Source organism: Watersipora subatra, chromosome 10 (assembly GCF_963576615.1).
Source record: "Watersipora subatra chromosome 10, tzWatSuba1.1, whole genome shotgun sequence".
Taxonomy (NCBI): domain Eukaryota; kingdom Metazoa; phylum Bryozoa; class Gymnolaemata; order Cheilostomatida; family Watersiporidae; genus Watersipora; species Watersipora subatra.
The window spans coordinates 5,063,973-5,208,151 of record NC_088717.1 but is presented as its reverse complement, the minus strand read 5'-3'; the positions used below and the strand labels follow the sequence as shown (position 1 = coordinate 5,208,151).

General features: G+C 35.4%; 2 protein-coding genes and 2 long non-coding RNA genes across 4 annotated transcripts; 1 reads left to right on the top strand and 3 right to left on the bottom strand.

Annotated features, from left to right (window-relative positions):
- Positions 1–23,700: 23,700 nt before the first annotated feature.
- On the bottom strand, positions 23,701–25,781 carry LOC137405760 (uncharacterized). Its single transcript, XR_010979804.1, has 2 exons — positions 25,579–25,781; positions 23,701–24,187 (listed from the first exon to the last, which is right to left on the bottom strand). It is a non-coding gene; the product is annotated as an uncharacterized lncRNA (long non-coding RNA).
- A 4,061-nt stretch (positions 25,782–29,842) lies between these two features.
- On the bottom strand, positions 29,843–31,204 carry LOC137405761 (uncharacterized). Its single transcript, XR_010979805.1, has 2 exons — positions 31,032–31,204; positions 29,843–30,420 (listed from the first exon to the last, which is right to left on the bottom strand). It is a non-coding gene; the product is annotated as an uncharacterized lncRNA (long non-coding RNA).
- Positions 31,205–55,279: 24,075 nt separating this feature from the next.
- LOC137406686 (coiled-coil domain-containing protein 169-like) lies at positions 55,280–64,918 on the bottom strand. Its single transcript, XM_068093300.1, has 8 exons — positions 64,896–64,918; positions 62,457–62,555; positions 60,671–60,753; positions 60,424–60,537; positions 59,962–60,014; positions 57,470–57,577; positions 56,441–56,571; positions 55,280–55,635 (listed from the first exon to the last, which is right to left on the bottom strand). Exons 1-8 carry the CDS (start codon positions 64,916–64,918, stop codon positions 55,524–55,526), a joined length of 723 nt encoding a protein of 240 aa, XP_067949401.1. The 3' UTR covers positions 55,280–55,523.
- On the top strand, positions 62,728–139,258 carry LOC137407325 (WD repeat-containing protein 17-like). The gene is made up of 29 exons (XM_068093943.1): positions 62,728–62,774; positions 65,934–66,109; positions 66,504–66,671; positions 66,969–67,057; positions 68,741–68,886; positions 70,380–70,539; positions 71,975–72,150; positions 73,214–73,371; positions 76,002–76,121; positions 82,459–82,605; positions 95,418–95,503; positions 109,924–110,010; positions 110,218–110,400; positions 113,995–114,197; positions 117,231–117,380; positions 119,946–120,073; positions 120,411–120,536; positions 124,435–124,590; positions 125,084–125,148; positions 126,200–126,397; positions 128,190–128,289; positions 128,542–128,678; positions 129,947–130,085; positions 130,816–130,903; positions 133,331–133,430; positions 134,729–134,920; positions 136,534–136,690; positions 137,610–137,758; positions 138,937–139,258. The coding sequence occupies exons 2-28, from the start codon at positions 65,969–65,971 to the stop codon at positions 137,745–137,747; spliced, it is 3,738 nt and encodes a 1,245-aa protein (XP_067950044.1). The 5' UTR covers positions 62,728–62,774; positions 65,934–65,968; the 3' UTR covers positions 137,748–137,758; positions 138,937–139,258.
- The last annotated feature ends 4,921 nt before the right edge of the window (positions 139,259–144,179 follow it).

The window sequence follows — 144,179 nt, the reverse complement described above, 5'->3', positions numbered from 1 at the left end:
TAAATCCGCAAGCTATCCGCATAAATGCGCAAGCTAAGCGAGTTTTGCGATCCGCAAAACTTTATCGAATCCATCGTGCTTGCGAATCATGGAAACGGTACTTGCGATTAATGCGCATTAGATTATCGTTGGCGATTACATTAAAAACATTTTCACGCTTCAATCGTTTTTATTTCGATTTCAGCAGTCTCAATGCGCAAACGTTCCGAACGATCGCTGCTAAGCGTGACAAGACTGCTTAGCTATTTATAGAGTCATTAATTAGGCTAATACTTGACCTATAGGGTCAAGTACTGGTGTTAAATCGGCATTCCCAGGTGTTCATTGAAACGTTCGATTGCTAAGTAACTCAACTTGCGGATCGTTCGAATTATTTGAAACATGCGGATTATGTGAGTCATGGAAACATAGTGATAGTGTGAACCAGCGATAAGCAGACATGATACTTGATCTGTGAGAGATTGCTCCCACCTGTCAATGGGTTAATTAAGATTGATTAGGCCACAGAGTATCAGTTGCTAAGTTGAAGATTGATCATTCAAAATAGCCTGAGGTATCTCGAAAAACTGTGGGGCTCTATGCTGATCTATTAGGCAGGTAATGCAATATTATTTACATATAGCCTATGCATGTCAATGAACAATGGTTGAGCTGAAACTCTATACAAAAGCCTGACTCAAGTGTGCCATAAACATGACCATAAACAAAGTTTTAGTCAATTTTACCAGCAAGTTTTTGTATTTTTCTATCCTTTGTGATTGTTTTCTATGTTTGACTATCTTCTATGTCTGACTGCCAGGAAGTTTCGAAATTAAGCGTTAAGACTCAAAGTTAAAATGCTGAGAAGAAAAAGATGCGCGAAATGACGTCAACAGTTTTATCGTTTCGATAGTTGATATCAGCTATTCCATTCAAGTTGCGGCGTTACGCTTTTGTATTCTGTCGGTCTCTTTGCGCAACTACAGACGTCATATTCGCACTTTCGCTTGATATGGGTGTTTCAACAGCAATCAACTTTGTTCATTTTTAATTTTGATACATCATGGCAGTCAGATCACCTCAAACATCAGAACTACTCGCAAACAATAGTAAAATACTGATATTCTTCGATGAAATAAGTTAAACTTTTGTGTAAGTTCATTTTGAACTGTTGAACACAATAAAATCCTTGAGAATTTAGGGTTTTAGTTTGTTGTTCATTAGTAGTTTGCCTTCCTCACTATGTTTCCATGACGCGCATCATGGAAACTTGGAGTTGTGCGCCAGTTGTTTTATTGTACAAATTAAGTGTTTCTATGGACATTCGCATGATGTGGATTGATTCCCGTGCATTGTTGAAAATAGTTAAGGAATTGTACTCTATAAGTTGATAATCACCGACGCAGTTAGTGACGCACGTGTTAGCGACGCAAACATGAAACTCGATCGAGAAAGAACAACGAATGTATCAAAAATGTTTAAAATTGAATAGCTGGCGCGGTATTTTAATACGCATCATTTGAAAGTGCTGAATCTATTATTTACGAGCATGATGGATCTGATAGAGTTTTGCGAATCACAAAAGTCACTTAGCTTGCGGATTTAGGCCATTTCCAAGATGCTGTTAACTTGCGGATTGGCCTAAATTTGCGCATGATGCGTGTCATTGAAACATAGTGCCTGTGAAGTAGTTTTCATTCCATTTTATCGTCCTTGTTTACTATAAATTACCAGAAGGCTCTGCATACTTGCAGGTAAATGACCAGGAGTGCCATTGTTTGATTCTGACATCACCTGATGTTAGATTGTAGGTAGTCCGTGACCAGAGGTTGAGCAGCAGCACTCATAAGGCATTGGCTTGAGTGGTAATGTTCTTTCTTGCTGATGCAGTTTTCTCCGCTTGACTTAGCAGCTAGCTTTGTCCAGACACCTGCCATTACTGGAAGTTTAGCAGTGCAGCAGGTAAATGAAAGAGAACCTGTCTCTAACAGCGAAATTTGAGGAAAATTGTGAAACGCTACTAGCTATATATTATGCTGTTCAATTACATATTATTCCCATCTCATGCTCTATTAAGACAGCAACGCTTTACATTTGGTATATGGCTGCAAAAACTGCTACCACACCGATGAGCAACTATGTCTATATTTATGGTCTGTACAATAATAACTGTTTAATGATGCGCTCCAACTAAACTTTTGCATTTGGCATAACTTTGCTGATTCACTGCATTTTTTAAAAACTTCCTACCTCAAATGATGGATGATATGCCACTAACTAAATTGTTTTTCTATCTAGTTGCCAGCATGATCTCTTTGTCCGACCTTTTCAAGGTCATCTTCAGGTATCAAGCCACATCCCATGCATGAGTGCTTTCCTTTGGTTAGCAAATGATTGTGTGTCGTCTGCAACACAGTGACATTGGAGAGCAAAGAATCCATAATTACATTTTGAGAGGGAGAGAGGGAAAGAGGTAAAGAGAGAGAGAGGGAGAGGGGGGAGGGAGAGAGGGAGAGAGGGAGAGAGGGAGAGAGGGAAGGAAAGAAGGAAAGAGGGAGGGAAGAGAGAAAGAGGGAAGAGAGACAGAGAGGGTGAGAGAGAGAGGAAGAGAGGGAGCGAGGGAGAGAGGGCGAGGGAATACAACGTAATTTTTGAAATTGCATTGTATTCAGATCATGAATCATTAGCAACCTCGAATACGAGTCATTTGGCAAGTTAATGACCTATTTACTTGTTTAAATTCCAAAGACACCCATTTCAATGTTTCGACAATTTTCAATTCGCTGAAGATCTTGCTGTTGTGTAGTCAGAGATGAATATAATAATTATGTATAACTTCATACTAGCTTGTTTAGTAGCCCTTGTCAGTTTACAGTAAATGTCTTGAGACAGCTTAGAAAGTTGGGATATGCTTTTAGGTTTCCTGTTCTAAAGCCTGGTTTCCATATAACAGCGCAATGATCGTGCGCGGCTCAGTGATCGTGCGCAATGCATTTCTTGGGTCACGATGCAGTGCTTCCATATCGCGTGTAGGCACCATGCTTGCATTGGACAGGGTGGATAATTTCCTTACTTTTTCGTAGGAGAGACATATTTCTTCGGAAAAAACAGCCCTCCGTAGCGAAATTGCGATGTCATATAAAAATCAGGCTTACTCTTTTGTACGGAGACCGATTTCTTCGGAACAAAGCCCTTCGCTGGAATTGTGGGATATGTTGAAAAGGTCTAGCGGTGTATTGTGGGATACATAATCGCACGCACCCATCGCAAGGATCCATTCTGTTGGATACTTGCGATCAGCGTACGCACGTCGCGCGACCGTCGTGCGTTGACGTTTCCATATCACAACTGGCCTACGCACGACGTCGTGCGCCTTGTTGCGCGCCTTGCGCTGTCATATGGAAACCAGGCTTTACTGAAAACTATACACCGAATGACAACAAAAAGTAAATTCAATATAAAAGTTTTCAGCTTAGATTGACTACTTATCTCTACACCGTAACTTGATTCTTAACCTGAGTACATAATACAAGGAAAATAAACAGTAAGGATTCAATTAGTGAGCAGCAGTTCAACAACTAATCAGCATCTAATTAATACAAACAATACACCTGCTGCCTGCTGTCAGAGTTATGAATAAGCAATAAACTAATTCTCTGTTTTGTGAGTAGAGATTTATGCCAGCTTGGCATGGCTGGTGTTGCTTTGGTTATATATATAAATGGAGAATTATGTCACTAAATTCAAAAACTGCATCATTTGTTTAATTTTCTTGGCTTGAATTATCTACTCTCAAAAATCAAAGTGCTAAGAGAGGACAACTCTTGACTAAAAAGTTTCAATTGGTGATATTGTTTGAGAATATTACAGCTGCAAAAAGTTTGGCCTACAGCCTTGCAGATTTTGTAAATTTTGCAGGTTGAATTTTTTAAGAGAAGCATTGCATTACTTGGTGTAATTTAGTATTTTCATTTCTGCTTATTGCTTATACAAAATGTGAAAAATTAATTACAGCATCGGTTAAAAAACTATCGTAATTGTAACACTTTATAAAAAAAAATTGATAAGAGCCTTAATAGATACATTTAAAGAAGGCTTAAATTATTGAAAATTTTATAATAAAAATAAATATAATTTTACTTTGTTAGCCAAAGGAGTGACAAGGTTCTATGAATTGTGGGCAGTATCTCTGACCATAATTAGGAGAGCAGCTACCATTTGTTGCGGTGCAGCGCATGACACTTAATAAATGTAAACAAAAAACTGATCAATTAAAAAACAACACATTAGAGCTTAATTGAAAAACTGAACCACACAAATGCTCCCCTCTATTGTTCGTTTGATAATATAGCAGCTTAGTACATGTCAATACAATGATGACTACAGTAAGAATTGCATGTAAGTATAGCTCAGGCATATGAATTGACACACCAAGGTTCCCATAAATCTGCTTGAGAAATCCACAAATATGTAAACTGATATCAACATTCACATCCGCACTGACAACCTTTAAGGTGTGTGCGTGTGCCTGCATGCGTGCGTGTGCGTGCGTGCCTGTGTGTGTGAATCATAACATGTAGTCAAAATATGCATAAAAATTATTTATTGCCGCCATAAAACTAAAATCAGTAAACTGATCCAACTTAATAAAATAGTTTTTTCTCTATAGAAAAGTTTTTTATTGTTGCTGCAGTTTGGAAAGTGGATTAGCTAATGGTCAGTCATTCTTGTTTAAAATTTATTGAAACTTTTGTATAACAGCTAAATATTCAGGATAAACTGACATCAGATAAAGAACATTTGAAATATGACTTGATCCATGATTTGAGCCATGAATTGATGTTGACTTGCTGTTGGCTTGAAGCTGACTAAAACCTGACTTGAGGTAGACTTGAGCCATGACTTGAGCCGTGACTTGATCCATTACTCAAGCGATGACTGACGTGGGCCATGACTTGAGACTGATTAGAGGCTGACCTGAGCCATCACTTGATACTGCCTTGAGCCAGACTTGCTGCTGATCTGAGGCTGACTTGAAGCTAACTTGAGTCTTGATTTGAGGCGCAGAGTTGCTGACAAGCAATCTTACCAATTATTGACAAGTGTTCTCAAGTGTTCTCGGTGCCAAGTAGTTGAGTCATGTGATTGGTTAACTAGTCGATTTAACTTTTAGATCCTCTATCCTGTGTTTGGATACTTTAAACAGACTAATACATGAACAAACTACTCAACTTCTTAAAGGACTTCGACAGGCTTTAGAAAACTGGAAAATTTTGAAGGGCTTTAAAAGGCTGTCAAAGTTTGTTCACCAAAAAGTACTGTTCTATTATATACACAAGTATTACCGAATCAACAACAGCGTATCTGGGTTCACAAATCTTAAAGAGCTCAATGCTCTCCTATTCGTACCTCAAACATCAGCTTTGTGATGATCATACTGCTAATGATACAGCTGGTTATTTTCTGAAGCTACCGTAATGTATCACTTCGCAATGCGTATCCTCCGTGAATGAGCGGTTTGAAAATTTATCGCATCCCAATCCTTGTCAGAGTTTTTTGTCTTGTATATGACACAATGGGCTGCAGTGCTGTCTTAGAAGTGAGATGGCTTATTAGCAGCACACATCCATGCAGTTTGTAGTTTGATTGTTCAGTGAGGTTTGAGTTCTGGTCATAAAAACCAAAGATGTCTGTGATGTAAAATAGAATAGAGAAATTAAAAATTTTATATTAATTTTTGTGAAAATCTAGATACAGTAACCTACAGAAAATTCGTAAGTCTTGTAGCACCGGCTGAATTGTCCTTTGTTATCGTTTTAGCTGAACCCAATGTGTTGTGCAGATTGCCGTATAGTGCACTATAAATTACTTTTCATAAATTCAGTAATATTTTTGCAAGGCCAGACCAACTTTTAAACGCTTCCAAAAATTGATGCTATTAGTTGTTTCATGTCTTCTTCGAATAAATTTTTATTTTTGCGTTTACGACAGTTTTTATTTATTGGCTTTTTTAGTTGATTTTAGTAGCACCATTTGAAAACATTTTTTCTATAAAAATGATTCTGAACGGCCCAATAAAAGTATAAATACATAATTGCAGAACAATGGTTGTAGTCTATTTTATCCCAATATACTTATTATCCATTAATAATAATATTAATAATAATATACTTATTATTATTTTACAAAGATCTGCAACATTTATAAAGCAAAACCTTTAAGAAAAATATTAATTTACAGAGAAAAAAATTAAACTTGTAATCATATATTTTCAACTTTTATAGGCTCATGAGTTTCATTTGTTGTGACAACAAAAGCCGACACCAAATTAAAATGTCTAATTTGAATTGTCAGCTGTCAGGCTTAATTGTCCATTTGGAAACTCTGCAAATATTCCTATGCATCATACTCCTGCGTAGAAAAATCAGACAACAAACTTTATATTAATCTAGTAGCTTTGTAGAAAAGAAGCTTAAAGGTTACATATGAATCACAAAGCACCTTTAACTTCGATATAATCTAAAAATTTGTTACACAGGTCAAGAGAAGATAAATCTTTTAGCTAGTATCAAAACCCTGACCTGTGCCGAGTCTGCCATTGACAAGGATCTATCATGAGAGGTCAAGTTAAACTTCTTTAGAGAAGCCAAACTTTTTAAGTGTCTTTTTTCAAAAAATGATCAAGGCTTATAACTTGAATTAAGATTTTAAAAAGTTTACAGTAATTGCAACTTGATTTAAACAAGACTTGAAGACAATGTTCGTAATCACTAGAGAAACTTAAGCTAGGTAGATGTGATTATGCATGAGTAAACAACTCCGGCAAAAGGTGTTATTATCAATCTATTAACTTACTGCCCCACTACCGCGAAGCCAATGCAAAGAAATACTTATATAAAAATGATAATTATAACAATGATAACGGTTGGTTTCACATAAACATGAACAGAGTGTAGGGAAAGGTGCTACCCAGAATAAATAGAATAATGTTTATAAGAATTTGATGCTACCGGCCAAGGTGAAGATAGTATAATGAATAAATATATCGTGTTCGTTACAAAATGTGAATTATCCAGCCCTATAGTTACAGATGTTGTCAATGACCATGCCACAGATTCCACGTAAATCAACTTAAAACTGCACCAACCAGACACGCAAGGTCAGTGTGAGGCGATTGAAGCTGGTGACAGATAAACTTTTGACTGATTCCTCTTGGTTGACTCTGCCCCTTTTATTTTTGAGACTATATAACTTAAGAGCTAACTATCAAGAGTCAGTTGAAATAATGTATGTTCATCTGCATGATTGGTAGGTCTACCTGCTGATTGGTCAATTAAAAGTCTACTTTAAGAACAGTACAAAACTGAAAGCAAAAATGACAGTAACTTTGCAAATGCGATAATAAAATAAATATAAATACTTATTTAGATATTAAAATCTGGCGTAAATATTAAAGTAAGCATTAAAAAACATGATTGTTTCTGCCTGCTCATTAATTTCAAAAACGAAGGCTAACAGAAAACACAAATGACGTGAAATAAAAAAAGTGTCATTCTATAGGCTAGTTTGTCAAGAACAATTTTTGGGTTGTCATGGTGTTTACTACCATTGGAACTAAAATGGACTCACCAGTTAGTCTCTCATGATGAAGTTTTGCAAGCTCTGGGAATGGATCAAGTGTGGTTTACTGAAAATCTCTGTCTCAAAGTTGGATGAGTCATACAAAAATTTACGATAACAAAATTTTTTACATTTTTAACCCGGAGGTTAGTTATCTTTACAGCCAGGGTTACTAACATCTCTCCAGTAATGTTTCTCAGAGTTGTTGAGAAATAGACAATGAACAGGCCAGGTGCAAAAAATTTTTAAAGATACACTGAGGTCGTTGAGCCAAAAACTGAACAGATGCAAACAGTTCAGATGTTAGGTCAAGCATCAGTCATACAACACTGTAAATTACATGTTACATCGATTTCTTAGGAGTCTGCATAAGAGCTATTAACTTCATCCAAAAAAGCGCTCATAGAATACTTTACAATCATCATACAAAGTTGATATATCAATTCTTAAAATGACCTCTCACCACATGGTCAAAGTTAAAAATGCTTTATTAAACTACAATTAAAGCTTATACATCAATATAATATAATATAAATATGTAATAGAATTTGCAAGGTAAAGAATGTTACGGAATAGTTTAGAATAAAACATGATAGCGCTAGGTATCAATAGAGAAGTTGTCTTATCCTCACCTCACGCCATCTACAAATTCCAAATCCAGGAAGCACAACAGTTTTGATTATTGTTACACAAAAAGCACTATTAATACCATGAAAACAGATGTAGATTGTCAGCAGTTTTGTTAACCACCATGCAATGAGGCTAGAATCGATCATACTCTCTGTATTCGATAACAGCTGTCTTTTCTATCTTATTGAGTGCATTGGCAATTATTACTATGTATATAATGGCCAAAATGACACCGAGAACGAAAGCAGCAATAGTCCACAGTCTGGCAGCTTCTTTTTTCTTTGTAGCAAGAATTTTGTATCCTCTGACATAGTCAGATCTGGCTGCGACCAAATGAATCGTTCCGATGACAGCGCATGGCAAGGAGAAGCAGAATATGTTGACTAAAATAGTCAGCACGTACTGCGTCGTCCACGGCTCAGCATACGGTTCAAAGGGTTCAAATTGATGTCCTTGTAGTGGTGGGTCCGTCTTGGGCTGTTGCTGCTGCGGCGGCAAAAATTGCTGCGGATATTCACGCTGCAACAAAACAGATAGTTTAAAGGGTCACATCAACTTTTGAAAGATTTTATTAGAAAATAAAGCTATTTTTTATCATTTCAGTTTTTGTTTGGTGTTTGAAGTGATCTGACTGCCAGAGTTTTTCAATATTAAAATTAACAAAATGAAAAATTAAAATCGGAAAAAACTGATTGAAGTTAAAACGCTTAAAAAAAAATACTTCTCCAAAAATAAGGTCAATAGTTTGCCTCCTGTTTGTCTCTGTCATTATGACATTGGCTATCGCGTTTAATAGCAGTGTCATGTGTCTCTATTGAAATGCTTTGTTTTGTGTTTGTTCATGACTGTTGCAACAAAACTTCCAAATAGCCTCAGATACATTGTTATGGATATCTCAAATTATTTAAAGGTGAGTGGAGTAGAATTTGTCCCGCTGTTTTCTTCCACATGCTGTGCAAACTATGAGACTGTATAATCATCTTTTATAAACAATGTGCACGACTAGTGATGTCATTCTTGAAGACATCTAGACAGGTCCTTTTTTCATCGTTTTAACTGCAACCAAACTTTGCCGATTTTAATCAAAAAGTATGACTAAGCATTGGGTGCTGCACTAGAGAGTCTATAATCCTATAGCCTGACTTCAATAGTTATGGCTATATCCTATAGCTATAACTATAGCCACTTCTCTAGTCGCTTACTTCATTTTACACACTTTTTAACTTTTGCTAACAGTTTTTTCCGATCTGATGTTTTTGTTTGAAACAACAAAAAAACACTCAAATGATAGAAAATATTTATACTTTCTGATAAAATCTTTTCAAATTTTACTTGAGTGACCCTCTAAGCAGGCCTGTATTCCCTGGTTGCAAGTTGGGGCTGCAAATGTTAGGCAACTAGTTATGAACACCTGGATGTTGTGGGACGGTGTAAGCCCCCAACGGGGTTCGGGGCGGTGCCCCAAAGCTCTGGACCATTTAAGCATCAGCGGCCCTCAAAGTATGCATAAATGCAATCAGTTGTGAGCATCAAAATCTACATAAATATATTGTTTATGGTTCATTATAGGCAAAACTTTTTCTTTATTCAACGAACGATATAAAACTCAGGACACTACAGATTTCTATAAGGGACACTGACAGAACAAGAGCTATTACTTCTTTATTGCAATAGCTCTTGTTCTGTCAATCTGTCCAAGGCAGAAATTGTTCACAACTAATTCTGTATCTATTTCAACATCTTTATGCATGTGTAATATTAAAAGATTATTTAGACGAGCCTGCCCCATAGTGCTCCTCATCGATGTTGTCATTCGGTTATGTTATGATAAGGAAAATGCAAGTTTGGGGGTCTTCTTCACACCCCCACTATAAGCAATAATGTTTAGTTTCAAAGTCTCACAAGGTCACTTATTTGGTGAGATCACAAAAGAGACAGTCGGCCTATAGAACGCTAGTTGCTAGTAAATTCGTTGTTGGAAATTCTAAGCGAATGAGCTTAGACTAAAATTCTTAGAACTTGGCCGCCGAAAATCACTAAAGATTGAGGGTGACTCAGCCATCCAGCCGTCCCTGGGACTACAGGCCTGCCTCTCAGGCACTTTCGTAATACCAGCTGTTGGGGTTACATAGATGGAATACACATGGGGCATTGGTATTTCAATTGCATACACCTTACAGTTTTAAAAAGTTATAGTGGAATTTGTTTTGTTTAGACCAGGGTTTCTCGATCAAGAGTGCTCGTGTTTCTAAGGAGTGCAATCTATTATTCTTCTCCTTGCAGGAATCCATTTTTATTGGTTCTATTCATCAAAAACAAGTATTGTAATGTCATCAATCCTGAAAATAATCTGTGCATCTCACTTGCCCTACAGAAACCGAGTCTCGATCTCAATAGAGAAGAGGTAGGAAATAAGTCAAAGAACATAAAGTGAATTGTTTTTATACGAATGTGTTGACCAAGATGTGTTAACCAAGTTCTATGATAGTAGACGAGTGTATGTCTCATGTACTTTTACTACAGGCCATAGCTCGAAATCTTTATGGAAATTTTGCTATTTGTAGACAAGTATAGCCCGAGCTACAGTATAGCTGTAAGTATAGCTTACCTAGGTACTTTATAACATATGTATTCTAAAATGTTTTATCGAGTTTACTTGTCATCAATAAAGGAATTGCTGTCTCACTCAATTCTCTAAAATTCGCATAAAGAGGATAATTCCAAACTTGTGGAGCATTTAATTATCTATTACTTACTGCAATCAATTAATTTTGTCATGAGAACCGCTCATAAACAGCTTATAGCAGTATCTAAATCGATTTTGCAAATCTTTCAAGAAAATTTTTACATGCTTTGTTAATTTCTTCGGTTTGGAAAATTGTGGACACTAGCAAAGCTTTAAAGCCTTGAAATAGCTAAATTTATAGCAAAAACCAAATTAGAGAAATAGGGAGACTGATGGATGAAACATTTTTCAATTTAATTTTTTTAACGAAACAAAGAAATTTACTTCAGCTAAAAATAGCTTACTTTTTGAAAGTACTCTGTTAGTAATTACCACCCCGGAGTGTAGAGAGTGTAGCATGGCTCAAAGTTATGCATCTAGCTTCAACCAAATCAATTGGTTCGTAATATGGGAGACAGGTAATAGCTTTGAGGTTATCTTTTTAGTTTTTTTTGTCAAGTTGTCAAGATTTGTACTCTATGCAAGTTTTAACTCTGCTTAACTTAACTTTGTCATTGATGTGTCAGGGACAGCGGTCACTCGTTTACATAAGCTGACATGTTGGCTAGCAACTACATTGGATTGATTGGGATGATAGCAGGAATATTGTACAGAGCATTGAGATGATAGTCACTTTAAGCTCAACGCAAGTTGCATGTGTCGAGAAAATGGTTAAAAGGTGTTCTTGTTCTACTGAAGAACTAGTACCCAGGCAGTCTAGCCTGTAATAACTATAAGTACGATTATTCTGAAATAATTATGATTGGTCTATTGGTGAAGGTGTTTGAGTGTCAGTCTGCGAAGTTTTGAGTTAAAATCTCATACAATGCAAGCTTTTATCTAAACCTCCAACCGTGGTTTTAGACTATCAGGCTAACACAACTTTTGTTGTAGTAAAAATTAGGAAATCAGTATTCACCAAGCCAAGACTCGAGGCTAAATAGCTAAAACTATTATTTTGTAGCGCATCCATTACCAACATTTAACTCTAGCTCATCTCACAGGCATTCGTGTTTCTTAAACGTTACAGACATTCAATTACCGTTCCTTGATATAGTTTTTCTACGCCATTATCAGATTATTTTTTCATTAGCCACCACTGCTGCCTCTATATATTTTTGCTGCCTCTATATACTGCTTGAATAAAAGACTAGTTTCTTAGCGACTATCGTAAATGGAAATGAATAAATCACATTATTAATGACCATGAATTTCTATCGCCGAAATGGTTCCCATTGTACAGGTGGTTGTCGATGATCGGCGAAATTTTGAGAAGATTTAACAGTTGCAAACTTTCTTGATGTCTCCGCGTTGCTTCGTCAATGCCATAGGTTTACGGTTCACATAATCGACGACGAGCGCCAAAAAGAAAACGCTGACATTTTGCAATATAGTATTACCTAGCCTTTAGTCTGCAAACTCCTCTTAGCTAGGCTGCAGGGCTGAACCTCAACGGCAGAAGGTTTCTTAGAAAGGCTGATGAGATAAATCAATAAAACTTGCAAATGTTCGGAAGTAAATACACTTATGTATTCCCAGGGGAAAAGCTGAATATGCCAAGTCTCAAGGAGTAATGCCATAATATATATCGACCCATAATACAACTGTACTGAATCTACATCGATAAAGGCTAGTTTTGGTAAGATGAAGTGTGAAGCTCTGTCTAATTAAAATCTTGCCATTTAAAGAAAATTTTTTAAAGGTTTGGGGTTTTTAAGTGCACTTTATTATCCTGATCACCAATTTGCTGCAATATCCAATTTTTTAAAATTATTACTGTTTTATCAAAAAAAGTTTAAGCCTATCTTTTTAAGCGTTATAAGCATCACGAGTAAAAAGGTTTAGCACAAATTTAAAACAGGCAACAACTCATTTTTGCATCAAGCTCTCACTTGTGGGATTGCTTAAGTCAAGAAATTCTGGGTAATTGAGTGAACTGACGAACTACAAAATTATTAACAGTTCTATCGGAGCCTTGTTAGCTCAAATCGAAATGATCAAGAGAGGAGTACTTTTATTATTGTGGATTAAAACTTGGCCATTTCTGTTTTTCAATCATAAAAGCTATGCTAATAGTTTGTTTAAATACAGTATGCCATGTATTGCTAGATAAGAAAGATGTCGATTTAAGATCTCTCGACACAAACTGAGTTCTAGGGGCATCATCGCCATTAGCCTCATTACGAGCAAGGGATCATGAATATTGATCAGAGAAAGAGAATCACCCTCCAGTGCATAGTGACTGTTGACTTTTCAGAGTATTTGACTAGCCAGCAGAGCTTCCAAATTCATTTTGCTTTTACCAACACCATGGTACCCTGTCACATGGCTGACACTTGCCAACACCATGGTACCCTGCCACATGACTCACACTTGCCAACACCATGGTACCCTGTCACATGACTCACACTTGTCCGCCATTGAACTCCGTCACATGACAGACACTTACCAACACCATGAGGACCCTGTCACATGACTGAAACTTGCCAGCCATTGAACCCTGTCACATGACAGACACTTACCAACACCATGGGACCCAGTCACATAACTGAAACTTGCTAGCCATTTAAATTCTGGCGCATGAGCAGCACTCACCAGCCACTTGACTCTGTTACATGACTAAAGGTATGACCACACGTAACGATATTTTCATTGGTTCTGACCGGAATCACAAAATGAACAAAAAAACAAAATTATTCGGCTGAAATTCACAGAATTTGGCTGAAATTCACAGAATTTTAGGCAAACTCTGTGAATATTGGTAAGTGTCAGTCGTGTGACGGAGTTCAATGGCTGATAAGTGTCAGTCATGTGACAGTCCAATGGCTAGAGAGTGTTAAGGTACGACCACTTACTTTGACTGAAATTCGCAGAATTTCAGCCAAAGTAAGTACGATGCAATTGACTTGATTGCACTAAAGATGGCAAATTTTTTTATAACGAAACTTTTATTCCTAAAATAAATTAATATTATTAAAAAAGAAACGATTTGTAGCCATGCTGACCGAACGATAAAAAACTAACAGCAGCGCAATCAAGTCACATCATATTCACTATAGCAAATCGTGTTAGTATTGTTCTTGCGTGTCAAATTATGTGTTTTGGACTATATAAAATGCAAAGGCTGCTAGAATTATGCTCGCTAACTAACTTGTTTAGCCAATTAAAAGCGTTTCGTCGACGAGTTTGCTGTGCATGCACAGCTCTGACAATTCTGTGAATTTCGGCCGAAAAATTCTGTGTTTTTCGTTTACATTATAGAGATTTCGGTCAGCACCAACGATAAATGGGTTACGTGGGGTCGTATCTTAACACTCTCTAGCCATTGGACTGTCACATGACTGACACTTACCAGCCATTGAACTCTGTCACATGACTGACACTTACCAGCCATCTGTTTCTTGAATAGTTTAGTTATCACAACTGAATCTATTTTTACTCAGTAAGAAATCTTATTTAGCTCTTAGAAAAGTGAATGAATCTAGCCTTACTTAAATGCAGCTAATATAATTGAAATGCTCTAAGGCTCAGATCAACAATTTAAAGTTAAGAATTTCTCAGTAGTCCATAAGTCATTTTATGGTTGAATGCATTGCACCATTTGCAACTCCAGCAAAAGGGGTCCTGTATTTCTCTACCTAATTTCAGAAGAAAACAAACAGAAATGCTTAGTTATAAAAATATGATTATAAAATACACTTGTTAATAACCTAAAAAGGAAGCAGTCATGGGATAATTAAATTATTTTTTGCTGTTTTAGCAGAGTATGCACTAAATAAAATTTGCAAAAGATGAAACAGTTTTGAAAACTTTTTTTTTTTTGTTCCAGTTGACAGTAGAATACTGTAGCAATTGTCTTATTCTGTCAATAGTTCTTACCATACTTAAAATGTAATGATTGGTGGCTGAACTCAATGTTTCAAATGCTTCAAAACTCCTGTAGCTTTTGCAAGATACACAGAGCAATCTTAGCAACAAAGATATACTTATAGAATCACAACACTTTGTAGAAATTGAAGATATCAGCTCAGCTTATTTTTCTAGTCGAAATTCTCTAAGTTATACTCCAGTCGGCTGCTGCCTACCTGATACTCTTCTGCATTAGCAGATCCATACTTTGTCTCATTCATCGTCTTTCTGGTTAGCTGTACAATTCTTCTGTCTGTAGAGGGAAGCCAATACTGTCTGTTGCCAGATGAGTTAACAGCCTCCACTCTATGAGCTATTTACCTTACTCGTCTCTGATTGGTTGACTGATTTTCCCCTGATCCCTGCTTTAGGATCAGCCCTAGCATAGCATACCCATGAAGTGATTAGCTAGCTTTATATAGAAGCTGCAAAACACTATTATATGTACTTTTTACAAGCAAATATCTTGAAATTAAACGTGTTTTACAGGCGTGTTAGGATTATTCTGTTGTTACTTGACAAAATTGGCAAAGTAGATACCTCGCAGGTAGGTAAATATTACTTAGTTTATAAAAGCCTGTAGTAAGCTGCACCCATGATGAACTGTTAGGGTGTCTGTTAAATGTGTATAATAACTGCATATTATGTGTCACTTTTATGAAAATAAATATGGAACAGTTATTCTATAAAAGTTATTTTTATTCCAACTGTTTTATAAACACTGTATTGATTACAGCTGAAATCGCTTGTAATTTTTTTAGTAATATAAAAACTGAATAAAACTACTATTTGCGAGTACATCTAGAACTTTATTGTGATCTTTAAACATTTTCATTCAAAACTATTGTAGGCCTAACTACCTCTTGTTTGCTCTGCTTGTCATTTCTCCATGCTTTGTTGTCTAATTAAAATAGTTTTTACAACATTGTTTTTGCGCCATAATTAAATGTTAAATGATTTGAGATATTGTTTAGTATTGCATGCACTGTTTGTGGCATGCAATAATAAAATAGTTATACTTATGCGTGTCATAATTATAGCCTGAGGCACTGCTGTTTAACATGGTAATAAAGACAGCTGGAGCACTGGTGGTGTTAGGAAGGGCATTCAACTACAATTGCTCCTGCTTCAAATCTCATAAGCAAGTGATCACAATAAATCCCATGCCAGGCGGAAGACCATTTGCGGTGGCAACAATCTAATGGACGAAGTTGAAAGAAGATAAAAACAACAGTTCAATTAAAGTTATTTCCTTTTGAGTTTAGTTTTTTCCCGTATTTGAAAGTAAACAGCTTTTTAAGGTTAATCACTAAAAATCTTGTTGGGCTGAAACAACAGTTCAATTTATCACATCTTTACTTTATATTAACAATCAGGGATTAGCCTAGTGGCCTGGTATAATAATGCTTTGCTAGAAGAGCCTGTCAACCATAGGACAGTGATCTCGTAATTTGCAAAGTAGAAATGATAGAGCTGTGCTTGAAATACTCACCTGAAGTATAGCCTACAATAAGTGCCTTGCAAAGTCTAGCGATCAATAGTTGTGTGTACTTATTTGGAGTTATGTGCTCTCACAAAATGACTTGGAAAATTATTTTATGAGTATTTTAATTTTTATTTGTATTTTGTAATTTATTTATTATTATTATTTTATTTAGTATTTTGTAATTTGTATTTTTTAATTTTAATTTTTTAATTTTAATTTCATAATTTTAATAATGAACTGGAACAGTTCTTTAGATTTGATCAGAAAGCATCGGTATTTTCTATCATTTACAATTGTTTTTGATGTTTGAGGTGATCTGACTGTCAGGTTGTTTCAAGATTAAAATCAATAAAACTTGATCACCATTAAAACTTTAATACCAATCGAAAGTCCTATTATGGCATCTGTAATTGCAAAGAAACCGACAGAATAAAGATACATAATGCATAAAGTTGAACACAATAGCTGATATCAACCATGGCAGCGATAACAACTAATGACATCATCTTGCATGTATTCGACTTCTAAATGTTTTAACAGAGATCAGGTTTTAGCGTAGATTTTAATTTAGAAACATTCTTGCAATTAGATCCCCTCAAATATAAAAAAATGCAAATAATAAAGAAATGCCGATACTTTCTGATAACAATCTACAAAAATGTTTGTTTAAGTTCATTTTTAAAGTATCGTTTTTAAAGTAATCGTATCAGGACAGGAAAAAAATAGTAAATTCAAAAATATACTTAGGCAAAAGTATAATAATTTATAAGCTATTTCTAAAACATTTGGTATTGTTAAAATGTTACTGTTTATGAGATAAGTTGTGAGAGTTTCTGTTTAGAACTAAGTTTTATATCTTCTCGTATTAGTAGACATCTTCAAACTATAAAGTTTTCATGTTATCATTCAGCTGATTAAGTTTACCAATAACAAAGCATAACAAATCAATAACTAGCATCAAGCAAAGAGGTCAATTCTCTTAGGCATCATCGGCGAGCTAAATCTTTTGGATAAGCAAGGAGCCACTTACTCTTTCAGTAGATCTGAGTTATATATAACTTACAAATGAAATGGTGTCAGTAACTGGGCAGTAGATACATGCTCAATGACTAATATGAATGTGAATGTTGTGAACTGAATATGAATCCGAATGTTGGAGATACTGCTGCTTTTTAGTAGGTAATACTAGCGTTAAGTGTAGCCTGTTGATGCTACCTAAGCCTGGTTCCCATATACGCCCCAAGCAACAGTGACAGCACCGCAGGGCTATCAGCGGTGAAATGTGAACCTGCGCACCGAGTATCGCTGGTAGTTGCCGGCGCTCAACGCAAGAATTCAGCACTGTTCAACTTTCGCAAAGAGCTGCAGACAAAACTTTCCCGAACTTCATTGTACAGGTGAAGGTCAGCTTTTGCGAAACGGCATGATGAACAAAGATTATTACCAATGCAGCTTTATGTGAACAGAAGCTACCTAGCGTCGCAAGTGTTTTGCTGCGCAAGATTACCGCCAGGGTTTTGCTGCGGATATGGAAACCAAGCTTTATTGATTTAGTAACACTTCCGTCAGCGTCTATGCTATTGCTGCCATTTACTGGCGAGAATGCGTATCCATTAATACATCAGTGCAACTGCTAAAAGGCATGACAGCATTTGACTGAAAGAGCTGATAAAAGCATATCAAAATTGCTAACACAGGTCCCTTAATGTTTAACATTTCTATGGCATGCAAGATACTTTTCTACATTTTGTTAGCAAAAAATGATGCTAATTTATAGGCTTTTTATTGATTGTTTTATATTTTTATTTTTGTTAAAAGATAATTTCATGAAATAAAAATTTAGGGAAAGTGAATCGAAATATTGTTCGTGAATTTTATTCAATTCAACCTTTGAGTTTGGGTTTGGAGTTTTGTCACCATAAATAAGCTTTTATGGTGACATCTTGTCACCATAAATGCTTATTTCTGCTTGAAATGCAAAATCTGGTGTGGCAAATCAGGCCTCATAACTGGTGAACCATTTTGTTGACCGTGTTATAACTACAGTTTAAAAATAGTTTTAAATCTTTAAGAACAACATTTTTAAAAACATTTTGAGAGAGAAAACTTTCTGATAAAAAATATTTGGAAAGACATTTTCATGGATGACACTAATGGAATAAATAGCTACATGTATTTAGGTTTATTCTATTGTTTTTAATGAACTAATGCATATAAAAACTTTTGTTTATGGCTTTCCTCAACACCCTTTTTTATCAGTTTATCTTGTTAAACAGGCTTTTTCAAAAGCAATGATTAGTTAATTAACACTTAATAATAAAGGACAAATATTGAGAGGTATCTCCCCTACACCATGTGTAGGCAACTCTCAATGACGTCAGATTATAGCAAAACCTTTGTTACATGTAGTTTATACTGTTTTCATTACTGTATACAAGAAAAAAAACTTCAAAATATCTGTTTTAGCACTTTGGTTACTGCATAGACACTTTGCTGATAGTTTTAAGCTACCTTCAAATAGCAATCTCAAAAAGCAATTTCCATTGACATAACAATTGAAGCTTCTAGTTTACTAGTAATTGATTTTATTTTGAACTCAAAGGATACTTTCTATATGACAATAGAGTCAACTGCAACAACTTGTGATAGTTTTATAATGGCTGAAATTTTTTTTACGCATCAGCCTCCACTAAAGTATTTGGTTTGTATAATGAGCTCTGCGAATGATTGACCAGTGCAGACTGACTGATGTGTCAGTGAATTTGATTAATTTACTAGTGAGGCAATTACTCATTTCTTATTGTCAGCTGCCAGCTGTTAGCTACACTTTGCAGATTGCAAAAATTATTTTGGCAAAATATAAACCCATACCAACGATATGTTACATTGTGATATGCTGTTTTATTTTCAGGCGTATATGTCCAAAGGTCAAGTAACTTTTTTTATTCTCACTGTTATTCACTTCAGTTTAGATGACTGATGAATATATTGAAGCCAAACTTATAAGTGCTCCAACTAATATTTTCTAAAATATCTATATTTAAACTAACATAAAAAAACATAACTGCTACTACATGGTTCTCTCAAACGACTAGATGTTTACCCTTTTTTTGTTAACGGTAAATTTATTTGTAATGCTTGCTTTTTGCTTATCTTATCAATCTACTTGCTCACCTAGTTTGAACACAACTCCAGAGACGCTATGCATCAGAGTCCGGACAACGGCACCTAAAAGAGTTCACTCTGATTCTAGTTCTTATTAAAAAAACATAACATACTCTGCATGTTAAGGGGTTTCAAGCAAATTTTTTAAAATACTGCTTTCAGTTGTACGCCGTTACTAATGGTTGTTAACCTTATTCTAGTAAACTAGCCAATAAAACGTTAAATGAAGACTTCAATTGCCAATCAAGTCACGTTTATGTGCTTCTTCAGTTTATCTCAGAGGTGTTTAAATACTAAATTTTTATTAAGTATCTGAAGCAAATTATCTCAATTTTTTGCTGCAATTCCAATTTTTTAAAATCAGAAAGAAAGGAAAGAGGGAGGGAGAGAGAGGGAAAGAGGAGGAGAGAGAGGGAGAGAGAGGGAGGGAGAGAGAGGAAGAGAAAGGGAGAGAAAGGGAGAGAGAGGGTGAGAGAAAGAGAGAGGGGGAGAGAGTGGAAGATTGGGAGAGTGGGAGAGGGAGAGTGGGGGAGGGAGAGTGGGAGAGGGAGAGTGGGAGAGGGAAAATGAGAGGAAAAGTGAGAGGGAGAGGAAAAGTGAGAGGGAGAGAGAGCTACAGCTATGTACCTGTTTAGTCAAATTCAAGAAAGAGTTCTAAACTACCCTTTTCAACATTGTTGGCTACCACATGCTTAAATAAATAGTTATAATCACTGTGGCCTAGTCCTATGTGTATGATTATATAGTTTAACAACGCTGTAGAAATATGCTGTTAGCGAACATTCGTTAAAAGTTTTGATGATTTTGAAAAGAGATCACTTGCAGAACTTTTTAAAATGCTAGTAGCCAATAATAGGCATTATCTTGAACTTTGCTTAAAGCAAGCACATCCTGTAACACAACTACATATAGAAAAGGAGTTATCGTAGCTCGAACTGCTTTCAGGTATTTCAGTTTATTAAAAAACTTCATAAAACATTTGAGTAGACATATGCAATTGAGCTGACAACTTTCACATATACTTGATCCATCTTTCATTTGCATTTTATATAATTATTTTAATTTTTCTGTAGAAGTAAAATACTTTGCTTGGTGTTTAGTATGATGTATAACGAGTAAACACGGGTATATTTCTGAATTATCAATTCTAAAATCAGCTAAACAGCAATGTCCTTTCAGCTCAATAAAGTTAATGAGGTTTGAGGTTAATAAATTTTCAAAAATCAATGACCTTGTTAGTTTGAATTACAACTATAGTAAATAAAGTGGCAAATGTTGCATTTCAGGGTCATTGTTTTTCATAAACAATAACCGAGCTTCAAATCACCATGACAACAGCCTATTGATGTGTCAATAGCTGTTTCCACTTTGGTCTAATCAAACACTTACAGTCAGCTCTATTTTTTGTATTAATTGCAGTTCGTACCCACTTTCATAGTTGAAGTTTGACTTTCAAATGTTTGAAGACACTCTATGGTGTCTTCAAACACTTGAAAGTCAAACAGCAGTTCATTGAGAGTCTTTGCTATAACAAAAGCTGTGCCTGCGTGACGGAACAATCAGAAGTTAGGAAAAAATATTGCATTGATTGAGATTTGAACTCGTGACTTTCAGCTTGGTAGACCAACACATCCACCAGTGTCAATCAACCACCTTGCAACATTTCAGCATTATCGCGGAGTTATCTTATCACACGTGACAATCTTTCACGAAGCATCAGACTGCCAGTTACAATAATTAAAATATACTTTTCACAGGCCTTTGCTAGAGCTCATAGAAAATCTTCATGGAAAGACAACATATTGACAAGCAAGATATCGTTTTTTGTGTTGTTACAAATATACTGATGCTGTGGCCCACACACACCTACAAATGTATATGCTCTTTTTGACATTCTAAGATGAGGCTTGAACGGCAAGTAAGTAGTGCGGGAGTAATGAGGCAAGTGAAGGCACATTCTGGAGTTTCTAGTCAGATGGGTGTCTAAGAGACTGGTTCTCTGGAATCAGACACAGGTTTGAAATCAAACATTTTAACTACCTAAAAAGAGCAGGTGCCAAATGCTAGTAAAGTTTGAATGAAACTGCAAAAAACGTGAAAATGTGTATAATTTACACGAACTAACAGACACCCACATGCACACACGCGCACACGCACATGTACACACACAAATACACACATGCATTCGCGCGCTGACAAATTAAAATTTACTAATATACAGTACATGTAGATTTACCTGTTTGGTATAATCTTATGCTGTATCTTGTATGTTTTCTCATGTAATCTTATGTTATATTTTTGTGCTTAAATTTAATACAACCATCTTAGTTTTATTTTATATTTACGTACGTTAATCTTTTGTTTAGATATGACAATAAAATAGAGACTGGAAACTAAACATTCCATCAAGATTCACCATTTAGCTCCACTGCCAGTCTTTGAAAAACAACATACCAAGAATTGGTGCTATGGAACCAACTACCTATATATGTTAAAAACATAGGACTATTTCCGAATTTAAAAATAGTCTAAGAGTTCATCTCCTGGAGCGGGAGTGAGAGTCTATTTTTTCTGCTATCGTCTAACTGGGCCTTGCCTTGGCCGGTTCACCATTGCATGTAGGCCTCATCATCACCTCTTTTGTCTTGTTATATTTATTGTTCATTATTAGAAATTAATTATACACTCTTATGTTGACAAGTGACAACCATGTAATGTGTTTATCACTTCAATCTTTTGTTCTATTCTCCTATAGATGAAATAAACAAACAAACAAACAAGCAAAAAAAGATGTAAATTTGTAGATGCACTTATACATTGCTAAAAGAACAACAAGCCTGAGAAGATAAAATCCGTCCATACGTTGAATTTTTGCGCTTACCTCAAATGTTTCGCTCGATAACTAAGTAAAGTTTTTTTTCAAATTTAAGCAAAGTGTCTGTCATTTGATCTTAATTTAAGCTTGCTGTACTTGTTTGTAACTTATCTATATATATTTCTCAAAGTTTGTGTATTCGTCCATTGTAAGATATGTCCATTTATAGCTATAAAAATCTTAAAATAAAGGATTTGTAACCCAAAAGATTTAATCTCAAGCCCTTCCATTCGCCAGTCCGAGGCCTTGCCATTTCAATCACACGAGCTTGATATGCTCACCAGGCGATACATGTTGCTATATGGAAGCAAATACACTACCGCTTTCCGTTACGACACAGGGTCATGAGAAGTGGTAGCTCTTATTAGTAAGCTTACTCAAATTTTCCAATTGCAATGTGCCAAGCTAATAGCAACTGGCAAACAACTCTCACTATCTCTCATTGTTTATAAACTCATCTTTAATAACCGGGCAACGCTGGGTAGCACAGCTAGCTTACCATATATACATTAAATTCCATTTTCTCATTGCATAAATGTTATGCATTTAAAAATTTGTTGATCAGTTTTATTTAAACTTCACACCCATATTCCAGGTAGCTAAAATACTTTGTTCAAAAACTCTATTTGGTTTCAGAAAATCAGCCTCTCAAACCCCAAACCCGCAAGCTATCTGATTAAAAATGGAAGTCATCTCAGGCGTCCTTAAGCTCACTGCTAGTTTAGAAGTTACGATAAGTTGATCTAATGACACTATAAATCATAATCAACAGAAAACTATAGCTAGCAAAAGTAAGCTAATCATCTTCATTTCACATTTTAAATGAGTTGAAAGCATAAACCTTGTGGACTAGCTAGAAAACAATTCAGATCCCAGAAATAACAAAAAATCACATTCATCATTATTTAATGCACTCTCCTGAAAGTGAGTCAAGCTTCCGAGAAGAGTAGCTTTAAATTTATAGGTTAGTAACTATAAAGTTACTAAGCTACATTCTAAATCTAAATCTAAGTTTCTTCAGGTCTAAATTAGGTTTTCTTTAGGTGAATAAATGTAGCTTTAAAGTTTTTTTTAGAATGTTTGTCTTTGTAGTGCAAACTGTGAAAAAAACTGACTTAAATAAAATGTATTATTATATTGTTATTTTATATAACTTTATGTTAGAAGAAACGTTTAAAGGACTGTGTTTAATCTAGCAATGATGTTATAATGTCACTCAACGCTAACAGTGCTAAAACTATCTGTGTTCCTTTATTCAGTTAGCATTTGATGAGATTTAAACAGCTCGTATGAAAGTGCCAAAACAAGATATTATTTGGTAAAATAAAGATTTTATTACCATAAATAAAAGTCACTACACTACTAGCTAGAATTTTAACATACAGATGAGATTCAACAACATTGACACTATAATTGTAAATGTAAAACTTTGGAAAAAGTAAATTTAATGTATTTAAAAAGTATGAATATTATATATACATGACTTTTGGAGCCCTTTGTCTACAACTGTTTTTATCGTGTCATGATTGTGAGAGGTGCACTAGTAATATCAAATATAATACAGTAAGCAACTTCCTAGCAACAGACATCCTAGTGAAAATCCAGTGATAGTCCAGCCCAGAGCAGTTCTTTGCTTCCGGAGTGCAAGTATAGTGTTGCCCTTGATGTAGTCTCCTCTGGCCGCGACTATATGTACTGTACCAATGAAGGAACAGGGGAAACAACAGCATAGTACGTTTACAATTAGTGCCATCACATATGTGCCTGTCCAAGGTTCTGTTAGCGGCTGTGTTGGTGTCTGTAACATTAGATTGCTATATAAGACATGGTTATAACACCACAAAGCAAGAAAAAGTAAAAGGTCAATGCTAGTATATTTTACTTTACATACTGGGCACAGTTTCATTTTAAACAGAAGTGTTTTACAAATTATACCATACAATAACCATAAAAGGAAGGTGCAAAAGTTGACCAATCAAATCAAATAAATGGTTTGGCATAGTATAGTCAGTATAGATTGTGAATTATTACTTTTATTTTTTATTTTTCAAAAAATTCTCACTTTGAATCTTTCATACTTCATTCATTTCTTTTTTGTATTTCACAGTGAATCGCAGTCATCACGAAAACTCCGTAGTTTGGAATATCTATATTTTGTTGATGCTTTCAAGCATTTTGGCTATCGTTATGACATGTGATGTTATCCTGTGAATTGAAAGGCTAATAAAAGGCTCGATATAAAATGTTTCGTAGCACTTGTTTATGACAAACACTTCAGGTTCTACCAAAAAGCCCGTATCAAATATAGGTGCTCGCTGCTTTACAGTTTTGTTTCGGCTTGGCCTATAATCATCTAGTCGTAATCTGATCATGTGACCCATACTTCCTGTCAAACAGCGCAAAAAATTTCTGCAACATTTTTCAACTATCACAGGTGACCAACAGGCTCGTCATGCTTATCAGAGAATGATATGCTAGGGTTAAATGATATACTAGGAGCTAAGGTTAAAAAATTAAACGAATTTCTACGGTAGGTTTTGAGATATCAGTGCTCAAAGTGACAGCATTACGATGATGATGAAATAGACTTGTAATGACAATAGACATGGTTTTATTGAATGCGTGAAGTGAATTTGTGAAAATTTTCGACGAATGAGGTTGTATGAAAGTGGAAGCAGAAGCAATTGTGTTTATCTACGTCCCATTTGAGCCGTTTTGGAAATGTATTCCAATCTACGGCGTTTTCGTTATGGCTGCAATTAACTGTTCGTTTTTTAGCTTTTAAAAGCTTGTAATCACATTTTCACATATCTTGCACTCACAACACAGCAGAGCAAAACATGGTGAACCTTTTGATACCAAATAGCTGTAATGTCAATTTTGTTGCAAGCCAACCTTTGAGTTTTGACAAAATTTTATCATAAATTAATGCAACTAGTAATGTATCTTACAGTGATGTAACAATTAGGAAAAAGCAGAGAGAATAGACCAAAAAACACTACTTGTAGCTGGCATTCGAGCAGTGTTTGAACATAATAAAAATAAATTTAACTTACAGGTCCTGCATGAGTTGCAATAAGTGGTGGTGAAAATAAAGAGCCCCTGACTTTCGCAACGCACACAGTACCTGTGATTTAACCCGCCAACAGGCCTTGTTTTGCTGACCTTTCATATTTCTTATGTACTTACTGGTACAATCTGAGCAGGAGGTCCCATCTCCACAGTTATGTGGTTCTCAGGCATAACGCTGTACTGCATTCTGTATTACTGTCTTTACTGATCAAAACGCTATAGCTGTTTATCAAGTTATCTCTAGGTGCCTGTGAAGTAACTATTAAACTCTACACTATTCCTTGGCACTCAACAAAACACTGTTTGCTTGGTGTGCCTCTTCAGGTGCTTATATGGCCGCACCAATGAACCTGCGTCAGGTCATGTTGATGACTGATTTCCTTCGTGCCGTGACTTCTAGCGCCCTTACAGTCATACAGTCATAAAGGATTATAGCAACGACTCCGGGGTTAGTCAAGCACGAATTTGCCAAACCGTTTCTCGTAGTAAATAAAACTGAAGAGCTCATTCATTCATATCATGTCTATAAAATGTACATTTTGGGAGAGACTTCAGGTCTTTGTCTGCTTCAAAATTTAAGTTTACATATACTAATATATATATATATATAAATATATATATATATATATATATATATATATATATATATATATATATATATATATATATATATATATATATATATATGTATCTATATATATGTATATATATGTATCTATATATATATACATATATATATATATATATGTATATATATGTATCTATATATATATACATATATATATATATATATTTTTTTTTTTTTTCATAATTAGTATATATATACTAGTTATGGAAAATAATTGCACTTATCTTTGCAACTACTACTGGCAGTTTCATGATTTCCTCTGTCAATCTTCAGCCTTCAGGCTGCACGGTATATATATAAATATATATATACATATATGTATATATATATATATATATATATATATATATATATATATATATATATATATATATATATTAGTCAAACTCGGATAACTCGTCGTCGAATAGTTCGAACACATGGTTAACTTCAACATATTTGTTTGGTCCGTTCCCACATAATGATAATTTGCTTTGAGATAACTCGACCTCAACTTGGTTAACTCGAGCAGTTTTTTGCCCAACGGCTACTGCGGCGGTTGTTATCGCTTTAGAATATCACTGTATTCCAAGCCATAGAGATAAACCTTAACTTTTAGTAGTTCTTAGACGCCGTTATTCCCATCATCGGCAAAATATTTTTGTTAACGACTTTTCTAAAAGTTCGCAAAAAACAAATTTTACCAAACACTCGCTTAGCGATGGCTCTCCGAAAGCAAGGAATAATGAGCTAACCTTCGAATAAACTTAAAGAAAAATTGGCAAACTTGATCTTGGTTAAAACGCTCAGAAGAAAAATGTCTTTTCTTCTGAGCATTTCAACAGCGATCAAGTTTTGCCAATTTCAATCTGAAAACGTCCTGGCAATCACATCACCTAAAACGACAAACCAATCTCAAGTGATAGAAAAGTCTTTATACTTTCTGATGACATTTTTTTAAATTTTACAGTAGAAGCCTTTTAATTTGCAACAAGCCATCTATGCATTTGATTTATATGTAGTTTGTATATGTACATTTATCTACTAATAAATACATGGACTTGTGAGAGTGTTCTGATAACTTAAATGCTCTGATAACTCGAACACTTTCGCTCGGTCCCATGAAGTTCGAGTTATCCGAGTTTGCCTGTATATATATATGTATATATACATGTATATAGTACTAAATATATAGTACTAATATTAAATATATTTTTATAAAAATTAAATTTAAAACACTATAAAGATCAGAGAAATTCTTATGCTCATGTTGTGCGCCAGTTGTCTCTGACGAAATCACAAACAAACTGGTCAACTGGTGATTCATCTGCATTCCTTAAAAGCTGAATTGTAAGACGCTTCATGCCTGTCAGGGTTGTGGTTATTGATTAAATGATGCTGGTAAGAACACGATATCATATAACAAACTGGTGGGAAGCACAGGATATATATGACGGGTTGCTATAAATACATGTAAAGTTTAATGGTTTAGGTGTCGCAATCCCTACCATTATTATTTGTTGGTTTCTTTTTATCATGCTTCAGTACATATCTAACCGAGCGCTAACTGTACCTATCCTTCAAAATAGGTGATGCTTTTGACTGATTGGTTGAAAAAGCAGTGGGTTTGGAGGTTAAAATATAAATTAGGTTTTTCTTAGATGATTGTAAGAACCTTTGTATGTTAGGTGCTTTTTCTCCCTAAAAAGCGGCAATATGTTTGTTACCTCCTTTATGCTATGCGCACGCTCAGAGAACATAGAAAATTCAACTGGAAGATCTGCTATAGTTTTAAACAATGTCACCTACGAATGGCTTTTAGGTGATATGAATTTTTTCCGAGGGAAATAACAAGTGAACATACACTAACTGATCCTTAGAAGCATCCAGTGTACATATACCAACTGTTCCTTTTAAATCATTCAGTGTACATACAGCAACTGTTCCTTTTAAATACTTTAGTGTACATACAGCAACTGTTCCTTTCAAATACTTCAGTATACATACAGCAACTGTTCCTTTTAAATCATTCAGTGTACATACACCAACTGTTTCTTTTAAATCCTTTAGTGTACATACAGCAACTGTTCTTTTTAAACCCTGCAGTGTACATACAGTAACTGCTCCTTTTAAATACTTCAGTATACATACAGCAACTATTCCTTTTAAATCCTTCAGTATACATACAGCAACTGTTACTTTTAAATCATTCGGTGTACATACACCAACTGCTCTTTTAAAATTTTCTATTGAATGTCCACTAACTACTGCTTTAGAATGCTTTAGTGTACATTGACCAGCTGCTCCTTAAAAAGCCTCCAGTTTTTACTTACATTCATGTTTGAAAGCTTTAGAAAAGCATATTTTCAGTTAGCTAAATATAGCAAATCCTGGTAAGTCAGAATATAGGTTTCTTTTACAGGTCAGCAACTTTGGTTGGCACTTGATATGTCGTCTGCAAGAATCATGATGGGACGCCGGAGCAGTTTCAACTGCATACCTAGTTTTCATAAGACCATTCTGAACTCCATTTTGATAAATTACAGGAAATTTAGCTACCCATTATATAAATAACACTATCAGTATGAAACCTGATATGAACCAACCAGTACGAAAACCCATATTAGTCAAGTTTTGACAAATCAGTGCGTGAAACACATGCTTTCGAAAGCTGAACTGAACCCTCTCAGTGTCTCAGTTATAGCAACATCAATGAAAGTTTATAAAGATCAGTCATTAAAAACCAGGATGGAGCTCAAACGGCTGTTATCACTCCAACTATCGGTTATCTTATGTTGACGAAATTTCATTTGGTGTTTTCTGAAACTGTATTGAGCCAATAATTTGTGAAATGGAGCCACTATTGCAAAGTCATTGGTTGAATGCAAACTTCGGCTGGCCTAACCAAACCAGCTTTAGCATACCGAAAACAGTTCTGCTGCAAGATTTTATACTCTCATTGCTTCACCATTTTATCAAGCTAAAGCTTATAATATGGAAAACTTTAGGCTCTCCACTCTATAGCTGCGGCTTATTAGTTCACCTGCTACATTCACTTTTTAATGATTTTCGCGGCTAAGTACTAAGAATTGCAGTCTAAGCTCAATCACTTGGAATTTCAATAAATAATTTACTAGCAACTAGCGTTTTATATTGTCTCCGTGGTCTTTCCAAATGAGTGATCTTGTAAGACTTTGTTAGGACTTGACTGAACTTTATTGCTTATAGTGGGGGTGTAAAAAAGACCCCATCCTGAACTTGGATTTTCCTTATCATTACATAACCAAATCAAAACATCGATGAGGAGCGCTATGGGACATGCTCGTCTAAATAATCTTTTATTATTACACATATATAAATATGTTGAAATAGATTCAGAATCTGTTGTGAAAGATTTTTGCCTTGGGCAGATTGACAGAACAAGAGCTATTGCAACAAAGAAGTAATAGCTCTTGTTCTGTCAATGTTCCTTGAATAAAGAAAAGGTTTTGCCTACCATGAACCATAAACAACATATGTATGTAGATTTTGATGCTTGCAATTGATTGCATTTATGCATACTCTCAAGGTTGTTGACACTTAAAAGGTCCAGAGCCTCGGGTGCTGCCCTGAACACCGTTAGGGGCCTACACTTCTCCCAAACCCCCAGGTGTTCATATCTAGTCGCCTAACATTTGCAGCCGCCCCAACTTGCAACTAGGAAATACAGGCCTGTTTAAATCACTGTGTTTATTTAGCAATGATGTTTTTAATGTTAATAAATGCTAACAGCACTAAAACTATCTGGGTTCCTTTATTCAGTTAGTGATTGATAAAATTTGAAGAGCTTGTATGAAAGTGCAAAAACAAAATGCTATTTGCTAAAAAGAAGATTTTATTACCATAAAACCTGGTATACATAAAAGTCACTACAACACTAGCTAGACTTTCAATGTAGATTTGACATTTAACAACATTGACCCTATAATTGAAAATTTAAAAATTCGGAAAAAAGTAAATTTAATGCATCTAAAAATATGAATATTATATATGCATGACTCTGGGAGTCCTTAGTCTAAAACTGTTTTGATCGTGTCATGATTGTGAGAGGTGCACTAGTAATATCGGATACAGAACAGTATGAGACCTCCTAACCACAGACACCCCAGTACAAGTCCAGTGATAGTCCAGCCCAAAGCAGCTCTTTGCTTTTGGTGTGCAAGTATAGTGTTGCCCTTGGTGTAGTCCCCTCGGGCTGCGACGATATGTACTGTACCGATGTAGGAACACGGGAAACAACAGCATAATACGTTTACAATTAGTGCCATCACGTATGTGCCTGTCCAAGGTTCTGTTAGTGGCTGTGTTGGTGTCTGTAACATTAGATTACCGTATAAGACTTGGTTATAACAACACAAAGCAAGAAAAGGTACAAGGTCAATGTTAGTATATTTTACTCTATTGACAATAATTTTATTTTAAACAGAAATGCTTTGCAAATTATGCCATACAAGAATCATAAAAGGAAGGTGCAAAAGTTGGCGAATCAAATCAAGTAAATGGTGTGACCTAGTATACATGTAATTAGCATAGATTGTGAATTAATACTTTAATTACTTTTTGAAAAGTTTTTAATTTTGAATCTTTCATACTTTGTTCAGTTTTTTGTATTTTACGATTTTATTAAGTTCCAACAAAATTTCATCAGTCTTGATAAATTAATGCAGCTAATAACATATCTTGCAGTAGTGTAATGTTTGGGAAAAAGCAGAGAAAATATAAGACAAGAGAACATCACTTGTAGTTGACAATCAAACGATGTTTGAGCATTATAAAAATACATTTAACCTGCCGGTACGGCGTGAGTTGCGAAAGGCGGTGTTGAGAATGAGAGCCGCTGATTTTTGCAACGCACACAGTACCTGTGATTTAACCCGCCAACAGGCCTTGTTATGCTGACCTTTCTTATTTCTTATGTACTTACTGGTACGATCTGAGCAGGAGGTCCCATCTCCACAGTTATGTGGTTCTCAGGCATAACGCTGTACTGCATTCTGTATTACTGTCTTTACTGATCAAAACGCTATAGCTGTTTATCAAGTTATCTCTAGGTTTCTGTGAAGTAACTATTAAACTCTACACTATTTCTTGGCACTCAACAAAACACTGTGTGCTTGATGTGCCTCTTCAGGTACTTATATGGCCGAACTAATGAACCTACGTCAGGTCATGTTGATGACTTACTTCCTTGGTGCCGTGACTTCTGGCGCGCTTACAGTCATAAAGGATTGTAGCAACGACTGCGGGTCAGCCAAGCGTAAACTTGTCAGTTTCTATTAGTAGTAATTTTATGAGTGAGAGACAACCATTACTTTGTGTCCCAACGCCAAAGATGCTTTCAAGTATTTTAACAATTATGCTTCTATTTTAACCTGTATGTACACGGCGATTTTAGTGTTAGCATATTTATCTGATGATTATTGCTTTGTAATACGAAACTACTAACAATAGAGTTGTTTTAAACTCAACTTAAACTTTCATCTTACTTTATATATATATATATATATATATTTATATATATATATATATATATATATATATATATATATATATATATACGGCACTACTAGCGGTGCGGCACTACTAGCCTTTGTGCAAAGCTCATCACTTTTGTGATTTGAGCACTCTGGTGCCAGCACATTGACTTTCTTAAAGTCTGTGAAGCAACTTTGTTGTTTCATGGCAGGAAGTCAACTCTCATTGGTAATGGGATTTGTGTCCCTTGCCTAAGCTTTGAGCTGCACTGATGAGGCTTCAATAGCCGAAACAGTACTGTCTGTAGCATGAGTATTATGCTCCCTCACTTCGGTTTGGTTGAGCGCTCTGTGAGAGGTGCGGCACTACTAGCCTTTGTGCAAAGCTCATCACTTTTGTGATTTGAGCACTCTGGTGCCAGCACATTGACTTTCTTAAAGTCTGTGAAGCAACTTTGTTGTTTCATGGCAGGAAGTCAACTCTCATTGGTAATGGGATTTGTGTCCCTTGCCTAAGCTTTGAGCTGCACTGATGAGGCTTCAATAGCCGAAACAGTACTGTCTGTAGCATGAGTATTATGCTCCCTCACTTCGGTTTGGTTGAGCGCTCTGTGAGAGGTGCGGCACTACTAGCCTTTGTGCAAAGCTCATCACTTTTGTGATTTGAGCACTCTGGTGCCAGCACATTGACTTTCTTAAAGTCTGTGAAGCAACTTTGTTGTTTCATGGCAGGAAGTCAACTCTCATTGGTAATGGGATTTGTGTCCCTTGCCTAAGCTTTGAGCTGCACTGATGAGGCTTCAATAGCCGAAACAGTACTGTCTGTAGCATGAGTATTATGCTCCCTCACTTCGGTTTGGTTGAGCGCTCTGTGAGAGGTGCGGCACTACTAGCCTTTGTGCAAAGCTCATCACTTTTGTGATTTGAGCACTCTGGTGCCAGCACATTGACTTTCTTAAAGTCTGTGAAGCAACTTTGTTGTTTCATGGCAGGAAGTCAACTCTCATTGGTAATGGGATTTGTGTCCCTTGCCTAAGCTTTGAGCTGCACTGATGAGGCTTCAATAGCCGAAACAGTACTGTCTGTAGCATGAGTATATATATATATATATATATATATATATTACATATATATTAATACTAGGCCTAATGTTAAGTATATTTATTTAAAATTAAATTCAAAATACCTATAATTATCGAAAAAAAACTTTATGTTCATGTTGTGCGCTAGTGTTTCCTGATGAAATCACAAACAACTAGTAATTCATCTGCATTCCTTAAAAGCTGAAATGTGAGAGACTTCTTGTCTGTTACGATTATGGTTAATTATTAAAGGGTGCTGGTAAAAACATGATATCATATAACAAACTATTGAGAAACACAGGTATGACCCGGTTGCTATAAATACATGTAAAGTTTAATGGCTCAGGTGTCTGCCAATCCCTACCATTATTATTCTTTGGCTCTCTTCAATCACGCATCAGTACATATCTAGCTGAGCGCTAATGTCATCCATCTTTCAAGAATAGGTGATGCTTTTGATTAGTTGGTTGGAAAAGCTGTGGATTAGGAGGTCAAAATGTAAATTAGGTTTTTCTTAGATGATTGTGAGAACTTTTGCATAAAGATGTGGTTGCGTCAAAAAAGTCGATCAAATGATATTAGGACCAATAAAAGGCTAAAACATCAGCTACAATTTGATGTCATTTTTGTCTTTGCAAACTAACCTTGTTCAGGGATATAAGCGCTTGAATGAGACTATTTTTTGAAACACCCAGATTTGAGCGGGTGCTTTATTCGTGACATGTATAGTCATACATATGAAAAGAGTCCACAATCAATAAATATAAGATCTCTTCTTAAGCCAATCATCAGCGCACATTTTTTATATAGGTAATAATAGATGTTATCGCTCATGAAATTCTGTCTGTGATCTTGAAGTTATGAATTTTACTCTATTACTGAATCGCGCATCGACATCGATACTGAATTACTGTATCCACATGTTTTATTGACGAACAACAGAATTGTAACATTGCTTCCAGTTACTGCGAAGGTGACTCAGAGTTTTCTGATCATCAGGTGATTAACGTTTGGGGCAGGCAGCTTATGGCTAGAGCTGACAGGCGTCAGTAGCATTACGCTGCAGAGGAAGATAAAGAGAATGGAGGTATATTTATTTTCAACTTTGAGTCTCCTATAGATATACTATTGTGTTTACATTCAGATTATATTTCCCTGTTTGAGACTATAATGTAACTTCCTGTGCGTGCGTAGGAGATGCAGATGCACAGTGAGTTTTTGCTACAAATTAAACAATGTGGATTGTTAAATTAATGACTTCTTAGTTAATCTATAACATCTAGCAATACAATGGCTTAGATTGATGAACATGTGTTAAATATACTAAAGGTAATAATTTTAGTACTCGTGAATACATTTATTAATCAATAGAATTATAAATTTTGATATCACCAATCATCGTTTCATAACTTTTTATTGCTTCACCTAGCTATAGTATTTGCTTCAAATTTTCTTTGGCAGCTATAGCTAGTAAATTAGATTTATGATTAGAATTTATGTTCACTTCTAACTTGTAAAAATTGAGAAAAGTTGATTAATCAATGCTCATCTTCAACTCTCAGAAACATAGCTTCGAATCATTGGCTTGGCGTACTTATGCTTTTGTTAAACGTTTATTCATTTTTAAAATTACACTCGCAATCTATCTCACTCCAAATATGAAAGCTTTTAGTAGATACGCGTTAATACGACGTATCTATGAATGATATATGTTTATTATATTTGTTTTACTGATTACAGGATGTTTATGTGGTGCCACAAGTGAGCAAGTTGTGGCAATGTGGAAACTGTCATACCGCACACGAAAAAGAGAGACACGAATGTGTGCTGCGCAAACCATGATGTTTTGTTTGAGTTTACTGCAGTGGAGTAATTTGTTCTATTATATGAGCTGAAAATATGTGAGTGGCCACGACTTGGATGAATGTTTTTAATAAAAACATTATGCAGAAATGAAAATGTTTGGCTTGTAAAAATTATATAATAAAACAATATTGTTGAAGATAATGCATAACATGATTTGCAGAATATTTTGAATACATCATAGCCCGTTGACACCTGTGCTGAAATCTTGTCTGATAGATGGATTTATGAAGTGTAACTAGAGCTGTATTGACAGGTACTTTTGCATAGCTCAACTCAATTCCAATAAACCAAATAATAAAAGCTCAAAAAATGTCATACGCCACGCTACTATATGAAAACAGGTGAGTCCACAAACCACCAACCAGGTGCAAGAATAGCTTTATTAACCTTTTGTCAGAATCGGCGGGTTGATTGATTTTAAAGAAATTGACGTTTTGCGCTTACTATTTCGGTCAACTCATAAAACCATTTGTTTAGTACTTGAATCAACTAATCAAATGTGACCAGTAAATTTGTTTCTATAAATTGATACTAATAATGACCAGATAACGTTGAATATGCATGAAATTTTAAGGAATGCAATTGGTTTCACCATATATTAGAGCTTATTCTTTTCAAAGATGCAGCTTTCTTATTTCATCTAGTAACTAGTTTCTGGTGTGAGTAGCAACTGAGAACTTCGCTGATACAAAGATCGCAATAAAATAAGTTAATTCGATGACCTAATTACCGTAGAGTGTAGACCGGCAGAACTGTGGTCGGTACTCAGATGTTTACGCAGCATTTAGAGGAAACTAGTATGGCAAATTTTTAAGTTCCCTTATTTGAGGCGATTGAGACATTTATAATAATGTATCTGTAGCTAGATTTAAGATTTTATCCAAGCAATCATGAGCAAATGCAAAACAAAATATACGCCAATAAAGCCGCGTAGGACTAGATTTTTATCGCAATTGCCGATATTAATACGAGAGATAGAGACAGACTGTTTCACTATATATCATTTTGGGCAAGTCTGGGCACATCTTTTTTCTGAGCAATTTTACCGCGATCAATTTTTGTTAATTTTAATCTTCAAATACTTTGAGAATGAGATTGCCTAACACAAAAACAACATATCAACTAATAAAAAAATCATTACTTCCTGTTAAAATCAACTAAAATTTGGCACAATCACATCTATAATAAGTGTTTTTTCTCCCTAAAAAGAGGCAATATGTTTGTTACTTTTTCCATGCTAAGCAAACAGGCAGAGAACATAAGAAAACATAGGAAATGCAACTTAAAGGTTTGATACCTTTAAGCAGCATGACCCACAGATGGCTTTTAGGTGATATGAATTGTTTCCGAGGGAAACTACAAGTGTACATACAACAACTGATCCTTAGAAGCATCCATGGTACATACAGCAACTGTTTTTTTAATCCTTTAGTGTACATACAGCAACTGTTTTTTAATCCTTTAGTGTACATACAGCAACTGTTCCTTTTAAATACTTTAGTATACATACAGCAACTGTTCCTTTCAAATACTTCAGTATACATACAGCAACTGCTCCTTTTAAATCCTTCAGTATACATACAGCAACTGTTCCTTTTAAATCATTCAGTATACATAAAGCAACTGTTCCTTTTAAATCATTCAGTATACATACACCAACTGTTCCTTTTAAATCCTTCAGTATACATACACCAACTGTTCCTTTTAAATCATTCAGTATACATACCCCAACTGTTCTTTTTAAATCCTTCAGTATACATACAGCAACTGTTCCTTTTAAATACTTCAGTGTACATACAGCAACTGTTCCTTTTAAATCATTCAGTGTACATACAGCAACTGTTCCTTTTAAATCATTCAGTATACATACACCAACTGTTTCTTTTAAATCCTTCAGTATACATACACCAACTGTTCCTTTTAAATCCTTCAGTATACATACACCAACTGTTCTTTTTAAATCCTTCAGTATACATACAGCAACTGTTCCTTTTAAATACTTCAGTGTACATACAGCAACTGTTCCTTTTAAATCATTCAGTGTACATACAGCAACTGTTCCTTTTAAATCATTCAGTATACATACACCAACTGTTCCTTTTAAATCCTTCAGTATACATACAGCAACTGTTCCTTTTAAATCCTTCAGTGTACATACAGCAACTGTTCCTTTTAAATACTTCAGTGTACATACAGCAACTGTTCCTTTTAAATCATTCAGTGTACATACAGCAACTGCTCCTTTTAAATACTCCAGTGTACATACAGCAACTGTTCCTTTTAAATCCTTCAGTGTACATACAGCAACTGTTCCTTTTGAATCCTTCAGTGTACATACACCAACTGTTCTTTTTAAATCCTTATATTTAGTTCGAACTCATGGTTAACTCAAACGGATTTGTTTGGTCCGTTCCCCCATAATGATAAATTGCTTTGAGATAACTCGACCTCAACTTGGTTAACTCGAACAGTTTTTTTGCCCAACGGCTACTGCGACGGTTGTTATCGCTTTAGAATATCACTTTATTCCAAGCCATAGAGATAAACCTTAACTTTTAGTAGTTCTTAAATGTCGTTATTACCATAATCGGCAAAATATTTTTGTGAACGACCTTTTTTTGCAAACCAAACTTTTTGCAAAGGGCCATCGCTTAGCGATGGCCCTTTGAAAGCAAGGAAAAATGAGCTAACCTTCGAATAAACTTAAAGAAAAATCGGCAAACTTGATCTTGGTTAAAACCCTCAAAAGAAAAATATGTCTTTTCTTCTGAGCATTTCAACAGTGATCAAGTTTTGCCAATTTTAATCTGAAAAAGTCCTGGCAATCACATCACCTAAAACGACAAACCAATCTCAAGTGATAGAAAAGTCTCTATACTTTCTGATGACATTTTTTTTAACTTTACAGTAGAAGCCTTTTAATTTGCAACAAGCCATCTATGCATTTGATTTATAGGCTATGTACATGTAGTTTGTATATGTACATTTATCTACTAATAAATACATGAACTTGTGAGAGTGCTCTGATAATTTAAATGCTCAGATAACTCGAACACTTTCGTTCGGTCCCATGAAATTTGAGTTATCCGAGTTTGCCTGTATATATATTTATATATACATGTATATAGTACTAAATATATAGTACTAATATTAAATATATTTTTATAAAAGTTAAATTTAAAACACCTATAAAGATCAAAGAAGTTCTTATGCTCATGTTGTGTGCCAGTTGTCTCTGACGAAATCACAAACAAACTGGTCAACTGGTGGTTCATCTGCATTCCTTAAAAGCTGAATTGTAAGACGCTTCATGCCTGTCAGGGTTGTGGTTATTGATTAAAGGATGCTGGTAAAAACATGATATCATATAACAAACTGGTGGGAAGCACAGGATATATATGACGGGTTGCTATAAATACATGTAAAGTTTAATAGCTTAGGTGTCGCAATCCTTACCGTTATTATTCTTTGGTTCCCTTCTATCACGCTTCAGTACATATCTAACTGAGCGCTAACTGCACCTATGCTTCAAAAATGGGTGATGCTTTTGACTGATTGCTTGAAAAAACTGTGGATTTGAAAGTCAAAATGCAAATTAGGTTTTTCTTAGATGATTGTAAGAACCTTTGTATGTTAGGTGCTTTTTCTCCCTAAAAAGCGGCAATATGTTTGTTACCTCCTTTATGCTATGTGCACGCTCAGAGAACATAAAAAAATCAACTGGAAGATCTGCTATAGTTTTAAACAATGTCACCTACGAATGGCTTTTAGGTGATATGAATTGTTTCCGAGGAAAATAACAAGTGAACATACACCGACTGATCCTTAGAAGCATCCAGTGTACATACAGCAACTGTTCCTTTTAAATCCTTCAGTATACATACAGCAACTGCTCCTTTTAAATACTTCAGTGTACATACAGCAACCGTTCCTTCTAAATCCTTCAGTGTACATACAGCAACTGTTTCTTTTAAATCCTTTAGTGTACACACAGCAACTGCACCTTTTAAATCCTTCAGTGTACATACAGCAAGTGTTCCTTTTAAATCCTTCAGTATACATGCAGCAACTGCTCCTTTTAAATCCTTCAGTATACATACAGCAACTGTTCCTTTTAAATCCTTCAGTGTACATACACCAACTGTTCCTTTTAAATCATTCAGTGTACATACAGCAACTGTTCCTTTTAAATACTTCAGTGTACATACAGCAACTGTCCCCTTTTAAATCCTTCAGTATACATACAGCAACTGTTCCTTTTAAATACTTCAGTGTACATACATCAACTGTTCCTTTTAAATCCTTCAGTGTACATACAGCAACTGTTCCTTCTAAATCCTTCAGTGTACATACAGCAACTGTTTCTTTTAAATCCTTTAGTGTACACACAGCAACTGCACCTTTTAAATCCTTCAGTGTACATACAGCAAGTGTTCCTTTTAAATCCTTCAGTATACATGCAGCAACTGCTCCTTTTAAATCCTTCAGTATACATACAGCAACTGTTCCTTTTAAATCCTTCAGTGTACATACACCAACTGTTCCTTTTAAATCATTCAGTGTACATACAGCAACTGTTCCTTTTAAATACTTCAGTGTACATACAGCAACTGTCCCCTTTTAAATCCTTCAGTATACATACAGCAACTGTTCCTTTTAAATACTTCAGTGTACATACATCAACTGTTCCTTTTAAATCCTTCAGTGTACATACAGCAACTGTTCCTTTTAAATCCTTCAGTATACATACAGCAACTGTTCCTTTTAAATACTTCAGTGTACATACAGCAACTGTTCCTTTTAAATCCTTCAGTGTACATACAGCAGCTGTTCCTTTTAAATACTTCAGTATACATACAGCAACTGTTCCTTTTAAATACTTCAGTATACATACAGCAACTGCCCCTTTTAAATACTTCAGTATACATACAGCAACTGTTCCTTTTACATCCTTCAGTGTACATATAGCAACTGTTCCTTTAGAATCATTCAGTGTACATACAGCAACTGTTCCTTTTAAGTCATTCATTGTACATACAGCAACTGTTCCTTTTAAATCATTCAGTGTACATACAGCAACTGTTCTTTTTAAATCCTTCAGTGTACATACAGCAACTGTTCCTTTTAAATACTTCAGTGTACATACAGCAACTGTTCCTTTCAAATACTTCAGTATACATACAGCAACTGTTCCTTTTAAATCATTCAGTGTACATACAGCAACTGTTCCTTTAGAATCATTCAGTATACATACACCAACTGTTCCTTTAGAATCATTCAGTGTACATACGCCAACTGCTCTTTTAAAATTTTCTATTGAATGTCCACTAACTACTGCTTTAGAATGCTACAGTGTACATTGACCAGCTGCCCCTTCAAAAGCCTCAAGTTCTTGCTTACATTCATGTTTGAAAGCTTTAGAAAAACATATTTTCAGTCACCTAAATATAGCAAATCCTAGTAAGTTAGAATATAGGTTTCTTTTACAGGCCAGTAACTTTAGTGGGCACATGACATGTCGTCTGCAAGAATCATGATGGGACGCCTGAGCAGCTTCAACTGCTTACCTACTTTTCATAAAACCATTCTAAACTCCATTTTGATAACTTACAGAAAATTTAGCTACACATCATATAAATAATACTATCAGTATATGAAACCTGATATGAACCAACCAGTATGAAAACCCATATTAGTTAAGTTTTGACAAATCAGAGAGTGAACACATGCTTTTGAAAGCTGAACTGAACCCTCTCAGTGTCTCAGTTATAGCAACAGCAATGAAAGTTTATAAAGATCAGTCATTAAAAACCAGGATGGAGCTTAAACGGCTGTTACCACTCCAACTATCGGTTATCTTATGTTGACGGAAGTTCATTCGGTGTTTTCTGAAACTGTATTGAGCCAATAATTTGTGAAACGGAGCCACTATTGCAAAGTCATTGGTTGAATGCAAACTTCGGCTGGCCTAACCAAACCAGCTTTAGCATACCGAAAACAGTTCTGCTGCAAGATTTTATACCCTCATTGCTTCACCATTTTTATCAAGCTAAAGCTTATAATATGGAAAGCTTTAGGCTCTCCACTGTATAGCTACGGCTTATTAGTTCACCTGCTACATTCACTTTTTAATGATTTTCGCGGCTAAGTACTAAGAATTGCAGTCTAAGCTCATTCACTTGGAATTTCAACAAATAAATTACTAGCAACTAGCGTTCTATATTGTCTCCGTGGTCTCTCCAAATGAGTGATCTTGTAAGACTTTGTTAGGACTTGACTGAACTTTATTGCTTATAGTGGGGGTGCAAAAAAGACCCCCCCCCCAACTTGGATTTTCCTTATCATAACATAACCAAATCGAAACATCGATGAGGAGTGCTATGGGGCAGGCTCGTCTAAATAATCTTTTAATATTACACATATAGAAATATGTTGAAATAGATACAGAATCTGTTGTGAAAGATTTTTGCCTTGGGCAGATTGACAGAACAAGAGCTATTACAATAAAGAAGTAATAGCTCTTGTTCTGTCAATGTTCCTTGAATAAAGAAAAGGTTTTGCCTACCATGAACCATAAACAACATATGTATGTAGATTTTGATGCTTGCAATTGATTGCATTTATGCATACTCTCAGGGTTGTTGACACTTAAAAGGTCCAGAGCCTCGGGTGCTGCCCTGAACACCGTTAGGGGCCTACACTTCCCCCAAACCCCCAGGTGTTCATATCTAGTCGCCTAACATTTGCAGCCGCCCCAACTTGCAACTAGGAAATACAGGCCTGTTTAAATCACTGTGTTTATTTAGCAATGATGTTTTTAATGTTAATAAATGCTAACAGCACTAAAACTATCTGGGTTCCTTTATTCGGTTAGTGATTGATAAAATTTGAAGAGCTTGTATGAAAGTGCAAAAACAAAATGTTATTTGCTAAAAAGAAGATTTTATTACCATAAAACCTGGTATACATAAAAGTCACTACATCACTAGCTAGACTTTCAATGTAGAGATGACATTTAACAACATTGACCCTATAATTGAAAATTTAAAAATTCGGAAAAAAGTAAATTTAATGCATCTAAAAATATGAATATTATATATACATGACTCTGGGAGTCCTTAGTCTAAAACTGTTTTGATCGTGTCACAATTGTGAGAGGTGCACTAGTAATATTGGCTATAGAAAAGTATGAGACCTCCTAACCACAGACATCCCAGTACAAGTCCAGTAATAGTCCAGCCCAAAGCAGCTCTTTGCTTTCGGTGAGCAAGTATAGTGTTGCCCTTGGTGTAATCTCCTCGGGCTGCGACGATATGTATTGTACCGATGTAGGAACACGGGAAACAACAGCATAATACGTTTACAATTAGTGCCATCACGTATGTGCCTGTCCAAGGTTCTGTTAGTGGCTGTGTTGGTGTCTGTAACATTAGATTATTGTATAAGACTTGGTTATAACACCACAAAGCAAGAAAAGGTAAAAGGTCAATATTAGTATATTTTACTTTATTGGCAATGATTTCATTTTAAACAGGAATGTTTTACAAATTAAGCCATACAAGAATCATAAAAGGAAGGTGCAAAAGTTGGCCAATCAAATCACATCAATGGTTTGACATGGTATAGTATAGCTAGTATAATATAGTTACTGCTTTTATTTTTTTGAAAAACTTCTAACTTTTGAATCTTTCATACTTTGTTCATTTTGTTGTATTTTATGATTTTATTAAGTTCCAACAAACTTTCATCAGTGTCGATAAATTAATGCAGCTAATAACATATCTTACAGTAATGTAATACTTGGGAAAAAGCAAAGAGACTATAAGACAAGAGAACATTACTTGTAGTTGACAATCAAACGATGTTTGAGCATTATAAAAATACATTTAACCTGCCGGTACGGCGAGAGTTGCGAAAGGTGGTGTTGAGAATGAGAGCCGCTGATTTTTGCAACGCGCACAGTACTTGTGATTTAACCCGCCAACAGGCTTTGTTATGCTGACCTTTCGTATTTCTTATGTACTTACTGGTACGATCTGAGCAGGAGGTCCCATCTCCACAGTTATGTGGTTCTCAGGCATAACGCTGTACTGCATTCTGTATTACTGTCTTTACTGATCAAAACGCTATAGCTGTTTATCAAGTTATCTCTAGGTGCCTGTGAAGTAACTATTAAACTCTACACTATTTCTTGGCACTCAACAAAACACTGTGTGCTTGATGTGCCTCTTCAGGTACTTATATGGCCGGACCAATGAACCTACGTCAGGTCACGCTGATGAATTACTTTTTTTTGTGCCATGAATTTTAGCGCCCTTACAGTCATAAAAGATTGTATCAACAACTGCGAGGTCAGTCAAGCATAAACCTGCCAAGCAGTTTCTTGTAGTAGTAATTTCATGGCTGAGACGCAATCATTCCTTTGATGATCTACTTTTCGCTATAGCACTGCCACAACTCTTAATCCTGCACTCTTAATCCATTAACTCTTAATCCTCTTAATGCAGTTTCCTTACCACATTTTTCTGATTTTTCAAAACAACAACTTGAGGAAGCTGAAAAGAAGGTTAAGAACGAATTGTAAAACAAGCTAATGACTGTTGTAGGTTGTAGAAAAATAGAGAAGAATGACATGCATCCTATAAAGAAGAGTGACATGTGAGGAAGAGTGAAATGTGACATGTGTCATGTCAAGAAGAGTGACATGTGATGAAGGGTGACATGTGCCATGTCAAGAAGTGTGGTAAGTGTAATACATTGTATGAAAAATAGTAGCACGGCTCATGGGAAAAATGGGACACCGGATCACTCAACATGTATTATGCACAGCGGCTGAAAAAGAACGAATCTAAATAACAAAGAACAGAGTACACATTGCAGCTAAAACTTAATCTCTCACATAATAATACATAATCACAAGGTGATCAGACAACCAACCCTATTACATAATAATGTACTAGCAATATGGTTAGTCATGCTCTATAGCGCAAAGAAAAGGGACATGTGTCATGTAAAAAGTGAAAGACTAACTATTTAGACTAGTGGTTCCCAACTACCTTGGAGCCATGGACCCCCTGAGCTCCTTATCTAAAAGTCATGGACCCGTTTATAAACATCATAATATATGGTGTTTATAACAATGCATTGTAAATTGGCTGGCGTACATTATAAATTAGAATAATATAAGAGTCAGTAGATTTGACATGTTTCTATTTATTTATATATATATTGCAACGCCATACTAAATTGCTTTGACTTTATATTTTCAGTAGTCAGTTTGTTAGTGGGATAGCTTGTAATTCTTGTTTTTCACAAAATTCTCAATCTTTAGGGAAATGGTTGACAAAGCGCATCGCATGTCGTCTTCAAGTCCCAGTCGGTTTCGTTGTTTCGATTTGAAAACAACCATGGAGGAGAAAGCGGACTCGCATAGGTATGTAGACACAAATGGGAGCATAGTTTGAAGGGCGTGTTTGGCTGTCTGTGAATATGAAGAATCATGGAAAGCCAGAATTCCTCAACGGTTTTATCTTCATAAACATCTTTAGCAGATGAGTCATTCTGCAAATCTAGGAGTTCTTCCTGCAGCTCATCAGGTACGCTTTTAGCAAAACAGCAGAAAGGATTTCTGACAAGGCTCAGTTCTGATTCACTCACCTCAGGAAAATAGTGCTGAAACTCCCAAGAATCTAAGTGAGATATAATTTTACTTTGTAATGATTCAGGCATTGAAATAGGCTCCATATCTTTGGGCTCTAGAATCAAGGAAAGCGATTCAAACATAGAAAAATTACCTTGCGCTACCTTTTTCTTCCATAATTCAAGTTTGCATGGGAATGCTTTCAGGTTATCTGTGAACTTGACTATGTTTGCGTTTCTTCCTTGTATCTGGCGATTAAGTTTTTTAATTTGGTCAAATATGTATGCCAAGTAGGACAGATTAAGCAGCCAAACTTCATCCTTTAGCCATGTTTCGAATTCTGCTTTGTTGTTCTGTTCACAAAGTATCTTAATTTCTTCTCGTAGTTTGAATGTCCTTGCAGTTACATTTCTTTAGGAAAGCCAACGAACATTTGTTTGATATAAAAGAACTTGATGCTCTGCTTCCATATCTTCGCATAGTTCTTTAAACAATATACCTTTTGATACAGTTTACTATGCCAATTACCTGATTGAGGATTGCTGAGAATGATTCAAAAAGGGTTTTAGCAGCTGCTGAGCACTGGGCTTAATTAGCTGCTCCCCAATTGTATAAGGTTTTTTTTGTTTTGCAATTTGTAATGCAACTGCATATTATGCTTCAACCACTCTGTCCTGGGCTAACTGCAAAGCTCCATCAGAAGAAAGTCTCTTCTTCTTCAATGATGTTTCCTGCCGTTCAAAAAATGTTCTGTCATGATTCACTAAAGCAGGGTGTTGGGAACTTGGACATCATTTTAGCTTAACAGGGTTCATGGAATCGTTGGTCATCACTTTATGACAGATCACACACTGAGGTTTCTCTTCTTTATCTTTTATTGTTAAACAGGTGAAGCCACAGTCTAAATAAGAATTGTCATATTTTCCTTTCTTGCTAGCCACGCTAAAAAAATTTTAAAATCATATACATATACATAGTAACACAACAGCTTAACATTTGAAATACCCATTACGCATCACCATACTTTACTTACATTTATAGCCGAAACTACCATTGTCTTTGTTCTCTCACTGCTTAGTAAAATTAAATTCTCATAAGCTATAAATCAAAGTAATTTCACAACTTTCACAATTTACAACTTTTATGAACAATGATAGTTGTTTTACCGATCTGCTGGTTCATTTTGTTGTCAAATAAATATAGTTGCCAAATATTGTCACAGTTATGATCAGTCAGCTGCCATTAACAAGCATTCATGATATTAATAGTCGCCATTGTGAAATGGCCCAGATTTGGTTTTAGATTTAGATTTTGAGTATGAAAACTACACTGTAAAGCTTTGCCTGCTGTCCGACCTTATTGGCCAGGTCAAACAATGTGACGACGAAAGACTTTGTCATTTTTTTAGAGGTGGCAAATTATTAATTAAAAACTAAGGAAAAAATGCCGTTGTTTGGTAATTTCGGGGAAAATTATATTTAACTTTAAGCATATACTAAGACCCCTACCAATCTTAAAACCGGTAAAAATAGGTAAGTTTAAATGGTTTATTTTCCATGGATCTTAGTATATGGCTGAAATTAAAGAGGGAGAGAGAGAATTACGTGTTTGCTGGTTACAGGTCTTGTTGTTTTGTACTAGTACTTGTGCTTTGTACTTGTTTTGAAAGTTTTAAGGAACATGACCCATAGATGGCTTTTAGGTGATATGAATTGTTTTCAAGGGAAATCACAAGTGGACATACACCAACTGACCCTTAAAAGGATCCAGTGTACATACAGCAACTGTTTCTATAAAATCATTCAGTGTACATGCAGCAACTGTTCCTTTTAAATCATTCAGTATACTTACAGCAACTGTTCCTTTCAAATACTTCAGTGTACATACAGCAACTGTTCCTTTTAAATCGTTCGGTGTACATACAGCAACTGTTCCTTTTAAATCCTTCAGTATACATACAGCAACTGTTCCTTTTAAATACTTCAGTATACATACACCGACTGCTCCTTTTAAATCCTTCAGTATACATACACCAACTGTTCCTTTTAAATCCTTCAGTATATATACAGCAACTGTTCCTTTTAAATCCTTCAGTGTACATACAGCAACTGTTCCTTTTAAATCGTTCAGTATACATACACCAACTGTTCCTTTTAAATACTTCAGTGTACATACACCAACTGTTCCTTTTAAATCCTTCAGTATACATACACCAACTGTTCCTTTTAACTCCTTCAGTGTACATACAGCAACTGTTCCTTTTAAATCCTTCAGTATACATACACCAACAGTTCCTTTTAAATCATTCAGTATACATACACCAACTGTTCCTTTTAAATACTTCAGTATACATACACCAACTGCTCCTTTTAAATCCTTCAGTATACATACACCAACTGTTCCTTTTAAATCCTTCAGTATACATACAGCAACTGTTCCTTTTAAATCCTTCAGTGTACATACAGCAACTGTTCCTTTTAAACCCTTCAGTGTACATACAGCAACTGTTTCTTTTAAATCCCTTAGTGTACATACAGCCACTGTTCCTTTTAAATCCTTCAGTATACATACACCAACTGCTCCTTTTAAATCCTTCAGTATACATACACCAACTGTTCCTTTTAAATCCTTCAGTATACATACAGCAACTGTTCCTTTTAAATCATTCAGTGAACATACACCAACTGTTCCTTTTAAACCCTTCAGTGTACATACAGCAACTGTTTCTTTTAAATCCCTTAGTGTACCTACAGCAACTGTTCCTTTTAAATCCTTCAGTGTACATACAGCAACTGTTCCTTTTAAATCCTTCAGTATACATACACCAACTGTTCCTTTTAAATCCTTCAGTGTACATACAGCAACTGTTCCTTTTAAATCCTTCAGTATACATACAGCAACTGTTCCTTTTAAATCCTTCAATGTACATACAGCAACTGTTCCTTTTAAATCCTTCAGTGTACATACAGCAACTGTTTCTTTTAAATCCCTTAGTGTACATACAGCAACTGTTCCTTTTAAATCCTTCAGTGTACATACACCAACTGTTCCTTTTAAATACTTCAGTGTACATACAGCAACTGTTCCTTTTAAATCCTTCAGTATACATACAGCAACTGTTCCTTTTAAATCATTCAGTATACATACACCAACTGTTCCTTTTAAATACTTCAGTGTACATACAGCAACTGTTCCTTTTAAATACTTCAGTGTACATACACCAACTGTTCCTTTTAAATACTTCAGTGTACATACAGCAACTGTTCCTTTTAAATACTTCAGTATACATACACCAACTGTTCCTTTTAAATACTTCAGTGTACATACACCAACTGTTCCTTTTAAATACTTCAGTGTACATACAGCAACTGTTCCTTTTAAATCCTTCAGTATACATACACCAACTGTTCCTTTTAACTCCTTCAGTGTACATACAGCAACTGTTCCTTTTAAATCCTTCAGTATACATACACCAAATGTTCCTTTTAAATCCTTCAGTGTACATACAGCAATGGTTCCTTTTAAATACTTCGGTGTACATACAGCAACTGTTCCTTTTAAATCGTTCGGTGTACATACACCAACTGTTCTTTTTAAACCCTTCAGTGTACAGGAAAGTTTATAGCGATCAGTCATTAAACGCCTGAATGGAGCTCAAACAGCTATTGCACTTCAACCATCTATTATCTTGCGTTGTCAAAATTTCATTTGGTGTTTTATGAAACTATATTGAATCAATAATTTGAGTAACAGAGCAAATATTGCTAAGTCATTGATTGCATGCAAGCTTCAGCTGGCTGAGTCAAACCAGATTCAATATGCTGAAAGCAGTTCTGCTTCAAGATTTTATACTCTCATTTTTTCACCGCTTTTATCAAGCTAAAGCTTATAATATAGAAAGCTTTAAGCTCTCTACTGTATAGTTACAGATTATTAGTTCAGCTGCTAGCATGATCAAAAAATGTCTGTATTGTAGAAAAGTTCATTTCAATATCAAAATTGTGCCGAAGCATTGTCGGGATAGTGTTATTCAGATAGAAGTGTTACTAAGGTGTTAGTATTATTCATATAATAGTGATACTCAAATAATAGCATTATCCAGGTAGAAGTATTATTCAAATAAAAGTATTATTCAATACAATAGCATTATTCAGATAATAGTGTTATTCAGGTAATAACACTATTCAGATAGTATTGTTAGGCCTATTCAGATAATAGTGTTATTTAGATAATCGTGTTATTCACATAAGAGTGCTATTCCCATAATAGCGTTATTCAGACAATAGCGTTATTCAGATAATAGTGTTATTCAAATAAGAGCGTTATTCAGACAATAGCATTATCCAGAAAATAATGCTATTCCTATAATAGGGCTATTTATATAATAGCATTATTCAGATAATAGTGTTATTCAAATAATAGAGCTATTCAGATGATAGCGTTATTCATATAATAGCGTTATTCAGATAATATTGTTATTTTGATAATAGTGTTATTCATATAATCGAGTTATTCAGATAATAGCGATAATCAGATAACAGTGTTATTTAGATAATAGTGTTCAATGTTAGACCCAGTGCACAATGGTGATTATTTTAATACATACTTTGCCTGATGCTATGCATAATAAATTTCACCAATGAAACTTTCCTGCCGAGTAAAAGAAACAAGATAGATCAGTGTGGTTAACCTTATGAGCTTGTACCTTATGACCTTGTATCACAACTATGAGAAAAAAAGTAAAAGGGAGTTTTGGAAATCCCCCCTTAGTAACAAAGTACCCATTAAGCAGTTGAAAACACATTTGAGAGGATTATTTTCTTAGGCTAGAAGATATATAGCAGGAAGCATTGGAAGGAAGGGTCAAAGTTCGGAAGTCATGATATTTTGAGCGTAACGGTTTCTCACTAGCTCTAAACTTAGCAATATTTACTCCCTGTAACATTTGCTATATAAGGCCTAACTAGTTCGTGTCTGCAGATCATCGTGTTGTAAAGATCCTCGAAATCTCCAAATATGGATTACAAATGAGCACAAATTTAATGAGCACAATTTAGGGGCATCACCTGGTGCGACATCGCTTCTACATCAATATATACTATAGACATCGCTTATACATCACTCACACAAGTTGTCAGTAATAGTATCATGTGAACAGTGATACTATCACTGATTACATACATAGTACTATCACTGATCATATGATACTATCACTGATCATATGATATTATCACTGATGGCATGACACTATCACTGAGTTTACCGTACCAGCACTGATCACATAATACTATCACTAGATATGTATACCAGTACTGACTATAAGTTATTATCAATGGTTACCAAGTTCTTTTACCAGCGGCATGTATCAGCTGTAAAGAAATAAACTTTCATGAACTCAAGCGGATTCATTGTTGAGTTATGCAGAATTATAACTAAATGAATCACTGTTTTTTATGTTCAATACGCAATAACAGCAAGGTGTATGCTCTTTTACATAAGTATATATGTATATATACACATATATATACATATATATAATATAAACATATATATATTATATATATATGTATGTATATATACATATATATATTGCATATACAGTCATTAACAAAAGTTTGAGACCACGCTTGTTTTACTTGGGTTATACAATGCAAGGGCTACCCATCTTCCCTATGCTGCTGAGAAGTGATGCTATGGTTTGCACTAGGTGAGCTTTGAATTATACAACATTGTGTCTTGCTTTGTGGCCCGGGGCTACAGTGGAAGCCACAAGGGAAGGGAGCCAGTTGAGGCCACAAGGAGCCACAGAGCTCGCGTGGCCCGGCAACAGCCCGGATCTCAATCCAATTGAAAATCTCTTGACAGTGCTAAAGAACAAGGTAACAGAAAAACAGCCATCAAGTATTGCAGAACTTGTACAGGCTATAAAGAATGTTTGGTACACTGAGATCACCGCAGAATACTGCAGAAAGCTGATAGAAAGTATGCCGAAGCGACTTGAGGCAATAATCGCCAATAATTGTGGACACACCAATTACTGACAGTAAAGACTCAAAAGTATTGTGCTACGCTTTTAATGAACTTTAAAACTGCATTAGTAAAAGTGTTTCAGTATGTAACTATATTGTTTAATCACAAGTTTAAATAAAACCACATATACTGCTATAAAACCAATAATATGCATTGATTTACTGAGTGGTCTCAAACTTTTGTTAATAACTGTAGATGTAGTCGAAACAGTACTGTCTGTAGCATGAGTATATACATATGTATATATATATATATATATATATATATATATATATATATATATATATATATATATATATATATATATATATATATATATATATATATATATATATACTAATATATCTAGTGGAAATCTTCTGACTAAAAAGTGCTCAATGCCATAAAGGCAGTGCATATAAAATAATTTAAAATAATTTAAAAGAAGATAAAAATTTTGACTATTATATTTACACTACTAATAGTTTCGTGTTAAAAACACTCAGTGTTAAAAACACTGAGTGTTTTTAACACGAAACTGTTAGTAGTGTAAATATAATAGTCAAAATTTTTATCTTCTTTTAAATTATTTTAATTATTTTATATATATATATATATATATATATATATATTTAGATACTGAGATATATATACCTGAATATATGTATATCTCAGTGTTTGGCTGTCTGTCATTCAGGTGTTCAGTTATAGCAAAAAAGTTTTAAAAAAGAAAATATGCTTCGGACTGAATTTCAACCCGGAACCTCCAGAGTTGCAAGCAGACATTTTATCTACTAAACTATGTGTCCAACTAGCCATACCAATAAAGATTTTTGCATATATTCATTACATCGGTTAAAATAATCACCTTTAAAGCGCTTGCCAAAATACTATTGGTTATTACTAGCAGGCTTGATCATTACACGTATCGTAAGGATTATTAAGTTGGCTTCAAACCTGGCTCTTGTTACAGTAAAGAATTAGACTAGTTAAGTTACTAGCCTGAAAGGTGGGTTAATTAAATGTATTGGGTAATTATTTTATTGCCTGTGCAATTCTGGGCATTCATCTAGTTTTTCCTATAAAAAGAGCTGTGTCCTTAACCTTAGCTGTGTCCCTTTGTCCAAAGCTAAGGTTGGAGATTGGGAAAATGTATTGCATCGTACAATGTTTTAGTAGAGCAGGAACATAAACTTATCTTTCAGCTTTTTCCTTCAGAGGGTGGGCTACTCAAACAAATATGTTTTATAGTCAGAAATTTATGCTGAATTCAACTATAATGTTTGTAGACCTATGTGTTTGCACATTTCTGAGCTAGAGGGCACTTTTGAAGTGGGAGGTGGCAACTCCAAGTTTGCTTGGAAAACCTTACATATCAGACAAAGAAAACTATTTTATTATCTCGAAAATTAATAGATGCTTTTATTTGAGATTTGGTGAGTCTACTCTCAGCATTTTTTGATCTCTGCCAAGGATGCAGCAAGACTGCTTGTTTCACTGTCTTGATCAGTCTGTGAAATAAACCCTAGTCAGAGTGACTAAACTTCAATATGCGACAGCCAAACATTATTCAAGCAGATGGTTGATATTGGAAGAAAAGAGCATTCCATGTGAAATTGCTAAAAAAGTGCTAAGCATCGAGAACTTTGATGAGAGTTCAAACATGTTATGTCATTATGCCTGTTATAAAATGTATTGTAACAAACTTGTTATGGAAAGAGCTGAGAAAAGACATGAGAAGAGACAGCAAGAATGTGATACAGCAGAAGAAGTGAGATTAGATATTTATAACTTTACAAATTCATGATGATTACTCCATGATGATGGTACTTTGGTGGGAGAAAAAGAAAACATTTTCATTTTTGTCTGCACTTTTTGGGAGCAGCAAAACTAACACTTTGCAGTTTACATGACGTGTTATAGCCTACAATTTGGACATAAATGTATAGACAAATTACATGTATGATCCTTCCTTGGTTTTTTGCATAATTATAACCACATCACATATGACCATTGTACACTAGATATGGCACGCTGTACTATGCAGAGATGACTAATCTGAAAGTATCGCATAGCAAGGTGAATGAGGCTCTTATGAAGAAGGGGTATTTTACTCATCAATCACGACATCACTGTCCATTCAGCTCCATTGCTTGTGATCAATCTATTGAGCAAACAGTTAGAATAGACTCAAGTCTTACGGTGGAATCATAGGGTTTACCAGGAAATCACCAGCCTCTCAGCGCTGGACTCTATCTCACCCGGAACAAACAGCTGTACATGCAGACATGAAGAAGATGCTAGTGCTTGGTGATTCGGATACAGCAAGTAATGAGATGCGGGAAAAGGCGTGGAAGGCTGATGAGGAATTGAGGGAAGTCATGAAAGACTCATAACAGCAAGAATCCGTTTGCGTTTCAAACCACCAAGCTAGTACATATTACCAGTGGTGCAAAAGCCTCCGTTGAAGTGAAGCAGGATCTTGAAATGGCAAATGTGATAGGAAAAAAACAGCTTTCAGAATTTGTACAGAAGAGGTTACGCACCCAAGAGATTGATTTCAATACATCCATTAAGTCAAACAAGCTCAAAACCTTCACCACATTACTATCAGTTAAGAAGAAATCAAACGAAAAAGTCCTAGAGTGTTCACACAGACTGATGGAGAATTTGTTAGTAATCAGCCAACAGCGTAACTTGGATTTGAGAAAAGTGTTATTATTTTCTTTTGGCAACATCAGCTGGTCCCTGGCTAACTCTGATGGCTCTATATTGAAGACTGCTAAATCGGCTCTGATGGCTGCTGTTGAGAAAGATGCTGATGATCAACCACCAATCTATGTTAACCAGGATCAGCTACCAGTCTTTGATGCTGTTGTGGTTGATGCTATGGCCGAAATTCAGACCCTGAAAGCTTCTCCAACTTTTGGCATGGTTGCAAGTTAGCTTTTGCAACGGATAGTTAGTATTGCAAGCGTGTACCACACATGTTGTGTAGATTTTTTTTGTGACCCATACCTTGATATCAGCATTAATGGAGGTGAGAGAAGTCATAGAAGTGTGAAAGGAAGGCAGAAGGTTGCTGTGTTTAGTCCGAACTAGTCGGTGCCAAAATGGTCTGAACTTTTTGCAGACGGCTCAAACAAGACTGCCCTAGTGAAATCTTTGAAGGAGATCAACTGTGAGCACAACATGGAGCAAGTCAACTGTGAAACAGAAACTAGATCTTGTAACAGATTTTTCTCAATAATGCCACATGATCAGCTATGACCTTGATGGATCAATTGCTGTAAGCCAAATAGATAGTTTGGCATCAGACCACGAAGAGGCAGATACGCACATGTCGCAAAGATAATGGAAGACAAGCCCAGCTCGAAGGTTGTAGTCAAGTGCCAGGATACAGATGTCTTCCTAAGCTGTCTATCTCTAGCAGATGAGCAACCATCACAGAAACTCATTTACTGCTGTGGTAAGGAGCAGTTGAGATATGTAAACATAGGCTGTCTGTCTACTGTCCTCACACCCGAACCGATGCAAAGCACTGCTCGGCTCCATGCTCTAAATGGATGCGACAATGTAAGCGCATTCTATTCCAAAGGGAAGGTAACTTTCTTCAAGCTGCTAAAGAACAATCCTGAATTCTGTAACACACTGAAATCATTAGGAACAGATTTTGAAGTTGATGGTGCAATAAGAGAATCTATTGAGACATTCATATGCAGATTATATAGTGAAGAGACAAATTCCATCAATGAAGCACTATATAAAATCTTCTGCTGACCGTCTCGCACATCACAATCAAACCTACCACCCACACTTGCTGAGTTAAATCTCCATATATCTAGGGCTGCCTATCAGGCCTCAATATGGAGAAGAGCCATGAAAATTGTCATCAATACCCCAACCCCCAGCAACATGGATGGTTTATGGAAGGGGGAGAGCTTAAAGCTAGATGGATGACACAACAACCAGCACCTCCTGATGTGCTCACACATGTAACATGTTATGTCGATGCAAAACTGGGTGCCAGTCTCGTCACTGTCAGTGCAACAATACAGATATCAAATGTACGGACATGTGCAGATGCAGCTGCTGTAGCAATAGAAATAAAGAAGATGGAGATGAAAGTAGTGATGCAGAGGACTCAGATGACTGTGAATTAAAAGGTTAGTATTTGAGTGGTATTGTTACCAGAGGTCTAATTGCGATTTCACTTGCGTAACATAATAAGCATTAATGATGAATATATGTATACTAAAATATTATATATCCATGTACACGGTTTAAGTCTTTAAAAATACTTTTCATTTTGTTTTGCAGATCTGTAATGATATAGGAGTTGCGGAATAACAAGGACAACCTTTAAAGCTGCCACAATATCAACCAACCAAACTGAGATCACATAATATGATATAATACAATTATAATATTATTCTAATATTTGAGTAATAAATATTTTAGTGTTATCAGAATTGATTCCAACTTAGGTAATTGCTAATTATTTAGTATTTATATGCCATTTTCAATATCACATTGCTGGTAGAAGCACATAAAATACTACAGCCATTTATTTAATTAAAATAATATATTAATTACATTGCTCAAAAATGAACCGTCTGAGAGGTGTAGAGACCAGATATTTGAAATCAGCTCGAAATTCTGATCTGGAGGCAACTCTTATTAGATAGCCCACCTTCAAAAGGAATGAATCACTTTTTTGACAACTTTTTGATGCCCTCCTGCTCTGCTATTTGAACTCCGTGACATTTGGCTCAGCAGCTCAAAACTCTTATGCTTGGATTAATTGTAAGGTTAATTGTAATATTAAACTGTTAGTTGGTTGTTTATTGTTAACATTGTCCATTAATTGTTAATGTGCTTTCAGCCCACCAGAATAGTCGTACACAATCTTATTCTCTGCGCTTTATAAACACACCCGATGATATCTCACGGTATTTGAGACTGTCACGGTAACAGTAATAATATATTAAAACCATGGTAAACTAGAAATGTTATAAAAAAAGAAGTTAAAGCTGACTAGAATGGAAGGCACATTCTGGACAATAAATCTGATTAGAAAAACAATAGAAAATGCCTACCAACTATACAGAAATATCACAGAACTAGTACAGTAAAGTTGATTTATAATGACAAGCAGCTTCATAGAAACGCATTTTTTAGCTTTTAATTCATAACAACTGATGTAGTTTGATATGATCTATTATCTATTGCAGACAAGCAGCAGAAACTAGCTAAGCTTTAGCCAAACGGCATCCTATGATAAGTGAATCTCATCTTATGATATGTGAATCTCATCTCATAATATGTGAATATCATCAAGTTCTTTAAAATCTTGCGGTTTCGTTTCCTTCTAATCTTGGCAAAGTTTTTACAGCTGCTGTCTTCTTAATTGGCCCTCGTCGAGGATCGATCACTCTTTGATCTTCCGGAATATTTCTGTAAAAGAGTTGTATGGCAACTGTTGATTAAATCGGTTTGTGATTTAGCCATCAATGAGCAAATGACAATAAAAAAAAGTTCATTAGACAAGGAAGGAGTCATTACATTGAACACTTATGTGAAAAGTCTTGGAGTTTGAAATAACGGTATAAAATTTACCAAGACTAAAGTTGTGACATTCACACCAAAAATGCATTTCTGGGTTGAGGTAATTTATTTCAAACAACTGACTAATGGAAATAAAATATTCAGAAATATTTTATTTCTATTGGTTTACTTATTTTCTATTTCTATTTATTTCTATTTTCAACTGACCAATAGAAATATAATACGGTTAAATTTATTAGTTTAGCCATAAATTATCATTCTTACTCACACTCGCTTTGGCTTGTCAGTGAAATTGTTTAGGCAACAGATGACCACATAGTAAGTATTAGTGGTTATTATTAGTGGTTATTATTAGTGCTTATTATTATTAGTGGTTATTATGGTATGCAAACCGTATTGGCTAATATCACAAGAATTTAAAGGGACATGCACAAATCGCGTATCTATATAAGTGACGCACGTGCTAGATTGTATTGCAAATTTTTAAAAGGATTTTATGGCAAAATATGTGTTTCACAATCACCTAACATACTGTTATCATCTTAAAAGTAAGACAGCTTCTATGAATGTTGCAAGGAATAAAAATACAATTAAACAAAAAATAAAAATTGAAATCTATTTATTGCTATTGCACCAAGTTTTACTTTCTACCAAGTTTAAAAAGTAAATTTACAAGACTGAAGCATAATGGCACCTGAAGTTTGGAGATGACCCTGAGGTATGCTGCTGCTGTGCCAGTTGCTGTTGTGACCTCTTTAACATGTTATCCAAGGCAAAATTTGCAGTGTTGATCTCTACCATATACTGCTTTCGTTCATCATTTGCCTGTAAGCATTTAGATTCTAGAGATCAATATCTACAAATTAGATGTGCGAAAACCTTTTGCACAAGTGAAAGAATAACTTCACAACACTAGCCGGTAGCTTATAGATGTGAGTATCAATGCGGTAGATAGTAAATTCAATGTAAGGAAGAAGGTAAGACAACTTCAGAAGAAGAAAACAACAGACAACTGCAAGATAGTGTGTATAGTACTAATAATACAAATGGATACTGAATAATAATAAGAATGAATAAAATGCATTTAAAAAATGAAACTTGGATAAGAGAGAAAATGTATGGTCATTTTTCACACTCGCTTTTCAATTAGATCGCTGCATGACCTACAAGTACTTGAAATACTTTGAAAAATTGCTTGGCTCTGTGGCAATAATCCCTATTGATGACTACTGGTATGAGGAACTACATTCTGCGGGTAGTTCTTTAATTTTATGCGCAATGGAATGATATGATATAACTTGCTAGCTTTCAGCCTTTTGAGACACCCTAATAATAAAAAGTGTAAAATAAATACTTAAAACCTGACGTTTTAAAAGCTGAGCTAAGCATGCGTTTAAATAAACAAAATGTTACATTTGCAACTATGTATCTACTCTTTTTTTCCATAACTTAAAAGAGCAGTGGGAATGTTTTCTTTTTATGTAAGTGTTGTTTCCTGTTCAGCTCCGTTTTTCAATTGAAATTTTAAATAACGTTTTATGAAATGCTAAAACCTTGTTTATATGTGTAATCTTACATGAGTATATCTGCTCAGTTAGCCAGCAACCTTAGCATTTTAGTGTTTTAACATGACCTAATTTTGCTGTTGTGTGTATTATGGTGACATATATAAAGCTGCCCACTGAATACTATATCTTCTATGAGTTCGAGTTGGTTGTTATACCTTGTGATAAGCTTTACTTTCTTGATCAAGTCTCCACTCTAAATCCCTGATTTGATTTTGGAGGCTGTTCTGATGCTTACGCAGGTTCTGCACAGTAAACTGTGTTGGCTACAACAACAATATAGTCAGGGTTACAGTTTCTGCAAACCTAATGAAAAACTACGCTACGACCCAAAAGTAGCGCTAGGTTCATTTCAGTTCATCCTAGTTTTAGGATTTGTCTTACTCTTTTTTCTTTGTTTTCACCAATGTCTTATTACTTTATTAAGCATTTTCATTCAAGTATTCATGAGCCATTGACTTTGACATAAAACAGTTAAATAGTATTACATATTATAACAATATATACCATGAGTTAAATATTATACATTATAATAATACATACTATGGTAATGTTTAACATAGTATATATTATGTATATGATTATTATTTTCTCATTAGAAGGTATAAAGAACTAGCAACAAACCTTTAAAACTAAAAATGGAGCCATAAAAATCAAGCCATAGTGAATATAAGCGGAGTAAACTAATTTGAGCTATCATAAGAATAAATCCATGTAGGTTATTATCAGAATAAAATAATAATAGTTATCATAATGAAGTCAAAAGCGTTATTCTCCGAATAGAGTGATAATTGTTATTCAAATAATATGATTGGAGTTATTATCAGAATAAAGCCGTAGGAGGTATTTTAAGAACGAGTTGTTGTGTTTGCACAGTGTTGCTGGCTTGAGAGCTGTATAATATTTGGCTAGAGTTGTTGAATGTAAGAAGTGGTAATTTTTATTTACAGGATACGTTTATTCTCATGAAGTCATAATGTATACATAATGATTTTCATTCTTTAAGTGAACAGAGTGTAAAAAATATATGTGATATTTACCCTAATATTGTACATTACTTATACAATTTCTTTTTTTAAGGTCAATATTAATGATTGATATATTAATCTTTTTTTTTAGAAAATCCCTGCATCAATGTCATTATAATATTAAGTTACCTTATAAGCTACTAACCAAATACACAGCGTTGCACAGGTATTAAAAACAGCTTATACACGATGGCAGGTAATGCAGTTGCCTGCCACTTGCCATTAGCCTGGCACATTGCCATTGGCTAATTTGAATAAGCTAGTATCCGTATTGTTAATCTTACTAATAAGAGCCGTGAGAGCAAGCTTTAGTGACGTTGCGCGGTAATGAAGAGTCACTATGCGTATTTTAACTGAATCTTGAGTAGCTCAATGGGTTAGCTTATCGCCTGGTAAACCAAAATTTTCTGAGCTCAAATCGTCTGTGATACACACTCTTCATTGCTAGATACTAATAGCTATAGCTGGACAGACGGAACGACAGATGACAAACTGAGATTTATATACATATATATATGTATATATATATACATATATATATATATATATATATATATATATATATATATAAATACATGTATATATATAAAAATTGTTTCCTCAGTCCGGATACCCCGTATGGGTGGTAAATTCTGCTCTAACTCGGGTCTCCTACCAGAGACCTGGGAGTTTGAGCACTCGCCTCAAGATCTTTGCTGTTCCCAATAGCGCACTTTTCTGCAACTCACCTGAGTTGATTGTTGTTGGTATTTGGGCAAACCACATTTTATGCGCCGGTGTTATTGCGCCCAGTGCCCCAATGACTACTGGGATTACAGTTGTTCTTACATTCCAGCATTTTTCAATTTCTTCTCTAAGAGGGAGATATTTCTCTACCTTTTCTTTTTCTTTGCTGGCTATATTGTAGTCATTGGGTACTGCTATATCTATTATAGTAGCCCTCTTGTTCTCCTTGTCTACCACCACTATATCTGGTTGGTTTGCTAGGACATGCTAGGATATATATATATATATATATATATATATATAGCAACCATATTTATAATCTCACCATTGTAGTGCTGTGTTTCAATTTGTTTTTGGAATGTTGGATATCGACTATTTCACTAACAAAGTTAGGAACTTATAAAGAGGATGATTGAAATGTCAAATAATTATTTACACAATTTTCAAAACTCCTAAGGTCAAGTTTAAAATAATATTCTTGAAAAGAGTGAATTTGTGAGATTTTATTTTTTTAATATTACTTCTTTTATCTTAGAAGACCACGTATTCGTACTAATACAAGACAAACCTACAATTACTCGTATGTTTTCTAATCAACTTAAACCTAAACCTCAACTTAAGCTTATGACTCTAAATGTGTGTCTGCTAATCTTTGAATAGTGTCAGTCTTTATATCAATGTTAAGTGTATATGTACAGCTCGCCTAACAACATTTATTTGATAGACAGATGACAATTCTATCTAAAGTGTCAGCTACACTCATAATTTAGTGCAGCAATGCACCTTCCTGAAAACAATGAATTATATTGAACAAGTTGATATTTTTCAAAAACAGAGATATGGCTGCAACAATAGCACGTTTCGGATTTCAAACCGATCGCTAAAATTTGACTGACCTCTGCTATGAAGTCTTCAGAAGAAAGATCATGCTGGTGGGGCGACCTCTTCACTGTAATAAAAGACTGAGCATTAAATCACTGACGCATGGCTTATGAAACACACTATAAAAGTGGATACACTTTCCATGATACACTCCTCACGGTACACTCCTCATTATACACTCTTCATGGTACACTACTCATGGTACATCCTTAGGGTATACTCCTCATGGAACACTCCTCCTAATACACTCCTCATGGTACACTCCTCATGAGACACACCTTATGATACATTCCTCATGATACACATCTCATGGTACACACCTCATGGTACACTCCTCATGGTACACTCCTCATGATACACTCCTCATAGTAAACTCCTCGTAGTATACTTTTCACGTTACACATCTTTAGATACTAGCATCATAAAAGTTTTGAATCCCAATTAAGCAACGGGTTAGTAGATTCTAAATTACTCACACTCAGTTAAACTTTGTTTTGTGCTCTCCATCTTTTGTTGGATCAACAGAATTTGCCGTTGTAGCTGCAAATTGATCTCCTCTTGTGTCTCATAACGAGTTTTCCATTCATTTCCTGGGTAGAATGAAAAACTTTATGACTCACAAACATATTGACTTTTAATAAAAATTAAGATATTGAGAGTAAGGAAATGACCAGACTTTGTTTCTGTTGCTGAAAGCTTTATTTATGTACTCAGGCTTCTCACCTTCACTGTCGATGCTATCAATTCTCTTTTCTAGTTGATCAACTGTCTGTTTCATTTCACTTGTTGACTTCTCTAACATTTCTCTAAACAACAATAAAGTTATGTAAATTCTGCATAACCAAATTTCTGCAAAAACCAATTTTTATTCACTATGACACATCATACTGTATTAAATGTATTGATTGACACCTTTTTGTTTAACTCATGACACAACCATTATATCGAGAAACTTTTGAATTGGACAGTCGATGCTATTGGCACTGTTTGCTTAAAAAAATTTACTATTAAACATTTTAGCTCCTGGAAACTTAGTTGACAAGATAACACGTTTGATGTTTAAATTTATTGATGATTTTATTGATAGTGGGGGATATTGCGTAAATATCCAAAAGAGGTTATTAGTTATTGCCAAGCCCAGCTTTCATGTGAATAGCCAGTAATACAAATGATAGCTTGCATAGAAAGCCAATAGACTGGTTAGCAAGACTTAAGGTATAGACAGCAGTGATCCAGAGTTCAGGAAAAATTAAAAAAAAGAGCAAAGAACATGGAAACTGTGCTACTTTGTTTTCCTTTCACCTTCATGAAACCTTTGCCTGGTGCACATGTGTTGGCAGTAAAGAACATCATATTCCCATGAGATTAGTGGCAACTATCTCGCTGCAAGCATGTAATACCCCGGTAGTCAAGACTAATGGCAAAGGGTAGGTTGGTGTGCCATCATTGCAGCTTGGTGCTGCAACTTCTTTGTGGTTTTGCTCAAAGACAGATAAACTTACGTAAATATCTGCTTGTACAAATTGTATGTTTCGGTGTAATGATGCAGACACTCAGGTCTAAATAAGTCTTATTTAGACCATTTTTGTAAAAAAATAATCCATAAACAAACAAACTTGCATTCAAGCAGAGGCTTCTTTAAACTGAGTGTATGAATTGAATTTCAAAATTATGTTCATGTTTTCACTGATATTCAATAACATTGTCATTGGTTTTGTTTAAAACATGAACCTAAAATATCAGTCTGTAAAAATAGTAATATACTGGCTGTGTTAATCTTCAAATTAAAAAAAAAACTTGTTCACTGTAATGGTGAATTTAACTGACACAAGTGTGTGTTTTACTTGTCTCTTTATGAACGTTGTATAACAGCAAAATTAATTTTTGCACTCGCATTATTAAATAGTGTTTTACTAAACAAGTTTTCTTTAAATTAAGTAAAATGCTGCACAGAACAGTTGTAACAGTTTTGGAGACCTTCAATGTAGAAGATTGTTCCCAGACCAGAACTCTATTTGCAGCACAGAATAGAGAATTGATCAGCGAAATGATGACAATGAAAAATGATAATATGCCGGGAGAATTTATGGTTGCCAGTTGATATACTTTTATTCAATATCCTCATGTTTGTCTTTATTTGTGCTTTGTAGATGTCTCTAGAATGGACCTTACATGAACATAGATCATTAAAACAGTCACCTGTGCAGTTCATATCAAAAACCAAATCACACCAATGATGACAAACCGAGAATTTGACGAAATATTCAAGCTGATAGATAAATTTATTTTCTGTTCATTTTTTCTATTAATTTTTGGCTGAACAAAATGAAAACTGCTACGTGAAACATAATAAACATGGGTAATGGATGCGCAGTCCAGTGTGTAGTTGAATGCACCTAGAGTCAATTAATAAATGAGTAGCACACAGTACTTAGTTTTGCTCATCGAAAAGACAAACAGTTTTATCTACCAACATGTTATATTTTGTTAACTAATACGTATCACATACTTCATCTGTTTTTCTTGTAGAATTTCGCTTTTTATCTTCTCAAGTTCATAGTCTTCCGAATAGGAATTGTCATCCGCGGCCATTTTGCTTACAAGGTGCCTAGCGATGTACCCCGACAGCACTCAGAAATGATGTATGTAATATAAACTATACAGATTTTACAATTTAAACTATTAATTTTATTTTAATAAATTTAAAATTATTTAATTAACTTATCCAGAACTCACAAACTTGTGTTTTGTGGTACAAACAATATGGCGGCAAATGAATCCCTTGCCTCGATCACGCCGATGTATAGTTATCGAGGACAAGATTAGCGTAGGTACCAGTCTTTAAATTGATGCTCCATGTGCGTGGATAAAATTTATAGCGTGTGTAAATATTTATTAATGTTTTTGTTTGCATACATTTCTGTACTTTGCATCTCTATGTGTGCCTTATTTGTTTAAACAATTTCGACCTATAGTGAACACACGAAACGTGTTTCTTTTTGAGGACAAATAAACTGGTTTGGGCATTTTTATGAGAAGCTTAATATTATACTTCGGCTGTTTATGAGCAATAGTTTTATTAAACTTTACCTAACTATTTTCGCTGTTAAACAAATTCAGCCATTTTTGTACATCTAAATGCCATGATACCTAGTGGTTTAACTAAATGCATGTTTATCCAGATTCTTGCTCATGTCTACTTTTTATGCTTTTGTGCATTAGTAGATTTGTGAGTTATAGTCACTTGTGTATTGGGCGTGGCACAGTGACTGTTAAAGTAAGTATTGTTAATACTGATCATTATTTGTGCAGAGTTTTGTGATTTAATTCAACTTAGTATAGAAAGTGTTCGGCGTTCGAATTTATTTAACCTAAATTGCCATCATTATGCTAAACTCTATTATGTTTAACAATACTGTCAGAGTTAATAAAAATAGGCCACTGGCAGCCTGACAAACACTGGATGGAAGATAACAGTATGTACATGTAAAAAGTCAAACACGATGGCACAATGCTAATGACCAACAAGCAATGTGAATATTCCGGACAAAGCTAGGTATGTTATGCTCATGGATGAGTGATGGAGTTGTTTAATCATGTAAATTGAGTATCTTGTAATTCTGGTAAAATGTTATCAGCAAAGGAGTTATCAACACAATGATTCAAGTAATTCAAATTAACAAATATTCAGCAAGATTATAACAAAACTACATCAAAACTGAAGATTGTCAAGCCAAAGCTTTTGAAAAACTACTAGACAAAAATACATAACTGGATGAAATAGTAAGTTTGACAAAAAGGCACATAAACAGAAAGAAATACAAGCATTTAGAACTATGACAAAACTTCATGTATTCGAACTCAACAAGGACAAATTCAATTTTTTATTCTTAAATAGGGTTATCATGCATGTATGTTGTAACATTGTACCATTATGGAAATGGTTGTATTGTATAACTCATTAACTTGCACTGTAGTATCTTTCATGTGTAAGTAGTATATTGCTCTGCAAGAACTGTTTTGGCATATTAAAAGGTATTTTATTTGTTTGTTTACTTAGATAAACTGTTTTATTAACTACTCAGGCTGAGGAATGTTAAAAGATTAATTCTTTGTTGGCTATGGAGGATACCAGCATCCATGGCAGAAATTTCTAAAATAAACATATTTTGAGAATGTTTGGAACACTGCTGAATGATTGCATGTGAATGCTTGCTATCAATGACAACAAATCTGCTAACAAGAAGTAACAAAAGAAGAGGCTCATCAAGGAACTTCAAGAGCCGAGAAACAACACAGAACAGTAGAGGCACAGTTGAACAAGGTCAATTAGTCACAATGGAATCCAAGGGGCAAGGAGAAGAAGCTGAGTGACATTACTACGAATTAAAAACGGAGAAGAGGACATATACAACAGCTGTACAAGCTGTACAGACCCGAGCTACATCAATTCATATAATTGAAGCTCGGGAGGCCCTAAGAGGCTGACAAAATAAACAGCGGATACTGGTCCACCAAGCCATCCAGCTGTAACATAGACTGCATATCAGCACACTGCAATCGTACTTAGAATGTTGAGTTTTTGTCAGAATCTGTTATATTGACTTTATAAGAAAGTAATGTTGTTATTTTCGAAAAATATTAGGTATTTCTAGTCTAACTTTTGAGATAGTAACTACTCCTATGTTATGTGTTTCATAAGACCAAAATTGAACAAGAAAACTAAGTATAATTTCTAGCATAATAAAATGATACTTTCAACAATTGTTGGAATGAGAATTACAGTATACAGTAAACCCTCACAGTAACCTTCATGGTTCAGCCTTTGTGGCTTCAGCACTTCGCAAGTAAAAGATATTCATCGAAAATTAATCGTTGCAGAAAATAAATAAAATTGAAAAAAAAAACTACAATACATAACATTTAGAAATCTCTTATATACTCCTACCAAGTGTGCTTTCCTGTGCGCATTATTGATTTGATTTTTTATTTCCACCAACAGTAATAATTAAACCAAAAAAAAGCTGGAAGAGTAGCCCATAATACGCATTAGCATAGCTAGTTGTGGCGTCGGGCTTGTCGTCATCGTATTATCAAGATCGATTTTTATGAGTAATTAGGTTTTATTCACTTGTTAATAGATGTAATGTAAGTTTTTTTAAACGGCCACCTTCTCTATGTTTTTTATAGTATCAGGGAGTTGGTTCCAAAAATGGCCTGATAGCAAGTTGTGATAGCAGTTCACTGTTTTCATGTTACGTTGTGTTAAATGTGACGTTGTTTATCAAGTTTTTTAAATGCTTTCTACCCTCAAAATCGGCTAATGAAAATAAGAAAAAGACAAAAATACTTACCAGCAGTAAAAAGATGGCTATCAGACATAAGTTTATTAGTTTTGGTTTCACAGGTTTTCAGTTTTCGCGAGGAGATTGGCTGGTCCTGATTGGTCCGCGCAAAACGAAGGATTACTGAAGATTTGCATTTGTGCAGATTATCTCACTAGTGCTCTAATTCACCTCAACTTTGCCTGTTTGACTCATTAATAAACCTTTTTGCAGTATACTTGAGACCAAAAGTGCCGCAAAGTAGACACATAGACATGTGTGTCTACTTTGTCTACTACATAGACATAAATGCAGGCAAACCATAAATGTTTTTCCATGACACTACCTACGTGGCAATTTTAACATTGTTAGCATTTCTACAATGATTAAGATTACATTATTAAGATGTTTTCTCCTTAATCATAGTTTCACAGCATTTACTGTTCCTTACTTATCTTATTTGACCAGTAGGAGAAGATAATAATAAATTCAAATAGCTTTTAAACATGGTTTAATCGATGCTAGTAGTCTGTGACATTAATCTTCAAGTTATTGATGCAGCATACATGCGGTATGGTAGTGAACTGTTTCTCTTATTTCATAAGTTGACAATCAACTCGGAAAGACTCGACAATCAACTCGGAATTTAAATCTGTTTGCAGTACTGGGGGTAAGCTAGAGTTGCGGACGCCATTTCATGCCAAGCTGGGATTATATGGATGTGCCTGTTCAATTGAACCTTCTCGAGGCTGGCTGTCAACCATGGAACTTCAAAGTAGTTGCAGCCTCTGGCCAAAGATTTGCGTATTGTGCATCAGAGTCAGTTTATGTATATGAGGTACTGCCAGCGCATCTACTAAATTGTTATAGTTGGTGTTTTATGCTATTCACAAGGACTTTTTGTTTTTAGATGGCTGTCCAATAATGAGAGTTCACCGAGGATGACTGCCCAATAATAAGAGTTCTCCATAATAAAATCGTACATTCTTACAAATAATTGGCGCAACTGTTACTTGTTCTCCAATGCTTACCAGAACCTAAATTTTGCACATTTTAAAGAGATGATTTTAGATTTATCTTAGAATGTTATTCTAAATTTGGTTTTATTAATACATTGGTAATAAGCCGATAAACAAGACTCAGATGGTTTTTGATTTGGTGTAGAAAATCGCCCATGAATTGTGTTCCATATTTTTGGCTCTGCTTTTGTTTATAAGGCTTACCTATTACAGAGGAGTCTGAGTACCGGACAATACAACCTGCAGTCTATCATAGTTGAACACACCAAAAGAATAACATATCTGTGCTGGCATCCAGCTGATGAGGATGTTATAAGCACTGGTGCTCGGGATGGCTCGATAGTGATATGGGATGTTGGAAAACAGACCATCATTAAAAAGGTGATTACATCTTTGTTTTTTTATGATATTTTTACCATGTTTGTACGAAATTAAATTTATAAAAGACTACATAAATACCATGTTTCAGATAAGCAATTTCACATATTTCATATTGTTATATTTTATTTTTATATTGTTTTCAATAATAAAAAGTGTGCTTCTATATTTTGGTTTATAAATTCCAAAACTAAATTAATAGAAATATGTTTGTTTCTAAATTTTATTGTTTTCTGCTGAAGTATTTAGGGAGTTCAATACCTTTAGTGAATACTGTTTAGAGTTTTGTCTATTCTGCAGCTACATGATATTGGCAACATTCCAGTGGCTGCTTGTTTCTTTGGAGAACAATTGCTCATTGCTACTGAGACTTCTCTTTTGTGTTGGAGGTAAGAATAAATTTAATGCATATCAGTAAAGGGTTAACAGACATGTTCTGGTTAAAAGAGTTAAAAGACGTGTTCACGACTTTCTTGCAATTTGATGGCTGGATAGTTAACATTTCTGTTTATATTAATGTTCTGTGAACTTTTGTGACCTTTCTTGGGACCTTTCTTACTCGATTTTTATTCAATGTTAATAGGTCAGTCAAGGTGTCATTTGTCATGCTTATAATCGCCTTAAAATTCAATATTTTTTACATACGATGAAAACTGAAAAATATGTTCTTCGACATTTCTAGCATGTGAAGTTTCTTAAAACAAGGCAGTATGTAAATTAATACATATGTACACAGCTTTCCTTTACATAGTTTGGTTCTACGGTGTTAAAATGATGATAGTAAACAATGCTTCATAATTTTGCTTTTAATTCTTTTAGTTCCCAAAAATCTGGTATGAGTGATAGCAGTGATAAAAATACTTTTCCAAGAACTAAAGTATAGAAGTTCCTGATATATTATTATATAATAGCGTGAGTAAATGTCTTTGGATAATCATGTAAGAATTTTCAAGTGGCAGTAGATATTGTGAGGAAGAATGTAAAGGTGATGCGAGGAAAAAAGCTTGAAATTGGAAGCGTGCCATGATGATTGACAATAAAATTTAATTGATATTGAATATAAGAACAAAGGTATTTGAAAATTTTTTTTAGTTCAAAGATTATGTAATCTAAGCTAGATGCGTTTTGTATCTCTCTCATCTCCTCTACATTTATACTGTCCATCTCCATTCTCAAAAAGCTGCACCTCAATTTAACCTAAACTGACAAAAACGCTATAAATTGCTATTTTATTTATTTACTCATTTCTATACAGTCTAGTTTTTTACATAGTTTTATAGAATGCATTGCTATTGATGCTTTCCGAAGTTATGTGAAGTCTTTATCTTATTTTTTGACCTGTGAACTGAATGAAACAGGCTAGTTGCTGTAATATATAGATGAGTATAACAAGAGAGGTAAATAATAATACTAAATGACTCTGGATATTGAGGTTTGACTGCGTATGTCAAGGTATGACTGTGTATGTCGAGGGATGACTGTGTATGTCGAGGTACGACTTTGTATGTTGAGGTATGACTGTATGTCGAGTTATGACTGTGTATGTCGAGGTACGGCTTTGTATGTTGAGGTATGACTGTGTATGTCGAGGGATGACTGTGTATGTCGAGGTACGACTTTGTATGTTGAGGTATGACTGTGTATGTCGCGGTATGACTGTGTATGATTGATGGTTATGGTTTACATCTCTGGCGATTGTGTTGCTTACAATAAACACGTGGTTGTTTCAACACTACCTTATTAAGCGCACAGGTTGAACCAGGTTAAATAACAGTCACTCCTTAAAAAATTCAAAACTGGAGTTACCCTCTCATGGTTGCACTCATTGATTGTGATTTTAATCAATCAATACTTTTTTATCTAGTCCTTAGCTTGGCTATAACTGAGAGCTATCACTTTATGGTTTATTACTCAGTTGCATTTGATTATTGTTAATTGATTAGTATTGATTAGTTAATTATGGATTTATTTATGATTGGGTTGCTGATCATATGTAGTAAGTGTCTCACGCAGCAACAATCTCAGTAACTTACAATATATGGCCCACCATGAAATGGAGGTGCTTTATGTAGATATACAGAGGAAAGCAAGGTTACTACTCGTAAAGAGTACAATGTCTCATTTAATTCTCCAATAACTGCCCTGGATCTTTCAAAGGGCTCCTCTCGGAAAGTTCTGGTAGGCCATCGAGATGGTACTGTCTCTCTCATCATCCCAGGTGAGCACAATGCCGATTTACGGTGTGTTTACAATAGCATGCATTCTCGTCTTCTTATTAGGCATATTCGTGTGTCTCAGAAGTACTGCAGGCATTGATAGCTTTTTAGTAGAGCATTTGCTTTGCTGCTTGTAGTCGCTGACCACTAGGAGTTCTTGCATTAATTGCTCTGGACCAGGGCCTCCTAATTTATTCTCATACTAGTATGCTGGCAAGCTGTGTGCTGCAAAAGATCATCCTATATAATAACTAGGTGCATAATAATTCTAAAAGGTCAAGGTAGCCGAGTGGTGCAGTGGATAGTGGTCATTTCATAAAGCGGTTTATCCTAGTTCAATTCCCATACGAATCATGCTTTTACCATACGCTTTTAGCATGGCTACAGACGGGCACGGCTCTTATCATAGTAGAGATTCTTTTGGTTTAGTCTCCGGTTATGCATTTGACCGCAAATGTTTTAGCCATTTTTGTATGAAAGAGATGCCAAAAATCAGCTGAAATATTGTTTGGTTTCTCTGCATATGTTGGTATTAGGCCATATGTTGATATTAGGCTACAATTGTTGATGAACTGTTCATGAAACTTTGCTCAAGTCACCCAAGAGTGTGAAATGGTTTAACTGAAGCTATTGTAAGCTATGATCGCCCAATGAGCTATTTTATGTGCAGCAAATGGGAAGCTGCTTTATTTCTCTCAACTTAGTCCAATGACACCATCTATCCTGCAATGACACAATCTATCCTGCAATGACACCCTCTATCCTGCAATGACACCATCTATCCTGCAATGACACAATCTATCCTGCAATGACACCATCTATCCTGCAATGACACCATATATCCTGCAATGACACCATCTATCCTGCAATGACACCATCTATCCTGCAATGACACCATCTGTCCTGCAATGACACCACCTATCCTGCAATGACACCACCTATCCTGCAATGACACCATTTATCCTGCAAATGCTAAAAGCTGCTATTTGTACAATTACTTTATAACTCTCACATTTACCAAGTGCTGTCATTCTAGTTTTATGAACAGTTTTAGCTCGACATCTGCCTGTCATTAGGCTTCAGATTGATGGTTATGGTCTGCACATACAGCGCACCTCCGGGTTATGAGGTCTCTGTTTTATGGTTTTTTTGTCTTACGATGTGGAACACGTTTTTTCGCCCCGTCCGTATGGCATTTTTTCGCCATATGGCTTCAACACAATCTTTCTCGAAATTGGAATTTGTCAGTTGGTGTGCTGAATACGTCGGAATACCAAAAATGCCGATATGCCATTTGTCGAAATCCCTCCCACAACGCCTGAAAGAGATACGATATAAAATTATAATATCAGATAATTAGCACAGTTGTACACCTTTGCCGCATTGCACTAATCGGGGCACTGCTGCATCTATTTCCTGTTTGGAATACTTATTTATTTTGGAGTTTTTGATTTGACTTATGTGTTTGCTAGCAAAGGGCAAACATCTATTCTAGGTAAGCGACCACGGAAACATATTATCATTAGCGTTGAAGATGGGGACGGCGATGGGGCGTCTCGATACAAAGTTATAGATTTGCAGTTTGACCTGCACTCTACAGACTATGCTCTTGTCATCAGCTACAAAGCAGAGCTAGTCTTGATAAGCACAGAAAGGTGAGAATTTACTTAGAATTATACTCAGTTGTTATTATCTCTATTGTAAAGGCGATTACTTACTGTGATGTGTAAAGCCTACTTACAAAACATAGCCTAAGGAAGAAGTTAGACTGTGGCCTTCATTTGTCTGTAACATTGAATTTTTGCTCATTTCAATCATGCAGCAATTAGGGCTAAAGTTTTACAAACACAGGAAAAGGAAAATCCTAAGTACTACAACTTTTCTCATTAACCTTTATATTAACTATGTCAAGGTCGACTTGTTAGTGTTATTACTAGCATTGGGTTAGTTTAGACATTTAATATTCATGTGTGCTTTACTGCTTGATACATACACTCAATGATATCTCTTTGCTAGCATGACACTAGTCTACAGTTGTTATAGAGTCTCTACACTGTCACCTTCAACTTTGAATTTCAGAAACACCAGCTCCATTATATGTAACTTATTTTAAAAGGCTTTTTTCCGCTATGTTGCAAAATATCACATGGGATTAGAGAGCTTGAAAGTTTAATTTCTTTTAGAGATGTACTTACGCCAGATTTTTGCGATTGGTTTTGATGTTTGAGGTGATCTGACTGCCAGGATGTTTCAAGATTGAAATCCATAAAATTTGATCTCAATTGAAACACTCACATCAATTTGAAGTGTGATGATGGTGTCTACAACTAGAACGCAATAGCCGATATCAACTACAGGGATGATAACAACTTGTGATGACATTTTGCACATTTTTTTCTGAGCATTTGAATGGCAACCGAGTTTTGTCAATTTAATCCTCAAACAGCCTGGTAATCAGATCACCTCAAGCATAAAAAACAATTGCAAATAATAGAAAAATACATATATTTTCTAATAAAATCTACAAAAGTTTGTAAGTTCATCCTTAACCAATGGTCATCAGTTAGCAAGATTATTATAACTACTAAACGAGATAAACATATACAAAGTAATATATTGCCATTTATCGGAATAATTTGTTATAAAACTACATCGGAAATCACATTCTACCGCCAAAATTGATAGTTTTATAAATTTGGGCTATGAAACTGCAACAACCATATCATTCAGAGTACTGGGCTGACCACAAACACATAACTTCATACTAAGAACATATTGATGAGAATAAGTAAAAAAATTGTTCAATTGCTTCTCACTTCTCTTGAGCTTTTATTAGTGGGATAACTTGTTGACAAAAAAGAGGGAGGGAAACTGCTCATGTAATAAATGACAATGCTGAGGGTGACAGTTTGCCTTTGCATAGAAATATGGAAGAAGACGATTCATTAGGCCTGCGTAATTTGTTCGAGGGGAAGTTGGGTGTGAGATACGGACTTGCGCACACACAGCTTATCAGATCTGGTAATCACATAGTGTTCCTTCTGTCTATTTTAGTATCATCATTTTCTACTCTCATTCTTCAATTTGTAGCATGACTGTTATGGGATGGTATAACCTTCCTTCCAAGGCAGCTCACGTTCAAACAATAGCGTGGGTACCCGATGCTTCTGGGCTCTTCGTAACCGGTGACCTTGAAAGTGGTATTTTAAGGCTATGGAATGTAGCCAAGTATGAGCCTCTCAGGAGTTACAAGGTTAAAAGCACAGGTTGGTTATATGTCGGAATGTCTGATCTATGTTGTTGGAGTTGTCTTCTTCTATCATATTCAAATGTTTCCACCATGCACTCGCTAGTACATATTTGTAGCCATGGAGTTATTGTGTTATTGGCTTGACAGTCTGCTTACCTTCAAAATCTCTTTATATTTACATACTCATAAATTTATTGTATCCTATAGATTGTTACAGGTTTGTCCCGTATCAGTGATCTGCTGTATCACATACGTAATCATAGAGTTATCATATACGACATATATATATCATATACATATATATACCATATATATATATATATCATATATGGCAATAATTATTTGGTGGTAAGGTATGCAGTACCATAAATATTATTTTTCTATTATGAATAACTAGCACCCTGGCAGTTCAGTGCCGTGAGAGATCGTCAAATGTAATAGGTAGCTGCACAATTATTCCGAAATGTGGTAAGGTGGTCCATTGGTGCAGGTGTTTGAGAGGTGGTCGACCAGCCTGAATGTTGTGGGTTGAAATCTCGTTAAACATGTCGTACCTTAAACAGGTCGTACCTTAAACAGATCGTACCTTCAACAGGTCGTACCTTAAACGGGTCGTACCTTAAGCAGCTCGTACCTTAAATAGGTCATACCTTAAATAGGTTGTACCTTTACCGGGTCGTACCTTAACCAGGTCATACCTTAACCAGGTCATACCTTAAATAGGTCATACCTTAAATAGGTTGTACCTTTACCGGGTTGTACCTTAAACAGGTCATACCTTAAACAGGTCACTTTTTAGTTCACACCTCTACTAGGTCAAACCTTAACTAGGTAGTCGACCAGCCTGAATGTTGTGGGTTGAAATCCCGTTAAACAGGTCGTACCTTAAACAGGTCGTACTTTAACAGGACCACCTTTCATGTCCATTTTCAACTGTGTCAAATCTTTATTGGATAACATTTGAATTAGGATACACTATCAGCTGTTCATTATTCCATATTATTTTTTGTTGCTGTTGTTATAGCTGATGACTAGTGTAGGCACCCACTGGCAATGGTAATGTTCAGATGCATTGGTAGGTTTCTTTGCTATGGCTGTAATAAGGAAATCTAACAAGACCACCAACTTATCACCAACATCCGCTGCCCTCTGCGCTTATCTAGCCTGCACCTTCGGGGATGGTGGTGTTGGACTGTACGACCTTGAGCTCGAGAAATGGTTATTTTTGAGAGAAAAGGTATACTTGAAAGTTGCTGTTTTTTGTGTATATATTATTTTTAGTCAACCTATATCTCTGTCTCTATCGTACTTATAGTTGACCTATATTTATTTTTTATTGTACTTATGGCCGGTCTATATTCATCTCTTTATCATACTTATGTTCGATCTATATTTCTTTTTCTATTGTGCTTATGGTTGACCTACATTTATCTCCCTATTGTGCTTATGGTTGACCTACATTTATCTCCCTATTGTGCTTATGGTTAACCTACATTTATCTCCCTATCGTACTTACGATTGACTTTATTTATTTCTCTGTTGTACATATGGTCAACCCACATTTATGTCTATATCGAACTTACAGTTGACCTATAGTTATTTCTATATTGTACTTATAGTCAGCACATATCTCTAATTTTATTGGCGTGTCTCAAAGCCACAACATCTACGATGTAGTTTGTCCTATAATCAATTCAAACACTTGAAAAATATTCAAATTGTTAATCTGAATCTCAACGATAAATAGTCTAAAAATTTGCTGAAAAATTGCTTTTGATGGAGTTGTGTTCTCTTTCTCAAGTTGCTATGTTCGTAGGAAGCTGCCGAATTTTTCGTATTAATAATTATTTGTTAATAATGTTCCTTTTTGTGTGAGGAACTCATAAATATATGGTTGGGTAAGAGAAGAACTATTAGGTTATTGTATTGATAACACTGTAACTAATTGGTGACAGCAACCATATTTAGTGTATGGAGATTTTGATTTACATTTTCCGTCTCACTAGGTGTCTTCTTGATTGTATGCATCCTACTCGATTGCCTAAGTTCAGGAATTGGCTGAATAATTGCTTGACATGAGAAAGTTTATGACTCACGATGATAGATGTTTCAATATATTTGTAATAGGCTTCCTAATATCCTTCATTTGTTGAAGGGGAATTTGCGCAAAATTTTAGTATGTGTTATCAGAAATTAATGGGAATTTTCTACCATTTGGGATTTTTCATGTTTGAGGTGATCTGACCGCTAGATTGAGATTAAAATCCACATAAAACTTGATTGCGGTTAAAATGCTTCGAAGAAAAGTTATGTGAAATAGTGTCACTAGTTGCTATAGTTGATATCAGGTATTGCATTCAAGTTGCAGCATTACGTGTCTCTATTATGCTGGGGTCTCTTGGCAACTGTAATAGACATTATAATCACACTTTTGCTTGATCTGAGCGTTTTGTGGATTGGAACCTTGGAACATCTTGGTGAACAGATCACCTCAACATCAAATGATAGAACAATACTGATACTTTCTAACAAAAATTATATAGATTTAGTGCAAGTTCATTTTTAGTTGAAAAATTTGGATTTCTCTTAAACCATTGTGGTCAGACCTTTGGTTTTTACAAATATCCGATGTAATTTATTACTACTTTGGGCAATGTGACTTAAGCACCAATGTGAACTGTCAATCTCAGGAAGTTAGACTAGGATGATATTGTTATAAGATTGAAACCTTGATGACATTGAATACCGTCACAAAAATTAAATTCTTGCTCTTTGACTGAATGAAGTAGTTATCGCTACTAAGGCCTTGTCAGCGCTTAAGAGCAGTTGAAACATATTTAAAAATTATTAGTTACCATTTAGCAAGTTTGTTCTGATACCCTCCTGGACAATAATTGATATTATTTTGGTAGACTTTCGTGTTTAAATGTAATTATGAAACTTGCATTTGCTGGCTTTGTATTTTCCAGTTTATATTTTTGAAATGTGTACATTTAATAATATTACTGATGAGCGCTTTCGGTTTCCATATGGTATACCAGATCTTTTTATTAAAGTAAAGGCGTTGACCTCTATCCCTGGTACACCATTTGCATTGTATAGGTGCGGTGCTATCCTAATGAACTTTATTTAATTGTCCTAAATAATTTCAGGATCTACTAACAAGTGGCGGCAAGTTGATAGCAACTCAGGCACACAGCGAATCATGTTTCGGAATATAACTGAGATTTGGCATTGAATCTTACGCTCTGTCTATAATTTGTAGACATCTTACTTTTTGAATGCCTACATATTTGTTGAAAGTGTATTATTCTATGAAAATGTGACATTCTATGAAATGATCAGAGGAGATGAAACTGGGAGTGACCTCTTACTTATTTACGGAAAAAACCTGATTTTTTTCTATGCATGTTTGGCATGTATTCGGTACATTGGTGAACTGTTCTAAGCAATAATGCTCAACGTTACACATATATCCTCATATTACTGATTGAGAGAGTAGATATTCATCAAGTTCTGGTCAAACATTTTAGCAAATCTCACAAAAACTGATACTTAATATTGTTTATGGTTTGGTAGGCATGTGTAAATCACTCTATTACATAACATTACCTGGCATTAGCCTGCTGATCCATATGAAGCTAGTTCAATTGAACCTTCGAATAATAAAGTTGTCCTATCTTGCAAATATCATATCTACAAAAGTAAACATACTCTGAAAGTTTGAGCTAGCTATGATAATTAAAGTAGCTCTGCTAAAATGTTTTCTTTATATGCATAATATGTAAATAATTCCCTACATGTCTAGCTATATCAGCTGTAAATTATATTAGACTGACTTTGCAGCCTCTTTCGTCTCTTTTATAGGGTCATGTGGAGACGGTATTTGATTGTAAGTTTAGCCCATTTTCATGCCATCGTCTGGCAACTGCAAGCTATGATGGAACTGTGAAGGTATGGGACACTTCTGGAGCTCAGTTCGTTTGTGTAAGTTACTACAATCTGTTGTGCACAACTGACGTAGTTGCCAATCATAATGTGTGACATGTAGTTGTACAGTGTAAAAAGTCTACACTCTATGTTATTATATTTCGATATACATTTCTATACTCCGTATATGATTATATCTCAGTATCTATCTCCATACTACATATGTTATTATATCTCAATATCTATCTACATTGTATATACTCTTTACGTTATTATATTCCGATGCTTCTGATAGCTCACCCTTTTCAAAGATATACTGTTATAGGTGCTAGGCCAAAGCACTTTTTGGAAAAATGTTGTGGCAAGGTCATGGACCTAAGTGAAAATTGCCTACTAGGGGCATTTTTTTATGGAGAGTTCAAATATAGTGAGATACTGCGTGAAAAATCTTCACAAAGGGTAGTTTTTTGTATTTGAAGATTTGGGGAAGCAACTCCAACAAATAATGGAGTTATATTCCCCTACATACAAAATCGAGCAATCCTATTGGACAATGCTGATTTTACCGATTCAGCTGCACATTTATAATGTGAATTTCCTGCAATAACATCAGACAGCTAACTTGTAACTACATTATGTATTAAGCTTTATCTTGTTATTATTATTACTCGGTGCTTTTGATTCAAGAATTTTCTCAACATGTGCTAGCCATGGAGTGCTGCTGTCATCTCCTATCAAACGTAGTAAACAAACTTCAAATTTACCTAGCGCCTACGGAATAGTCTACGGAGATCATCATCGCATTAACGACAATATAATAACTTAGTGAAGCTTGTTATATAATCTATGCTTGTAGATTGCACTGATGCTGCCTATGAATCAAATTGACCATTTTAATCCTATTTTGTGTATTTTTAGCTAAGCTAGAGAGATTCATAGCTCTTGCATTGCCATTTTGCAATAAATTGTATTTTTGTTTATGTTATAGCCAACAGTAAATAAACTCTGCTGATTTGTACTAAGCCAGTTTTATACCAAGATACTCTGCTAGTTGGCAGCATGTAGTTTTTTAATATTTACACTTTATCAACAGTCATAGCTTGATATACAAGTGATCAAGTCTTTTTACTGCCTTACCTTGGTAGAAGGCCAAAGAGGTATGCGATTTATATTATTAGCAATCATTCATGTAATTATTGTAGCATCTGCATATTATAGAACATATATATTTTATTGATTTTATATAGGTTGGAAGTGTGCAAATTGCCTACTGATATAATCTTCTACAAACACATGCCAAAATATTTTATGTCATTATGTTACGCTTTTATTTTAGTTTTCACGGTTTGAGTTTCAAATAAACAATATGAACCTGAATCAGTTGGACTCAGTTCTTTAACCGTGTGAGGACAGTACATCAAATAATCCAGGGAATATCAAAAAATTGACTGGCAAAACATTAGTTTTTAAAAGTGCCTAGAAATATGGCAATCTTCAGAAAACAGCCAGAATAAAGTTTGGCCTCTATGGTGCCCCCTATAATTGAGTGTGCTTACATTCAAAAGGCCTGTTACTCTAGATTTACTGATAAAAAAATTAGCCAATGCACAGAAAAGAGCAAAAGCTGCTGTACATGTGAGGGGTGCTTGTTCCCAACAAAGAATTGTTCATCAAATTCACTGGTTTATACACATGTTAATGGTTCTTGCATTGCTTGTTTTTTTTTTACCTTACTCCCTTAACCAGACAAAACTGTAATTAGAACCCAAACAAACAAAGGAACTTTGGTTAGCATGATCAGAAGGACAATGAAGATCACATTAGCATATTGATGAGACTATAACCCTGTTATGTTTTTAAAGACATTAGAAGGTCAGATATACTTAACATCTTCTTCTGACACTGATCCTCCAATGAGGAAAAAACTACGCTCACATTCAGATGTCAAGACTAGTTGCTTGACCAAACCTGTGCTGCCTGCAATATGTGTCATATGCAAGAAGAAGGATAGCTTCTTCTATAAGAAGAGACACGGTACTCGAAGAGACAAACTAATAAAGGCAGAAACAAAAGAAGCAGGTATCAAAGATTAATTAGCTTGTACTATGTAGCTTCTTCTCTATGGGCCACTATTTATATTTACATGCAAAATAGAACTAATTTGAGATGAGGTCTCAGTTAGCCTAATTTATTTTATATACTCTGTTGAAACTACATTCTAGACAAGCTGAAGCAAGTTGCGGAGAGGTTACTGACGACAATATATCTGTACATTTTGGTGTTGGTGATGCAGTGACAACAGAAATTATGTATCTTGAGCGTTGTTGCAAGCTGTTTATAAAGAGAGGTCCACCCACAAACATAGCTGATGCTGACAGGTTGGTCATTTCGTTGTCAACTCACCTGTTACATACTGTATACAATATAAAAGTTACGTCTCTGTGGTTACTGCAACAGGCAACAGTGTTGTTTCAAATTGTCATCATTAATTCTTTGGAAGACACAGCTTTCACATAATTTCCTAAATTGGTTTATCTATTTTAGTTATCTATATAGTCTGCTAATTTATCATCTTTTTACAGATAGTCACTACAACCAGGTAACCTTGCAAAATTGTGGCAGCTTTAATCTCATGGTATATTGTTTTGTGTGTAAACATATAACAATAGCAATCAACACCTAACACTTGTGTGGCTACTCATAAAAATGGTTATGGCTTTCATACTATGTAACAGTGTAGGATAGTGAACTAGTACAAACAGTACACTGCATATTCTTTCTTAACCTACTTGTCCATTGATACTGTTTTTTGTATGTTGCACCCCTTATATTATGGAATATACTATCACTACTGTTGTTAGCTCCTGGTAATCATGTCAAATGATGTTATGATTTTTGTGTCTTGTTATTAGATCTCGATCTGACCTTACTGATGATACTACCAATGAGCTACATCCGCAGTTTTGTGCGGAACTTCTCCAAAAAGTTATCATCTCAAAGGAGTGCTTCGCCATGACAGAGCTGCTTGCACTTTACAAAAGTTTCACTGATGAAAAAAAGCATCAAAATCAACTAACGCATGTGTGGCTGGTTAATGTTCATGGACTACTGTGACTTCTAATGTAATTTGTGTGTTGATGTATGTCATTAAAAAAATTACACTTTTTTCATACAGAACGTCAAAACTGAAGACGCTACTCAAAAAGCAGTTCCCTGAGTAAATCTTCGAGCAACCTAAATCCTGCAAAGCCTCAGAGTTAGTCTACGCTCCAGGTGTGAAACTTGCAGACATCATGTCCAATTCAAAATTAGACGACGACAGCGATTGCGGTTTGGCAGAAATATATATCAACACTGATAGTTCTAAGCTAAGTCATACAAGTGTGTCACTAAAGAACTCAATAGACAATGATAAGTATAAAACACCATTCCCTTCCAGTGCTTCAAACACAACTTTGGACCAGTTTTACGCTGCAGGTCCGGCAGAGCTTTTTAACTTCTTAGCTGTTATCTCAGGCCTTGTTAAAGATATAGATGATTTCTCTGAATATAGTTCTATCAGGTCTGACTATGCAACAAAGCTTTTCAGTATATGTCAGGACATCATGACATGCTGCGAATGAAGGGAAGGAATCCTTGTCCAAAATCTATGGTATTGGGAATAGCAGTTAGAAACATAACTGGTTCCGCAGATCTTGTGTCCTTGCTGAATAACTACGGACACTGTGAGCAACAAGACTATTTACAGAGCTGAGACGAGCATTGCCCAGAGAGAAGTAGACAAAGACTCCATGGTTCCTCAAGAACATGTTTTACATAGACCGACCACCTTAGTGTATGACAACATATACATCAATGAAGAAAAACAAACTGGAGAGGGAACAACTCATAAAGTAAATGGTCTCATATTCCAAAACAGCTATGTATCCGTTCTCGTACAACGTACAACATCAACGCCTGTATCAAAGACAGCTCGCTGATTGAAAGCCCCAGAAAAGCCTTGTCTATCACCATACATATTAGAAAAACGCTCAGGTCTCCCTCTAATGAAGGACCATGTTCGATTACGGTCTCATTCTGAAAGCTTGGAGAGTCTTCAGGTATTCCTGCTGAAGGAGTTTACTTTTGTCGCAGCTAAATCGCACCATCAACTGCAAGATGCTGACAACACTGACTTACATCTCAGACCCAATGATGTAGTGATGCTGTTGTACGCTGTGTTAATTGTGTAAATATAGTTTTGTATGTACCATAATTAATAATATGTATCTGCAAAATCAACAAGCAACGAGCGTTGTGTGTAATGGAGTACATTACCAGAGTTATCCCCCTATGATTTATTGTCAAATTGTCACACTAAGCTTTTGAACAAAATATGATACTTTCAACTGGATATCTGAATGACTAAATGATTTCCATGCTCACTGGTTGCTGTAATCTAATCAGATTTTTACCTCATATAGCTTAGTTTTCCTTCAGCGGCTGATAGCCGTTTTGGGCCAAAAAACGAAAGGTTTTTTATGCTGTATTTGCCAGTTTTGGCCAGAATTGGCTAAAAATTGTTTTATACTATCATCAGACAATTATCAATTATATGCACTAATTAGAACAAAGAAAATAGTTTTTAAAATTGATTTATGAGACTCAAAAGGTAGAAATTCTGGCGAAAATGGATAAAAATGCACTTGAGGGTCATGTTCGGGAGCCATTTAGAGGTACATGTGAAGATTTTAGCCGCAGTATCTCTGCATTTTCCAACAGTTCAGGTCTTAAAGGTACTAGACACAAATTTTCATGTAAGTCCAAGACCTTGCCACAAAAAATGGATTTTTGAGCACTTTTAGCCTATTGGCCTAGCACCTATTAAAACCTCCACCATATGATGTGGGTTTTCAGCAAGTATTTTGATGCTCCAACTAATTTCTAAAGTACCACGTTCAAAATACCTCAAAGCTTTGCAATTTAGTAAGTAAATTTGGGCAGCGTAAAGATAACATAACAAATAAAAGTTGATAAAATATAAAAAAACATGACAATGCATAAACTTAACCCATTTGTCTAAGATTCTGGTCTAAGTTGAATAAGTCACACTGTACATCTCTTTCACTCACTCTCTCTTTCACTCACTCTTTCACTCACTCTCTCTTTCACTCACTCTTTCACTCTCTCTTTCACTCACTCTTTCACTCTCTCTTTCACTCTCTCTTTCACTCCCTCCCTCCTTCCCCCCTCTCTCTCTTTCCCTTTTTCTTCCTTTCACTCTCTCTTTCACCCACTCTATCACTCACTCTTTCACTCTCTCTTTCACTCACTCTCTTTCACTCTCTCAATCACTCTTTCACTCCCTCCCTCTTTTCCCCTCTCTCTCTTTCCCTTTTTCTTCCTTTCACTCACTCTCTCTTTCACTCACTCTTTCACTCACTCTTTTACTCTCTTTCACTCACACTTTCTCTCCCTCTCTCTCTTTCACTCTCTCTTTCACTCACTCTTTCACTCACTCTTTTAGTGAACCTACGAATAACCTGCGTGCCGGTAACCTGCACTTACGTTCATGTGCCTCTCAGGCAGCGAGAATAAAACTCTTCTCTGCTGATTACCTAATTAATGCATTTTACCATTTTAATTAACTACCATTTTTACCATATAAATTAATTTATTTTTACATATTTTATATATTTATTTTATACTACTTATCATGTAATTATCTCCGGTATCTGGGTGTGTTCATAAATAATAGTTTGATATTTAGAGTTGTTTGATGCCACTACACATGCAAATTTGCTCCCATTATAAAATTCTTTGAATTAATTGATGCAGTACTTTCTTGGCTTTCAGATAGTATAAAATTTACTGCTTTCAAAATAGTAGTTCCGGAGCTATGAAGTGCAACTTGCCTAAATGATGGGACATTTTGTGTTGTCCCATCATTTACGCATGTTGCACTTCATAGCTCCGGAACTACTATTTTGAAAGCAGTAAATTTTATACTATCTGAAAGCCAAGAAAGTACTGCATCAATTAATTCAAAGAATTTTATAATGGGAGCAAATTTGCATGTGTAGTGGCATCAAATAACTCTAAATGTCAAATTATTTTTTCTGGACATGCCCATCTATCTGAGTTTCTTTGGCTGTGGGATAAATCAACGACTACCAGTGTATGCTTATGAGAATATTTGTTCAAAATGTGACCATTTTAACTTATAATAAATATCTTAGAATGCGTTAAAATATTGTGTTATCATTTGGGTGTTTTTAGAATCATATCTTTAGGTGTTAGCTCAGTTTGCTTGAAACTTGCTATAATGAGCTTAAATATTAAAGTACATTTCTTTGCAAAGCTGTGTTTGGCTCAAGCCCTGCTACACCCACCCGTCTCTATGTTTTGTTTACAGGAGTCGAGTTCTCCTGGTAATGAAGGCAAACTTTATCAGATTAGCTGGGCGCCTCGTGACCTTAATTGCATTGCTGTAGCCTCTTCTCATCACGGTGTGTTTGTCTGGAATGTGGCATCAGGGAGAATTACTTCTAGATATTTAGAGGTAACTTTGTTTGATATTACTATAAGATTTCTTGCTACTGGTTCACTTAGGACGGGAGGTTAATCACATGGCTAAAGTCAAGGTAGCTCTTAGGACGGGAGGTTAATCACCTGGCTAAGGTCAAGGTAGCTTGTGGGACGGGAGGTTAATCATCTGGCTAAAGTCAAGGTAGCTCGTAGAACCGAAGTTAAATATTGTCGTTAATTGAATAGATCTACAGTTCATCAAAAATTGTGGTCAAGTCTCTACTTAGATTATGTCTGCATCATGCAACTTGCAAAATAGTTTATAATATAGAATGCTTGAAGTTATCAAAATGTTAAGGTTTTGTAAGCAAATGTATAAAAGCTATTAGGAATTAAAAATGACAGGTAGCAATATGTACAGTATACAGTCATGCACAAAAGTATAAGACGGCACAATAATTTTTACTATTTTCATGCACTTGAACTATAGGACTCCATAAGCTCTATATAGTCAACTGAAATAAAATAAAATAAATTATCATTTTAATATATGTATATACAGCTGTCTATCTACATATATGCATATCTACCTATATACCTGTACAGTCGACCATCGCCTTACGATTTTAGTTCATCCAAGTGTTGGCATCGTACAACAGAATTTTGCATAGAGGGTGATAAAAACCCACCGCAAATATTTGATGCAAACAACCCCTGGTGAAAATCATCAAAGTTTTATATCATGATGTACATATTAAAAATGTATTTGTAACTGTTTTACTGAACTTCAACTTTTTCATCGCAAATTTTTATCACCTGTTTCCGGTTTCATTTTTACAATAACTAATGACGAATAATGCCGAACTGAGCGAGATCGAGCGTCGTACCTCTGTAATCTGTTGTTAGAGGGATTTTGACGATTAGCTTATTAGCATATTGCTATTCTAGCATAATCAGAACACCGATTGCCAAATTAAAATTTCGAGAGAAATTTTTGTTGATTTTGTATGGTGAAAAATATTTCATATGGGAGGATAAAAATCAGCGTGTTCTACATCGTAGGGCGAAAAAGTTGTATAACTGGGAGCTCGTAACCCGAGAGCGCACTGTACCTATATATATACATAATTGTATGCAGCGGTTGTTGATTAATTTGTTTCAAAGTTCAAGGACTTAATCGTGGATTCCGGCGTATAAGTTGAAAGTTTGCCCCCAAATTTCAAGCTTACCAGTCCATTCTCGACTTGTACGGCGGTAACGTTTTTCATGACCAGAATTCTAGTAAAATTCAACTTTCAAAAACCATCGCAAATCAAAATTACATGAAATGACATATAGGGATTTATTTATGAAATATTAAAATACTAGCAGTCCTACTCAACATGAATCAAACAAAGTCTCACTCATCATCCTTCAAATTGTCATTGTTAGGATTCTCTTCTGGAATACCGTGTTTTTTCGAATTGAATGCTTTTGTTCGTAGCATTTGCCTACAAAGTCCACACTTCGGTAATCTATTTGAAACATCTACTATCATCCATCCATCTTTTTTCCAAGACAAAAATCTGTCTTGTGGCATGGCTTTTTGTTAAAAACATACATATTGTCAAAGGTGGCAGTTTCGTTCTATTGGCAAGGCTGACCAATACTATGGTGAAGTATTGTTTTTTGTGCCTTATGGTCTTCACTGGAACTTTTGTTTCTCATTCTATGTATAACTGTTGCACGTTTTGGCTGATGTCGTCTTTGAATTATATTTCCCCAGCTATGCATCGTCTGCCTCTGCCTGCCTCTACTTAAAATAAAGCACACCTGATGTTATGCGCTTCATCAAGGTGGCTCCTTGATTTAGTTTTCAACTCATCATTGTAGCAAACCTGACTCACAGAGATATGTGGTCACGAAAGGCTATAACATTTAGGGCCAAAACTGGTTGAGGGATACACCGACAAATAAATCTTTAGCTCTGGAATTATTTTATAGCTCTATAAACTCATCTTGTCATGATAATCATGTCAGGTAATCTTGACATGATTACCTCAAGTAAAGGACATGAGGTAATCATGTCCTTTACTTGTGCTTTGAATGAATTTTTCAACAGGTTTAGGAATATAGGTTTCAAGTTGAGAAAATATCAATCAAACACTTCTTTCAAAGTCTTGAGATGTGCGATAATGTTGATAAGGTTAAACCTTAGCCTAGAGTCCAATGGTTTGGCGCCCACTCTTTCAGACAGCATCTGGAAAGAACTGAAGATCCCGTTTTTAAGTTGCACTTCCAATTGTTGGGTTTCTAGGTACATACCTTCATTACATTTGTCATCTGGATAATAGTACTCTCTGGGTGAAGGAGTTGTAAATTCAAGCTGTTCAGATACTCAAATATATGAACTAGATAGGCAAGTTGCTGCAGAAAGTAATTTTTACTGAGTTTGTCATCAATATCCATACTTTCCCGGATAATTAGCTGCAGTTCCTCCTTTAGTTCAAGCACTCTGACTACTACATGTACATTGCCCTAAGAAAGCCAGCCCAAAAAGCCAGAGACTTTTCTTCACATCTGCTGCTTTTGTGGTTTTCTCAAGAAACTCACAGAAGAACATGTCTTCCTTGTTACCCTCGTTGGTTGCATATAAAAAAGCAAATTAGTTAGGAGGTTGAAGCAATTTCGGCAGACTCCTTAAACTGGATTGCAATTAATCTAAACTAGAAATTCCACTTTCATACAGCCCTTGACCAAAGTGATAATGGAAAAAAGAAACGGTACTGCTGGTTGTTGAAAAAGTAGTTGTCAGCATGAATTGACAGAGTATAGTGTAAATGGGAGCTGTTCGAGATGATATAAAATAAATTTGAGGGAGCATCATCATGATCTAAAAACAAAGGGCTGCCAAGTCCATGTCATTTACATCGCATACAACATCTACTAAAGAATTCTCTGAATCAGATGAGTTGTTACTAATTTGAGTAGCGTGTTGTTGAACATTAGCATTTGATGTTGATGGTTGCTGTGAGGACCTTCTATTTATTCTTTTATTGGGCTGTAATAATTGAGAGACACGTGGACGGCCACTGCATCGGCGACGGCGTGGTGTTCTGGGAAGTTGTATGTCCATGGTAGTTGTCAAGTTGTTTTGAAATTAAATTCAAAAAGTCAATTATGCAAAACAAAATGTATAAAAATCACACCTAATCTACTAATATCTCCTATAACCTATGTTTTACAACAATAAAATGAATATTAATTAAAGCTGTAGGCCTAACCTACTGTACTGTACGTAATTTAACAACATCACTAATGAAATATGTTTATAATATCTCTGAAATGCAATATAAGAAGTAAAATGGCAAGCTGCTGTGTAATATACACAGTTTGAAAGTTGGTTGTGTTGAATGTAGAATGGTTTTGATAGCGATCTGTAACAGAAAGCGACCATCAGAATTCACGCGTCTGGAAGTTTTCTGCAAACTGGAGCAAAATAAAAAAATAGTCTCGTCATAAGGGGAAATTGTAGTTCGGCCCTAGCTTGTGCATAAGATGTAAAGAATTTTGGCTAACGTTCTAAATAATTTAATGAAACCTTCGGGAATTGGACAAATAAGACATAGCTGATAAACTGTGTACCTCAATTTTGTACCTGTAAATCGGGCTATGCCTCAAACGGTCTATGTTTATTACAGAAACCTTTGCATAAGTAATTCGAGTAATTATTCTTATAATTAAATTTTATAATAATTTTATAAGATCGAATAATTATTCTTATAACTAAATATTTTTGCAAGATATTAAAAAAAAAATATTAAGATATTAAAAACCTTTGGCAATTGGACAACGCTATAAACTGATGAAATGCAAGTTTTTCTCGTGAAATGCACATGACTTAATGGTTCTACTCGCGGTCGCACAGCTTTATCGACGTTTCGTTGGCCGGTCTTAATTTTGAATAAATTAGGCTTATCAGGATTTAATAGCGATTTTAGGTCATATTAATCTGTCTAGTTTTGTATTATCTGATCAGATGGGTAAGGTTTAGGATATTGTCTACAAATTTCAAAGACTTGGTAACATATTTAAATAGGTTTATATGTGTTTTGTATCGTTATTATACTTAAACGGCTCCCTTGAAAAATGGTTATATTTGTTGATGAAATTTCGGTACAATGGTTTGCGACGGCGTTGATGAATAATTTTCATAAGTTGTGTGCACATATGTATTTATCATAAAGCTCTCAAACAATTGCTTCGCTAGTGTTTGGTCGTGGGATAAGGAACTTTTGACTTCATTGACTAGCTGTTCTTTGATGTCTCCTTATATCTCTGTTATTCTTCTCTGTATCGTACTGTTGGCTCGAGGCACTTGAGTGAGTCTCTTCTCTGCCTCCTCACCAAGAATTTTTCTAGTCATTAATAGAGCAGCTGGTTTCACTGATTCCTCACCAGTATTATGTGTTTTTTTTTTGTTTTTCTAATGAGCACGCTTGCAATAACATGTTGAAATGAAAGTTTTCAGTTGCTGGTTTTGAGCACCTGTTAAATTCAGTTTTTGTTCTTTGAATGATTGATCTATTCTTTGAAAGTGATCCTGGCTTTTGCCAGCGAGATTTGGATGAAAACGTTCTAGGTGACATTTTAATTTTGATGGTCGTAAAGATTGGTTGCCAAGGACTATGCAGCATACTGCACATTGAGCTTGGTCCTTGTCTAGTGAGTGAAACTTTGTGAATCCAAACTTGATGTAATCTGGATCAAAGATATGTCACTTTGCTTCATTTTCCTAAAAATAAGTTTACATCATATATCCCCGCATATAGGTAACCTGAAAAATAACCCTGAATGAGAAAATGAAAATGAGAAAATAGCCCTGAAATCAAGGAATTTATAAGAATCCGCATATAAGCTGACTCTATAAATCGTAACACGCCGTATGTACCTATAAAAGCAAAACATTGCAAAAACGAAGCGGCTTTTGCAGTACAAATGTTTCTGATTGGTGAGTTGTTGTATAATTAGCCTATCGTGCTTCCGATTAATTAGAAGAAAACAATTATCTGTTTGTATTGAGCCAATGAAAAATATGTTAGCAATTTGTGCTGAGCGTAGTTTCATTTTGCAAAAACACATTTTTAAAGCTATTTTTTCTTCGCGATGGTTAAACACATTAAAGCTATGTTGGTTTCACAAATTGTAGATCAATGGACTGTTCATTATCTATTGGGCAATAGCCATAGTGATAGTGAGTATTTATTTTTAGTAGTAATAATGCCGTAAGCGATAACTCGTGTGACTTGGAACATCTCAACTTGTGAATCAAAAACTTGTGGTAGTATCAAAATGAAAAAAAAGTGTCCGAACTCATTCTGCAACACATTTGCTAATTTTATTTGGTCATAAGCTCCAATGTCAAATATTTGGTTTTACTGAATATGAAATTGTTTCGGCAAAAAGGATTGGTTGGTTGCGAAAGAGTTAATGATAGTCGTAACCATTATTAAAGAAGCAGTGTAAGCCAATCGTTTCCTTTCATGGGTAAATCTTCGGACAAATCTTTTCAGCTACTAGTGATACTATAAATGCAATTGCATATGACTCTCTTAAAACGCCAGCGATCTTGTGTATGGCTAACCAACCATGACTATTATCGCAGTCATAGCGTTCTATTATTAGAGAAGAGCTGCTTCGTGTGAGTGTGCATGCTCTTACTGTGAGAACAAAAGCTGGACAGAAAAGGCTACATGCACCCGTTCCTCTGCATTTCTTTTGCAATGAATCGCCACCCGTGGCTTTTCTTCAAGAGCAAGCCATCGCTATTGTACAAAACACACTGTAAAGGCTACCAGTCATATGCTTAGCATGGTTTGAGTTGTAGTTGTTGAAGTTAACTTACCCTAGGACACTTATATTTCGCTAGTATTTAGTTTCGTGAGTAGCTCACAGAGTAAAATTTCGAAGCAACTTAATTTCGCAGCTCTGATGAGTGCGAAAATATAGTGATGTGAAAATAAATGCAGTGGAACAAACATAATTAGATTACTCAGGTTCAGTTCACCGATAAAAAATTTTTTTAGTTTGCGACTAGTTTGTAATAGTGAACCGCAGGTAGAATGGTGTGGGCAAGGTCGATAATGCAATTTGATCGCTTGCTGCCATTTGTTTCTTGGACTATCAACAGGCCCGTTTTCACTGGGGCAGCTGGCCGGCTGAGCCGCCCCAACTTTTTGGGAATTTTTTACGGTAAGTACAGTCCAACTCGGATAACTCGCCCTCAGATAAAATGTAACATTTCATCTCAAACACAAGGTTAACTCTAACTGATTTGTTTGGTCAGTTCCAACGCAATGATAAATTCCTTCAGATAACCTGACCTCAACATCATTTATTCGAAAGGTTATTTGCCCAACGGCCTTGGACACGGTTTTTATCGCTGTAGAATATCACTTCATTCCAAGCCATAGAGACAAACATCAACTTCTAGTAGTTCTTAGGCATCATTATTATCATCATCAGAGACAAAATATTTTTGTTAACGACTTTTATACAGGTTTGCAGAAGATTAAGTTTTATCAAACACCCGCTTGGCCATGTCCCATCGAAAGCGTAAAAGCCTCCGAATGAACTTAAAATAAAATCCGCAAAATTGATCTTTGTTAAAACGCTCAAAAAAGAAGATGTCTTTTTTTTCTGAGCGTTTTAACTGCGGTTATGTTTTGCCTATTTTAATTTAAAAACGTCTCGTCACAGTCACATCACTTAAAACAAAACAAATCTCAAAAAATTACAAGTTATTGAAGAGGTGTCAGTGGTGAATCCAAACCTTTCCAGAGCCATGCTGCTTGTGTAGTACTGCGAGTGTCAGTGTGTCTTATTTTCTTTCAACACACGGTGCTCACTGCATTGATTGATGTCCCCAGCAAACGATAACGCTACTAACGCGTTTGCATTGACATCAAATTCCTATCATTATAAATCATTCTTAATGGGAAAATAATCATAATTAATTGCAAAATAATAACGTAATGAATTTTGACAGTCAAACTATTTTGTTGGTTTATATTTTAACGATGCTATAGTGGTTGTTAAAAACGTTAAAATAAATGTCGTTAAAACATTCCATTTTACAGTATCAATGAACAAAGCTATTTAGTTTCGCTTTTTCGCTCGTTTGTTATGATAGTTTAGTTTCGCACATGAAACTTTCGCGAGAAGATGACACCGCGAAAACGCGAAAGTTAGATGCCGCGAATACATAAGTGTCCTAGGGTAGCATAATTTCATTTTGTTTGCTTTCAATCAGAGTTATGTGCATATAAGCTAGACCCCCTTAAGTTTGGTAAAAACATTTTGTTACATTTTGTAGTGAGTAGCAATAAACAAATGTAACTTTTTAATTAGACAGCTTTATTAGCAACTGAACCACACTGAACTACAGTTAACACTAGCCAACTCAACACTGAATAAGGCTAGCTGTAATGTAATGTAAGGCTTGCATGTAAGCCCACCTTAGAAAATAGCCCTGAAATCAAGGAATTCATAAGAATCCGCATATAAGCTGGCCATATAAATCATAACACGCCGTACGTACCTATAAAAGCAAAACGTTGCAAAGATGAAGTGGCTTCCGCAGTACAAATGTTTTTGATTGGTGAGTAGTTGTATAATTAGTGTATAATATTGTGTCTCTGCTTAATCAAAAGGAAACAATTATCTATTTTTGTTGAGCTAATGAAAAACATGTTTGATTTTTATGCTGAGCTTTGTTTTGCATTGCAAAAACAATTTTTCATAGCTATTTCTTCTTCCCAATGGTTAGGCGCATTACGGCTACTGTAGTAGGTTTTACAAGTTGTATGTTGATGGACTTCTGATGATTATTTATTGGGCAATGGAAGTAGTGGCAGTGAGTATTTATTTTCAACATTAATAATTATTCCATAAGCTATAGTATTAGTGGTAACTCGTCCTACGGGGAACTTGCTCAACTTGTCAGGTGTAATTTTTGATTTTAGTCGGTGATTCCTTTTCCAAGCCTTCTACATAGTTTCTCATCTATTGGCACAGTGAGAACTTTTTGGCACAATTTTTAATGCAAAAACATATCCTGGTATTCTACTTGAAACCGTTTAGTTTTCAATCTACAGCTTTGTGTGCTTGATATGCTTTGATGATGTAAAATCATATAGTTTTCAAGTTTGCATTGGCTGAGTGATTTGAAGGCCTACCTCAATGGACAATTTCTATTCTGAATTGATTATATTACCATATCTTGTGACCTGAAATTGTGCTGTGGCCCCCCTGGGAGCCGCTGGCCCCTTTGATAACCCTTAAATGAGAGGCTTCATTCTCACTTTCTCTTCCGTTCTCTTTTTTTTTGTTCCCACTTACTCTTTTGTCTCCACTTTCTCTTTCGTCCCCATTTTCTCTTTCGGCCCCAAAATTTCTTTTGCCGCCAATTGTTTTGTTGTCCCCACTTTTTTTTCCGTTCTTCTCTTTGCTTTCATTCTCACTTTTTCTTTTGCCCTCCTGCAACCACTCCATGATTTTGTAAATTATAAAAAATTTATTCAAACGAGTTTGCTTGTTTTTTTCGTTGTTTTAATATGAGAAAATTATTACCTTTTTCTTCATCACTTATTCAGCGTGTACCAGTTTTTTTAGATTTGTGTCTTTAGAACCATAAAAAAAGAAGTATGAAACACTGTTTAATAGTATTTGACATAGTAGAAACAAATTATGTGAAGGATAACTGGTACATATGTACGGATTTACAGAACTGCAGTGTTTTGAAAAACTTTGGATATTGCATGTTGGGAGTTTATCAAATGTTGAGCCAAATATTTACATAAATTTTATGTCATACATGTTTGTTGAGATGATCATGTCAACTGTTGTGTGTCTGCCTTTTTATCAGTATTTTACTGTTTCTTGTTAAACTCAGTTGATGGTATTCCAACTCAATCGTTCTAGGCATTTTATAATGGTAGACCGCCTATCTGCTGGACATTGTCGTTATATGATAAAGCTAACACTGAGAGTACCACAAAACCTCCATTTGAGCGCCACTTTTATTAAAAGGTTGACTTGCAACAAAATTTACATTACCATTATTTGATATGAAAAAATTCACCATGTCTTAATCTGTTGTGTTGCAGGTGCAAAATATGTGGAAATGTGATTACAAGCTCTTAAAAGCTCAAAAATGAACAGTTAATCGCCGCCGCACGAGACCGCCGTAGTTTGGATTCCCTTTCCAAAACGGCTCAAATGTGATGTAGTTGTGAGAGATGAATTCTGTTTGCACTTTCTTGCGACCTTATTCGTCGAAATATTTTTACAAATATACTTCACGCATTCAATAAAACCATGTCTATTGTTCTTACGCGTCTTTTTTACCGTCATTGTAATGCTGTCACTATTAGCAGTGATATCTTATAACTTACCGTAAAAATTCGTTTAGTTTTTTAGCCTTAGCTTGAAGGAGTACATATCATTGTCTGATAATCATGACGAGCCTGTTGGTCACCTGTGATAATCGAAAAGTGCTGCAAAAATCATTTGTGAAGTAGTGGGTCACATGATCAGAGAACGACTTGACGATTGAATAATGCCGAAATAAAACATGTTAAGTAAAGTAGCGAGCATCTACATGTATATTCGATACGGGGTCTTCGGTAAAACCCAAAGTGTGTCATAAACTAGTACTACGATAAGTTTTACATGTATATTGAGCTTTTTATTGGCCTTTTAATTCACATGAGAACATACGTGACAAGACGATGACCAAATTACGTGGTTACGTCATCGAAATAAAGATATTCTAATCTTCGACCGCTTTTCGTTTTTGAGCTTTTAAGAGCTTGTAATCACATTTCCACGTATTTGGCACTTACAACACAACAGAGTAAGACATGGTGAATCTTTTGATACCAAATAACTGTAATGTGAATTTTGTTGCAAGTCAACCTTTAAGCGCACCTCTAATAGAATGTGGCTGTCAGGAAAGAGTTGAAAAATACAGCTCCACCCTTTAATTTAAACCATAACTGCCTTGTTAAACTTGTATCATATTTGCTAGGGAAATCAGACAAGCTGATTCCGATTTTGTACACAAAATAAAGATTGATTCACTAACTTTTAAAGTAATGAAGGCTTTTTTAAAGCGTTTTAATATTGGTCTCAAAAACAACACAATCAGCACAACAAGCTCCGCCCATAAATATGTGACCTAGCCTAGCTTTTTAGGAACGGAAGTTAGAGATGTTTAGTCCGATTTAGAATGATAGAGATGGATGTCTTAAAAGCCATCATCTAAATTCAGCCTGCTGTTCAGTCTTTGATGAAAGGTAGATAAACTATTTAGAATTGCTAGTAGCTTGTTACAGGATGTTTAATAGGCTGAATACCAAGAAAAATGAGCTCACAAAAGCGCGATTTTATCACGAGCTACCATTGTTATTGCGCTTTGTTGAGCTCATGTTTAAATATGCAATGTTAAACAGCTTATCTACCTTTCAGAAAAGACAGATTATTTTGAAGGCTGAATTTAGATAATAATGGGTTTTAAGCCACCCATCTCCATAACTCTAAATCGAACTAAACATCTCTAACTTCCGTTCCTAAAAAGCTAGGTTACGTCACATATTTATGGACGGAGCTTGTTATGCCGATTGTGTTGTTTTCAAGACGGATATTGAAACGCTATAAAAAAGTCTTCATGACTTTAAAAGTTACTGGATTAATCTTTATTTTGAGTACAAAATCTGATTTACTTAGAAAATACGATAAAAGTTGTACGTGGCAGTTATGGTTAAAACCCTTTAAACGCCACATTCATTTTACCACCACTTTGGCATTCATTATGTTTGCTTTTTGCCCGTAATAAAAATGATCAGTAAAAAAATGTCCACAAAATGGTACTAATAATGGCTATAAAATAGGTCTAATAAAAATAATATTTTTTGGTAATGCTGGAGTGGTTGCCATGGTTTTAGTGAGGGTGTGTTTGAGAAGATCGATTTTCAAAATCATCAGAACTAAATTCTGATTCAAAGTCACTAACGTCTTATTCTACGATGTCTAAATCTGATCCATTCTCTTCAGATTTGTCAGTAAAGTGGTCTACCACTTGGTCTAAAACATTTTGATAAATGATGAGATTACTCTTTAGGAACACTGTACGACGTAATAGCAGCCATGGTTATGGCATGGTTAAGTCGGCTTTCTATGTTTAAAGTTTTTCAGTTATTTTATCTTTGAAACGAGCACCAGCAAAGTTAGGAATAAATGTGTCAGTCAAATAGGTTTTACTCGAAGCAGTTCCTTGTTTAACTCGGTCTGATACTTCATCACGCATGAAACATCGTTTAGCAAAAATGCTGACGCCGATGGCATTGATGTGGCAATGCTGAGAGAAAGTACAAAATATAGGTAGCATTATCATCACTTCGCCTATAAAAGGTTTAAATTTATCTTCTCAAATTCTGACCAGCTAGTTGAAAAATAATTCGCCCCTCTGTGTTTGAACGCCACATCCAACAGAATGCGCTCAAATACAGGTTTTTGCAGTAACTTTGAACATAGTCTCTTTAACTTATTACATGAACATGCATTCTCAACATGCTGACTGTTTTACTTCTAATCGACCTATATTTACATCTGTATTGTACTTATCGTTGACTTATATATCTCTCTCCTTTTATTATCTTACCTTAGAGGAGTAACATCTAGGATCAAGTTCGAGCTCTAATCAATGATTCAAGAAAAATTTAGATCATCCGTCTTAACGATAATTATAAATAGTTTGGAAAAGTTAGTTTTGAGTAATTTGTGTTCACTTTCTCAAGGTGCTCCACTTGCGTGGAGTTGCTCTCTCTTTAGTGTATCAATTGTTGGGCAAAGATGTCTAAAAAAGCTAAAATCTATTGTTATTGTTTTTGTGAGTTATCTATCAATATGTTGAAGGACTTATGTAACTGTATTAATAGTTGCATAACTAATTGATGGCAGTAACTGTATATGATATATGTAGATTATTTGATTTTATTGGCTGTTATTAATGATCACCAGATGTCGTACAAATTGCTACTGAAGTCAATTTATGACTTATTCATGTTAAAATGTCTGCTCTAACAGAACAGATTGTATTATCCTCCAATCTAGTGACAAGGCTCATAAGATTACTTGTTTAATGAATAAACTGTCTGTGTGTCTATTCTGTATTTTTTGAGTCGGAGTTATCTTTTCATGCAATTATAAAATTTTGCAGAGCTTCCTCTAAATTTGCAACCTATATCAAGTTTGCACTTTTTAACAAATTTATTAACTTTAGCAGCTACGAGTCAGCTGATTTTGTAAAAGCGTGAGTTGCCATTACATCTGAGGTAATAATAGTATTATAGTACTAAGTCCCTCCACTCTCTAAGCTTTGCCTACGCTATTGTAAGATGTGCCTTGAAATACATGCTTCTTGCTGCAAGTGTGATATGATGGTTGTGAACGATTTAGATTTTATAATGTTATTGGACTAAATGTTGATACGCAGCCAAGCCTTCAGCAGCTACAAAAGTGTCATTAAGCAATAAAACTTACGTTATTCTCTAAAACATTACCTATTGGTCAGTTCACAGCAAGGAAGTCTTCTATTAATCACAGATGGATTGTTAGCATCTGTTTAGTAGTTACACTTGTGATTTTGTTGTAGAAATATGGACCCACAGGACTGCTCAAGAAATGTTTTAGTGTCACCATACTGCATCTTCTTAAAATTGCAGATATTTTTCCAGAATATGTAGTCACTGACAAACCTGTTGCTGTGAATATGACAACAATGTTGAAGTGGTTGTATGCTTGCAGCATGGCCAAGATGTATGCGTGTACACTGTCTGTTGGAACCAAATACATACAAGCAAGATCTTATCTGGAGGAGAGGACAACTTGGCGTAAGTTCACACTGGGCTGTAAATTATTAGGGTATCTTATTGCCACAGATAAGATTAATAAAGAGCCTGTTTGTCTGATGAATCTAAAGACACAAATAAATAACGCTTTTGCACAACCTTGCGCAAGGATTATAACCATATTTTCATTTCAGCACATGTAATTGTTTATTTATTTATATAGTGTGTTAGGAAACAGTATTAACAAGTAAAATACAGTGAATCTTCATAAGCTAGGCTTATAATAATAACTTCTGCATCATAGATTATGTCTGGTTCTCATTAGATATTCAGTCAAACAATCCATTCCTAGAAGGTTTGCATTCCCGTAGGGGGAGACGATCCTTAGGCGCTTCATAGGTTACACTATTTAGATCTTGGCCTCGTTGTATTTAGGCATGAGTGCAGAGGAGTTATATTGTAAGTTTAGGAGTGTAGAATAAAACAAAGTCCCATAGTTGTTTAGTATAACAAAGTTCTATAGTTGTTGAAATGTAGCGTTGGTTAACAGACAAGACAAGTGCTAAGAGTTTCATTCAGTTCACTCTGTGAGGCTAGCAACTGTTGTTTTCAATGCCTGTCTTGCCTTAATGTTTTCACCAATAAACAAGTACTAGTCCAACGCATAGTCCCACTATTACACCCGCCACTCCACCAACAACCGCTCCTTTCAAAACACATTCTGCTACAATTCCTCCAGCTACTGCTCCAGCTATCGCTCCAGTACCTGTTGTTTTGATGACAGTTTTATTGATTGTTATTGTTATTGTCATGTAGCCTGCATCATTGTTATTGTCACCATTTTGTTGCCTGAACGAGCGGGGTGGCTCATTTTCTGGGTCTTCTGGGTGTTCCAGGTCTTCTGGTGGGTCATTGTGTGGTACTCGGCGAAATCTTAGTCCTGAAACATTTGGGCTCTCTCCAAGTTCTTGGCTTGACTGAGGAGCGATTTGGCTTTGCCTTTCTATTTGTTGCTCGTAACCTTGTACAAACTGTTCTGCAATCATGGTCTCTTCTTGATCGGCTCCCGCTGTATTACTTTCATGCTCTGTGGATGAAGTTGGAGGTTGGTATAATTGTGTAGCCACATTGGAAGTTTGTGGCCTGTGTGAGATTTCCTCATCAGATATTGTCTCATCACTTCCCCATGATGCATAGATGTTTATATCGATATCTTTCATATGCTGTACCAACTTGATGTCTGCAAGGTCTTGCTCTTGGACTGGTGGCATGGTTCACTTCTGTTGACAGCACGACAGTGAATGAAGATAGCATCTATTTCACTTTCAGTTATGAAAGTCTAGAAAACCTTGTCATTGGTGTTCAGTCACCCATACTGTATCATGATTCGCTGAGCGCTCTGCGCGTCACTAGAAGTTAATTGATAATCTATTAAGATTAGGTAGCATTGGAAATACCCGATTCCATTACGTGCTATTCATCATTAATGTGAACAACATAATTTAATTTATCTATAAAACTCATGTTTGTCTGTCATCTGTCTAGCGATAGCAATTAAAATCCAGGAATGAAAAGGGCTCTCTGTTCTGGATTTGAACTCACAAAGATCGCAACCACAAGTTTGTAAACCCTCGCACCTAACGACAAGGTTAAGCTGCTCGAACCATTTCCATCGTTCTTAACATATACTGTATACCCTTTTTACAACTGTACACGTTAAATTATTAATTATTTATACAATATATATGTTATACAATATTTTCGTTTTACTATATAAAATACGATGCTTTTTCATCCTCGCAATGCGAAGACGAAAAGGCTAGGCTGTATGTCAATACAGCAATATGTCAATATTGTTAATCAATACTCAATATTTGTTAATCAATATGTCAATGATTCCTAACTGCTGTAAATAATGAGAATAACAATAACAGGGATAAGAAAGTATAGCCAGCTTGTGTTCTTCTACTTGAGCAAAATAGGATAAAATGTGTTATGTGAAAGAGATTGCATAAACCTTTATGCTTACCAATAAACACTTTGTTGAATTTGTTTTGTGGGATATTTTTGTCCTTACCATATGAGGATGAAATAGTTTCGCATCTTTTCTCTCATAAAATATCAACAAAAAATTTTCTTGAAATTAAAATTTGGCAGTTGGTGTTTTGATTATGAAAATGCCGATATGCTGAAATCCACTCCAATCCAAATAATGCCGAAATCAATCCCGCAACGCTACGTTATTTGTTATAAGTTAAAGTGAAGAATGAAACCGAAAACAGATTAGTGATAAAATTCTAGCCCATGACAAAGTTGAAGCATAGTTTAGAAAAATCCATATTAAAACTTAGCTCAAAGTATGTGTTTAGTAAGTAATTCCTTTAAGTCTAATTCATTGAATTCGATTCTTTATACAGTGGTACATAAAATTCTTTTATGTACCACTGTACCACTCTATACCCACTGTACCACTCTATACCCTCTGTACCACTCTATACCCACTGTACCACTCTATACCCACTGTACCCCTCTGTACCCTCTATACCACTGTACCACTCTATACCCGCTGTACCACTCTATACCCACTGTACCACTCTATACCCACTGTACCCTCTATACCACTGTACCACTCTATACCCGCTGTACCACTCTATACCCACTGTACCACTCTATACCCAGTGTACCACTCTATACCCACTGTACCACTCTATACCCACTGTACCACTCTATACCCAGTGTACCACTCTATACCCACTGTACCACTCTATACCCACTGTACCACTCTATACCCACTGTACCACTCTATACCCACTGTACCACTCTATACCCAGTGTACCCCGTACCTCTCTATCAAACATTTTCGCCTTATGATGCCAACACTGAAACAAGTTAAAATCGTATAATTGTTCACCAAAATTTTTTTTTATTGTTGTCGTGTCAAAACCGACTTTATTTAGCCACTAGTTGCTAATTATTTTACATTTAGATTTAAGCACCTTTGCAGCCGTTTTATCTTTTCTCCTAATTTATGTCAACAAAACACTTTTGCCATAATTTGTAACTTAAAAGTTACACCTGTTTGAAAAAGTTTAAAAATATTTACAGTTACCTTACTTTTTCTCTTAATAATTTTCAATTGCACTAAACACTTCTCATGATGTGAAGCTCTCATTTTTATGAAGTTGCAAGTTAGAATTATAACTGTTGTATATATTAAACAAAAATAAATTTTCTGTGTAAAGACTTTTTTATAACCGGGCAAGGCCGGACATTCATCTAGTAGTCTATATAAAATAATACCGATTAACTTGCTTACTACCTTTTTGAAGCGGTGCAGTGTTTTGCAGCAGTTAATTGAGACATTTTAATTCTAAAACATTTTTCCTGATAATCTGTCAGTCTTTCAACGTTGTTATTATGGTTTACTTTACCTCCAATTTTTGATTATAAATATTTTAGCTTGAAGATGTTTTCTATAAACGAAATGGGTATTAACTCATGCATATTAACTATGCAAGTCAATGTCATCCGCAAGATGGAAATGCAAGTCAATGTCATCCGCAAGATGGAAATGCAAGTCAATGTCATCCACAAGTCGTCTTCAAGATGGAAATGCAAGTCGATGGCATCCGCAAAATGGAAATGCAAGTCAATGTCATCCACAAGTCATCCAAAAGATGGAAATGCAAGTCAATGTCATCCGCAAGTCATCCGCAAGATGGAAATGCAAGTCAGTGTCATCCACAAGTCATCCAAAATATGGAAATGCAAGTCAATGTCATCCACATGATGGAAATGCAAGTCAATGTCATCCGCAAGATGGAAATGCAAGTCAATGTCATCCACAAGATGTAAATGCAAGTCAATGTCATCCAGAAGATGGAAATGCAAGTCAATGTCATCCACAAGTCATTCGCAAGATGAAAATGCAAGTCAATGTCATCCGCAAGATGGAGATGCAAGTCAATGTCATCCACAAGTCATCCAAAAGATGGAAATGCAAGTCAATGTCATCCGGAAGATGGAAATGCAAGTCAATGTCATCCAAAAGATGGAAATGCAAGTCAATGTCATCCGGAAGATGGAAATGCAAGTCAATGTCATCCACAAGTCATTTGCAAGATGAAAATGCAAGTCAATGTCATCCGGAAGATGGAAATGCAAGTCAATGTCATCCACAAGTCATTTGCAAGATGAAAATGCAAGTCAATGTCATCCAAAAGATGAAAATGCAAGTCAATGTCATCCGCAAGATGGAAATGCAAGTCAATATCATCCACAAGATGGAAATGCAAGTCAATATCATCCACAAGATGGAAATGCAAGTCAATGTCATCCGGAAGATGGAAATACAAGTCAATGTCATCCACAAGATGTAAATGCAAGTCAATTTCATCCGGAAGATGGAAATGCAAGTCAATGTCACCCGGAAGATGGAAATGCAAGTCAATGTCATCCACAAGATGGAAATGCAAGTCAATGTCATCCACAAGATGGAAATGCAAGTCAATGTCATCCACAAGTCATTCGCAAGATGAAAATGCAAGTCAATGTCATCCGCAAGATGGAGATGCAAGTCAATGTCATCCACAAGTCATCCAAAAGATGGAAATGCAAGTCAATGTCATCTGGAAGATGGAAATGCAAGTCAATGTCATCCACAAGTCATTCGCAAGATGGAAATGCAAGTCAATGTCATCCGCAAGATGGAGATGCAAGTCAATGTCATCCACAAGTCATCCAAAAGATAGATATGCAAGTCAATGTCATCCGGAAGATGGAAATGCAAGTCAATGTCATCCACAAGTCATCCAAAAGATGGAAATGCAAGTCAATGTCATCCGGAAGATGGAAATGCAAGTCAATGTCATCCACAAGTCATTCGCAAGATGGAAATGCAAGTCAATGTCATCCGCAAGATGGAGATGCAAGTCAATGTCATCCACAAGTCATCCAAAAGATGGAGATGCAAGTCAATGTCATCCACAAGTCATCCAAAAGATGGAAATGCAAGTCAATGTCATCCACAAGTCATGCGAGTTTTGTGACTCGCAAATCTTTATCGAATGTTTCATGTTTCAGAAAGGTGGAAACGGCTTTTGCAAATGATGCGCAAGAAAATCCTGTGCGAGCTATTCAATTTCAACGTTTTCTACGCATCCGTTTATCCTGTTTCGATAAAGCGCTTATTGACCTATAGCTTAGAATTCCTTATCTTTTTTAACAAAGCACCGGCGTTGGTCTGCAACATGTAAATGTCTATTGAAACACTTTTTTCACGGTAACTCAACGAGTGCACAACTCCAAATACGCATCATCCACACCATGGAAACCTGCAGTCAAGAGAATAATATACTATTATGTTGGCAGTCCTCATCACCATGAGATCATCGCATATAATTAGTATCTGTACAATTACTCCATAGTATTGCAAGGTGGTTCAGTGGTGTAGTTGGTAGCCCGCTTTGCAGCAAAGCCGGGTAGCTGTGTTCAAGTACTGTGCGGAGCATGTTTTTCTAAGGGTGGCTTCTTAGGGTTTTTTAATGGTTAATTCTTAGGCTGACTTCCGATGAATGAAATGACATGGCTTTCATTATAGTAAAGGTTGATGAACAAGTAAGCCTACCTGATGTTAATACCATTCATGTCATGCATTTATTTGTAAAACCTACATTTAATGCGAAATTACAAGATCTTTGAGTGATAACTTCATCACAATTGCAACCATAGTTCAAAACCTTACTGAACATTTGTCACTACATGCAATCGCACAAATGCAATTGGAAGGAATTCACTATGGTGCAATATGGTACTTTTTAGACACTGCTAAGCAATATCTACATATATGCAAAGTTGACTTGCTATCTTTTATCGGTTCTCCAGTACTACTAACCCATTAAACACTTCTAGTACCTATAGAACCTTTACTCGAATGACTTGATGCTCTACTTTTTTAACCTTTCCCCTATGGTGGCGCTTCATTAGAGGTCGCGTTCAACTAGAGGTTGGCATTGTACAGTAATACTTCAACTTACGAGTGCTCCAACTTACGAGAAACTTGAGTTACGAGCCAGCTTTCAAGCAAGTTTTAGCACTAACATACGAGCCATGTTTGAGATACGAGCACTTGAGTCAGTTGCCAAGTATGCCGGAGGTGTTTTATGAGAACAGCATCACTCTGTATTTTTCAACTGCTCAGGTTATACTGTTGTACCGTGTTTTTTTGTGCACGATTTTCTGTGAAGAATTATGTGAATTAAAAGTACTGTGCGTAGACCGAAAGTTTGCCAGTAAAATGAAAGATAATACAAAGAAAAAGCAAATGATAACAGTTGATATTAAACGGAAAAATATTTAAAAATATGCAAAATGTGTATGCGTGATTCAGCTAGCTCGGCAATATGACAGAAATACATTCATAATTATCAAACAGAAGGATTATATTCAGGGCATTTAGTTCGCAAAAGGACTAACCATAGTTTCTAAACGGTGCAGCGATCTTCACGACCGCTGATGGCATTGGACAAACAATTGGCCGGTGACAGCGTAACTGAAACGATGCTATGTGAAAAGGCCGGCGCTATCTATCCAAACTGTTTAATAGACATTCGGACAAGTTGGTTAGTAGTCGTGCGTTAACCATTTGTGACGACACTTGTGTTCGTCCTAATCGCAACATGTTGCAAGGGCGACAAAGGCAAACGTCCTTAGATAGGTTTATCTAAAAACGGCCGGCTAGTCGTGAAAGCGGAAAAAAAAGGAAAAATTTCTCGCTAATCAGCGAGAAATTTCCAACTATGAACGCCGAAGAAATTTTAATTACGTTTAGTTAAAAATAAAAGTTTGCTTTTAGGTTTGCTTTTAAGTTTGTCTTTTAACACTTTGATAAAATCCAAATTTATCAAAGTCAACTGTTGTAACGAAGGATAACTTATATCTCCCTCCCTGGCAAATGCGAGTGTTAACTGCTATTGTATGTATTTAATTTTACATTTTAATTAATCCCATTTCCTTGCATTATTTTTTATTTGTTGCTTTTTGAAAGCATGTAGTACGTAAGGACAATAACCAACATGTTCTTTCTGTTACAATATCTTGTTTTGAGTGTTTTATTTGCTTTTTTAGAGTATGGAAACCAATCAATATATATTTAATTGTTCTATATATAAATGAATTGCACCAACATGCGAATAAATTGACATTAGAGCTCAGTCTCGGAGCGCATTAAGCTCGTAAGTTGAAGTATGACTACTTGTACCGTTTACAAGTATAGTCATACAGTACAGTATGACTGTATCGTGTCGGTACAGTATCGTGTACAAAAAACACGTACCGTGTTTTTTTGTGCACGATTTTTCAACTGTTCAGGTTATACTGTTGTACCAACAGTATAACCTGAGCAGTTGAAAAATACAGAGTGATGCTGTTCTCATAAAACACCTCCAGCATACTTGGCAACTGACTCAAGTGCTCGTATCTCAAACATGGCTCGTATGTTAGTGCTAAAACCTGTTTGAAAACTGGCTCGTATCTCAAGTTTCTCGTACGTTGGAGCACTCGTAAGTTGAAGTATTACTGTAGTAGTATTCTTACCGAATACTACCTAAGTGAAATAAGCAAGCCACGTCTTTGAAAAGAATATAGACAGGGATAGAGTTTTAAGGATGAGAAGTCTGCTGCAAACTGGATTTGAACTCACATTCTCCATTTCCTCAGACACCCATATACCATATCCGATTCACTACAATATTCTGCAAATCATGTTTTGCATTATCTTCAACAATATTATTTTATTATAATTTTTACAAGCAAAAATATTTTCATCTCGGCATAAAGCTTTTATTAAAAATATTCATCAAGTCGTGGCCACTCACATAGTATTAGCTGATACAATAAGACAAATTCATCTACTGCAACAAACTCAAACAAAACATCATGGCTTATCCAGCACGCATTCAAGTCTCTCTCCCCTTTATGGCAGTTTCCACACCGACAAAGCTTCTTCGGCTGGTGGTACGACATAAACATTCTGTAATCAGTAAAACAAGTAAATGTAAACAAAGTAAATGCAATAAATATGTCATTCATAGATATGCCATTCTAAAGCGTATCTGTTGACAGCTTCCAAATTGGGAGTTAAATAGATTGCGAGTGTAATTTTAAAAACGAATAAACATTTAATAAAGGCGCAAGTACGCCAAGCTAACGATTCGAAGCTTTGGTTCTGGAAATTAAAGATTTGCAATGATCAATCGATTTTACCCACTTCCTACGAGTGAAAATAATTTGTAATCATGACTCTAATTTACCAAAGAAAATTCGAAAAAAATATTATAGCTAGGTAAAACGGCAGATAAGCTATGAAACGATGATTGGAGATAGCAAAGAATTATCATTTTATTAATTAGTATATGTATTTATGACTATAAAAATATTACATTTACTCAAGTATAGAAGACTTTTAAGTTAATTTACCTCCATTCTGTCTTCCTCTGCAGCAAAACTCTGCTGACGCCTGTCAGCTTTGGCCATAGGCTGTCTACTCTAATCTTTTACTAAAAGTTGCTCAGATAACTCTGAGTAGCGGTCGCTCGAACTTGAAGCCATTTTAAAACTATATGTATAACTTAGTAATTGTTGAAACGCGTTGAATCAGTAACGAGTAATGAGAATGAATTCTCTGATTAGGAGAATCTTCGAGATCACAGACAACGCGTTTTACGAGTGATAACATTTATTACGGCCTGTATAAAAATTTCGCGCGCATGATTGGCCAACGAAGCGACCTCATATTTATTGCTCGTGGTTTCGATTCAGATACCTTGTTTGTGACGTCACGAAAGAGGCTCCCGCTGGAACGTGAGCTTTTTAAAAGAGGGCCTCATTCAAACGCATAGATCTCTGGACAGGGTTGGTCTACAAAGACAAAAATGGCATCAAATTGTAGCTGATGTTTTAGCCTTTTATGGGTCCTAATTTCATTAAATTGAATTTTTTGACGCAACCACATCTTTAAAGGCATAATTTATTTTATAACCATAATAGCGAAATTCCTGGCGTTGCACTGGCATTAAAAATCAGCTTGTAAACAGTGACAGGTAATTTAGTGGCCTGTCTCTTGCCATTAGCCTGGCACGTTGACAATGGCTAATTTAAGCCAGCTACTAACCTATTGCTGAAGTTGCTAATAAGGGCCGTGAGAGCAAGCATGAAATGATGTTGCACCGTAAGCAGAGCGGAATACATATTTTCACCCACCTAGCGATATATATTGACCCCCATAGCTTTATTGGTTAGACATTTGCCTTGTGAATGGGAGGTTCTGAGATTAAATCTAGCATAAAACGGATATTTCATCCCTCAATTTTAATAGCTATCGCTAGAGGTGGAACGAGACACGATACGTCTCGAGTATCGACCTGTCTCGTATCGGTCTCGTCTCGACTTAACTATTGCCAAACTCGACACAGGAAATAGAACTAGAGCGCCTGCGCACGGTTGTTAAAACATGGCTTCTTGCGGTAGCAACAACTCCATATATTGTAATGTATTGCGGGCAACTGCCTTTAAAGTTATACCCGGTCCGTTACTACCTGTTGCTATTGATTATGTTGGCCATTGAGTCTAATCATGTAGTCCGGACAACGGCCCTGTTATATTTTAGTTCGGTTCTGTGTCCTTAAAACAGATACCGAGTCGTATCTAATTACTCTTCGGATAATCCAATTTAAAAAATAAGTCTTTTGCGGGTAAAATGTCTGTATTTATCGTATCGTGTCTAAACGCCAGCTGCCCTTCATAAAATTCGGGCCTCTTTTACGTATATACTACCAATCGCGGGTAAAACTTGCCCGGACACGGAGAAACGAACAAAAGGCCGTGTCGACCATAGTCCGTGTTCGGTTAACAATGACCTTTTGTTAGCTCAATATAAGAATATACATGTGCATGTATACAGTAATTAATATAATTTCATGAGTACAATTTAAATATAATTCACATACTACAATTAATACACAAACAACACTTAGCATTAATTAAACGATAAGAATGAAAGTGTTATCGTGTGTTCTTTTAGTTGCGGTATTTCTTTGTTGAGCGACAGCCATCGGTTTCATTACATTAAAAAGTAAGAACTATTCAATAGATGGTAAAATATACATGTACAAAGCAGTATGTTTATAATAATTATGATCAATCAAGCTCAAAATTCTTAGAACATACAACTTCGGTATTTTAGAGCTGTTTGTGTCACTTTTGTTTACAAAAACTACATGCATATCACTATTAAAATGTTGTATTTAAATCGTTTACACCAAGTGAAAATTCAATTTAAAAATAGTTTTATTAATTTTATATATACCAAGTAGCTAGTACTTGTGTAGTAAAATCATCACCAAATGCTCATTATTTTACTGTCTCGCGTCTCGAGTCTCGAAGTTTTATAAGACAGTTTCTCGAGTCGAGTCTCTAACTTGAAAAACCTGTCCCGTTTCATCTCTAGCTATCGCTGGACAAACTGAAATACACACAGACATAATCTTTGACGTTTATGTATATAGATTTAATAATGTTCTATAAAACCCTATTGCACTCATTGATGTTTACAGTTTGCAGCCAAAACTGGCTTATTATGTGCAATAGAAGAGGGGCCATGAGCACGGATCCATTGTAAGCCATTATTAGCAATAGTTCTATCAAAGAATATGCTATAATTCTGCTAATTTGTAAGTTATATAATCATCTATCAAGCGCTAATATATATAACGTATACATTTGAAATATATATGATATATCAAACATATCAAATATATATTAAAAAAAGAAAATAAATAAACAAATCATATTTATAATCCATGCAGAAACAAAAATTAGCATTTTTAAAAGAAAAGTATTTTCATCCTTTGCTCGCTTGTTGCGTTCGAATTGTTGCTTTCATTTTAGACCATTTCATCTTCTGGCTGTTTAATACCTTCTACAGTGTCTTCTGACCTCAACTATTCATATGCAACTGCTGAACTAGATTAGCATCCAAACAATTTTTTTGAGCAGCAAAACGTACGCGTTGGCCTATTTCGCAAATAAAGAAAAGCTTTGGCCACGCGTAAGCTTGCGCATGTGCAAACAGACATTTTAGCCTCAAAATGGTAGTAGCTTACACTGGGATAGATAAGTCAGTTTTCACATAAAACGGTCAAATAAAGGTGGCAGTCAAATAGGGGTTCTACAGTATATGTAGAAATTCATTCTAATAAGCATCCTTTTGCCATTATTATACCGTATAAACTTTATTGGAATGCTACGTCTATTTGACCACCACTTTGACATTCTTTAATCTTTGCTAACCCATAATCAGTGTGTCACAAAGTGGTGATGCAATGTGACAGGTTCGAGATATCTGGTGTTGTGATTGTATCCTGATGTCTGCACAAGGTTAAGACGTCCGGGTGTAATATTGCGGCTAACTATGTATAAGTAATAATATGCAGGAGATTGCTGTGAGAGTATGATATAATCCTTTATTGCTGACTTGTAGCCATGCACGCTGTAAACTGAATTCTTCATTCACATGAACTGCTGCAGTCAGGCTATTTATACCTCCATACAATTATTCTAGAAACTTCCAGAAAATCCATTCAGGAAAAAGCTAGTAATAGAACAATGCTTCTAAATTTATGATCATGACTCATCAGCATATTGCGCAATAGCTATTGTCCTGCTATAACATTGTTTATGATACTATATACAGCACTCAGAATCTGTGACACAGTGATTAGTGATCAGCAAGTGATCAGTAAAAAAGTGTCCATAAAGTCATACTGATAATGACTCGGTACATCAATAATAATCAGTTCTTTCGTTTTTTTCTGTTTGTATCGAAGTCCAATTTTAACTCCAGAGCTGTACATTTTTTGTATTAGAATTTCGAAAACAACACCATATGAATAATTAATTACTGTATCAGCCCAATTGTAGTTTTTTGTTTAACGCTGTCTTGATACTTTGATGTATGTGAAAAATGGTTTAAGATTACGATGGAAACTATACTGCTATTTTCAGACAATATATCTTGCGCTTGGTGCGCATGCGACTAAAAGTTTCTCATTATTTGCGTGAAACGTATTCTGAATAACAAAGCGTAAACGTTTTGCTGCTCAAAAAAATTGTTTGGCTGCTAATATCGACCAGTTTAGCGATGCAGAAGAAGAGTTGAGGTTAACAGACACGAAAGCAACAATCAGAATGCAACTGACCTAGCAAACGATGCCATTGATTTAGTTTCAAAACTGATAACTTTGGTTTTAGGGAGAACCTAAATATGGTTTGCTCATGTCACTTGTTCTTCAATATATATTTGTAGTATTTGATAAATTATTATCGTATAACTTATAAATTTGCATATTTATAGCATGTTATTTGATAGCATCATAGCGGTAATCTAAACTCAGCTTACAATGGACTCTGACGCTCGCTCGCATCTCCTCTTCTATTGAACATAAAAATTCAGTTATGACTGCAAACTGTATTAAACATATCAATGGGTGCTATGAGCTTATATTCAACATTGTTAAATAAAGTTATGAAATGAAAATATGCCTTCAAGTTTAGACTGAAATAACGAGTTTCAAGGCAGGCTATAAGATCATTGCAGGCTAATTGCAAGCAATAGATATCAACTGGTAGAGATCAGTAACTGAACTGTACGTATCAGCTTCCCAATGCATATTTATTTAGAGATCTTTGACAAGCTGGAGGTAAGTTAACAGATTTCTTGCATCCAAAAGGGTTAATGTCACTCCACCCAAAGAAGAGTGAAAAATGTAGGCTTCATTCGCTCTGCCCATAAAAGGGTTAAATTTATTTTCTCAAAAATCTGATGAGCTATTTGAAAACTACAATGCCATCATTTAAATGAACGTCACCTCGAATAAACTGCCACTATTGGAGAAGGAACGAAAAATAATGTCATGGCGGTCAAATGGAGGTTTTAAGGTAGCAAGTTCCAATGAGATTGATTTGATTCCATACAAATATTGTATTCCATGATAAGTGCTAGGACGAGTTGTACAGCTATCATCAGAAGTCATTTGGCCCTTATTAGTTAGACTGATACCCTTTACTTGTTTTTTTGTTTGTGAGTTTAGTAGAAGTGAAGGAAGTCTATAATGTAACGCAAGCAGATATCGGTATATTCTTTGAAGCCTGTGCATTGACTGCCTAATATAACAACAAGGTTGTGGTTTATAAACAGCAAAACTCACAAGGTCATAAGGTCAAATACCTCATAAGCATTAACAAGACTACTATAAGCATGAGCAACATGCAATAAAATAGGGAGTGATATATTGTAAGCAATTCTACAACTAGTGTCAAAATATTGCACTTACTATTCCTTGATTGTTCATTTTTGGCATTGCACAGGAAAAAATGTAATCTATCATCCACTGATCTACAATACAACTGAGCCACCATTTTAAACATTTGCTATTGGTATATAGAGCAACCATCACCCCTGGTCATCTCAACTTGGGTTGCCCTTAAGGCTGGTTCACACTAACTTGCCGTACTTCGGTGTTGATGCCTCAATACTTCAGTGATAATCGATGATAACCATGTTCACACTATCACATACCCATTCGCGTTTGCATCAGGAAATACTGCGTGACGTAGTGTTTTCATTGATCGTTTTCAATTTTCACGAAGAAACCTTTATTTTCACGTATTAGAATCAAAAACTATTCTCGCAGCGACGATCATAAACGAATATGAATAAATCACTCTCTCCGCGACTTCGAATTACCATCGCCGAAATGGTTCACATTTGAAAGGCATTCGTCGATGCTCGGAGAAATATCGGGAAAGTTTGACCGCTGCAAACTTTCTCGACGTGTTCACGATGCTTCATCGATGCCATCAATTCACGCTTCACATAATCGACGATGGAGGCCGAAAGGGAAACCCTGACAAACGGCGATAGTGTGAACCGGCCTTTAGGAGCACCCTCTTTCGGGGCACTCTACATGCATGCCACTAGCTGGATTGCCCCTAGCTGGCGCCCCACAAGCAGGGTGCTCCATGCTAAAACAATGCAGCTTCCCACTGCTTTTCACTGATGTATTGTGGGATTGACGGAATGTGTATCGTCCTTACAGTGTGTACAAACCTTAGTTTAAACATGCTTTTAACTGTACTGCACACTGAAACCTCTCAAGTTATACTGCTTTTCAATACTTTGGGAAGTCGTGTTCACAAAGACTGGCAAGCATCTCTTTTGATTATCTAGTTTAGACCATGACTGTAACCTCTGACTGTATATGACAACCCATATTTCTGAATAATAATTTTTTTCACAATGAACGGTTATATTTACATTACATTTATTGTGGGAAAATAGATGGGTGTTAAGGGTAAAGTGACAAGCACCATGTGTTACTTGACTACATTGAGACCTTTGCTTTTAGAATCGTGAGAGATGTTGATGGGTCAAACGTATTAAAGTTTAAACATAGCTCTGCTGTGTTTGGGTGCCAGTGGTCTCCCTCCAACCAGTAAGTATGATTACATGCTAAGCATAGAATAATTGTTTAAATGTTACAACATTCCTGGTGCAGTGTATTAAGGTTGCTCACAAATGTTGCAAGTTTCATATCTTACTAGGTTGTGGATTTCTATTATTCAGTAGTCTTTACTTGTAACACAATTTAGGCTTGTTAAAGGGTCTGTAATACCTAGGTTTCCGTTTGCAATATTTTTAGAAATTTGTTTGCAACTGGCTCACAAGACGGTAAAGTTAGAATATTTCATGTTCCGTCAAATAGACAAGATTCCGCAGTTCTGCACGATCCTATAAAAGTCTTTAGCGGGCACACAGCTAAGGCCTTCCACATAAAATGGTCACCACTGAGAGAGGGCTTCCTCGCGAGTGGAAGTGATGATACGTAAGTAATCTAAGTAACTATAAGCGATTACATTGCTAAGTAAATATTCCGTGCCTGGCCAAAGTGGTCATATACCAGGCTGGCCACCGTATCAGTAGACACTAGTGGCGACTATTGCATTTGCATATAAGTGTTGAGCTTATCACAAGTACTATACAGATAAGGCTCTACGTAGGCTCCGAACTTGCTAAGCTCTACCCTCTAGTCGGGTGTCGACTCAGTTGTAGTCCATTCCGTATCTGGGCTCACCCCACCACTCACTCCCATTGGGGACACCATCCATTGATCTAACGGAAGAGTCAGCCGGGCCCATACCTGGTGTTACCAGGTCACATCCTAAAGGTGAACTATATTTTTCACTGGGCGCCGCATCCCTGACATTTTGTATCCTTTGTTGCTTCTCCTTCTACACTTGGCTCGTCAGCTGACACCTGAGCAATTCCTCATGCATCCTTTTAGGTTTGTCAAAGTGGTAGAATGAAGTTATCCTTTGATTTAGCATCTGCTTTTGGTGTCTTGTTGGCTTCTCCTCCCTGGGTCAGCTTTCAATGAGAATCGGTGGATTTTGAGTCGGGCATCTCTAGTTTTAATCTTTTGGTGATTGCTAAAATAATGCAGCATTTCGTTACTGTTGGGTTCTAGAGGAAAGTGTAGTTTAAGAATGCTTTAGTAGTATACAGTGAAACATTATATATATATATATATATAATGTATATATATATATATATATATACATTATATATAATGTATATACAGTCAAACATGGATAACTCGTCCACGGATAGCTCGAACACATGGTTAATTCGAACATTTCCTTTGGTCCGTTCCCACGTAATGATAAATTGCTATAGATAACTCGAACTCAACACTGTTAATTCGAACTGTTTTTTTGCCCAACGGCTACCGAAACGGTTGTTATCGCTTTAGAAAATCACTTTATTCAAAGCCATAGAGGTAAACTTCATCTTTTCGTAATTCATAAGCATCGTTATTACCACCATCGGCAAAATATTTTTGTCAACGACTTTTCTAAAAGTTTGGTGAAATTTGATTTATACTGCGATACGATGAATAGCACGGGCTAGCCGGGTCACGCGCGCAAGGATTTTCGCCACGCCATACAAAACAAAAATCGCATGTTGTTTTGTATGTGCGTGGCGAAAATCCTTGAGTGCGTGACTCAGCTAGCCCGTGATGAATAGTTTTCCGACGTTGATTCCGTGTTGAATCAACGTCGGAATGTTGAATGTTTAAACGTCTTAAAAAATGTTGTAATTAAACGTATACGTTGTCTGAGCTACAAAAAACTATTCATCGTTTGACTTTAACACAGAATACGTGTGTACATTCAATAAGTATCTATTAAAAAAGCGTGAGTGATATAGAATGTACCGTAAAACCTCGTAAAACTTCTAATTGAACTGCCTCGGAGTGTTGCTCTTAAGGAATCCCAGGTAAAGTAAGGTAATCTGCATAAACTTCAAGAAAAAACGGCAAAATTGATCGTGGGTAAAACCCCAAAAGAAAAAAATGTCTTTTCTTTTGAGCATTTCAACAACGATCAAGTTTTGCCAATGTCAATCTGAAAAACGTCCTGGCAATAACATCACCTCAAACAACAAACCAATCTCAAGTGATAGAAAAATCTCTATACTTTTTCATGAAAACGTTTTAAACTTTACATTAGAAGCATTTAATTTGAAACAAGCCATTTGTGCTTTTGATTTATATTATAGTTTGTATATGTACATGTATCTACTAATAAATAAGTAAATATATGGACTTGTGACAGTGCTCTGATAGCTTGAACGCTCTGATAATTCGAACACTTTTGCTCGGTCCCTTGAAGTTCGAGTTATCCATGTTTGACTGTATTTATTCAACTGGAGCAGACACTCCTGATTCTGAAATTTTGGGTATATATATAATTTTACAAACAACAGCCAATAAAACTATCCGTAGCCAACAGATTAAATAATATAAATGGCAGCTGAGCTATCCACTTAGAACCATTATACAGTGCACCCAAACCATTATACAGTGCAACCCCCCCCCCCCCCCCCCCCCCCCGGTATGATTACCCTGATACACAGCTTTTGCCTTACAATGTGGAACATGATGTTTTACTGTCTCCATACAACATATTTTTCGTCAAATGATATCAACAAAACAATTATTTGAAGTTCAAATTTGGCAGTTGGTGTGCTGAGTATGTCGGAATAATGAAGATGCCAATATGATATTTGCTAAAATCATTCCTACAAAATTTGAAAAAGGTACGATGCTCTCTCTCAATTCAGCATTATAAGTTATAGTAAAAACGAAACCGTAAACAAATAGATGATAAACTTTTAGATGATGATGAAATTACAGTTTAGTTTAGTAAAATACATACTAAAACTCAGCTTTAAATGTGTGCTTAGTAAGCTAAATTTGTTTAAATTAAATTCAATGTTTGTGTTATATGTCTGCCTCAGAGGTAAGAACTCCCTACTGTATGTACAACACATAGAAAATTGTAAGGTTACGTTTTAATGCAGATCATAACCACATAATGCACTAAAGTTACTGTAGGTAACTATGGTTACCTACAGTAACTATTAAGATTATTAAGATTAACATACTGTTTGTTACTAATTTTTATTATGTACAGTATGTATATAAAATGTTGATGTTTTTACCAGGGGTGTCTGCATTAGATAATTACTATGGGTTTCTCCACCCCTTTATAAGACATTTTCGCCCTACAATGCCAACACTGAAACGAATTAAAATCATATGGCGAGGGTCCGCTGTAGCTTCGAATGTTTATTGCCTCAACAGTTGCTAATAGAATTTGCCTTTTCAAAACTTCCTTTTTCGTAAAATCCCGATTGTTTTTATTAAAATTGAGTATCAGAATTTTTGTCAATGACACCCAGTGCACTTAGTCTCAATAGTGACAAATAATGTTTTTTCTCGATGAGACCTGGGAAGACTGAATAACAAATGATGAGTTCTTGAAGATTACTGGCCGTGGACCAATGTTAATCAGGTTGAAGCTTTACAGACTACGTTGGGTTGGACATGTTAATAAAATGTCTCGATACAAACTCCCTCATCTCCCGCTCCATGGAGTGCCGTAAGGTGACACAAGACAAACAGAAAGGACATGGCTCCGCTTAAAGGATTTAAAAAACGCAACCTCGAGGACTTAACATTGATCCCATTTTTTTGGACAACCTTTTCCAGAGGCTGTGGCAATTGGAGGTCAACATTATGCATAAGACTCTTAGCCACAATGTTTCACAGTCATATCTTATGGTTATTACTATTACTCTTTATATCCTTTTGAATGATCCCTATCCTTGAACTATAGCTAATTCTAAACCCTGAACACCCAGTTAACCAATCATAAAGCGATAATAGCACATGCTGTTTGACCCGGCTCCTAAAACTTCTGTAAAATGCAGTTTGCAATAAAAAGAGTCGTTAGTACTACTGTTCTACTAACAGGACTGTTTGCAGATGTTTCAATAAACCCACAGATTCAAGAATACATTGATATGCAAGTAGAGAGTGACATAGTTTTGAGCTGCCTATGCTATTTGTCAGGTGCTTACGGGTATGGAGCTATGGAGATGACAAGTGCATGCAGGTGCTTCGCGGTCACACCTCCAATGTTAGAGGAGTGTGTTGGAGTCCAGAGATCGCTTACTTGTTGTACTCCGGTAGCTGGGATTATACAATAATATGCTGGGACATCAGGACTGGCACCCAACTTGCAAGAATTAATGAACATAGTGGAGACATCTACGGTAATAAGATTACAGCCATGACAATGACTGGCAATGTTTGATAAGGGGTTTTCTATGATGCTCAGGTGGTATGCTTGTGACGACACATGGGGTTGAATGGGGAATTTTACTTTCCATGTGGGGAAATATAATTTCCAAAGTTGATATTTGAGCCACTAATCTGTTGCCATGCTAGTATATGTTGACTGGCATGTTAATAAGTATGACTTGTTTTTAACGATAGCAGCTGCTTATCAGATGTGGTCGCATTGCCAGCTTGCGTACGTGACTCTAGCTAGCACTACTCTCTGTTGCTTACAGGCATGGCCATTTTCAATACCTTCGTTTTTCACCTGTATTCCATTTCAAGCTTTCAATATATAGATACTATCGTTGGCTCAAAGTTACCCCAGATGAGAAAAAAGTTGCCTCGCACTGTTTCCATAATGTGCAAGTTGGAATCAATTCACAAGAGATTTCTATCATGGAATATATGTAAATAAGCACGAGTTAGGCAAATTTTTAAGTTTTAAAATAATCTATCAAATACTACAAATATATATTCAAGAACAAGTGATGAAAACAAACCATAATTATTATACATGCAGCGACAAAATTAACATTTTAAAATAAATATTAACATTTTTAAAACAAAAATATTAGCATCGTTTACTCGGCCAGTTGCATTCTGATTGTTGTTTCAGTTTGAAACCATTTCGCATTCTTCTGGCTGTTCAATACCTTCCACCTTATCTTCTGACCTCAACCTGTCTTCTGTACAGTTGAGCTATTTGATATTAGCGTCCAAACATTTTTTTAACAGAGCAAAACCTTTTACGCGATGCCATTTTTAGTACAAACTCTTATCGCAAAGAAAGAGAAACCATGTGTAGTCAAAATAGTCTCAAAATGTTAGCCTCAAAATATGTAATAGCACATTTTCCATCAAAAACTTTTCCCACATACATTGAACTATTAAGACTGCGCGAAACAAGGAACTACTATTAGCCTGATATATTTAGTAATTATTTCTATGGTGTTGCAAAGTTTCTAACGAAAAAACCTATAAACTTGGAGTTCAAAAATGGATTTCGATACGAACAGAAACAACGAATGAGTTACTTGTTATTGATTTAAACGAGTCATTATCAATAGTTTTGTGGACACTTGTCTACTGGTCACGCTATTATGGGTTCATGAAGATTGAGAATGTCAAATAGTATCGGACAAATAGAAGTGGCATTCGATTAAAGGGTGGTGCTCTGTTTTTGAACCCTTCTCTCTTAGTGGTGCTCAAATAGATGTGGCATTCAAATAAAGGTGACATTCAACTACAGGTTCTTTGGTTATTGTACGGTAACTCAACTTGCACAACTCCAATTGTGCATCGTGTGCCTCATGGAACATAGTGACAGGCCTTCACACTTAGTATCTTATCCCACGACCAAACAAGAGTGAAATGATTGATTATGAGAATTATGATAAATGCACATGTGCACACAACTCCCGAAAAATTATCCGTTAACGGCCGTCACCAAACCCTCTCAACGAAATCCTATCAACAAATTTAACTACTTTTCAGTAAAGTCGTTTAAGTATAATAACGATACAAAACACATATAAACCTATTTAAATATGTTACCAAGCCTTTGAAAGGTTGACGCAAATTCCTAAAACTAACCCATCTGATCGGATTATACATAAATAGACAGATTTATTAGGACGAAAATCGTCACAAAACGCTTGAAAAGCTTCGTTTAATAAAAGTTAAGACCGGAAATTGAAACGCCGAGCGACAGAGAATAGAACGATAAAGTCGTGTCACAAATCGCCACAAAACGCTGGAACTTCTTGGTTTATTAATAGTTTCGACCAACCTACGAAACGCCAATAAAGCCGTGCGACAGATGGTAGAACTGTTTACTGTGTACTGTTTGTCTACTGTTTGAGGCGTAGACCGATTTACAGGTACGAAAATGTGGTACACAGTTTATCAGCCTACGTTTTTGTCTAATTACCGAAGGTTTTTCAAATTATCTAGAACATCAGCCAGATTTCTTTACATCTTACCTACAAAGTAGGGCGTTACTACAACGCCCTTTTATGACAAGAATATTTTTATTTCACTCCAGTTTGCATAAAACTTCCAGACGCGTAAATGCCAACGCTTGCTCTCTGTTACATATCGCTGTCAAAACCATTCTACATTCATCACAACCAACTTTCAAACTGTATATTACACATCAGTTTGCCATTTTACTTTTAATATTGCATTTCAGAGATATAATAAACATATTTCTTTATTGTTGGCATTGTTGTTGTTAGTTAAATTACGTACAGTAGGTTAGGTCTACAGCTTGAATTAATATTTATTTTATTATTGTAAAACATAAGTTTGAGATAGTTAAATATTTATTTTATTAACATTTATTTCTGTTACATATCGTTGTCAAAACTGTTCTGCATTCAACACAACCAACTTTCAAACTGTATATTACAATATATTTTACTTGTAATATTGCATTTCAGAGCTATAATAAACATATTTCATTATTGCTGTTGTTAGTTTAATTACTTAGAGTAATATAGGTCTACAGCTTGAATTAATATTTATTTTAACCAACAAACAACTTTCAAATTGTATATTACACGGCAGCTTGCCATTTACTTTTAATATTGTATTTCAATATAATAAGATATATAATAAACAGATATCATTATTGCTGTTGTTATTTAAATTACGTACAGTAGTTTAGGTCTACAGCTTGAATTAATATTTATTTTATTATTGTAAAACATAAGTTTGAGATAGTTAATCATTTATTTTATTAATATTTATTTCTGTTACATTTCTGTTATTTCTGTTGCGCCTTTTTAGAGTCGTGCTCTCTGAAATTTATTTTATATCATCTCAAACAAGTCTCATTTACATTATACTCTGTCAATTCCTGCTGATAACTACTTTTTCGACAACCAACAGTACCCTTTATTTTTTCCATTATTAATTTGGTCGTGGGCTGTATGACAGTGGAATTTCTAGTGTAATTATTACAGGCTTGTCAATACACAAGGATCAGCCATTCATTCTTGCCTCCTCCAGCAGAGACTCCACCGTTAGACTGTGGTCAACTCATCAAGTAGTTGGCCTTCTACCACTTAAAATTCTTGCAAAACTTCCTTGGATGGAAATAGTTGCATCTTCGAGTAAGTATTATCCACAAAACTACCAACATTCTTAACGTGTGTTCTGACAGACACAAGCAGGTCTCTAAAAAGGCTGTGGCATGACAGCTATACTGCATTATACTTCCTGCACATTATACAGAGACTTGATTCAACGCTACATTCAAATGCTGCCAAGATTTGCCAACAAAGATCTATTGCATCAAGTTACTTTATACAATTGTGCTTTGTCAATGCTGCCAAGTAGAACCTTCTACTGTTGGTTGCTCATGCAGTACTTCATGTATGAATATGTTGTGAAAAGTTAAAGGAAAATCAAATTTTCAGCAGTCATCATGGTTCCCAGTTTTCCTGTTCTGTTAGGTGTAGCAGTGCAAAACGATTGTGACACCTTTATCATTCCTCCTAAATGCCCTTGACCCTCAAAATCATCTAATGAATTTGGAAAATTTGGGAAAAATGCTTACGATTTATAAAAAGGTCACTTTGAAAATTAGTTTTTATTTCACAGTTTTTCATTTTGCAAGCGCCACCAGTTCCGATTGACTGTAAAAAATGAGGAATCGGTTGAAATCTAAAGTCGGTATGTTTAGAACTTAAAGACACATGAAAATCGGGATGTTTAGACGCTGTCAAACTGCATATATAATTATATCGCTGTTTGGATTTGTTGGTACCACAAAGATTAGTCTATCATAAACAAAGTTTGACAAAAGCTCCAAACTGTATGAAGACATGATAATAATAATAATGTTTGCTGGTAGCATTATATTTGTAAGTTTATTAGATATTCAGCTAGACAATGACAAAGTTTTGTGTTTGTCAATTAGTGCTAGCATAGCGAACGATTATGAATTATTCCTCGAGGAAATGACTCCTAATAAAAGTATGCCATACTTTTCGGGCTATTAGCCCCTAATTTTTTCTGATGATTTGAGTCATGCGGCTTATATAAGGATGCGGCTATTCTGTGGCTTTTTCTTTCACCGCTAGAGCGCATTAACTAGAATCTCCGGTTAGTGTGCCTCTAGTGGTGAAAGAAAAAACAAAACAATGCCTTACGGTACTGTTCCGTTAGACACTAGGTTAAAAAGCGTCAGTTAATATGAAACAGTGCCGTTAGGCACTGTTTCGTTTTAAACAGGAAAGTTGCTGCCGTATTAAAAAGCACCGTCATGAGTTCTGCGGCCTATATTCTGCAGTTCTTATATTCGGCCCAGTTCTGCGGCTTGTGTATTGTTTTATTATCGTTTGTTTGGAAAATAAAGCGGATGCAGCTTGTATAGGGGTGCGGTTTATAGTCCGAAACGTACAGTAAATGTCTGCCTTTGTTAAAAATAAACTGCAGTAGGAGGTGTTTGGAAAAGGTTTAGCCGTGTAGAGCCTACCATGTTTGAGTTTAGCTTCAACTTATTTTCATGACTGGATACACTCTCACTGTTAACAGAGGCTGAAGAGAACACTAATAAGCATGGTATGTATAGCTGAGTACTCATATATGTGAGTCTTCGATATAACATTTGGGTCTCTGTATCTCTATTTCATATGTACTGTGCATCTCTGTGTCATACTCCCTTGGTTGTATCTAGTAGTAATAGTAATACAGTTGTTCTGTATCTCTATCTCATATGTACTGTGCATCTCTGTATCACACTCCCTTGTTTGTATCTAGTAGTAATAGTAATACAGTTGTTCTGTATCTCTATCTCATATGTACTGTGCATCTCTGTATCACACTCCCTTGTTTGTATCTAGTAGTAATAGTAATACAGTTGTTCTGTATCTCTATCTCATATGTACTGTGCATCTCTGTATCACACTCCCTTGTTTGTATCTAGTAGTAATAGTAATACAGTTGTTCTGTATCTCTATCTCATATGTACTGTACCTCTCTGTATCACACTCCCTTGTTTGTATCTAGTAGTAATAGTAATACAGTTGTTCTGTATCTCTATCTCATATGTACTGTACCTATCTGTGTCACACTCCCTTGGTTGTATCTAGTAGTAATAGTAATATAGTTACTCTGTATCTCTATCTCATATGTACTGTACCTCTCTGTATCACACTCCCTTGTTTGTATTTAGTAGTAATAGTAATATAGTTACTCTGTATCTCAATCTCATATGTACTGTACCTCTCTGTATCACACTCCCTTGTTTGTATTTAGTAGTAATAGTAATATAGTTACTCTGTATCTCTATCTCATATGTACTGTACCTCTCTGTATCACACTCCCTTGTTTGTATTTAGTAGTAATAGTAATATAGTTACTCTGTATCTCAATCTCATATGTACTGTATATCTCTGTGTCACACTCCCTTGCTTGTTTCTAGTAGTAATTGTATTAACGATATTAAATATAGATCTTCCATCAACTAACAGATATGAACATCTTCTATCTACTTAACTGACTAACCTCTTTATTGACCTGGTGTTGTTTCTGTTGTTACTGTTTGTATTTGCGGTTTAGTAATGCTTGATTACCAGTTTTAGGTCATTGTGAAATCTATGTAAATATGTGTTATTTAAAGTGCTTCACGTTGTACCAAATTGTATCATTCCCTATCATTACATTTTTGGCAGAGGTCGCAATGTCCAAAGAGGCTCTACCTCTGCTTTGTGGGCAACTCTCTTCTGAAATTCGAAACCGCAGATCTGAACTGAAAGAGCTGGATGAACCTGCCATCACCAGATTTCATGAACTTTTCCAGGTAGCTGCAAACAAGCGCATTCTAACTCCATTTTCCCAATTAACCCTTTCATGTCATCATTTAATAGCAATGAATTGTCAGCAATGACAATCAACTTCTACTGGTGTTTCTACAGCTTGCCCATTGTTGTTCGCTTGTCATTCCCTAATTGTTGTTTGCTTGTCACTTGTTAATTGTTGCCTGCTTGTCATTCCCTAATTGTTGTTTGCTTGTCACTTGATAACTGTTGCCTGCTTGTCATTCCCTCATTGAATCATTGCTACTCTAGCTTTTAGATGTTAAATTTTTAATATTCACCGTTAATCCTTATTGGAGATAAACTGTTTTTAACTTTTAGTATGGAATTGGAGTGAGCAACCTGTTCAACCTCACCAAAGTCATACTTAAGAAACCAGAGAGTTCATTGCCACCTTCGTACAGCAAGGGAATTGTTCATATGAAACATCTTGCAGGATACAAAAGGGTAACGGTCGTTTGTATTGCCTTTTCTTATATTTCTGACATCAGAGATAAGTTATTTGTAACAGGTATGGCCATAGATATAGTAAACCCTAGCTATCATTACAATGGAGCAAAAGTGAGGCCTATAATATGCTGTTGTTTTCACGACATTACGTCGCAGTGATGTGCATCACAGCATCAGAGCCTTCAATTGAGCAATGAGTTTAGCAGTAAAAGCATGCTTGTCATACTAGTTTTCAAGTCATAAACATAACAATAAGACCAAACTCTTAGTGAAATGTCACCAGAGGTGACTACAACACCCCAGGTATAACCTGAATTGTCCATAACAAGACAGAACTTCAACTCAAAACAAGTTCTCAACAATATCATAAGCTATCTATGACAATTAAAGACACCAAGCGGAAAGCTGCTAGTGGAAAATAATGGGAGAACTTTCACCATTGGTTTTGAGTCAGCAGCCAAATATGTACATGACGTTGCTCAATATCTTTTCAGCAACTACCTTTACATCAACTACTTCCTAACCTTTAAGATCAACCAAGATCCCAATGAGTCTCTGTTTTCCACTATACGATCTATCGTGGAAAAGGTAGGGTGGCTATAACAATAACCTGGATATGCAGTGCTTTAGATCTGCACTTCGAGCACTGCTCATAAAAGCAAATATCACACCAAGTCCCAATGCTAACTGTATTGATCTGGATGTGAGCAGGGCTGAAAAAACTGGCCAACTCCTGCTACATTCTCTGGTTAGGAAGAAGAAGGAAGAAACAAAAGCTGAGGAAGGTGAAGATGAAGAGTTCGGTGATGAGGAATTTTTTCTAATTCAAATGTGATGACTGTATCAAGTTCTTGACCGATGTAGAAATAGTGGGAAGTAGAATTAGTGATGACATAACCCTAATCTCAGTTAAAAACAGGAGGATTTGTGACACCATTGATAGGCCTAATTTGTATTGCTGCAGAAAAGTGCTTACATTCAAACATGGAGAGCTATGGTATCCCACAGAGAGTTTTTAAACAAGTAACATCACAGACAATAACATATATGTTTTATTACATAACCTCAATCAAGGTTTTACATGCACAGTGCATGCCAACAGTCTACTCAAAACTATAGTAAATCGTTATATTAAAATCAGAATACACTATGCCGCTTCAAAGCAGGAATCTAGTTCAACCAACCTTAGACAAAAACTATCTCGTCCAGTTATTTTCAGTCATGTTTAATGGGTGTAAAACAGTGGTCCAGCTTAACTGCTTCTAAATCTCATTTGATTCATTAGTTTGTTATTAGTTTAATTTCTATTTGGTCACTCTTTGTATTATCAATGATATAGAAGCTTCTAAATCATTGGTATTATCCATTACCATGTGTCTAAGATTCTTGCCTTTCTCATCCAAAGTCATTATATAAGTTTTATTTATTCTCAATAAAATATGCAGTCTAATGCACAATATGCAGTCTAATGCAGTCAGATGCACAACCTATGGAATAATTATGCAGGTTTTAGTGTTAAGTCAATAGGAGTTCATAGATCAGCTGATTCACTTTACACATCACCATGGCGTTGCGTCATGCTAATTATAGGCCTCACTTATTTTGATTATTCGCATATCTAGGGTTTACTATATCTATGGGTATGGCTTATCCAGTGCCATTTTCTGGTTCTTTAAAGTTAATCCGATAAATTACATGTATAAAATTGCAAGTTAGGTCTATAACAATATCTTCATATTTCATTGTGAGCAACCACTTTGATGTTAGTAGAACCTAAGACCTACCTGTTAACAAGACTTACTTGATAATAAGACCTACTTGATATTAAGACTTACCTGATAATGTAGTGAGACCTAGTGTAGTTTTTAAGGACACTTGTTATATAAATTATACCATAAAGAGAACAAGAGAAACAAAAACATTTTTATCAAGCGCATGGTTTTATTTTACAAAAATGCTATTGTATCACACATTTTTCAACTGCCAAGAGTAGGGCAAGATTGGTAGATAAATATTTTCTCTAAGAAGTTGTTTGTCTAAAGAAATTATTTGGATATTTCATTCCAAGACAAGATGAGCGCACAAAAGCTTCCTGATTGAGTACATATACTGTTAGTTGAGTACATATACTGTTAATTGAGTACATATACTGTTAGCTGAGTAGATATACTGTTAGTTGAGTACATATAATATTAGTTGAGTACATATACTGTTAGTTGAGTACATATACTGTTAGTTGAGTACATATACTGTTAGTTGAGTACATATACTGTTAGTTGAGTACATATACTGTTAGTTGAGTACATATACTGTTAGTTGAGCACATATACTGTTAGTTGAGTACATGTACTGTTAGTTGAGCACATATACTGTTAGTTGAGTACATGTACTGTTAGTTGAGTACATATGCAGTTAGTTGAGTATACATACTGTTAGTTGAGTACATGTACTGTTAGTTGAGTACATATACTGTTAGTTGAGTACATATACTGTTAGTTGGGTACATATACTGTTAGTTGAGTACATATACTGTTAGTTGAGTACATATACTGTTAGTTGAGTACATATACTGTTAGTTGAGTACATATGCAGTTAGTTGAGTCTATATACTGTTAGTTGAGTACATGTACTGTTAGTTGAGTACATATACTGCTAGTTGAGCACATATACTGTTAGTTGAGTACGTATACTGTTAGTTGAGTACGTATACTGTTAGTTGAGTACGTATACTGTTAGTTGAGTACGTATACTGTTAGTTGAGTACGTATACTGTTAGTTGAGTACGTATACTGTTAGTTGAGTACGTATACTGTTAGTTGAGTACGTATACTGTTAGTTGAGTACGTATACTGTTAGTTGAGTACATATACTGTTAGTTGAGTACATATACTGTTAGTTGAGTATATATACTGTTAGTTGAGTACATATACTGTTAGTTGAGTACATATACTGTCAGTTGAGTACATATACTGTCAGTTGAGTACATATACTGTTAGTTGAGTACATATACTGTTAGTTGAGTACATATACTGTTAGTTGAGTACATATACTGTTAGTTGAGTACGTATACTGTTAGTTGCGTACATATACTGTTATTTGAGTACATATACTGTTAGTTGAGTACGTTTACTGTTAGTTGAGTATATGTACTGTTAGTTGAGTACTCGCATGAAAAGAACTTTACTATTTTCTGCAAAGAAAAGAATGTGGATCTTAACATGATTCAAAAATAGTGAGTGGACTACAACGAACTTAGTAATAAATAAACATTTTCTAAAATAAACATAAGCTGTAATATCATATTCTAGAAGAAAATTATTATAAGCCCCGCCTTATTGTTGTGAAAACACGCAGTACTATTTGCCGAGCACCGATATAACCTATCGATAATTGATTTACTCCCACGGGATATCAACCTGCTGCAGATGTAGGACAAGGTTGAAGCAAAGAACACAAGTATCAAAAAAGTTTCTATCTCATACTTCCGACATTAGTTTACAAGTTGTGGTGATAAACTTACACTAACTGACTTGCGCACCTCATCTTGTGGATCGCTCTGGAACTAAATTCCTCGTGCGCACAAACTGGACTGAGACTAAACTACACTAAGTAGGGATAAAAGGTTTTGGAAAAAATATCTTTATTTTAAATATAATGCTGGCTCTTGTTATGTAACATTTTCCTACTTAGTAGCGAATTGAGCCGTCTGTTAGTTGATTTAGCTCGCCTTATTGCAAGTGGATTTAAACTCAGCTTTAGGGGTGTGTCGGGGTAAGAATTCACGTGAAAAGGTAATTAATGCCACTCTAAATGTATAACAGTGTAACTAATGCGTGTAGGTTCAATTTGCATTCTCCATGTTGCTGGTATATTGTATTTATGTACTTATTTGTAGTCCGAAGCCAATGAACTAGAAATGGCGATTCAAAGTTATACAGGGGGACAGATAGGCGCCCCTTCTAAGCAGGAACGCATACAGAGGCTGGCAGAGTCATACCTAAAGCTAGGCAATATTGAAAAGTACTGTAACCTGATGATAGAGAATGAAGAGGTAACATTCCATTCTACTAGAAGAATTAAATTTTCAAAGGGTTAAGTACTGTACATGCACTTGTTTTCCTTGTTTATGGGAACATCTAGTCAATTTCATTTAGACGAATCCAATGTATTCAATGTAAGACAGGAACATGGTGGTTTGTGATCATTTGTTGGGTACCTACATTCATAGAGTGATGATATAATAATGCTTACTTTCATACAGTGGTGATATAATGAATACTCGCATTCATAGAGTGATGATACAATGAATACTTACTTTCATAGAGTGGTGATATAATGAATACTCACATTCATAGAGTGGTGATATAATGAATATTCACATTCATAGAGTGATAATACAATGAATACTCACATTCATGGAGTAATCAGTTAGACTGACATCATTGTAATCAATATCAGAGTAGTTCTCTGAATTTTCGCTCTATGATTGCAGCTGATGGATTATTTATGAATGTGTTATAACATGTATAGTTTTTATGTTACAGTGGGAGAGAGCTCTATCTGTGGCTCCAGCTGTCTCTGAGAAATTCTGGAGAAGCTTGCTTGACAGGTACTGACAACTCCTAAAGTTTATAGATGCTTGCTTCATATCTTCTGTTATTCTTCCTCATTATGTATGTATTTTATAATTATACATTTGTGAGATCTTTTAGCCATATTCTATGCCCTTGTTCATATGCTATCTCTTTTTATCTTGTGTTTGTACACCCTGTAGTGTACAAATGTATGCTCTGCCCATGTACCATGCACTTACATGTTCGGTTCATGCAATCGTGCATGCTGTCCTCAAATTTTTTGTTTGGTAAACTTTTTGTGTACATAATGTAATCACATTGTAGTTGTTCACTTGAATGATACGCATTAATAAAAAAAACAGAAAACCATCTCACCCAGGCCAAATCTCAAGCCAGTCAAATGTAAACTATATAAACCTTTCATTAACTCAGTTTATTGGTATTCTTTGTTTTTTATTCGATTTTGTTTTTATTATTGTGGCCAGTTTCTGGGTTTTGTTTCACTTTACTCCTCACATTTGCTTGACTTTATTAATTTTTTAATTAATTCATCATTTTTTTCTTTACACCGTCAAGCCGTTTGCATATGCGCTAGTTCACGAAAAAGCCGCCATATTTGTAGAAAACGATCATTTTTCTTTTATTTAATTGTACTTTTTGTTGTTGTTTTGATACTATAATAAAAAATTGCAAACAAAAGCACCGTTTTTAAAAATTCATTGCAAAACCTTCGTGTTTTTATCGGTAAAATTGCCTATAAAGATGGCCGACAATGATAAAATGATGTCGCAAAAAACGAAGGATAGATTAAAAAATGTTTGCTTATTTTTTTTTATAATTTTTTCATTCATTTAAAGAAAAGCACTATCACATTTTAATCTTTTACCTTTACTATTGTTTTATTTCTCATGTCCCAACCTCTTGAACCAGACTGTGTCATGTGTACTAGACTATATCTACAAAATAGAGTGACAGTGAGGGTTGTTGTTCACCAAAAGATTCCAGCTAGTTGAGTTCCGTAGGCTATCCATTGCTTATTAGTTGTCTTATCATCTGTCTAACGCAAGCTTCTGTTTCCCTCAATAGGTACACTTTACACCTTCATAGCAGCCATCCTAGCCAACTCCTGCCTTTTATAACTGCGCAGCGAGACCCGTTAACTTTGGTACAGTACCACCTGCGTAGCGGGGCTAATCAAGATGCCCTTTTAGCAGCGGTTGCTGGAATGAAAGACAAGGCTTATCATAGATCTCAGTCTCCGGATGAGTCATTGGATAATAGCAAGTTAGTAATATTACACTTTTTTTCTCATCGGTGTTCAAAAGTACTAGTTGATATTGAAGAGCTAAGGTGGAAGGAGATTAAGGAAATAAGGAAATTCAGTTTTGTGGATGTCACAAAACTGGAGGCTTCTGGTGACAAACTAGATCAAACGCCTATTGATGTATCAAACTATAATTGGGGTACACTCTTGCCCTCATCTCTAATTATCTGCTTTCGTTAAGTCCTTTAGCAAAGGTTGACTTTCAACTTTGGCTGATAAAGATGGTGCAAGTAGTAAACTTGGTTTTACTGTGGGTGCTGCAGTATCTTAGCTACTTGACATGTCAACATGCGCTACAGTTCTACGGCTTACAGTTATGGCTTTTATCAGTTATTCATTTGCAAATATTGTACAGTGAACACTCCTGCAAGATAAATAATTCGTTCCAAGAACGTTTACGTTACAGGGATTTGACGTTATGCGAACCATAAAGTACATGTAAATTGTACATGTGAACTGTCCAAGATCTTGCCAAACTCATTTCTTTAGTCTTTTGAATAGAATAATCTAAACTTAACTTTTTTATTGAATGACTGTAACGTAACTATAATATTATTGGTTTGTAACGAAAGTTTTTCTTTTCTGTTATCACTTTAAAATGTTCACTCGATTTATGGCCCATGATTATGCTAATCATATGTTAAGGGCAGCGCACAGCTTCAATCACAATTTGATTCATTTTCTTTCCACAGCAAGGTCTTTGCTGCAAAAAAGATTTATGCATCAAAAAGTAAAAGTAAAACATATTTTCATTATAATAAAGGTGCGGCAGGAGAGAAAATGATATTTTTAAAGCTAACTCGGAGATTATCGTCATTCAAATCAAATTTAAAAACTTGCACTGACATGATACTTTACCTTATATGGAATTTTGTAAGTAATACGAAGCCAAAACTTTTCATAAATTTTTTAAGTTGACTGGGATTTACGTAATAGGTGGCTTACATTATAGGAGCATCTACTGTACTTGCTGGGACATTTCTACGTAGTCAGAAAAACCCCACTAGAGGGTTTTACAGGTTTACAGTAGGTTTACCTTACTCTTTAGGGGTACTGCAGTACCCTAACGAGTTCTGTAGGTAATACATAAGAGTATAAGTAATTGTTGTACACATATTGCACTGATTACTGTAGGAATACATACATACTAACATGCATATCAATCTGTGATACAAAGTTGAAACTAATATGGTTTACAGTACTAGTTATTACAACTCACCTTCTTGAATACCGTGAGTAATTTATGTTTGAAGGCTGTCTGAATGTTACTAAATCATCTTTTGCAGAATCTGTTTTTGAAGAATAAACATTGTATAAAAATCTCCTTTCGAGATGGAAGTTTTCATATTTTTCAGTCATTGAATGTGTAAATGGGTGCCAGGAATGAATCCTCATCCTGAAAAGTTACGCTAGTGAGTATGAAGGTGAAAGAAGGTTTACAGACTTTGAACTAACAGAGTTTTTTGGAATTCACGGTTGGATGCTCCCCCTAACACTACCAATTGTGTTTGTGTGATTCGTACCTCCAACCTGGTCATAAGTTCACTCTCCAACCACTAAACCCTAGCATTTCATGCTGAAAGCTCCTGAATACCCTTGAATGCTCCTGAATGTTTTTAAATTATAGAGTACCTTGGCATGACCGTGTACTCTGTAATTAACCCATCCCATTGTCAGGTTTGCAACATATCTTCTACCTGCTTTCGCCGTGCTCGGGCTCTGCCTTGTCTAATCATAGCAATAATGTTTTAGATTGATACTAGAAACAGCCTACCAAGTAGCCATGTCACACGTAGAGGCAGGACAACCTATTTTAGCAGCCTGTACCTATCTCTCCAGTGACATGCTAGAGGTCAGTTGGCATTTTACAGCGAGTCACAATGTTTCACTAAAGATATGAGGCCTTTGATATTGTAACGCAAAGCAAAACAACTTCAACAACTTGGCTACATTTTTTAATCATCCATCATTATTCAACTATTTGATTTTAGCACGTTGATAAAATATTTGTATTGTTGTTAGTTATTTAGATATTTTGGTGTTGCTAAGGTTACCGAGGGTTTTGATCTGAATTGGATGTCACAACAGTTTCTCATGGTTACAGGAAGCGATTTCAACTCTGATAAGGTGTAATCTGCTCGAACTGGCATTTTCTCTCAGCTGTTCTCTCGGAAGCTTTGATGGCTTCAAGAAAACAATAGTAGAAAGATTGGCATTGAGATGTGAGAGGTTGGCTCAGCCGTAAGTTCTGTTGCTTTCTCTTGGTTTTTCAGAGTTGAGAAAAGACAACTCTGATAGTTTCTGTTTGTTCAACCAATGATATTATGTTTAACATTGGCATGTTGTTTATTGATAGAGCATGGATCTATATATCTGTGGTTAGTCAAAATAATTGCTTCCTATTTGATTGGATTTCAATTTCTAGGTCAACTGGTTTTCTCTATAAGTTGATTTTGAAACGACTCTTTTAGTATTTAATAGTGGACCATGGAAGGTTAAAGGTGAACTTGCACAAAATTGTTTTGGATGTTTGAGGCGATTTAGATGGCAGGATGGTTCAAGATTAAATTCAACAAAACATGATCAAGATTAAAACGTTCAGATCTGGCGAAAGTGTGATTTTGAAATCTAAAGTTTCAGAGAAATCGACAGAATAAAAATGTGTAACGCTGCATTTTGTACGCAAAAGCTGACATCAACTACAGTAACGATAGCAACTAGTGACATCATTTCGCACTTATTTTTGTCTAAGCGTTTTAATTGCGATCAAGTTTTGTTGATTTTATTCTTAGTTTCTATTGGCACACTAATTGAAATTCTTATGAATGAAGATTAAAGGATAAACAACGCTAGGAAGCTTCTGTTCCTCAAAAACAAGATATTTCACTAAAACTGTTTGTTTTTCTATTCATAATAAATATACTCACTCTAATAGACTCTGTGTACTGCAATAATTATGTTTCTTCAATGGCCTCTAAATTATCCCTTCTTTTAAAAAGCGATCATCATCATCTTGCACTTGAATATGACTTTATTTTAGGTGGAACACAACAAATTACTGTAAACACATAAAAACATAAATGGTAGTTGATTAATAGGCCAATTGGGCTGGATGAGATATATGTAGATCTAAATTTTCATAACTAGTCATTATAGATCACTTTTTGTAATTACCCGTTCTCATGAGTGTCTTGTCTAGTGGGTGGCACGTCATCCAAGTAATCACACTGTAGTCACATTGTAATCACAATGTAGTCAATGGTAATCACATTGTAGTCACAATGTAATCACATTGCAATCATACTGTAATCACATTGCAATCAAATTGTAATCACATTGTAGTCACATTGTAATCGTAATGTGATCACATTGTAATCTCAATGTGATCAAGAGCTATATATATAAGTAACCATCTTGCAACTCGCTGAACCCTCTCAGCAACTTGATTATTGCCATAGGGTTGTTCTATTAACATTGACCCGAGTGCAAGCTTATTAGAATGATTACAGAGAGCTGGCCATAAAGTTTCTCTCAAAAGTGGAGGGCTCAGAAGAAGCCCTGGTAAAGCTGTATATTAGGAACAGTGGAAAGGAGTCCAGCGGACTGGAGAAAGTCAGGGATCATCTGCTGCTCCCCAGCCGTGTACAGGTAGTCTCTCTTAGCAATCCTTTTCTTTATCTAGGAACGGCTGAAGGAGTGGTGTCAGCATTTAGCCACACGCTCCTGAAGTACTTCCTATTATTTTCAATTTCGTTATGTTAACAGTACATAGAATCTGCGACTTTGCAAGGCATGTACTTACTAGGAGGGATTATAGTGTGTCTCATGACAGTTCTAGAGGTAATTGAAACAATATGTTTAATGGAGGTAGTATTTATTGTTGAGGTCATGAATCTTATGATACTTATTCGCTGGCAAGTTCGTCTCTTGCCTTATTTATTTGGAGGCTGGTTCGAACTGTATTGTTGTACGTCGGAGTGGTCCTCTCGGCCATTATTCACTGACTATCTTTATCATAAACTAATGCGATCGCAACGCCAACATAGATATGTCAGGAAACATTGCAGCTGTCAAACTTTCCTGATATTTTGCCGTGCGTCCATGAAAGCCTTTATAATGTGCGCCACGTCGGTGGTGCTGATAGGCTGGGGATAGTGCTTCATGATATTTGCTTCGCTGACCACATTATGTAATTAAAACATTATGTCACTAACTATTGACTGGTGTAAATTCAGATGGGTTTATGATAGTATGAACAATGTTATCACAGGATCACAGATGTATTGTGGAATTACTGCTGATATATAGCGACAAGTGAACCAACCTAAGTGTATGTAAGCTCCTACTGTATATTCACAATTCATGCCCAAATTTGTAGACATCTCATCGCGTTGCCAAGATTAGAAAGCTGTTTTTGTCAGCCAATCAGGTTGAAGGACTAAATAATGGCCTTGAAATACTTACTGGTAAGTTAATAAGCTAATCAACTTGTAAAATATATGCACTGCGTGCTGGATACTGAATTGATTGCTGCATCCAGCAACAAAATACATTCTCTATGTAGTCAACCTGTTGGTTTAGTTGAAATCTCCAACCGGTTCAAAAAACTGACTTTTATTCTATTATATTTGTTCTTGGGTGTATCTTTATTTGTTTTTGAAATTCATTGAGTGATAAAAATTTACATTTCTATTCAAAAGTATAATGATGAGCGATTTTTATCGAATGATTTAGTCAGTACTAACTCCTCGTGTTTCATGTGGGTGATCAAACAATTGATCTCTGAATCAGTCGTAAAACTGTTCACAGTGTCAAACCTGGTCATCATGGCCTTGACACTAGTAGTTCATATGACTAGTATTTTCAATCTAGTTTTAACCTGTGTGTTGTTAACCTGCTGTCCATGCCATAAATTTGATCAAAAGTAGTTGATTAATTTAATTGGAAGATCGATAAAGTCGTTGATCAACACTGTGCCGGCAGATGTCAACTCAATTATATGGATGCAATCTGAAAAATCGATGCTGTTAAGAAGATAATGCTTGCGATGAAAAATTGTTCCTGAAATATTGTCCCAAGTGTGCCAAAAGTAATCATCATATAGTCAACAATTGACTCATCTATTATTTCTACTGACCTTGATACAAAGGGTGTAAGGCGTTACAGTTATTATTTTGTTGATCATCAATGCTCATAATGAGACTTCATGAATTGGATAGTCAGAAGGCTTGATATTACTAAATGTCATGGAAAAATTGACAAATAGCGGAGCTCCCCAACTTCCTGTATAGCAAATATAGCATATTTATTTCTTAACAAAATCAATCTGCTAAAGGACGGGCCACACGTATTGTGTAATTTCAACTAATCTGGGAAATTCCATTCGTACGAAATTTCTGACCTGCCACACGGAGTTTCCCCACCACGGATTCGTACGAAACTAACTTTCAACTAGCCAATCATAACGCGGTGATAGATTGAAGCCGATTCCGTTTCAATCATTTGCTTCAGTATAAACATGCGGGTCAGATCTAAAAAAGATAACGATTTGTGAGTTTCTAGTTGCAATTCCTAATTCCTAAATCGGTTGCGGAATGTACACGTAAATTAATTTCGGAGCCTACAATATAACTGCGCATTAATAAGGTCGTTTCTACGCAACTACAAAACTGCTAATGCTAGTTGCACTAAGTAGTTGTAGTAGGCTGTTGTTGTAAATGGTTTTTAGTATACTTTTGAATAGAGCTTGTACATTGATAATATTATTACGAACTATTACGTATGTACTACATTGCAAAACGGTTATTTTGTATGACTACAGCAGGTTTTGGCTTGCCCACAAAACCGTTATACTTTTTCTTCTAATTACAATACAAATTTGAACCTGACTTTTCAGCAATTATTAGCCTAGCTACAAAACAGTTATATTTCTATTAAATACATATTCGAACCTGACTTTTCAGCAAGTATTAGTCTAGCTACAAAACAGTTATATTTCTATTAACTAAATCCATTACAGCCATGGTACTACTGATTACATATAATCGCCAACACAGTACGCAGTTTTCAAACCGAGTTAGGAACTGCGGGCTAGAAACTCGCAAATCGTTATCTTTTTTAGATCTGACTAAACATGCGCAAAAGAAAACGACCTTCAACATTCAACTAACCTTTTCAACCGACCAATCAAACAACGATTCGTAGGAATTTCTAACGTTTCGTCCAATTCAGGATTCGTTCATCGTGTGAACCAACGATGGACGAATTCGTCCAAATGTCAATTCGTACGAATCGTTTCGTCCAAATTTCGCAGATTTCGAGAGAATTTTGTCTCGTGTGGCCCTACCTTAAAAGATCAATCAGATTTTGGTCGGGTACAGAGGCGGATTATGGCCATGCTATCTGTTAACATATGTCTATGCTCTCTGTCAACAGATGATCACTCTGTCAACAAATTTCCATGGAATCTGTCAACCTATGTCAACGCAATCTGTCAACCTTTGTCAATGGTATCTGTCAACCTAAGTCAATGTTATATGTCAACCTATGTAAATGCTAACTGGCGACATATGAACATGCTTTCTGTCAACAAATGTCCATGCTACTTGTCGGCAGATATCTATACTATCTGTCAAGTTTACATGTTATGTTAATAAGTAGTAGTAATGGCTGGAGTCCATAGCAGCATAGTTAGATTCAGTTGTCTATGCATTACATCATGACATCTAAAAATATCTATCAACTGGTGAGTAGGTTGAGGTATGTACTGGCCACATCAATGACTACACTGGTGGTCAACAAGGTGTAATTCTAGATTGACTTCAAATACTTTGTTCATTTCACTGGAGGACTGTACATTCTTAACCACCATTGCTACCTATTGAATAATGTAGACCTTTTGCGGCGAGAAGACTTCTCTCTGACTGATGAAGTAATCTCTGTACTGCAATATTGCCAGTCAGTTCCTTCTGATGACCTCATCAAGCATCCTGTGTAAGTCGTTTTCACCTCTCTAAAATCGTTTTGGTAAATTTGTTGAGTGTTTGTGTTTATTTGTACATCACATCAAGAGTACACGCAATGCTACAATTGATTAAGTAAATTAATCAATCATGTATATGTGTTCATTTGTTATGTAAAAATATTTTGTTGAAAAGTACCAAAAAGATTATTTGGTGTTAATTTTTATTGTAGCAAATTTATTTTCAATGGAACCACTTTTTACGGAAGACTATATAAAATTTTCAAGTTGCAAAACGTCTTGCTGTAAAAACATTGCTTCAACTTACAAAAGAGCAAAAGACCTTTTCTAGTTTGGCCAGATCGGCTTGATTGTTTAAAAAGGAAAACGAAAAAACAGAAATGCAAAAGAGAAATTACTTTCGATTTTAGTGTGTGTTCTTCTTGAATTTACATCATGTAAATATTTCACACTAATATTTTAGTGTGCGTGCATGTGTTCATTTTCATATATTGCATTTTTTCTCTGATGTCAATTGTTTACTAACTCCTTCGACTGGGTTATAATTTGGAGTTATCACATCTCACTTACAGAGTAGGACAACTTCAGTTCCTAGCAATTTCATTGATGCGTTTTGTATGTTGATGTACAGTTTTTCAGTTTATGCCGGTGTAAATAAATCTCTTTTCATGCTCTTAAACACTCTGAACAAAACCAACTCGACAATACAACACCCACCTCTAACTGTCGTCTTCCGACTTCCCGTCTCACTTTTCCTTGTCTAGACGGCCAACGCCAAGAGTACTTTATATACATTTTATTTTTTATCTCTTTAGTTTTTCTTCTGTCTGTGTGCACTCTTAATTTATTATGTAGTAATATAATTCTAACATGTATTTTTGCAGGGTTTAATCATTAGATGATGTCTTTATAATTTAAACAAATATTATATCTTAGTTTTTAGGGTTTGAAACACTAGGGCACTTATATGATATGGTAAAGTGAGTTTTGATTTGTAAAATTTCCTACTTATGCAATGGTATTCAGAACAAATTAATTTTATAAGTAGCGATTCCACTGTCAACGGAAATGTAAAACGTGGTACTGATATCGCTCATTAAGTTGACATCTTTAATCATAACGATTCTACCCTATTTGTTCATAAAATCCGTTCTTAAGGAATACATTCTATGGAAGAATCATCCTTCAAATGTACGACTTCTTCAATCTTTTGTCTTTCCATGTGTTGATTAGTGACAAAAAGAACAAACCTTTAAAACATGGAAACACAGTGATATTTGTAATAAAGTGGATGAGGTCTTATTGACAGGCAGCTATTTGACCTGCTCACGATGAGCTGCTATCTAGGAGGCTTGCAAGCTATCCACCTGGGCTATGATTGCATCGTGAGTTTCTTGCTGAATCTGACAGTCAAACGTCTTAATCTAGCTAATTCTTCCTTTCCTTTGACCGCGAAGGATGTGACTGTAGAGGCAGATGCTTGGGAACACAGAAACAGAAAGTAAGTGAAGGTTGGCAGACGTGTCAAAATCATTATGACTAAGTATCTCAATGTGTATTAGTCACCATAATTATGATTGGATGATAACCGTTATTAGTCAATATTATTGGGCGACTAATTATTAATCATTGCCATGTTATATGGTATTCCATAAATTTGACCTCCTAGTTTATATTTGCGGGTTGTTGGGGCAATGTGAGGGGGTTGAGGGCGGTTGAGAGATGAGCTGGGGCTTCAGTCTTTGTGAAAAAATCGAAATTAGCCTACTGGCTAAATTTCTAGCTGTTGTATAATTGTTGAAATGTTTGTCAAAAAAATTTGAAAATATATATACAGTCGAACATGGATAACTCGAACTTCAAGGGACCGAGCAAAAGTGTTCGAATTATCAGAGCGTTCAAGTTATCAGAGCACTGTCACAAGTCCATATATTTACTTATTTATTAGTAGATACATGTACATATACAAACTATAATATAAATCAAAAGCACAAATGGCTTGTTTCAAATTAATTGCTTCTAATGTAAAGTTTAAAACGTTTTTACGAAAAAGTATAGAGATTTTTCTATCACTTGAGATTGGTTTGTTGTTTGAGGTGATGTTATTGCCAGGACGTTTTTCAGATTGACATTGGCAAAACTTGATCGTTGTTGAAATGCTCAAAAGAAAAGACATTTTTTTCTTTTGGGGTTGTACCCACGATCAATTTTGCCATTTTTCTTGAAGTTTATGCAAAGATTATCTTACTTTACCTGGGATTCGTTAAGAGCAACACTCCGAGGCAGTTCAATTAGAAGTTTTACGAGGTTTTACGTACATTCTATATCACTCACGTTTTTTTAATAGATACTTATTGAACGTACACACGTATTCTGTGTTTAGGTCAAACGATGAATAGTTTTTTGTAGCTCAGACAACGTTAAAGTTTAATTACAACAATTTTTAAGACGTTTTAAACATTCAACATTCCGACGTTGATTCAACACGGAATCAACGTCGGAAAACTATTCATCACGGGCTAGCCGGGTCACGCACTCAAGGATTTTCGCCACGCACATACAAAACAAAAACAACATGCGATTTTTGTTTTGTATGTGCGTGGCGAAAATCATTGCGCGCGTGACCCGGTTAGCCCGTGCTACTCATCGTATAGCAGTATAAATCAAATTTCACCAAACATTTAGAAAAGTCGCTGACAAAAATATTTTGCCGATGGTGGTAATAACGACGCTTATGAATTACGAAAAGATGAAGTTTACCTCTATGGCTTTGAATAAAGTGATTTTCTAAAGCGATAACAACCGTTTCGGTAGCCGGTGGGCAAAAAAACAGTTCGAATTAACAGTGTTGAGTTCGAGTTATCTATAGCAATTTATCATTACGTGGGAACGGACCAAAGGAAATGTTCGAATTAACCATGTGTTCGAGCTATCCGTGGACGAGTTATCCATGTTTGACTGTACTTATTGTTATATGATTTTTTTACATGGAACTATGTAGTCTGACAATGTAATCAGGTTGCTGTAACAAATAGCGTTACAACAAAATTACTGAGCTAGAATGCATTTGAAGAAAAAACGAAAATATAGGTTTGTTTGCTGTGTTTGTTTCAGTCAGGGAGATGACTTGTCCAGATTGTATCAGAGAGCCTCCCTCACTGCTAGCAACACATCTGATTCTCTGTATGGAGAGATGTATCCAACTGGATCTGCTCTTCCAAGCTATTCAGATAAGAGAAGAATCTCCTTCATAACTGGTCGGAGTATCAAGGTTGGTTAAAAGACGACTTTTTGGTATTGGAGGTTGCTGATCGCTTCAGAAATTTTGGTTCCCGCTACAGAATGGCTGCACTGCTTTATGATTCATGCTCATTTGTTATTACATAAATTATATCTTTCATTGAAATTATGCCATTTTAAATCAGCTTTGTGTGAATTTTATTAAATTCTTCAAAGTTTAGATGATAGTTATAGATTAATAAGAAATTGAGAAAGCAGTATTTCATAGACTCGTCTAACAAATCTATTTTAGGGCCAATAGATGTTTGCAGTTGTTCATACTGCTGTACAATGTGGCCCACGGGAGATATTTGTATTCAAATCATGTTACCTTTTCAATTGTAGTCAAGTTACGGTAGTTTGTACTTTGATTGGGTGCATGAGTGTATGTGATAGTAGGGTCAGGTTTATTGACATGCAATAAGTTGATGCCTGTCAATGGATAATTTAAAGCCATAAATCTAGCTCTTTGTAAATAGTTTAATGTTTGTGAGTTATAATAATTTATTAGTAATTTAAATATTATTAATATATGTAATTATATATAATTTATATGATAATTTACTTGGCCAGTTCTGTTAAATTATCAGTTCATAATAATGTAACTCTTGTTTTCTCTCTAATGCTCTTGGTGTATGCTAAAATATTGCTACAATTGTCATATAACGGATAACTCAAAGTTTCTGGATAGTGTGCCACAAAATAATTATCACGTATCAACAGATATTTTTGAATGTTTTGTCACACTTACCTTTGTAGGGTAAGTGCAGGGAGTTCAAAGGTACTCAAAGTTGGGCGGGGATTAGGTAGACCCACACTGCCTTTAGAATAATATGTAGAACTGAAATCTGTTTTCGGCTTACTCATCTATATATTGCACTTACAGAATGCTTTAAGAGACTTTTTTTCAGGGCCGAGTGTATATTCTGGAAGATTCTACATCAGCACTATCTGGAGCTGAGGCTATTATGTGGGCCACCGTTAACCCGTTCTCACCAATCAGCTGTGGTCAATCAGTAGCTCTGGCCAACAAAATAAATCCCTTCTAAGTGTCTCACAGGTGATCCATTTCTTTTCATTATCTTTTCATCCAAGTAATCTGTTTATCGGGAGTTATCTGCTCTGATCATTTTTGGTATGAAACTGCTAGTCATATTCTTCTATAGACCCGTCAATGGTAGTATTTGTCTTAGCTATCATTTATGACGCATTTGATGTGGGTATGTATGCTGACGTCTCCAACCGAAATCAAAATAGATTGTCTCCTCTTTAGGGCTAACATGTTCTTTTGTCTGCAAAGAGTACACATGTTTTCATATTGTCTCATTGAATGAGTCTGTTAATTCTAATGGAGATTCTTAAAACTCTGCTTAATATTGCAGTGATATTTTCCTCATTTGGAATACCTAGAACATGATCTTTGAAAACGACTTTGAACTTGTAACTTCATGTATAACCAGAATAAGCATCATCACAAAATAATGATTTTGTGATGATGCCTGTGCCAGTTTTATGTGAAGTTACAAGTTCATATATAACTGGGTATGGGTGCTGCGCATCAGGATTACGGTGTAGTCATGCATAATTTGTGTATTCACTAAACAATAGAAAATTAGGTTTTCTTCTGAGTGTTCTAACCGCGATCAAGTTTTGTTGATCTCAATCTTAAGACATACTGGTACTCTGATCACCTCAAACATTAAAAACACAAATTCAAAATCACAAATTATAGTAAAATACTGATACTTTCTGATAAAATCTACTTAAGTTTTAGTGTGAGTTCATCTTTAACAGAACTTTGGTCAATTTAAAACAGCTTGCCACAGCTATCTGTCACTTACAACAGGTATCTGTCACTTACAACAGGTATCTGTCACTTACAACAGTTATCGGTCACTTACAACAGTTACCTGTCACTTACAACAGGTATCTGTCACCTACAACAGGTATCTGTCACTTACGACAGGTCTCTGTCACTTACAACAGGTATCTGTCACTTACAACAGGTATATGTCACTTACAACAGCTATCTGTCACTTACAACAGCTATCTGTCACTTACAACAGGTCTCTGTCAATTACATGTAAGACAGATAGCACTTGTAAAAAGACTCTTTGTTCCTTTTAAAACCGCTCTCTCACACTTACCTGTAAAGCAGCTCCTCTAGTTATTTGGCTCAGTTCTTGTCAAATCTTTTTGTCTTCTACCAACATCACTCATTGCTGCTGTCTATTACAGTGTATGAAGAAACAGCGGGTTGTTCACGAGAAGGATTCACCACTAACAGTTTTGCAGTTGGCTCCGGTTAGCAGCATGCCCTACGCAGCTTCAGTAACTACTATGAGCATAGCACAAGATGACGGTTCCAAGTCACTCTCTTTCTAGTAGTATATTGTTCTGCGTTGGGATATGATTAAATAATCGATTAGCTTCTTCAGTTTATCATGTTGAACCTGTTGCAGGTTTGACATGTTTGTTGCATGGTTGGAGACATTGTTTTGACTTTATGTTTTATTTAGTTATTATTGTTTTTGTTTCTGTTGTTTCTTTTATTTAGATATATCCGTCCACTTATTGCCAGAATAAAAAAAAAAAATATTGTATTATTCATTTTCATTTTGTAGTTTTATTTCCTTCATTGTTTTTTGTGCAACTTACTCTCTAGAACCTAGTCAATTTAACAATACAAGATTTTCTTAATTTGAGTTGTTAGTGATTTTCTAGCTTAGTATTAGCACCTTTTATTGAGCAGATTCTACATAATTTGTTTATCATAGCCATTATGTCTACATTATATTCAGGCTTTCAGAAATGCTGCTTACTGTTGTCCTTTATAGATGCACTTGCTGCTAAAACACCTTTTTATAGGATCACAAGATCTGACTCTTGCAGGCTCTTGAGAAAATTACCTACGATTCACTTACCTACGAAAATATTCCGTTACATACAGTTTATTTATTCGGTTATTCATCAATAAATTACGTTGAGCGGTAATAATGGTGTTATGCTCAGCGTGTCTTTCTATTGAAATCAGTTATTAACTAATACAACATATGTGTGAATAAAAGTTTTCAAACTTTTTTGCTAACAAATTAAAATGCTCAATTATAAAAATGTGGCAGTGATCAGCTTAGATTTTCTGTAACAAATCGCTTCGATCCACAGCAGATAAGTTACGAGTAGTTATTACAGGTAAAGTCATGGTATAGTAATGAGAGGCCTGATCAGAAGAGGACATGTAATAGGAAGGTGGTTGCAAGTTGTTTAGCTATGGAGAATTGACAAGTGTCAACAATGTGACACAGCTTAGAAATAAATTAAGAGGCTGAGAGCATCAGTAGCTTGTACTAGATACACGCATGTCTTGCATCCCTTTTAGGTAGTGCAGGCACATTATCTATTTGGAAGCTTTGCTAGAACATGGCTCTGAACAGAAACTCATGGTTGGAAACCAAATGCTAAACTTTTATAGGCTTCTAGATAGCCAGACAAATTCCAAATATTTGACTTTGTTTACAATAGGCAGCTTTGAACATTTTATTATTGATGACTTTTGTACATAAAAATAAATTCCATAGCCTAATTATGATTTATACAAAAAAGTGTTTCATTAGCTATAATAATTTCAAAATAATTGTTAGAGGTTTTATGCAATTTGCATACCATACATATCGAAAAAAACACTTGCATTTTTTTGTCAAAGACACCTCAAATTTTTTGCTCAACTGTCGGTAATTTGTTGGTCAAAATGTTAGCGAATCATCGGACACTTATGAGAACAATCAAAAGTAAGTATTGAGGGTGTACAGCCTTATTAAATGTTAAAATATTTGTTCACCATGTTATGTAATAAACTTATTTTTTAGAAGTATTTTCATCTAAACGATTTTGGATGTAGTACACACGATGCATTTGAAGTTTCACATTTATATTCGTTATACGTATTTGTTTCCCATAATCAAAGTTTTTCTGAATTAAAGATCTACTTTTAATTCATTTGTACGAGCGGTTGGCATTGAGCAGCTTTGATTCACTGCTGACTCAACGGCACCATATTATTGTTATAGCTGGACAGACAGAAGTACTGACGGACAGACAAACATTGAGATTTATATATACACTAGATGAATGCTCGGCATTGCTTGGGTAGTAAAAATCTTTGCACAGAAAATTTATTTGTATTTAACGTATAACAGCAGTTACCACTTCAACTTTCAAACTACATATCATGAGAAAAATGTTTTGTGCAGTTTGAATGAATTAAGAGAGAAAATAAAAAAACCTGTAAAGGTTTTCAAACTTTGTCAAACAATTGCTTTACAGTTCTGTTTCGGCTTGATCAAATCGTCAAGTCGTAATCTGATCATGTGACCCAATACTTTGCAAATAATTTTTGCAGCATTTTTTGATTATCACAAGTGACCAACAGGCTCGTCATGATTATCAGACAATGTTATGTACTCCTTCGAAGTAAGGTTAAAAATTAAATGAGTTTTCACGGTAAGTTATAAGATATCACTGCTAAAAGTGACAGCATTACAATGACGATAAAACAGACGTGTAAGCACAATAGACATGGTTTTATTGAATGCGTGAAGTATATCCGTGAAAATATTTTGACGAATGAGGTTGCATAAAAGAGTAAACAGAACCCATTTACCACAACTACGTAACATTTGAGCCGTTTTGGCAAGGGAATCCAAACTATGCCGGTCTCGTGTGGCTGCGATTAACTGTTTGTTTTTAGCTTTTAGGAGCTTGTAATTACATTCCCACATATTTTGCATATACAACACAACGGAGTAAGACATGGTGAATTTTTTGAAATCAAATAACTGTAATGTGAATTTTGTTGCAAGTCAACCTTTAATTGTTGACAAAGATTTCTAAAAAAGTTGAATTCTTTTTTTTGTGAGTTACCAATATGTGGAAGAAATTATATAATACTATTCATAGAAGCAGCACTAACTGATGGCAGCAACTATATTTGATGTATAAAGACTATTTTAATTTATTGGCTGTTATTAATGATCACCAGATGTTGTACAAATTGCTACTGAAGTCAATTTATGACTTATTCATGTTAAAATGTCTGCTGTAACAGAAAAGTTTGCATTATCCTCCAATCTTATGACAAGGTTCATAAAAATACTTGTATAATGAATAAACTCTGTGTGTTTATTGTTTTTATTGAGTCAGAGTTATCTTTTCATGCAATTATGAAATTGGACAGACCAACTCCGCAAATAATACGCTTTACCAAATATATATACAGTGAAACTCAGATAACTCAAACTTCAAGGGACCGAGCAAAAGTGTTCGAATTATCAGAGTGTTCAAGTTATCAGAGCACTGTCACAAGTCCATGTATTTACTTATTTATTAGTAGATACATGAACATATACAAACTATAATATAAATCAAAAGCACAAATGGCTTGTTTCAAATTAAATGCTTCTAATGTAAAGTTTAAAACGTTTTTTTATCAAAAAGTATAGAGATTTTTCTATCACTTGAGATTGGTTTGTTGTTTGAGGTGATGTTATTGCCAGGACGTTTTTTAGATTGACATTGGCAAAACTTGATCGTTGCTGAAATGCTCAAAAGAAAAGACATCTTTTTCTTTTGAGCGTTTTACCCACGATCAATTTTGCCGATTTTTCTAGTTTATCCAAAGTTATCATATCCAAGTTTATCCAAAGATTACCTTACTTTACCTGGGATTCGTTAAGAGCAACACTCCGAGGCAGTTCAATTAAAAGTTTTACGAGGTTTAACGGTACATTGTATATCACTAACGTTTTTTGAATGGATACTTATTGAATGTACACACGTATTCTGTGTTTAGGTCAAACGATGAATAGTTTTTTTTAGCTAAGACAACGTATACGTTTAATTACAATTTTTAAGACGTTTTAAACATTCAACATTCCGACGTTGATTCAACTCGGAATCCACGTCGGAAAACTATTCATCACGGGCTAGCCGGGTCACGCGCTCAAGGATTTTCGCCACGCAAATACAAAACAAAAACAACATGCTGTTTTTGTTTTGTATGTGCGTGGCGAAAATCCTTGCGCCCGTGACCCGGCTAGCCCGTGCTATTCATCGTATTGTAGTATCTAGTTTAGTTTAATAGCTGGTCACAAAGTTTCCTCTGAAGTTGTTATTCATAAAAGTTTGCACATCTTAACAGAAGTTCCAAAGCTTTGGCAGTTTTGTATCAGCTGACAGCATAAAAGTCTGACTTACTATTGCTTCTAGTTATAGCATGAATATTGGTCAGTCATTACTAATATAAAATTAATGTTGCTTCACTAATCATAAATATTTTTGCAATCTCTTTCACATAACACATTTTATCAAATTTTGCTCAACTAGAAGAACACAAGCTTGTTATTCTTTATCCTTATTATTGTTATTCTCACTAATCACAGCAGTTAAGATTTCAACCACAATGTTGACATGCAGCCAAGCCTTCAACAGCAACAAAACTTTCATCCAACAATAACACCTACATTAGAAATTTGTATTCCCTAAAAACATAACCTATTGGTCAGTTTATAGCAAAGAAGTCCTCTATTGATTATTAATGGATTATTAGCATTGTTATATAGGTAAAATGTGATTTTTTTAGCGTAGAAGTATGAAACCGCCAAACTGCTCAGGAAATTTATTAATGTCAACACACAGCATCTTCATAGAATTGCAAATATTACTCCAGAATATGTAGTCACTGACGAATCTGTTGCTGTAAATATGACAACAATCTTCAAGTAATGGTATGTTTGCAACATGGTCGAGATGTATGCGTGTACATAGTCTGTTGGAAACAAATTAATACAAGGAAAATCTTATATGAAGGAGAGGACAACTCGGCGTAAGTTTACACTGGGCTGTAAATTATTAGGGTATCTTATTGTCACAGATAAGATTACTAAAAAGTCTTTTTGTCTGATGAATCTAAAGACACAAATAAGTGATGCTTTTGCACAACCTTGCATAAGGATAATGACAATATTTTCATGTCAGCACATGTATTTGTTTATTTATTTATATAGTGTATTAGGAAACAGTATTAACAAGTAAAATACAGTGAATCTTCATAACCAAGGCTTATAATAATAACTTCTGCATCATAGATTATGTCTGGTTCTCAATAGATACTCAGTCAAACAATCCATTCCTAGCAGGTTTACATTCCAATAAGGGGAGACGATCATTATTCGTCTCGCTTGGTTGTGTTAGGCATGGATGCAGACAAAGTTATATTGTAAGTTTAGTAGCATATAATATAATGGGGTCCCATAGTTGTTGAAGTGTAGCGTTGGTTAATGTACGGGAAAAGTGGTGTTAAGAGTTTCAGTTAGTTCATTCTGAAAGACTAGCAAAGTTTTTTTTTGCTGGCTGGCTGGTTGACTTGCCTACCCGCTATACCACCAAAAATATAAAAGGCCAATGCCTAATCCCACTACTGCACC

Excerpts from the sequence above, each read along its gene's own strand:
- LOC137407325 (XM_068093943.1), top strand. The coding sequence starts at position 65,969 with ATGCCAAGCTGGGATTATATGGATGTGCCTGTTCAATTGAACCTTCTC. Across the intron at positions 67,058-68,740 it reads ACTTCTCTTTTGTGTTGGAG|ATATACAGAGGAAAGCAAGG; the intron begins GTAAGAATAAAT and ends TGCTTTATGTAG. Across the intron at positions 110,011-110,217 it reads CAGTGGTCTCCCTCCAACCA|AAATTTGTTTGCAACTGGCT; the intron begins GTAAGTATGATT and ends CAATATTTTTAG.
- LOC137406686 (XM_068093300.1), bottom strand. The coding sequence starts at position 64,918 with ATGCGCACAGGAAAGCACACTTG. Across the intron at positions 60,754-62,456 it reads CTACAAGAAAAACAGATGAA|AGAAATGTTAGAGAAGTCAA; the intron begins GTATGTGATACG and ends ATTGTTGTTTAG. Across the intron at positions 60,015-60,423 it reads AAAACAAAGTTTAACTGAGT|TGAAGAGGTCGCCCCACCAG; the intron begins GTGAGTAATTTA and ends CTTTTATTACAG.